The sequence below is a fragment of the Notolepis coatsorum genome (assembly GCF_963971535.1).
Source record: "Notolepis coatsorum genome assembly, chromosome: 4".
Lineage (NCBI taxonomy): Eukaryota > Metazoa > Chordata > Actinopteri > Aulopiformes > Paralepididae > Notolepis > Notolepis coatsorum.
In genome coordinates, this window is record NC_140168.1 from 31,068,941 (window position 1) to 31,213,119 (window position 144,179).

General features: G+C 44.4%; 5 protein-coding genes across 5 annotated transcripts in view; 2 read left to right on the top strand and 3 right to left on the bottom strand.

The window, feature by feature from the left end:
* Positions 1 to 14,766: 14,766 nt before the first annotated feature.
* ldlrap1a (low density lipoprotein receptor adaptor protein 1a) lies at positions 14,767 to 38,841 on the bottom strand. Its single transcript, XM_084311786.1, has 9 exons — positions 38,682 to 38,841; positions 26,637 to 26,779; positions 26,324 to 26,436; positions 24,106 to 24,220; positions 20,833 to 20,905; positions 20,483 to 20,578; positions 20,247 to 20,377; positions 19,621 to 19,655; positions 14,767 to 16,304 (listed from the first exon to the last, which is right to left on the bottom strand). Exons 1-9 carry the CDS (start codon positions 38,764 to 38,766, stop codon positions 16,151 to 16,153), a joined length of 945 nt encoding a protein of 314 aa, XP_084167912.1. The 5' UTR covers positions 38,767 to 38,841; the 3' UTR covers positions 14,767 to 16,150.
* Positions 38,842 to 40,194: 1,353 nt separating this feature from the next.
* On the bottom strand, positions 40,195 to 78,064 carry LOC311227096 (macoilin-1-like). The gene is made up of 11 exons (XM_084312630.1): positions 77,882 to 78,064; positions 76,706 to 76,847; positions 76,021 to 76,147; positions 75,110 to 75,233; positions 68,362 to 68,540; positions 67,627 to 68,227; positions 66,769 to 66,927; positions 64,876 to 65,058; positions 64,051 to 64,171; positions 62,780 to 62,954; positions 40,195 to 42,278 (listed from the first exon to the last, which is right to left on the bottom strand). Exons 1-11 carry the CDS (start codon positions 77,959 to 77,961, stop codon positions 42,076 to 42,078), a joined length of 2,094 nt encoding a protein of 697 aa, XP_084168756.1. The 5' UTR covers positions 77,962 to 78,064; the 3' UTR covers positions 40,195 to 42,075.
* Positions 78,065 to 78,962: 898 nt separating this feature from the next.
* On the top strand, positions 78,963 to 89,850 carry srfbp1 (serum response factor binding protein 1). Its single transcript, XM_084311897.1, has 2 exons — positions 78,963 to 79,478; positions 86,500 to 89,850. Exons 1-2 carry the CDS (start codon positions 78,966 to 78,968, stop codon positions 88,105 to 88,107), a joined length of 2,121 nt encoding a protein of 706 aa, XP_084168023.1. The 5' UTR covers positions 78,963 to 78,965; the 3' UTR covers positions 88,108 to 89,850.
* Positions 89,851 to 91,860: 2,010 nt separating this feature from the next.
* Positions 91,861 to 119,494, top strand: e2f3 (E2F transcription factor 3). The gene is made up of 7 exons (XM_084311898.1): positions 91,861 to 92,313; positions 93,445 to 93,562; positions 100,003 to 100,231; positions 102,954 to 103,173; positions 103,609 to 103,764; positions 106,061 to 106,232; positions 119,127 to 119,494. The coding sequence occupies exons 1-7, from the start codon at positions 91,975 to 91,977 to the stop codon at positions 119,444 to 119,446; spliced, it is 1,554 nt and encodes a 517-aa protein (XP_084168024.1). The 5' UTR covers positions 91,861 to 91,974; the 3' UTR covers positions 119,447 to 119,494.
* An 8,731-nt stretch (positions 119,495 to 128,225) lies between these two features.
* The window catches only part of LOC311227249 (E3 ubiquitin-protein ligase znrf2-like), a 31,976-nt gene continuing 16,022 nt past the window's right edge, over positions 128,226 to 144,179 (bottom strand). The window contains exons 2-4 of the mRNA XM_084312835.1: positions 133,955 to 134,050; positions 133,293 to 133,398; positions 128,226 to 131,553 (exon numbers count right to left, since the gene is read on the bottom strand). Of these exons, the coding sequence (XP_084168961.1) occupies positions 131,496 to 131,553; positions 133,293 to 133,398; positions 133,955 to 134,050 (260 nt within the window). The 3' untranslated portion in view covers positions 128,226 to 131,495. The remainder of the gene's footprint in view (positions 131,554 to 133,292; positions 133,399 to 133,954; positions 134,051 to 144,179) is intronic.

Genomic DNA, 144,179 nt, shown 5'->3' on the forward strand with positions numbered 1-144,179 from the left:
ACGCTGTTTTTCCATCTTTACTCCCTGGCGCCAGCGTTATTGACCATTTTCACAATGTTTGCGGACCCATCGTATATTCTATATTATAGCTATGGAGACAATAGTATGGCTCATTTGACAGGTACGATTTATACTCCAACAGGGACAAAACAGTTTATTTCTACATACCGTCGTTTGTGCGCTATACCACGCAAAGAATCGCCCCGTTTCACAATAATCCAGGCTGGTTTTCTAGATTGAGATATAGTGTTTTGTGCGGTATGCGCAAATCTTGCAGCTGCTCGCCTGAAACCTATATTATTGCCAGGTCAAGGGTAAACACGACCATGTTTCTTCACAAAGCCATCGGGGGGGGGGGGGGGGGGGTTGTCTTCCGACGCTGCGATCATTACAAAAGCATGTTTTATGATGCATGGGGTTCGGTCAAATATACTTAAAATAGACATTACCTTTGTCAGTAGGTACTCCACTCTTGCTCCAAGTGTCTTGAATCAGAACAGGATCAATACATATAATGTTAGCTGGCCCTCATCCGTTGTCTTCTTCTATAGTCTGCTCGGGTGTGTGTGTATGTGTGCGCGTGTGCAATGTAACTACTGTATACCCTGTATCTCCGACTGCTGACAACATACCTTTGGGACTTCACTACAAAACGGAAGCCAGGAAGCTGCAGAATCTCTTTCACATCAGTGCACACATACATTATACACACCCCATGCATGCATCAAATAGTGTGTGTGTGTGTGTGTGTGTGTGTGTGTGTGTGTCTGTGTGACTGTGTGACTGTGTGTGTTGCGTGCACAGCCGCGTGGTTGGCTGTTGCATAATATGTCTGTCCTCTGTGGGTTTGCCCTAACGTTGCATTACATAGTCAGAGTATAAGTGAGAGAGAGAGAGGTCAATAATGACATTATTTCTGATCCTCTACTCATATCCCAAGCATTCAATAAACACTTCTCCTCTATCTGTAGTTCCCAATGCACAGACTCCTATGTTACAGCTGTTCCCCTAACTTAAGTGCTCATAATGGTTCGTTTTCTTTTAAGAAAATTCTGCCTACTGATGTTTACTATGCAATATGTGAACTGAAAGAGAGTTGTGGTGCTGGTCCTGATGGTTTTGAAGCCAAATGTATCAAACTTGCTGCTCACATATTAATCAAATCAAATCAAATCAAATTTATTTATAGGGCCCGACAACACACGTTAATGTCCCCATGGGCCGTACAGGTCTTCTTTAAACAGGTCAAGAAGACAACATAACAATAAGTCAAGAACAGAACAAGAACACCATAGGGTCCAAACATTTTTTAGATGAATGCAAATAAATGAAAGAATGCAAGCACTCCCAGACATACCCCACGCAAAGGTAAGGAAAAACTCACTAAAACCTAACAATAGGGAAAAAAGCTCCACAGGCAGTGTGGAGGAGAGAAACCTTAGAAGGGCCGTTCAAGGGGGGATCTCCCTTCTTAGATGTTGGTGATAGTAGTGTTGCAGACGGACAGTTGGTAAGCATGCACTCATGTGCGTGGTGAAACACAGATGAGTGCATGCAATAGCAACTGTACATTTTGAAAAATTAAAGATAGAGCTAATAGCGATAGCAACTGAACATTTTGAAAGATTAAAGATAGAGTTGATAGCGGATCTATTTGAGGCACAGGGGCGGCGCAGAGAGGGTCACGTCCTCCCCGTCTTAGTCACGGGACATTCAACACTCCGGTCGTTGCTCAGGGACAGCCGGAGACAGGGAGATAGGGGGTGGCGCAGAGAGGGTCGCGAACTCCCCGACATCATCGCGGGACATCCGGCACTCCGGTCACCACTACGAGACCTCCGGAGACAGGGGGGCACGCAGAGGGGGTCGCAATCTCCCGGCCTTCGTCACGGGACGTCCAACACTCCGGACAACACTCCAGGACAGCAAGTCATAGGAAAAAATAATGTATCCCCTTGCAGACTTGTTCAACTTATCTTTGTCTACCTCCTCATTCTCATCGATATGGAAATGTGAAAGAGTTACCCCCATTTTTAAAGCTGGAGATCCATCAGATTTAAATACTTATCGACCTATTTCCATTATATGCACTATTGCGAAAATCTTTGAAAAACTTATTTTTAAACAATTATCAAAATACATTAACATTGGCAACATTGTATCCCCCTTCCAATCAGGATTCAGACCTCATTACTCTACAACCACAGCTACATTAAAATTCACCAGTGATGTGCTTTTGTCCTTTGACAAAGGCCATCTTACTGGTGCAATATTCATTGATCTTTCCAAAGCGTTCGATATGGTTGATCACTACCTCCTCCTTGACAAACTGTACTCTATTGGTTTACACCAAAATGCCCTACTATGGTTTAGTGCTTATCTTCACAACAGGCGCCAGTGTGTTGTACTTCAAGGCTCTCAGTCAGAGTTTCTAACTGTTGAGAAAGGTGTTCCTCAGGGTTCCATATTGGGGCCACTTCTCTTCTCTATATTTATTAATTATCTGCCAGATATTTGTTCCCACTGTCAAGTCCAGCTCTATGCTGATGATACCGTTATTTATGTCTCTGATAAAAACATTAATCAAATTCAACATTTTCTACAGTCAGACTTCAATCTGGTCCAAAAATTGCTTAAAAACAACAAACTATTACTGAATAAGAGGAAGTCTTGTAGCATGCTGCTTGGCCACTCACGTAGTGGTGCAAGTTACATTGACCTACAGATCAATTTTGAAGACGGCTCCTATCTTAACACTTTGATCGCCATGGGTTAAATTCATAATTTACCATCCCTCGCCAGCTCTATTTGTCTATGGAGAAGTTCCCCTTCTTTGCAGGGCTATAACTTTTTAAATTCTATTGCTACATTGCCATTATTATGGCCCATTCAATGTCCTATATGTATTGTTCAGGGTGTAGCAACGTTAAACTTTTTCATTCACATATTCATACTAAAATATGGTCTAAAGTATAAGTATGTTTTTATCGTTTTCTGCAGCTTTCTTCAGAACTTGATTTATAGCCCCAAATGCATTATATTGATGATGAAATACAGTTTGGTAGCGATCGGTGCGAGATGAAAAATTTCAACTGGACGTACTTCTAGAATGATCTACGTATGATCTGATGATGACCGGATGGGCGGGGGATCGTTTATAATTCCGTGGGCAGCGTTAGATTATTCATCCAGAGTGGGTCATATGTTCATCATAGCAGTTTATATGGAATAAGTTAGAAAATAACGCTGAATCTTACCGTATGTTCCTCGCGCCGTTGGACGATCAGCGTGGCCGTGGAGTAGACCGTTTTCGATTATGGGATGTTGATCCTGATGAACCATTTCCAGGTTGTATAATACTATATACATCCAAATAACGTTGTTTATTGAGTTAGGGCGAGCGATTGATCATCCAGTGTGTTGAGATGGAGTCCGGCTACCGATCGCGAGTGCCCGGAGCACATATGGATGAGCACTTCCTGTTTGACGCGCCCCTCCCTCTTGGCCGATCTGCCGATCGGCCACCAGATGGCGCTCTCGAACCGTTAGACAGTTGAGTGGAGCTCACCAGTACATCTCAGGGCTCCGGAAAGGAAATATGATTTCGATGACAGATTTTTGAAATATTGACATCAAAGACGAGTTACGGCGTCTTCGGCAGAATGAGCATGGCTAGGAATGACGTCTTAACTCGTCCCCAGCGATCATAGTGTTAAAAAAGTGGATTCATTTAAATACCTCGGTATCACGATCGATCCAGAACTCTCATTCAAACTTCACATTGAACTTACCATTAAAAAAACATATGGCAGCTTGTGCTCACTTTATCCCTCAATCAATTGTTTCTCATTTGAAGTGAGGAAAAGAATAATCTCCCAAGTACTACTTCCCATTGTAGATTATGCTGATATTGTATATCTGAACACCACAGACACTAATCTCAAACCTCTCAATGTATTATATAACTCCCTATGTAGATTTGTGCTTTGAGGTGTCCATACAGAACACACCACTGCTGTCTGTATAGTTCGCTTGATTGGCTGCAGCCTAAGGCAAGAAGGCAACTTCACTGGTACCTATTCCTATTTAAATGTGTTCACTTTAACTGTCCTTCTTACTTGAAACAGTCTCTGGAACCATATACATCACCATACCCGCTTAGACATTCACAACATCCCTATTTTACTGTTCCCAGAAGAATATTTTCTGAAGCTGGACGAAGGTCATTCCATTACAAAGCTCCATCTGACTGGAACAACCTTCCTCTTTCTCTCAGATCTGTTACCTCTCTTGGCCGCTTCAAGACTTCACTGTATTCACATCTCGAAACTACCTGTTCATGCTTTTAACACTGCTTGTACATACGTTTATTTCTGACCTTGAGATAGGTCATTGACTCATTGTACTGTATACTTGACTTCTTTGTTTAAAATGTGTTGGTGAATGGGGGTGTGGGTGGGAGAGGGTGAGCAAGCTACAGTAACTGTATCTGTACATGTGTGTATTGTGTACTTGTACTGTATGTAATGTTTTACGTTTGTGCATAGGACCCCCTCTAAAATGAGATGCTGCATCTCAAGGGGCTATCCTTTCAATAAATTCTGAACAAAAAATTGGTTATGATTCATTTGTTAATCATATAATGTAGGCCTACCCCTGCCCAGTCAACAAACACACACTTATACAAATACACAGTGAAGACACTTGGCTTTGATGTTCACATGCACTAACTTTCTGCTTCTCACACAGTGCGACTGAGACAGAAGGGCATACTCTTGGGAATATCTTTCTTGAGGCTATATTCTCTCGTTCGTCGCCTTCATTACTCTCCTCCATCTCTCTCAGGAGAGAGAGAGACAGGAGAGAGAGAGAGAGAGAGAGAGAGAGAGAGAGAGAGAGAGAGAGAGAGAGAGAGAGAGAGAGAGAGAGAGAGAGAGAGAGATGTGATTTAGAGGTGTCGCTCTTGTTCACAGGAGCCAGACAGAGACGGCATTTATAATGAAGAATGCCCAGTCATTACGTGACACTTGGCAGATTATGGTCTTTGACATTGTTACTGTTTAACGACTAGAAAACATGGCCGACATCCATGAAAGAAATTATTAGTCGAATGATAACAGTCATAGGACTTTAACGACAGATCAATCAGCGTGATACATTTTCTTATTTTTTAAGATATTTTCAAAAGCTTTAGTTGATAGCACAGTGATGGACTGGTCTTTACTCTCTAAGATGCACTGCAAGTTTGCTTCCATTCTGAGTCATTTCACCTCAATGCTGCCAACTCTTCATCAAACATCATTGTGTGTGTGTGTGTGTGTGTGTGTGTGTGTGTGTGTGTGTGTGTGTGTGTGTGTGTGTGTGTGTGTGTGTGTGTGTGTGTGTGTGTGTGTGTTTGTGCACTTTTAAACACATAGAGAAATAGATAGAGCTCCTTTGAGGAAAGACACTGTTAAATAATGCAGATGGTTAAGTAAGCGTGTTCGGATGAATTGTGAAAATCTTGCTTCCTAAGCCAGTGTGTGTGTGAGAGAGAGAGAGTGATAGAGACAGTGAGAAAGAGTGATTATAGGGTGAGAGAAAGGACGATAGTGAAAAGGAGAGAGAGAGAGAGAGAGAGAGAGAGAGAGAGAGAGAGAGAGAGAGAGAGAGAGAGAGAGAGAGAGAGAGAGAGAGAGAGAGAGAGAGAGAGAGAGAGAGAGAGAGAGAGAGAGAGAGAGAGAGAGAGAGAGAGAGAGACTCTCAGCCCTCCAGTCATGTGTGTGTGGGGCTCAGGTTTGATGTGAGGAAGTCACGGACCAATCGCGTCCCACCAACATGTCCTCTGGTTACAGACCACTGGTCCAAAGGTAAACAAACACACACAGCATTTTTTGGCCTCTCTCCCCCCTGGACATATAGTAGGACCAATTTGCTTTCCCTGACCAACTGAAAGTTGGAAGCACTTGAAAAGTCCCAATCCTCAAATTTTGTTAACCAAGATATGGTACTGGGGGGATGTTTTTTAACTTTAGAACGGCATGACAGAGCTTGATACAAGGGCTGGTTATGTAAGACAGCTAAACCTGAGGCTCTACCACATTCTATCACGGAAAAAGCTTTGGTTTACATGTAACAGCAGCAGAAGTGGTGCAGTGCTGCCTCCTGCTGCTGAATACATGCTCCTGCGTCTCTGAATTCAGATTTCTAACTAATCTACAGTACAGGTATATTACTGACCGACTCAGTCCAAGCACATTGATGGAATTTCAATCTAGGTCTCCATAGAAGTATTAATGCACAACCCAGTATAGGCAGCCAACACTGACCACTTGGTGACTGAACACACTGATGTCTCCCTGGAAAATTTGCTAAATACCTTCTATGCACGGTTTGAGGCTGTAAATTACAACAACAGCCTACAGGCCTCTGCAATGGAGAGTAGAGCCACTGCCGATGGAGACTCAGTGTTCAGGTTAACAGAGCATGAGGTGAGGAGGACCTTTGTGAAAGTGAATACCAGGAAGGCAGCAGGACCGGACGGCATCCCCGGTCGTGTCCTAAAAGTCTGTACCGACCAACTGGCCCTGGTATTCACTGACATATTCAACCTCTCCTTAGAACAGTCTGTCAGCGCCACCTGTTTGAAAAGGTCCACTATTGTCCCTGTACCCAAGAAATCCACGCCTGCTTGCCTCAACGACTATCGCCCTGTAGCTCTCACCCCCATAGCCATGAAGTGCTTTGAGAAGCTAGTGAAGGGCTACTGTGAAGTGTAATTTCAGAGTCTTAATCCTCTGGGGCCCCACAACAGGGTTGATCGTTAAAATCCATGAAGTCATGTTATCCTTCTCTCAAAAACTGTTAAAACACTATATCCATTCATTATATTCAGAGCAGGCCAGATAACGCTTGCATCCAAGGCCGCAGCGAGCCCTCCGCAAGAGCCCATCCCATTCGACTCCCCAAATGACCATATAAAGCCAACCCAATCAGAGACGGAGGCGTCTCTATCTCACTGTGTTAAGCCATTACAATATTGCTTTGTCTTCACTTTTACTCTGGCAGACCTGACTATCAATTATATGCACTCTGCCAGACTAGAAGTCCGTCTGTACGGACGTAGGCCTACTGTATATTTTCTTTTCCAATAAACCTGTATTCATTTAACGTGAGTATTCCGGCTGTCTTTTATCTCCTGTTTCATTATTTCAGAATACCTGATTCGCAGTGTGACACTGTTTTAGGCTGCTGGATGTCCGTGGAGAACCTGGTGGTTTGCACGCTGATTTAAGGCCAATCTCTTGTCTCTGTATTTTACTTAAGCATCTCTGGAGACGTCAAAATCCACCACACTACATACACCCTGGACCCCCTGCAATTTGCATACCGTCCCAACAGGTCCACGGAAGACACCATAGCCCATGTGCTGCACACGGCAGCATCACACCTGGACAAGAGGCAGGGGAACTATGTGAGAATGCTATTTATTGACTACAGCTCAGCATTCAATACCATAGTCCCCTCCAAGCTCAGAGACCTGGGCTTGAACTACGATCTCTGCCAGTGGGTCTTGGACTTCCTGACAGGAAGACCCCAAGTGGTGAGAGCAGGTAACTGCACCTCCTCATCCATCACTCAACACAGGTGCCCCCCAGGGCTGTGTTCTGAGCCCCCTCCTCTACTCGCTTTACACACATGACTGTGTGTGTGGCAAAGCACAACAGCAACACAATCATCAAGTTTGCTGACGACACAGCTGTGGTGGGCCTGATCTCTGCAAATGACGAGACCTGGGAGAGGTAGAGAACCTGGCGCTGTGGTGTCAGGAGAACAGCCTCTCCCTGAACGTTAGAAAAACAAAAGAGATTTGGATTGAGAGATTGTGGACATTAGGAGGTCGGGGGCCAGGGACTACAGCCCCCTCAGCATCGTCGGGGCATCGGTTGAGAGAGTGAACAGTTTTAAGTACCTCGGAGTCCACATATCCGAGGACTTGACATGGACCACACACATTGACAGTGTAGTAAAGAAGGCACAGCAACGCCTCTATTTCCTTAGGCGCCTAAGTTAGTTCAAAGTGAGTCAGAAGATCCTTAAGAACGTCTACTCATGCACAATAGAGAGCATCCTGACTGGTAACATCACCTCCTGGTTTGGGAATAGCACCGCACACGACCGCAGCAGACTACAGAGTGGCCTGATTGAGGTGGGCTTCCCACTCCAGGACATTTATACAGAGCGTTGCAGGGCCAATGCTAAGAGAATAACAAAAGACTCTAGTCACCCAAACAACTGCCTCTTTGCACTGCTGCAGTCAGGCAAGCGCTACCGGAGTCTCATGGCCTCGTCAAAACTTTCCAGATCCATTCTAGCTACAGCCTCTATGTCCATGGATACAGGTCTGAGGTGGGAGGCCCCGGGGCGAAACCAGAGCCATATAATAAGAGTTGTGACACTCATAGCCTTTCATTGTTATCGTGGAATGCGGAAGTGAAGCGCCTCATGGGCGGTCCAGACCCGGCACCATGGGCGGGCATTAGGGGGCCGGGCCCGCCCACTGAGTCAGCTGTGCCCACCCTGGTAAAAAAAATGTTTTTATTTTTTTGGTCAATCAAAGTCGACTATCCAAATCCTTAGTTGGGGACAGCCCTAGTGGGCACTGATGTCAACAACAACACTACTGAAGCTAGCACGGCACTCTGTGAGAATTCGTTTTCTACCCTCAAGAACGTCTTTACAGAACATCGCCTTAGTATGCTTCATCGATGCAAGGCCAATTTAATTCAGTTGGCATTTGAGAAGGACTTAACAAAAAAGTTCAGGAATGAGTGGAGGGGCAGTGTTTTAAGAAGATTTCACTCTGTCCCCAAACGCTGCTTGCCGCTCTACTAATGATGGTGAGTAGCCTGTGGAGGAATTTTGTTTGCTTTTTTATGCACCTTATTTTTGTCAGTTCAGTTCAGTTTGTCAGTGAATTCAGAAGTGTTGAATAAATGGAGACTTTTCAAAGATATAGAATAGAATAGAATAGAAATGTATTATCCTGAGGGAAATTTGACACTGCAAATCACTCAACATTAAACATTTAGACAGAAAGTCACAAATAAGAATAACAAAACAAATGGCCTAAGAATAGAATAAAATGAAATAGAATAAAAGATACAGTAAATAAATACAGTAAAAATATACTGAAGTCTACAGTAGGTGTAATATTGCACAGTGCTGTTTAAAAAGTAAAAGTCCAGGAAGATGGTAACTGTCACCCTGTGCTCAGTGATGCAGTGAGGCACAGTGATGCATTGTATAGTCTGATGGCTGTTGGAATGAAGGACTTCCTGTGCCGTTCAGTGCTGCAATTAGGTAGTGTGAGCCTGGCACTGAACATGCTCCTCCTGTCAGCCAAGTCTGTGTATAGTGGGTGGGAGGGGTTTTCCCTGATGGCCTGGAGCTTAGCAAGGTTCCTCCTCTCCGCCACCCTCGCTAGAGTCCAGCTCCACCCCAGCCACGCTACTGGCCTTCCTGACCATCTTATCCAGCCTGTTTGTGTCCCCTGCTCTCAGTCCGCTGCCCCAGCAGGTCTGTTATATATATCCGTTCAGTCTGTTTTTGTATAAGTGAATGTTCTCATCTTAAGAGAGAGAGAAATTAGATTTTTCAATTGCCTCTCTGCTGTTTAGTTCAGCACCGTGGGCAGCGCCAAGCAAGCCACAGCGCCTGTCCCAGCTGAAATGTATAAAAGGGAACCTGTGTTGAAAAACCATTGTGCCCCCCCGAGAAAATTTTATGCCCCCCCACTCATTTGTTTCTGCAGCCTGGTCTGGGGCGGTCCATAGTTCCCAGCACAGAAAACGTCCAGCCTTGAACGCCATTACTTTTCATTGTTTACGAGGGGCACTCGCTGGTAAGTTTACTTTACTTACTGAATTTTTTTACATTTTAACGCATTAGCAGACCACTCATGGATTTAGTCAATAGTGGTATTTTATGTAGCCAGCTTTAGTTAATGTTTTTTTTTTTTTATCCACTTTTTCTCCCATTTTTCTATTTTTCTCCCATCCCAATTTTCATATCGTCCAATTCAACCCTCCCTGTCTTCGAACGTTGTTTCTTGCCTCCCACAAGCCGGCTGCAATGTGGACTAAGTCATACATAGCACGAGTCCCCTCCGATACTCGAGGTAACAGCCGTCGCATCTTTTGACCTGCGCGGCTCGATCTTTCAGCGTCGGGGGTCTGGGCTTTGGAGGGGCCCCGCCCCCGTCGCTTCTTGATTCTACTGCGCAGGCGCACCAACCGACCTGTAGGAGTCGCTGTCCACAACGCCCGATCCCCACCCTTCAGTTTCCCTCCCCGTAATACGGCCAATGTGTATTACTGTGGACGACCAGCTAAACTGAAAGCAATGTGGAGAGCGGAGCTCGAACAGGAGGCATCCTGTTCGAGCCTAGTTACCAGCATTCGTTGCGAGCGCCTTGCCCACTGCGCCACGTAGCCGCCCTCAGCTTTAGTTAATGTTTATCGTAAGTTAATAGCTTGTGAGATTCTAAATGCAGTTAGCTTACGTTACCATAACCAATGTCAATTGGCCTAACGTTACATTTACCTCAAATTATTTGAACTCCCTCTCCCTCCCACCGTAAGCTTTTCAAAACATGCTGTAACTGTGGGGGACACTATCATTACTATCAGACACTATCATCTCTGTCAGGCCATCTACCTTCAGCTTCAGCATGTCAAACACCTCCCCTAATACTCCTGGTTCCATCTTTATATGTTACAATCTGAAATGATGATATGGCATTGTCAGTGTTACAGCGAGGGTGTGTAGGCTAGTCATTGAAATATTAAATATTATATAAATTATAACTTTACGTTATTCATACCAAAGTTCATTTGGGCACAATATGTGTGGTCATTGGCCACTGCATGAACATGTGCTGGAAGTTTTGGGCTGGTTCTCACAGCGGGACCCTTCCTCCTCCTCAGACGAATGTTGGGATGTAAAGGTACATGGTGGAATTTTTTATTCAGTGCACGTGCACGAAGTGAAGTACAGTGCAAGATGATGCCGAGCGAAAGCCATAATGAAATAGAACTTTATTTTTTTTGATTAGCCACACACACACATAAATGTAAAATATAAATAACTTAGCTCACCTTTCCACAGCTAAACGGCATCTTGTCAAAATGCAGGTTTCAATGTTGTTTAACAGTTAATCCAAACAGTTCTGTGCGTTCCAAAATGCACAATGAGATATTGTGAGCGATCTTCAACTTGACCTTTCGCAAAGCCATGCCCCTAAATGCCTGTTGTCCAATCATATTCAATCACGTGCGCAATGTAAAAGCCAATGTAACGTTAACGAATATGTATAACGTTATGAATAAATACATAAATACATGCATACAGATCTATACCAGGGTAACGTTACATACATTTTTTGTTTTGTGCATTTCATTTAGACATGATATTTTATGTGAAGTAATAGCCTAATATGGAAATAGCCTGTGTGGTCCGTGTAGCCTATACACTACAACCTCGATTCTTGAATGGATCAATAAGCTGTGACATAGTCGACAAATCATATTGATTTGCAGTAGGCAGGCTTTTTATTTGATCAACAGCAAAATAATCGTAACTAGTGTGATATAAATGAGCCTGAATAATGAATGATGACGTCAGGAGCAGGGACTCAATCGGGTCATGATTGAACTCGGGTGTGACTGTACGGTCGGGAGGAGACGCTGCGAGGACGAAGTTAAGTTCACTGTCACACATTTCACTTAGTATAGGACATTGTATTTTAGTCAGGATTGTATTTAATATGGCCTATTTTATAATTGCATATACTGTGTAAATTGGTATATGCCTTATTATATGTTGTGCAGTAATTAGGGATGCTCGATATTGGCTTTTTTACCGATACCGATATCAACCGATACCGATATATGCAGGGTTCCCCCCCCCCCCCCCCCCCCCCCCCCAAACATTTAATAATTTCAGGTAATTAACATTATACATATCTCTTGTTGTGGAATTAACATTATGCATACTTTTGACAATAAATAAAATCAGAATTTGTTCTTACTTGCTTGCCTGGGTAAATAAAGGTTATAGAAATGTAAAAAAAAAAAAAAAAAAAAATTAAACCGATATTTTCCGATATCACATTTTAATGCCGATAGCGGCCGATAATATCGGTAGGCCGATAATATCGGACATCCCTAGTAGTAATGTGTCCTATATATTGTGTATGAGGCCTGCCGCCTGAGTTACTAATGTACCTAGTTGGAGGGTGGCAGAGGACGAGCAGAGAGGGAGGGGTGACTGGTAACAGGAGGTGAACCCTATAGTATTCGTGGACCAGTTGGTCGGCTGTAGAGTGTGTGTGACTATAATATAAGTGCATCATGGATGTACCGTACCTCGTTCAGACAAAGGGTTACTTTTTACCTATATAAAAGTGTGCTGTGATATCTAGTGTGCTCAACCTAGAGGTGATAGAATTTACCTAAGGGACGCCTTACTGTACCCGCCGTTATTCTCTGGTTCTGCTAACCCTGTCATATTCTGGAGGGGATATTAGTATCGGCCTTATGGCTCATGTGTTTTAACTAGGGATGTCCGATATTGGCATTAAAATGTGATATTGGAAAATATCGGTTTTCAATATTCTTTTCTTTTTTTTTTACATTTCTCTAACCTTTATTTACCCAGGCAAGCAAGTGAGAACAAATTCAGATTTAATTTATTGTCAAAAGTATGCATAATGTGTTAATTCCACAACAATTAATTGACCGACAGAGTTTAAAATACCGAGCCGCCTCGGCGAGGTGTTTTAAAGGTCAGTGAAGGTCAATTATTTTGCGACAATGATCGAGTATAGCTATACATTATCCCGCTTATTACATGGCTAACTTACTAACAATATACCTAATTCATTTTACATCGACTCGCAACAGTAACACTGGTTCTGGCTCCGCTGAGTGCTCGTCGCTCCGCCCCCCAGCAGCTTCCCCGGCAGCCGGCAGTTTGCACTGATGTCAGTGGGCTTGATTGCGAACAGCTGCGCACAGCGGTCATTATTGTGGGCTTGATTGCGAACAGCTGCGCACAGCGGTCATTATTGTCCCACAGCGGTCATTATTGTCTGATAACTGACCTCTGACGCGCGCTATTGACCAATCACAAGCAAGCATTTCGGCGAATGTGAAAACGCCATGTAATAAATAATGTTAATTACCTGAAATTATTCCGTTTTTTTGGGGGGGGGGGGGGGGGGGGGGGGGGAACCCTGCATATATCGGTATCGGAAATTAAGAGTTGGACAATATCGGTATATCGGTATCGGTAAAAAAGCCAATATCGAGCATCCCTAGTTTTAACCAATAAACCTTGTATCTTTTGTAAACCTGGTTGTGCTGTTGAATCATTGAAAGGCTTTGGCAAAAGAGCAGCTTCCCCTGCTAATGAGCAGTTTCTCCTGCTCATAGTATAACTAAAATTTTTATTTACACTACATATAATGTAGGTATCTTGGCGCATTAGTATAGCCTCCGGTATTTCATCAGTTCAATACAGAGCCGCGCCTGTATCACTTAAACTTTCAGGGACGGTTGACTGATCATACCTGCTCTTGGATTTGCTCTTTTTCCACAAGGCCCTGCTTCACATTCACCCAAGCGGTTTTCTACTGCACTTAAAACAATGGTTGTCAAGGGAAAAGAGAGCATTATTCATTCACCTCATCCCACCCACCCAGAAATGTCCTGTAAATCCCAAGAATTGAACTGGCAACCTTCTGGTCACCGCTGCACTGTCAATGTTTATAACAACTATTAAAGAAAAAGGCTCCAACACATGCGATTTCATATTTATAATAACATTTTAATTACATTTTCCATGTTAATGCTGATAGTGTTGAATGGTTCACAGAGTTGGTACTGGCCATGGTGGAATCTTGTATGACCAGTGGGCTTTATTCAAGAGAAAAACTAAATGTTCTCTATTCCAAAGTGCACAGTGTGAACCCCCATTCCGAAGTGCACAGTGTGAACCCTAAACGTCAATTCAACATTTAAAATGGATCCTATTGAAGGAGCCAAAAGGGTACATGAACTCCCTTCTGTCCAAATGGCCCCGTTCCATTCTGACCAGTCAAACCGCCAAAATTCGAGTCAATCTAGATCCCAGACAGCGTTAGCGGATTACTGAAATTTCTTATTTCAGTTGATCGTCTTTCTTCACCTGAAAAACAACTTGTCTCAATTGTAGAAATGTTAGCTTTATTAGCATTCCCTCATCGAAGCCAAGGGGCACTACTAGCATAACCCTTGCAGTTAGCTGTGCTCCTTGGTTTCAATCAAGGAAAATGCTAATAAAGCTAAACATGCCTGGGGAAACCGAAGGACATATTATGTGTAAACATTTTCCTCCAGTGAGATAAGTTGTCAAGTGAAGAAAAATAAACCAACTGAAATTCAAAATCTCTACTTTAAAAGGAACACGCCAACATTTGGAAAGATTTGCTTAGCGTCTTCTCCAGAGAGAGACAATAAGATAGATACCAGTTTCCTCTCTGTGCGTTCAGTAGAAAGCTATTTGGCTGCACGTTAGCCTAGCTTAGCACAATGAATGGAAGCGGACAGTGCCGGTTAGCCTAGGCATTGTCCAACTAACACCTCTCCCAAAGGCTAACTGTCCGCTTCCATTCACGTGCTAAGCTAGGCTAACGTGCAGCCAGATAGCTTTCTACTGAACGCACAGAGAGGAAACTGGTATCTATCTTCTTGTCTCTCTCTCTGGAGAAGTCTGTAAGCTAATTTCCCAGAATGTTGGTGTATTCCTTTAAGCTCAGATCTTCTGGCACACATGAAAGCGTCGACTCACTGATGCCAGGAAGGTACGTGAAGGGGGCGTGGGGGTGTAACTGGATCCTTAAGTCATTCATGTTTACCAGACAGATAAAGAGAAGAGTGAAACTGATTGTCGTGCTCTTTTTTCTCTCATTAAGGCTTGCTGATACATGCTGCTGAAAAATCTAGCTCTACATCTCTAGATCAATCTGTCAATCATATAACCTTTATACAGTACATAATAAAATAAAAGACATAATACACAACAGAGTAACACTGATTATGATGCCAATGCTACTTAAACTAAACTGAAATTAAAACAATAAACAAGGGTAAATAAAGCAATAACAGGAAAAAATATGAAGGCTGACAAAGGACAACTTGGTCGACAGTACAGTATAATGATGTATAGACTACGGATGGGGCACAATAACCGAATAATCGTTTGCGAGGGTCAAAGGCGACTTTTGTAATGTAGTTATTCATGTTTTTTTATATTATGCAGGTTATTGCCTACAATAAAAGTGGACTGAAAAGCTATTTTCAATTTCAGCCACTAGGAGGCAGTGTTGTGTTCAACAACAGCTCCACTTCAGCAGGATATCTCTGGCCTGCATGTGCTCTTGCTGCTGCTGCTGCTGCTTCCAAGAACATTTAATTAAACTCTCTTGTCCAAGTGTGGGATATGTGTGGTTCCGGAGTTGTCCAACCTTAGAACCATGTCCACAAGGCTGGGGGTAAAAAATCATCGGAACGACTGACCTAGCTAGTCAAATTAGCCTAGCATGCCGAGCACAAGTTCCATGGAAGAGTGCCATTATGCCTTGATGAGAATCTTTTTTTTGGGTTTTTTCTTTTTTGTTACCCGTCATCCTCCAGCCTCTGTGAATGTGAATGCCACATGTTATTCGCTCAGACCACCACCAACTAACTGACAGTGAAAATGTTGTGCACGTCCCTAACATAGACAATTTAATAAGGCTGGTGTTGTTGCTTTGGTGCGCAGGGGGAGACACTGTACAGTACGTACTTCCACAACCACAAAGATCCACACAGCGAGGCAAAGGGGATGAATTCCCAAACCAAATCCCACGGCTCTACACCCATTCCCTTAGTTAATGGATTCACCCTTACGGATGTCTGAATACCGGACATGTCGGTGGTGGTGTTCGACGGCCGAACGTTGTACGTCGGAGTCGTGGCAAGAATAGGCATTTCGTTCGACCCGCCGACTGCATCTAGATGGCATCTGTCCCTTCCTACTCACACACAGCCCGCCCCCCCCCCCCCCCCCTCTCTTTCTCTCTGGTGTGTTACGGTGTTCCGAAGCCAAAGATGTCATCACCGGGGGGGCTGATGCCGTTGGGGGTGTTTCCGTTGGCGTTGTCCCAGTAAGGTTCCGTCAGCCAGTCCTGGGGGGTCACCCCAATGTCCAGGACCTGGGGGTTAGTACGGGACACTGCCAGTCTGAAGGAAGGAGGAGACAGAAAAGAGAAAAGGGTGTGGCGTTAAAATAACCTACGATGGGGGACGGGGACGACAAGATTGATGGAATACGTTCTAGAATCAAATTAAAACATTCAATGGTTTTGACGAGGAATGGATTAGCTTATGTTATTTGATTACAGTTTACAGTTGTTAAGTGCTGTTCTCTGCGTAATGATCATCAGACAAATCTCCTGCCTCTTGTCTTTGGATGGGACAAGGGGCAATAAGAAGAAAAGTAAATAAAAATACAACTTTCTGGAGCAGGCACTCCAGCCCAGAAGGCAAAATGAGTACATTTGGGCTTCAGACTGGCATCCCATGGCTCGTTAAAACATATGTTATTAGTATACTTGTGTCATGTGGGACCCCGACAGACTGAAGTGGAGTTTTAAGAATATGTACAAAGTCTGGGTGGAGCTCAAGAGGATTACGATAAGACACTTAGGTCCTATGAGTCATGGGGGCAGTGGCATGGCATGTACTGCAAGAAGGAATGTCACAGAGTCCCAGAGACCTACTGTTCAACCTAAACCACCATTGACCAAGCCAATTGATAAGACTTTTTTAACCGTAAAGGCAGCTTAAAGCGTACAATATGTCATTTTGTGCCTCTAGGCATCTCTCACAATAACAAAAGATGCCGCTTGGTGGCTTCGTCGTGAACGAGCGTGGGATTATGGAAGTCTTCATTGTTAAAATGCTCTGCACTTTTCTTTGCTTCTAGCTATATTGATCATTTAAATTAGCCTGACATGGTTTGAGAGCTACTGGCAGACTGGGGTACGTCATCACCCAAATCCCTGTATTAAATCAGAGTTGATAAGTAGCTCAAACCCGTTTCATGTAGGCAAATGGAAAATACTAGCGCCATTAGCGCCTATATCTGGGAGATATAGTTCAATAAAAGCACAGATTTGAGTGGTCTAACCCAATTTGTTAGTTAAGGATTAGTCAATCTTTCTAACCAGTAGGTTAGTAGTTTATAGAAAAACATTACTGTTTGGAAAATAAAATGATAGCTACATGTTTAAAAGAAAAAAGAAGCTACTTCTGCAAAAAATTTGCTGTCAATCAAGCGTGATCTGATCACGAGCCAATCTGCCAATCAAAGCACAATAGCGGAGGCACAGCAGTTCGTCACATTTGGGATAATGCAAGTACGCAACTCAACAAAATATATAAATGTAAAAAAAAAAAAATAATAATAATAATTTAAATCTAACCCTAACTAACCTTACTGTCATGCACTTGTCCTAATATACTCACACACTAGCAGTCACTTTAACATGAACACACACACACACTCATGCTGCACACGCTCACACTTATGGTCACTTTACACAATGAAAGGTCACTTTAAAAACAAGAACAGGAGTGGTTCTTGTATAGTAAATAGATGGATAGCAAGCTAGCATAAGGACGCATAGTATAACTTGAGATTGTATAATATAGCATTGTATAGCAGTGTACATAATGACCCAGTGCCTCATCTGTAGCTAACAGTGTATTGCACTATCACAGGACCGAGCATGTCTTACCATGCTTTTGTAAAAATCATGTACATATACCTGATATGTCTTACTCTTACTTGTATTATTGCACAAATGTCGCATCTCATCATGATCCTATTAAGACTTATTATTGTATTATGCACAATCGTTGCGGGCAAGACCCCCCGCATTTCACTGTATACTTACTTGTATGCCGTGACAAATAAAACTCTTGACTTGATATACTAACCTACACTGTAGCACTCAACACTTTGATGAACATTGTTACTCAGCTCATAGAATTGTGCCCTTCCTGATGACTTGTCGTACAGAACTTGTAAGTCGCTTTGGATAAAAGCCTCAGCTAAATTACTAAATGTAAATGTAAATATAACATAGGTCTAGTCGTTTTTAGAAATGTTACATAATATAAATTGAAGTCCATCGAGATATATGGGACGTCTATGGAGTTGATTCCAAATCAATCATCATCAGGCAGACAGACAAACACGGCGAGGGGTTAAAGACAGAAAATACTTTTCTCTAAAACAATAACGACTTAATTTGACTTGATGGGGATGGGCGAGGACACTTTGACTGAGAATCAACACTCTAAACCGGCTGTCCCTTGTCTCCATTCCTTTGTCTCGTCTTTCTTCAATTGACCCATCTCAAGCCCTGCCCTCTTTTCTTGATCCTCCAATCCCAACTGTTGCTTCCCTCGGACAAAAGGTCAATTCATCTGTCCAGGAGTTGAATTTATTATTTATTTTTTGGGGGATCCAATTCTAAAGTTTTGAGATTCAGCCAAGATATCCTCTACTTCAGCGCTGTACAAACACTCCGTAGGTAATGGGTGAGGGGGGTGGATTACAGCTATGTTAGTAGGGCTACTACAGTTTGAGTAGGCTTGTGTAGGCGACAGTAGGACACAGCTTTACCTGGCGATGACCCATAGCTATCCAGAGCATAGCTGGAGACACAAACACAGTGGATTGATTAAGGCTAGAAAACCAAAATAATAAAAATAATACTTGTGTCTACAATAAGGTGTGGAGACCACTTTCTCCCCCAAACGAATTCTATTTAGGAACTAGAGAACACTATAGCTTTCAGTGGCCACTGGCCATCGTGACATCACCATTAGAATGTTCAGTATGCAAACATTTGAATTATGCCTTCAAATCCACACTTCCAGGTGGTTTAACTTTTAACCACACACACACACACACACACACACACACACACACACACACACACACACACACACACACACACACACACACACACACACACACACACACACACACACACACACACACACACACACACACACACACACACACACACACACACACACACACACACACACACACACACACACACACACACACACACACACACACACACACACACACACACACACACACACACACACACACACACACATCACGAGTGTTCCATTGTGAACGTGTACAGTTACTCAAAAGTATAAAAAAAAATAAAAAAAAAAATAAATAAACACTTCCAAAACAAAACCCCTAATAAAACCCTCTGGGGTGTATAGTCATTGAGCGCTTATCCTCATAAATTTGATTATACAAAAAGGCCCTTATCGTTTTCTCCCCAGTGATCTTTTATAGATCTGCATTCTGTTGCAGAGTTGTACGCAGAATGACAAATCACTGTTTGGGAACATTTGATTAAGGTCAAATCAACGGGTACATATTTTTACAGCAGGCATAATCATCTTGGGGGTCTTGTTTTGAGCATAGTTAGCATTCATGGCAGGTATCGTCTCTCACCTCGAGAACGCTTCATTCAAACCGTCTTCTATTTCCTGAAAGATAGGAAGAGGACTATGAAAAACACACAGATATCAAATGTTACAAAACATTTATAGAAATGTAGCAATATAAAAATACCAATAAACAACATCACATTATGGGCGATGATATCTCACAGGGCTAAATCCAGTTTTCAATTTGTCAGGAGATTATATATACAGTTAGATCCATAAATATCAACACAATTTATCATTTTGGCTCTGTACACCACCACAATGGATTTGAAATAAAACAACCAAGATGTGCTTTGAATGTGCAGATTTCAAATGCAAATACCTCACTTGAAATTAACTTTAACTGATCAAACTGACAAACCTGGCCAGGGCATAGCTGAGCAGCCAATTGTCCAATTACTTTTGGTCCCTTAAAAATGGGAGGTCACATGTAGAAACTGTTGTAATTCCTACACTGTTCATCTGATTTGGATGTGAATACCCTCAAATTAAAGCTGAAAGTCTGCACTAAAGGCAAATCTTGATTGTTTAATTTCAAATCCATTGTGGTAAATGTGCTAAATGATAAATTGTGTCAGTGTCCAAATATTTATGGCCCAACTGTATATATATGGGATGGGGGGGGCTTACCGGAATGTTGTTGTTATCGTTGTTCTCAGGGGGCCTGTGGTTGTCCACCAGAAATTCCTCAATGTTCCCATTGGTCTCCAGAACCACAGTCACGTGATCGTCAAAGTCCAATAGGTTCCCTGTGGCAACATCTGATAGCAAAGTGTCAAATGTATCCATCATCCAATACATGCTTCGGCCTATAAAAAGGCTATTTGTGTGTCTGTGTCTGTGCGTCTGTGTGTGAGAGTTCTTACCAGTTTCTTTGAAGCTGCCTGGACTGTTGGATCTCTCCGATTCAGAACTACTGCCACCCTCTCCTGCTGATCCCGCCTTAACCCTCATATCTTTCTCTACGAGGGAGAGAACACACATACACACACAATATAACAAACACACATACACACAATATAGTTCCTTCTGTCAATGGCTACTGCAGATTTACAGCTGTAATCAATGTCCTTGGTGTATGAAGGCTGAACCGGAAAGTCATACAAAGAAAGATGAGGTGTTTAATTCCCCACAGAGTGTGTGCGTGTGCGTGTGTGTGTGTGTGTGTGTGCGTCTCCAGGGCTGTGAGCAGTGGAGAGTGAAGTGTGGTGCCCACCTTCTTTGGCGTCTTGCCAGAGCTCGAAAGCCACTCTGAAGGCCTGGGCTACCGTCAAAGTCACAGCCTGGGCCTGGAGGGAAGGAGAGCATGAACAGGATGCAGGAGAGAATGGCTGAATGTGAACACAAAAGCCTGTGGAACACTGTGACTCTAGTAACACAGCATTTTGTTACCGCCTGTGCGTTGGTTGGAAACAATGACGGGGCTTGTCCTCGACAACTAAAGACATTCTTTATCGATTAACAAGTCAATAGATTTAGTTGACAAATACATTCAATTCGTGTATTTCAATTCACTGTACAATTGCTGTGAAGGTTTTAATTCCCTGCTACAACCTCTTTACATTTGTCAGGACATGACTCATTCAGAATGAAAATAAATACTTTGTGTATATATATATATTATATAAATAAATGTATTGTTCTTTTTCCCCCTAAATGTATATATTTTTATTCTCATATCTGTATATATATATATATATATCTATATATATGAGAATAAATAACTAATCAGCTAAAGACAAGCCAAACTACTAACTTATCGACTAAAAAACAAGAAACATTCTACCAAAATAAAAGAAAGCCAATTTGTTATGCTAATACTCTTGCACATCTACCGCAAACCATCTTGTACAAAGTAATTTAGCTTGGAAGTTATCGGGTGTGATAGGTGTGATGTCATTGGAATGTGTGATGTCATTACGATGTCACATATTCCAGGGAGAATTAAAATACAGCTCAGTGAAATTATGGAGAATTTCTTTTTTTTTATATTATATAAAGACCACAGTGAGTGAGTGACAGTTCCTGGTCCCAACTCTTTAACTCAATAACTCTCACGCCATTGTACAAGGTAGTTGGAATATGTGGGAGGAGATTATGATATAATAAAAAGATAGTTTTTGGTGGAGCATTCATTTAAAATGGACACGGCTGACTAGGCAGGTAGGACTACATGTTCACATGCTGCTCAAAAGAAACGCTACAATATACTGCAAGCTGTCATAGTCAAAACCAAAGAAGGGACATCCAGTCATTCAATCCACTGACACATGGCTTCAAACAGAGAGAGGCGTCATGACAGATTATGAGCAGAAGACGCTCCAGTGTCATTAACATTCATAGGCATGAAGTCACTTCATGTAGGACGGCCTTGTCCAACTTAACACTGTTGCAAATCATTATGTCTCACACGAGTAAAACCCACAAGAGTGTAGGACAATAGGAGGTCAGCGAATAGCTAATCTCCACGTATAGAGAGAGAGAGAGAGAGAGAGAGAGAGAGAGAGGGAGAGGGGGGGGGGGGGCGAGAGGGAGAGAATATTGGAATGATATCCTAGAAGACAGAAGGGTGAGTGAGTGGGGAAGGAAGGAAGGAAGGAAGGAGGGAAGATGAGAGGAAAAGTGCCCTTGTGATCTCCAGGAACACAGGAAGTGGACAAGACGGGCAGAGGAGCACAGACTGCTCGGGTCTCTCCCCGGGGGACGGAGCGTGAGAGGACGAGAGGGGGATGAGAGGAGGACGAGAGGGGGATGAGAGGAGGACGAGAGGGGGATGAGAGGAGGACGGAGCGTGAGAGGACGAGAGGGGGATGAGAGGAGGACGAGAGGGGGATGAGAGGAGGACGAGAGGGGGACGGAGCGTGAGAGGATGAGAGGAGGACGGAGAGTGAGAGGATGAGAGGAGGACGGAGAGTGAGAGGATGAGAGGAAGACGAGAGGGGGATGGAGCGTGAGAGGACGAGAGGGGGATGGAGCGTGAGAGGATGAGAGGAGGACGGAGAGTGAGAGGATGAGAGGAGGACGGAGAGTGAGAGGATGAGAGGAAGACGAGAGGGGGATGGAGCGTGAGAGGACGAGAGGGGGATGGAGCGTGAGAGGACGAGAGGGGGATGAGAGGAGGACGAGAGGGGGACGGAGCGTGAGAGGATGAGAGGAGGACGGAGAGTGAGAGGATGAGAGGAAGATGAGGAGGACGAGAGGGGGATGGAGCGTGAGAGGACGAGAGGGGGATGAGGAGGACGAGAGGGGGACGGAGAGTGAGAGGGGGACGGAGCGTGAGAGGACGAGAGGAGGATGAGAGGAGGACGAGAGGAGGACAGAGTGAGAGGACAAGAGGAGGACAAGAGGAGGACAGAGTGAGAGGACAAGAGGAGGACAGAGTGAGAGGAGGACGAGAGGGGGACGGAGAGTGAGAGGAGGACGGAGAGTGAGAGGACAAGAGGAGGATGAGAGGAGGACAAGAGGAGGACAGAGTGAGAGGAGAAGAGGAGGACGGAGAGTGAGAGGAGGACAAGAGGAGGACAGAGTGAGAGGAGAAGAGGAGGACGGAGAGTGAGAGGAGGACAAGAGGGGGATGGAGAGTGAGAGGACAAGGAGGACGGAGAGTGAGAGGACGAGAGGAGGACAGAGAGTGAGAGGACAGAGAGTGAGAGGAGGACAAGAGGAGGACGGAGAGAGTGAGAGGAGGATGAGAGGAGGACGAGGGGGCCATGCTGTCAGAGAGACACGCAGAGGGGGGGGGGGGGGGGGGGGGGGGGGGGGGTCAAAAGATGCCTCATTCGAAAACGGAATCTGGGACTTAGCCTCAGAGCTGAACGCATTGGGATGGGTGGAAAGTTATTTGGGTAGGCTAGGTACCCAGCGATTTGGCAACGGTGAACTAATAACCATGTCTGGTGTCATCAATACCTTCCGATTCTCTTTTTTTTTTTTTTTTTTTTTTATTTATCTTTTTCCCCCTCCATTTTCCTCCGATTTTCTCCCATCCCAATGTTAGTCGTATGCCAATTCCCAATCCCCTTCCTGGTCGCTGCGCACTTACCCCCCACAGTCAGATCATCTGGGAGAGTGGAGGCTATCACGTGCTTCCTCCGACACACGTCCAGCCAATCAACCGCTTCTTTTCACCTGGCAGCGCGGATCCTCCCTGAGAGGGCGTAGCGTGTGGAAGGATCACACTATCCCACTCAGGTCCTATCCACGCTTAGCAGGCGCCCCGACCGAACTGTAGGAGTCGCTGTTTACAACGACCCGGACCCACCCCGCCAGCTTCTCCCACCCTCTAATACAACCAATTGTATTAGTGTGAACGGCCAGCCAAGCTGGTGACAACCCCGGAGCTGTGAGCTGGATTCGAACAGGCGAATCCAGCCCACAGCTCCGGGGTTGGTGACGAACGCAATCTCCGCTACGCCACCTAACCGCCCTCCGATTCTTAATGTCAAATGGCAAAACTTTGATCGACTAGTTAAAAGTGAAGACCACTCACCACTTTCCTCTTGGAGCACAGGTAGGCGTGGCATTCCAGGGTCCCGTTCAAAGTGTTCTGAGCAATGTAGGCAAACACCTTGTCATGCAGCTTATCTGCCGTGCAGTAGGATATTCTGCAGGTCAAGAGGGCAGAGGTCAAGAGGTCAGACATAGTGCACGCAAGGAGGACAAACAGGGTTCAGAGGTTAAGCTACCTGGATGAAAAAAAAACACATAAACTTCTCAGAGCCTCGTCAGAGATGAGATTTTTCTCAAATGTTCTCCCCAATTTTGTCATTATGTCAATTTCCCATGTGTGTTGCGATCCTGGTCGTTGTGCTATCCCCCGTCGGTCTGGGGAGGGTGTAGAAGACTTGAGAGAAGACATGTCTTCTCGGATACACATGGAGTTGCCAGCCGCTTCTTTTCACCCGACAGCGAGGAGTTTCACTGGGAGAGTGTAATGCATGCAGAGGTTTGCACTATCTCCCCCAGATCCCCTCCCCTCCGAAAGGCGCCCCTGACCAACCAGTAGGAGTCGCTGTTGCAGCGGCCAGGACTAATACACTCACCAGCTTCCCACACGTGAACGTCTGACCAAGCCTTGAGTACCGCCACCGGGAATTGAACCCAGGTCTCTGCGGTGGTAGGCAAATGCCTTTACCTCTACACTACCCAGAGGCCAGAAGCCCCTCCTCTACACTACCCAGAATCCCCCCCTCCTCTACCCAGAAGCCCCTCCTCCTCTACACTACCCAGAAGCCCCTCCTCTACACTACCCGGAAGCCCTCCTCTAAACTACCCAGAGCCCCTCGTCTACACTACCGAGAAGCCCCTCCTCTACACTACCCAGAAGCCCCTCCTCCTCTACACTACCCAGAAGCCCCTCCTCTACACTACCCGGAAGCCCTCCTCTAAACTACCCAGAGCCCCTCCTCTAAACTACCCAGAAGCCCCTCCTCTACACTACTGAGACCATAGATATATATAGAACACTAGATAGCTTGCCCGCGCTGCCCATAGATATCTATAGAACACTAGATAGCTTAAGGCGGAGTCACCAGCGTCACTGAACCGCCGCCATCTTGCTCCAGTTAGCCTTGAGTGAGAGTGAGTGAGCTGCACAGACAAAAATACTCATAACTCGCTGAAATATTGACGGATTTACAAACGGGTTGGTTTGCTATAAACATCAAATATGTAGTTATGATACTGCATACTTATAAAAAAATATTTAAAGATGTTTTTTTTACAAACCGCTTGAATCATAGCCACGTTAATAATGCTTGTAATAAACCAAACCGTTTGTAAATCCGTCAATATTTCAGCTAGTTATGAGTATTTTTGTCTGTGCAGCTCACTCACTCTCACTCAAGGCTAACTGGAGCAAGATGGCGGCGGTTCAGTGACGTCGCTCTCCATTGGCCGGCAGCACGGGCAAGCTATCTAGTGTTCTATATATATCTATGGCGCTGCCGGCCAATGGAGAGCGACGTCACTGAACCGCCGCCATCTTGCCAGGGGCAGCCTTGAGTGAGAGTGAGTGAGCTGCACAGACAAAAATACTCATAACTCGCTGAAATATTGACGGATTTACCAACAGTTTGGTTTATTACAAGCATTATTAACGTGGCTATGATTCAAGTGGTTTGTAAAAAAAAACATCTTTAAAAGAAATATTTTTTATAAGTATGCAGTATCATAACTACATCTTTGATGTTTATAGCAAACCAACCCGTTTGTAAATCCGTCAATATTTCAGCGAGTTATGAGTATTTTTGTCTGTGCAGCTCACTCACTCTCACTCAAGGCTGCCCCTGGCAAGATGGCGGCGGTTCAGTGACGCTGGTGACTCCGCCTTAAGCTATCTAGTGTTCTATAGATATCTATGACTGAGACGGCCCTCCTCTAGTCTACACTACTGAGACGGCCCTCCTCTAAACTACCAAGAAGCCCCTCCTCTACACTACCCAGAAGCCCTCCTCTAAACTACCAAGAAGCCCCTCCTCTACACTACCCAGAAGCCCTCCTCTAAACTACCAAGAAGCCCCTCCTCTACACTACCCAGAAGCCCTCCTCTAAACTACCCAGAAGCCCCTCCTCTACACTACCCAGAAGCCCTCCTCTAAACTACCCAGAAGCCCCTCCTCTAAACTACCCAGAACCCCCTCCTCGTCAGACTTGAACAAAACACTATTAAAATGTCCATTTGCTTGAGAATGCACAAATGCATGAACCTGTAAATGGAGACGTTTTCTAGAAGTTTGTTGGTGAGGCTGTCGTACAGAACTATTCCCTGAGGAGAGACCTTCAGGGCGACCTTCTGTGGCTTCTTTCCCCCTGCTTTGGCCTGGAGGACGGAACAATCAGAAAGAGAGGAGGAATCATCTCAGTTGAATATTATTCCATTTGGGTAAAGAGTGGTATACAAAGAATGGTATATAAAAATGAGCAAATTAAGTTATGTTAATAATAAAGAGCTAACTATTAAACACTCCGATTTGGTAAAACATAGCACTTCCTGAATGATGTCATCATCACAGGCCTCACCGTGGCGACGATCCTCTTGACAGCAGCTGCCGAGAGGTCCTCTCCCTTGGGCTGGTCGACTAGGGTCATGCCCAGGTGGCGAAGGTTAAAGGTCATGCCCTCCAAGATAGTCTCCCTTGTATCTGTCCAGTTCTCCGGAAGCTCTGGGGAGAAACCATGATATGACACTCTTAAAGCAGGGGTGTACAGTGCGTGTACAGAACAAATTAAGACCACCGGCGCAGCAACACACCACTCACTCACTGCCTTCAGTGCCAGCCTTCTTGTGACACCAGAACAGATGAGACATGATAGATTCTTTGCACAAAGAATGCAGGGTATTCTGCACCAATGGAAAACTAATAAACAGCTGCCTTGACCACCAAGAAGCCAAGAATTAGCTCTGCACAAAGTCTGCATGGAAAAATATCATTGGAAAAAAGTATTGGAAGAAAAAGTGTGCCACAATTACACAACATAGCTTTAATGGAACCATAGCTCATGGAACTTGATGACATATTGATTATAGCTGAATCACTGATGGTTCTCCTGTAAAGAAAGATGGTTTAAAGGGTAAATTCACCTAATAAGGTATTTGCATTCCCTGCACACTTAAAGGTTTAAATTAATATGTTTAAAACGTTTACCTATTGAAATGATATACCGATATAGGTTACTGATGATAACCTCAGAGACGTCTGAACCAACCCCAATGTGTTGATCCAATCAACCTAGGACTTGATATCGAACTAACCCTCCCGAAAGGAGAGGTTACTGAAAGAACCTAAAAGGGATGCCTATTGCTTAATAACAGCGGAGCAGTGCTGCCGTTGCTTCCGCGTTTTCCCTGATTGGTTGCGACACGCCCCGCGGCAGGCGCGGAGCGGAGCGGCAGAGCTTGCGGCATTATGTAACCGCCCGAATCCGCCATGATTTTCATTCGAAGCTCAGCTCACCTGGCAGCGCAGCGGTCCTGCGGTCCGTTGTTGACAAGTTCGAATCCCATCAATTTTTTTTTTAAACGTGTATTCTTTCGCCGGTTAAGGTTAGGCATGGTTAAGGTTAAGGTTAAGGTTAGGCATTGTTTCGGAGTTGGTTAAGGTTAGAACGGTTAAGTTTAGGCGCTGTTAAGGAGCTGGTTAAGGTTAGCGTTTGTCTTAGAGAATGGCAATAGACAGCCTATTTCCGCACTGCCGCTCTCCCGCGTTGCCGCGGTCACATGGTCAAATTGTCACATTCTTGCACTCCTCCGCTGTTAGAAAGCAACACGCAAAAGGGATACTTCAAAGCATTACTTGTACTTTACGTCTGTATGTATTATTACTGTCTAGCTAGCGTGCTTTAATTAAAACACCGGTTATTGTTATAACTCTGTCTCTGGTCTACTATTCTTTTAATTGTGCATATTACTCCTTTCCTCATTCGAACCTAGAACTGTGCCCGTGGCGAACAGCTGTTCTGTATCGTATAGCTCTCGCTCGGCGTCACTCTCTGCACTGTCCTCGCACACGTGCACACGCACTGAATAAAGACCACAATGTACCTTTAATCCCAATATTTGTCTGACCACACCCCTATCAGCTTACCCATATAAGCAGGGGTGGGGCCACCCACTCGCCTCCTTCTCGCTTTCACCACAAGGAAGTGCCTCGGTAGATCCCCACACTTGAAGTGATGTGATGGTAGGAGAAGAGTTGGAAAGCAAGGATACGTTGACATCATATCTTTATTTTCTCTCTCACTATTTTCGAGAAAATACAGCGATATTGTCTTCGTACTGGAGTGTCTGGAAGATGATGATCATTCTAAAAATCCTCCACCGGTTTTCGTATTGGGAGTTCGCGCCGCTACATACTTTTCCAACTGCAGTCCTTGCTGTGTGCTGGTTGCGGTAAAGACACAGCCGGGCTGTAGGACGCGCCGCTGTTGTGAGAAGCGGTGGGTTCCAGGTTTGGTGAGTTATGTTTTGCTGGCAGGCTCCACTTGTCTGTTAGTGCTATGGGGGCTAATTGACAATGTTTATGAAAACCGGCCCCAGGCTAGGGTCCTTTGTTCAGCCTCTTAGGCGACAGAAGACATTGGTCTGAAGCCCATTATAGTTTTAACTAGTGGGCCACGACCATTAACACTGGTGATCCCTGTGTTTTCTGGTCACCGTGTTAAGGCCCCATCTTTCATATCCAAATGAGAGTATTCCCTCACGAGGAGATATGGGCATAGATGTTCGATAGCGGAAGATCTGTGTTCAAGTCAGCTACACAGGCCAGTTGGGTATTGTGCTGGCTCCGTCGGGTGTTGGTAAAATCACCGTTGTAAAACTGTGTTAACATCTTGTTTCTCCTTTCTCTTAAAAAGTGAGGAGGGTTTCAGAACGGCGGCCTGTCTGGGTGAGTGTTATATCATTGTGTACAAGTTCAGGTGATAGCTGCTTAGCTTGCGGTTAGCCAGTCAGCTGTTAGCTGCGGCGTTAGCCTGCTGTGATCACTGCGTGGCCTACATAGGTTGGGCCTACTGTTAGCCAGTCAGCTGTTAGCTGTGGCGCTAGCCTGCTGTGATCACTAGGAAACGTTAGCTTGCTGCTATCGGCCAAGGCCCAGCGCGGGGTAGCTCCGGCTCCTCGCGCGCCGCCGCGAGCTCCCCTCTGGTCGCGTGCGCCGTTCGCTCGCCGTCTCGCGGGCAGGGGCAGTAGCGACCGACGGTTGGAGCGGCCGTTAGCTTAATGCTACTCTGTTGAACGTGCTTTGATTATAACATGTTTTAAACACTCTTGACTACGACGTCATCTTTGACAGAGGATGTTCGTCGAACCTGCCCTGGGCCAGGACGGCAAAGCCTGCGTCAACAAAGGGGACCGTAGCGACGGGTTGGAGCGGCGACGCTGCCCAGATCGAACAACACAGGACGGCTGTGTTTTCTACGGTGTCTTGAGACTGCACTTCGCTGATCTACGCTCCGGGTAGGCCAGGTCTGACCAGACCTTGTACACTTCTTCTGGCTTTCCCTTCTAAATGTTTTGTAAATAACGATGTTTTCCAAAACGAGTGTTACTGCACTACATTTAGGATACGACGCGATTTGTGTGTGAATTGTCTTGTCACTAGGTATTTAGCTTCTCCGTGCAAATCGGGTTGTTGTTTCAGATGTGAAAATGATCTGGTTTGTTGTGTTGAGAAACATCATGTGTGTTTATATGTACCGTGTACTCACAACTAAGGGGGTTAACTAACCTATAAAGCTATGCTTAGTGACAAATGAGTAAAGAATATTCTTTTCTCAGCCTGTAATGACAATGAACAGTGTGTTCACATATTAACAGGTTTTCCTGTTTTAACTGGCCGTATTAAGGGTAAAGTAGGAGGATTGTGTTTCCCCCCGGTTCCCTGGGGACTTCTTCATCCTCCTATCAGACATGTTGTTGCACTACATTGTGTCTTTGTGTGGTAGGGATGCGATGTTAAGCTTGATTGCTGAGGTTGTGCTAAGACTGCTGGAGAAACTTTATTTTCCTAAAAGAAAAGATTGTTTGGTCGCTTTCGTGTGTGCTTAGCAAGGCCTGTGGCCGATACTAATCGAGAATTATGTATTCTCTCATTATGAAAAACGGCGTTCCTCTGTAGAGTGTTTTTGCCATTTTTTGTAGGTGATGATGGGTTGTGTGTGTCATGTGACCTACAACTGGGTTGGACTGGCCACAGAAGCACATGTGTAAGTTTGGACCGGGGCTCCTAGAGAGCCCTCTCTATTCTGTGTTTTTTCCTTAGTAAAAATCAGATAGCAGGTTAGCTCATGCGCTGTGTGAAGCTGTCAGACGCTTCATAGAGCTGACTATGACTGTGTCATACTCTCTTTTTGTCATTACATCGTATCATGGGTGTGGGGTCGTAAAGGGGTGAACTGGTAACCTTTCCTCTCCCCCTTTTTTCTGTTGGTCAGGGGTACACCCCCTGTCCTTCAAGGTTCCTGTCACGTTGCGGTCCCGCTTCATGGTCCCACGGCCTGGAATATTGGGCGTGTGCACCGCAGAAATTCCCCCGCCATAGAGTACGTCACCGTGCGTGTCTCTGTTGGTAGGACTTCCGTGTGCTGTTCAGGTCCATGTGATGGATCTGTTTCGGGGGGGGTGGTCAGGGCTCCTCCTCACCAAGCTCCTATTCGGGCCTTCTGTGAGTCGGGATTCCTCCTTCCATGTGAGGGAGCCTCCTTCAGAGTACAGAGCCTCCTCCTCAGATTGTCAAGGTGAGTGGACCCTCTAGAAGGAGTCCTACTCTATTGTGTATGTATTCGATTCAATTCGATTATTGAGTGTGTATGGGTTCAGTGCCTCCTCCCCGGAGAGCCCTAAATCCAAATTTTTACATGGCTCAAGGTGCAATATATTCTTTTCAATCTGTACAGCTCGCGTGGGAAGTCTCTCTGGGGATTCCCGTCTCCTTCCTATGGGAGGGTGGTGGGATGTAAAAATGTGAAAAAAATTTACCCCCGGCTGTGTAGACTGGGATACATACTGTTGGTGCTTCCTTCTTTTCTACTAAAAAGAGTTGGAGTTAGGAAGTGTCACACCCCTCTTGTCGTTCCCCATGGCGCCTTGGGGATTCAATGACAGGTCTAAATAGCCTGTTCATTGATGTGGGTGTGTCCCGACGCACGTATAGTGCTAGCTCGGGGTGTTCTGTAAACAGGCGACTGACTGGCACGCCTTGGTTGCTTGAGGTTAAAACCGCGTTTTTATAAAGCAACTGGGATGGAGGTTTTTCCTCTTCCGACGACCAAATCCAACAACCTGGTTTTTTGTCATCGACGGATTCTCGTTCATGTCTGGGGGATGATGACGGAATGGATCTGAACATATGTAGAGGGGTCTCACGCCCTGGGGGTGGGCCACCGGGCGTGGTTCGCCCGAACGTCTGGGTGGCGCCTTCTTTTCATGTTTAAGATCAACACGCATATCTGCCCCTTCTCCTGGAGTAGGCATGTCGGCGTGGTTAGGGCACGGGACTGGTTCTGGTCATGCTGGTCCGGATCAGTTGAACCCGTTGTCCGCCGGGGATGCAGATCTGCTGTTCTGGTACCCTGAGGGACTTGGGCTTTTTTCAGGGGGAAAAATGCCAGGTTGGTCCGGGTGTCACAGGGTTAAGCACTATGGAGACCCTGGTTGGGTACGTTTTTTACTCAGCACTGTCGTAATGGCTTACGGCCATGCCAACCTGTACACGCTCGATCTCGTCAGATCTCGGCCGCTACACAGGTTAGTACTTGGTTGGGAGACCGCCTGGGAATACCAAGTACGGTGTGCTTAGGGGCTGGTTCTCCATTCTTTTCCGCTCCTCTCTCACGCATGGCGAAGAGGGGCCTGTTGGGGTGGTCTTTGACCTGCTCTGGTGACCCTGTGCTTCCCGTATCGCCGGGCCCGGTCCGAAGTAATGTTTCGTCGACCCGTAGGCCTGGGTTAACCGTTTCTTGAAAAACTGAAACACTTGTACTGCGGTATAGCCGGTGTATACCCGCAGGTGTGTTTGAGTTTTTTCTTGAGGGGTTATAGGAACAACCACCGCATTGGGTAACACCAAGGTGGTCGATTCCCTGGTGTGTTGGAGCAGTGTCAACTCCCGGGTTCACCGTTTGAGGGTGCCCCTGCACGTTCATGACGTCTGCCAATCGTGTCAGCCTTCTATGCCTCAACCCCTCTGGGTGGGTTTTTTTTAAATGGAGGCTTGGTCATGCAACACCGCCAGCTTACGCTCCTTCCGCCGGGGCGGCTGTGTTCAGCTGTCCCCTCTGGCGCCTGTCTCGTCCGCAGTCTCCAGGCTAGGGTTAATAGCCTGTTGCCTGGTTTTTTCCCCGGTGCGCTGCCTGCTTCCGTTGGTTAACCTTTTTTGTGTGCTTACGGCCATGCTTACTGCCTGTTCTGCAGGGTCAGTGTGCCAGGCGTTGTACTATTGGGGGGACAGGGCCCGCTCGGCTGAGGGGCCTTTGTCCGAATACGCTGGCGATGTGGGGGGCGGGGTCACTAAGTGCCCACCTGGTGGGGTCTTGATGCTGGCATCATGGACTTCTCCGGGCCCCCGTTCCAGGGGGTCCAGTCCCTTTGATGGGTCTGGGTCTTCCTTCGCGCTCCGCTGCTACGGCCTTGCCACGGGGTTGGGTTTGCCCTTGACCCCGTGATTCTGGGGGCAGTAACGAGGTTGTTTCCTCCGTTCGTTCCCGGGTGGCATGCGGGTTGTGCGTGTGTGTAGTCGTGGGGTCAAGCCACGGCTGCTCACCCTGTGCGTTGAGTTGCTTGAGTGCCTCTTCGCACGGTCGGGTCCGTCGCCCTCCCGTGAAGCGGTGCCCTCCATTAGGGTGGGTCGGGGGGGCTCGGCCCTCCCTGTTCTGATGGTTGTGGGGGGCTTTCAGCGAGGTGTATTTGTCGGCCGATGGCTCTCGCTCGGCCTCCCTTGTGCAGAGAGTGACGCCGAGCGAGAGCTATACGATACAGAACGTTAGGTTATGACTATAACCAAGTTCTGTTAGTATATCGACGCTCGGCGTCCGACGCCGCTGCAGCCCTTGATCTCGCCTTGTGGTGAAAGCTTGGGAAGGAGGCGAGTGGGTGGCCCCACCCCTGCTTATATGGGTAAGCTGATAGGGGTGTGGTCAGACAAATATTGGGATTAAAGGTACATTGTGGTCTTTATTCAGTGCGTGTGCACGTGTGCGAGGACAGTGCAGAGAGTGACGCCGAGCGTCGCTATACTAACAGAACTTGGTTATAGTCATAACCTAACGTTACTGTTAGTGACACAAGTGCTACATAAATTTAAAACCATTATCAAATACAACATACAATATCAAAATAACACAAGGTGAACGGGGTCGAAGCCCTTGGAAGTCCTTGTAGTCTCGTTCAATCAGTTCAATCCTACCGGACTGTTGGTGTCTGTAGGTCAAATCAGTTAAAAATGCAAACGGACATGTAAGCTTGATATTGAGCAATTCCTGCTGCTGTCTAGCTGAAGGCATCTAGGCCAGAGGTGGATGCTTGAGCTTGAGTAAATATTTTCACTCCAAACTAACGTATGGAGCTCTGCAATAAATCATACATAGTCAGGAGCAGGTGGACTATGACTATACTGTGTGATAACAGGAAATTCCTAGAAGTCTCATCGCCATACCCTTTTTTTCCCCCCTCACGTTTCCCTAATCGAGAACAGAAAACTGGTCCTACACCAACATACATTGTATTCATTATTGTGAAAGAAACCTTGAGAATAACTGAAAGGGGGAGAACTGTTGACGGCCAGGACATCTACATGGTTCCTTATCACTTTCTCTCCCACGTAGCCTGGCCATGACCTGCTGCTAACTCCGTTTACACCGGAGATTTTCTCAGAGATATCAAGGAGGAGGAGGAGGAGAGGGTAGGAGAAGAAGAAAGGATATAGGCTACTCAAACCTCACAATTACCAAGAAATGCATCGTTCTAAGCTTAATTCCTCTGGGATCTAGAGCGCGCATACCACATATACTCACACATGCATGTACACACACACACACACTATAAATCAAAAAGGGGACAGCAGTGCAACATGTGCTCCAGGTTTTGAGGTTAGCTTGGCCTTCAAACAACAGGCAGGCAGGCAGGGACTAGGGACCAGGCCCCACTGACCCAGAGGGGCCTTTTGGGTTCAAAGGTCATCTTGTGATGGCACATGAGAGAAACAGCGGCACGCTATATGCACGTGTGGACTGAGCCCGAGACCAGACGAGCCAAATGTAAATAAATACAAGTATGTCTGTCTGTCTCACCTGTCTGTATCAAGATTCATTCATTATCAGGCTATAGAACAAGAGTGGGACAACAACTTTGGTATATTGTCTACTTCCTCTTGCGACACCCTATCGATAGATGGTGCCAAGTATAGATTTAAAAAATAATACTTTTCTCCCCCTCAATAATCCAATTTTACTGCAAATATTTGGAATGAGGTGAACAGATGAAAGCATCATCTTATTAGATCAAACAGATGACGTATATATATTTTTTTTTAATTGCAGATGGTAACAAAGATTAGGGATAAGGGACATAATTCATAGTTAATAATAGTTGCAGTCAGTGTGTGTTAAAGAGCCACTATGCAATTCGTTGTACATTATTTCATGTAGCTACAATTGGCCAGTTTGTGATGCACAATGAAGAATCTGATAAGTTTTCATGTCGATTCTTTGAATAAATACATAATTCCAGATGTTTGCCTTCTTATGGGTATTTTTCCTTCTATAGTTACAGATATCGTGACACATCATCATTGCAAGATGAAATTCTTCATGGCAGATATCGTGTGTATCGTGATATTAACGTTATCGAGGGCCAAATTTGTCACAGTATCGTATCCCTACTATGGAAACCCACAGCTTTTTTCCCACATCATTTAGTTAAGGAGGTGAGAGGAGCCGGACGTGCGCTATTGGAGGGAAGAAGGGAAATAAAGAGGGAGCGAGCGAGAGAGGCCGAGATGGAGAGAGCAACACAAGAAAAAGAAAAAAAGAAAGAGGGGATTGGGAGAGTACCCAAAGTCATCCATCGAACCCCACGATGATGGATGAGTGTCCTCTCTCTCCACACACCAGAGAGTGGAAAACCTTCCTCTCCGACACGGTGACAACATTAGGCAAACACACTGGTCAAAAGGTTCCACTGACGGGCCCTTCACGACACGTCCACTCTGATTTGTATGTCTGTCTACTAAGTCAAACATTAAATCCCTGTGGAAACCAACCACCGTTGGCCTGAGACTCAGGATCACGCTGCCAAGACACACTTTTTCTTCACACACTACCCTCTCCTCCCCCCCCCCCCCCCCCCAAGGACTCTATAAGTAACTCGAGAACAATTCCCGTTTCTGGGAAATACGAAGCATCGGAGAGAGGTCGTGTAAGGATTTGGAATCAAGTGTGTGGAGCTTTTTGTCGGCGGAGCAGTAAAATATAAACAGACACACGATAACAGGAGGTGGTTGGGAAATCTCTGTTCGGATGCAGAGCTAAACAAACATTTCGGGGGCCTTTTGCGTCATGTTCACAGCTATCTGGCTGGGGCCGGGCAAATAAACAGATCGGAATTCTGGGAACACAGTAGCATCTAGACCAACATAGGGCTGGGTGATGTGCCAATAATCATATCGCAATATTTCTTTCTGTAGTTTTGGTGGTATAGCGGTATTTGACTGTGTATAGATTTCCAATATAAATGTCAATGACATTGTGATAACTTGATTTTTTTATGTCTGTCTTGTAATACAATTGTCATGGTCTGTTTCTTATGTATATCATTTTTTTTTTTTTTTTTACAATATGTGTATCTTGTGGAGACAGTAGTCAAAAAAATCCATACCTTTGCTCCATGATGGTATAATACCTTCCAGCCCTAACTAAGACCAGACCTTACTACAAAATGTAAGAATGATAGTCTACTGGAGCAATCATCTGACAAGTCATAATCTATAGTAATGTGAGGTGGTTGAACTGCAAGCAATGCATTATTTGTCAACTGAGGCAAGAGGCCTCGCATCTCGACATCATGACATTGACGGCTTTAATGATAGGGTCCTCTAATCTGTCCTGCTGTCCTATAATCATGTTGTCTCAGGGGACCAGAAAACGCTCCCATCTAGAGTCTGGCTAAACTCTAATTTGGGACCACAGTCTCGACATATAGGCTCCTGGCCTAAAGGGAGGAGGGCGGGGCCATTTGTAGGTATTGAGTGGCTCCAGCCCAGCTATAAATCTGAAGAAAACACAGACAGGGTTCCCACAGACATTGCAAAATTAAATTCAAGGACTTTCAAGTACTTTTCTAAGCACTATTTATCATTTTAAAAAAGGGCATTTAAAGGATACAATTCACTTTTAAATGCTGTTTTTTTTTTTATATAAAAGAAAATCGGATCCAATATTTATGGCTTAAAAGTTAAACCCAATTTCCGACAATTAAGTTACACTTTAAATAAAAAAAAAAAAAAAAAGCATTTCTGGATTCAGAACAATTTTATCATGGATAATACGAATGGTTGATTTGAATTCCAAGGACTTTTTAAGCACCTTGTTAAAAAATTGGCTCTCGGCCCTCAAATCTCGGCCCCGAAGCTTCGAATTCCAAAAAGAAATTCTAAGGTCAGCCCTAGTGCGAACCCTGCACAGAACCATAAAGAACCGCCCTAATCTACCCTACCTTCATTAACATATGCACTGTGGACTCACAGTCCAGGTAGCGTCCTGCTAAGGTGTGAACCAAGGAAACTAAATTAATAAAAAGAAGGAAGGCTCATCACGTCACTGAACACACATTGGTCGAATGGGATCGTCATTTCCTCGCTCATGACCATTTAAACTGATTTGATGTACATTTAGAATTTGAATACAGGCTTCAACTGGCACCATAGTTTGGCACCAAGCAGAGCATAGAAACCTGGTGTTCTGATGTGATGGACTGCGTTTAATTTCATATAGCAGCTTTTATCCAAAGCGCTTTACAACTCATGCTTCACAGTCACCCATTCACTCACACACCGACGGCAGAGGCGACCATGCAAGGTGCCGACCTACTCATCGGGAACGGTTAGGGGTTAAATGTGTGTCTTGCTCAAGGACACTTCAACACGCTGCCCGGGAGGAGCCGGTATTGAACAGTGAACCTTCTGATTACCAGACAACTGCTCTACCTCCTGAGGGGGGGGGGGGGGGGGGGGCTGCACGCATTCCATGTCCAGGTCAGATTTGGGGCATGATCCTGGCTCAGTCCCTCAGCGGCAAACAGCGGGAAGGAAGTCTGAGGAGACCTGTGTGACGTGGGTCAGTGAGGAATGTTTGCCGCCCATTAACCCAGAGAGGAGAGACCCAGACTGCCTCACCACAACACACACAAGCCCAGACAGGAGACCAGCATGCAGGCCAAGTCTCGCCCTGGCAGCATTATGATTACCTAGTAGTACCCCTCAGACATCAACCCAGATTAACCAATACTTTGGTGTGTATGTGGTGTGCATCTATACCTGGCTACCAGACAGAGGGGTGGTGTTTTGAACCGCAGACTGAGGGTATAATTATAAAGGTGGTCCATTAGTCTGAGCTTTCTAATGACCCTATATGCTTCGTGATGGCCTTGGATGGGGGACAGCGATTAGACTAACATGAACTGATGGGCGAGTAATGCACCGACTGGCCTGTAGCATTCCTGCCTGGTCAGTTGTCATGGTTATACAGATAAGTAGGTAGCGCTCAAATCACCCAGTCAGGCCCCAAGTCCGGGATCAAGTGAGATTTTAGCTTACATGGGTGTGGCCTCTCTTGATTCAATGTTGCAGGGAATTCAAGAGCCCACACAAAACAGGCAGTGGGCATGCCCAGTTAACAGCTCCAAAGAGGGTATTCCAATGGAAAACCGTTTGACCCATCATGGTTCACTTGTCGAACAATGGTTGTCCCTAGCACCCATAGCACCAGTGAAAATAAATATGAGAGTAGGCTATAGAGAGGTAAGGAGGGATGCACTTGCCACTTCAACACAATATTTCAGATTAGTTGGGAGCTCCGCTCGTTCTTTCATTCTTACACAAATGTAACAGTAGGGTATATATCTGTATGTTGTGTATGTCATATATGAATGTCCTGATGAATTGAAAATGGGGGACCCTGATGTAAACAAGACGAAAGTCTTTCTCTGGTCTGCATCCCCTTAACAATTGTGTGTATTGAGCGGTACTGTACCCATTCTGCAATCTGTTAAAGTTTTCAATCAATCAATGATTATCAAAAGGGAAAAAATTAAATGGTCAGTGATTTTCAAACGATGAACTGCAACAAAGTACCGAGTAACGCTTTGGCTTGTTTGACAAACACTTGTGCGTGGTTTGTGAAATGTATATCGTTTATAGTTAATTGCAGTCATGTTCACAGAATAACAATAGTAAAAGCGACATTTGCAACAGCAAGAGAAAATGTCGATTCAATTAACCACAATGACATTGACTGCATTGAAAACAAAACGGAGGGGGAACATTATCTTAAAGTTTGTCTCCCTAAAGGTCTTACTTCTGTGTCTGCCAGAATTCCATGACTGCTTCGCGATACTTGGACTTCGAATGATGGCTCTTCCGGCTGACTTCAGGACATCCATCGTTATTTTTTTTAATGCAAATACTTTGAAAACTCTGGTGCAGTATCTCTCGCCGCTTTCGAATGACTCGCTTGCTGGAGGAATGTTGTTGACTACCGCTGGCGATGAACTTGAATTTGGACCACTGGCTGTGGGCGTGGAGAAGAAGATGTCAATCAAAGCTGTGTGTGTGCAAGGCTGGCACGGGTCCAGGAGGCGGGGCGATGTGTCCAAGAAGAATGTCCAATGTGATCACTAATCTGCCACTACAGTAGTACTTTTTTTTATCCGATAGGATAAATGACAGTACATAATGCAACCTATACAAATGTTTTGTCATCGGACAGGTGGGATGATCCAAAGGCGCCATCTAGTGATCAATTTGGTGGAAACACCAACGCTCCCTTCAATAGCAATACTCACATCAAAGATCTGTCAAATCCAACACGATTTACAACCCCATCGGTCTGTGAAATACCAATAGAAGTAATACAACTGGTTTCAGCGGAGCATGAGACAGTGGCTAAGGAGGTAGAGCAGTTGTCGGGAGGTTCCCGGTCCGATTCCCGCTCCTCCTGGGCAGAGTGTTGAAGTGTCCTTGAGCAAGACACTTAACCCCCAATTGCTCCCAATGAGCAGGTTGGCACCTTGCATGGTTTCCTCCGCCGTCGGTGTGTGAGTGAATGGGTGAATGTGAGGAACAAAATTGTAAAGTGCTTTGGGGGAAAAAAGCGCTATATAAATGCACCATTTACAGTGGAATATGAATACGGTACATAAAAAGGCACACACACAGAGACAGTTTTCAAACGGCTTGCATTACCACCAGCAAGACTTCCTTTAATTGTGATACTCAAAGTGAGAGGACACGGCCTGTAACATCACTTTGAATAACGAAACTAAACATGGTGGAACGATGAAAATATTTTGTTTTTTTTAAAAAGCACTTTTTTTTCCTCCTTCACTTTCCACACGAACTGATAAAACAACTTCAGAACAAAATTCACAATGTCAGCGATCCACATAAATACTTCTCAAGGTAGGCGACATGAGAGCACTACGTGGGGTGCAGGGGATAGGCTACAACTTTTTCCCAACACGACACATTCACATAATTCTCCCCCCTGGCCGAAAGAATTTAAACGATAAGAGTCAGGAGAACAACGAAACGTGATAGGGAACATCGAATAGAACCGAAACCTGAAACAAATAAATAGAAATGCAAGAACACCACATTCCACCCACCACGACCTGCCTATACTGTTTTATCCATGACCACTCAAGAGCCTCGTAAACACAAAACACCAGCTGGATATGTTCTAAAAATGAGAAAACATTTCTTTCTTTCTTTTTTGTCCTCGTCAAACGCAATCACTAAACTAACTACATCAATCTAAGTGTGGATGGAGACCGAAACCGAACATCAACACTTGGCACTTTTAAGAATGGAAAAAAAAAAAAAAAAAAAAACATTCCTCAGAGTAAAATATACATTGTTGTAAACAACTAGATGCCAACTTTAGGGGCATAATAACAGACATTAATCAGATTGGTTGGTTTTTTTTTTTGGCATACCGGGATTCTGTCACTGTATATGTCATGTACCGTAACCGCTGTCATCTTCTTTCTTTAAAAGACTGATAGAGTGCGACTGATCGGTTGTTTTGCGTGATTTGAGACACTGATGTGTCGATGTACAAGGTAACCCACTGCTGCTGCGTCACAATCTGGGATTACTGGTTCAACCTTCCAATACTCGAATGTGAATGAGTGGGTTGTGAGAAACACTTGACCTTTCACAATGAAAACCGAGCGAATTACAGCTAGAGAAAGAGGGGGAGGGGGAGAGAAATAGAGAGAGAGAGGGGGGAGAGAGAAATAGAGAGAGAGAGAGAGGGGGGGGGGGGGGGAAGAGAGAGTCTTAAAGCTTTAGATCCCAGGACCGGAACGTAAACGTTTTCTATGTCAAAAAGAGAAAATTGCAAGGCACTGTGAAATTGCAAACGGGTAACAATTAGTTCCCAAGACATCATTAAATCCAGTGAATAATATGGCCTAATGCGTTCTAATTTGGTCCAGAAGGAGTGTTTTTCGCAGCAAATGGGTGAAATTCCTAAAGATTTTTGGCAGTGCCAGGTTTAAAATCTATGACAATCGTATTTTGAGGACTTAATCTGCTTTGAAACACTTCATGACAATCTGGGAGTCTTGGATTTCATTATTCCAGCATTGAAAGAGTTAAATGTGGGGGGGGGGCTGTATTGGGTATGGCTGACCCCACGTATGATAATATCATGACATTGTAGCAGTGTGTTCAAAACTGAGGAACAAATGTCTATATTTCCAACATCACTATTTCAGAAGAAAAAAGAAATGTACATTGTCATAAATGAACTGAAAAGTGCTCATTACGAAACAAACAATCACTGGTTTTAAATGATGCCGATATCAAAACATGAAAAGTTACTGTTACATTCAACTAACTCTCAGAGGGTTGTTACTTTACACGGGCTTCTCAAATTCCTCCGGACAGAGAAAAAAAATATGTAAAGAAAGACTGAAAGATTATGATATTTAAAATGAAAACCTGGTTACTGATATGATATGAAGAGAGAGATAGAGAGGGAGAGATTGACAGAGAAAGAGAGAGTGCGAGAGAGAAGTGGCAATGAGAGAGAGAGAGAAAGTGTACGAGAGAAGGGAGGGAGAAATGGCAATGAGAGAGAGGAGGAGAGAGGCAGAGAGAGGGGGGAGAGGGAGGAGAGGGGGAAAGAGAGAGGGGGGAGAGCTTGAGAGATAGGGGGGGAGAGGGGGAAGAGAGAGCGCGACAGAAGGGAGGGAGGAGAAGTGGCAATGAGTGAGAGAGGGAGAGTGGGGGGGGGGGGTGAAAGGGAGAGAGAAAGAGAGAAGTAGCAATGAGAGAGAGAAAAAAAACCTGACAATAAGCAACGTATGTCATCTGCTGACATTGTGCCTACAAACTGTCCCTTTACCTCCAAACAGACCACACTGTCTAATGGCTACATCCATAAACAGAAACAACTAAAAAAGGAAAGTCCTTATTGTACCCAGCCCCCAAAAAAAATCAGCTTCCCAACGCCTGAAGGAACCATAGAAATCTGAATGGAGTGTGAGTGAGTGAGTGTGTGTTTGTGTGTGTATGTCTGTTTGTGTGTGTGAAGGGGTCTCTTGTGCGGTACGTTACAGTGCAAACACTTCTTCAGGGGGCCGGTACATTAAAAAACAACTGAAGCGTGACCGATAGTTTAAAAAAAAAAAATCCCATCCATCTCGAGGGATCTGCAGTTTTCTTTTTTTTTAATGCCAGAGTCACTTCTTGAGCGGCTGGTAAACTGAGGCGTTGGGGTCCAGGGAAGAGGGACTGGTGTCCATGAACTTGGAGGAGTAGTGTGGGGCGACGGGGCTGTGGCCGCTGCCATCGGAGGAGTAGGACAGGCTGGGCATCACCGCCATCACCTCTGCGATCTTCTGCTTCAGGTCGGCGATCTCCTGCTCCCTCTGGTGGATCTGGCCTGGATGAGAGGGATGAGAGGGACGAGAGGGATAGTCAAGTCAAGTTTTATTTGTCACGGCATACAAGTATACAATGAAATGCGGGGGGTCTTGCCCGCAACGATGTGCATAATACAATAGTAATATATAATAAGAATCCAATAGAACAACATTGTGCAATAAAACAAGTAAACAAAGTAGGGCATATCGGTATATGTACATGAGTTATTTACAGAGCATGGTAGGACATGCTAGGTCCTGTGGTAGTACAATACACTGTTAGCTACGGATGAGGCACTGGGTCTTTATGTACACTGTTATACAATGCTATATTATACAATCTCAAGTTATACTATACTATTGTTAAAGTGACCATAAGTGTGAGCGTGTGCAGCATGAGTGTGTGTGTGCTCATGTTAAAGTGGCTGCTAGTGTGTGAGCGTGTACTGTGTTGTATGTGTGCTCATGTGTGCTTGTGTGTGGAGAGTTCAGTGTTCAAGGCTCTGATGGCCTGGGGGAAGAAGCTGAGCCGAAGTCTCTGTCCTAGTTGCTGGTGTTCGCAGGCGTTTGCCTGACCGCAGCAGCATGAACAGGCTGTTGTTGGGGTGGTGAGGGTCTTTCATTATTCTGCAGGCTCTGGACTTGCACCTCTTGTTGTATAGGACCTGCAGGGGTGGTAGTGCAATACTGAGCGCACCACTCTCTGTAGGGCCTTCTTGTCCTGTGCCGTGCTGTTTCCATACCAGGCAGTGATGTTTCCAATCAAGATGCTCTCTACAGCTCCGGAGTATCTTCCCAGAACTTCCTTAACTGTCTCAGGTGGTAGAGGCGCTGCTTCGCCTTTTTTACGACTGAGTCTATGTGTGTTGTCCATGTCAGATCCTCTGAGATGTAGACCCCCAGGTACTTGAAGCTGCTCACCCTGTCCACGGTATCCCCGTTTATCCACAGTGGTGTGTGTGTCTCCTGCTGTCTCCTCCTAAAATCCACGATCAGCTCCTTGGTTTTACCAATGTTCAGGAGCAGGCTGTTGTCCTGGCACCAGCGTTCCAGTACCTCAACCTCCTCCCGGTAGGCCTTCTCGTCGTTGTCCGAGATCAGCCCCACCACCACTGTGTCGTCCGCAAACTTCACTAGAGTTGGAGCTGAACTTGGCCACACAGTCATGTGTGTATAGTGAGTACAGCAGGGGGCTCAGAACACAGCCCTGGGGGGACCCGATGCTCAGGGTGATGGTGTTGGAGGCAGCGTTTCCGTTAGCCGGTAATTACCGGTATTTGACCGGCAAAATATGTTGAAGTCCGAATATTTAAATCTCTCCGGTCATAATGTCCGGTGAAAATAATTTCTCTAAGCACAATTTTATTATTTGAATTGTATTAAAATAGGCTAAAATTAAATAGCCTATGCGATGAACGAAACAATCATTACATGTTGCTTCACTCTGATAAAGCGCGGATGGCGCCGCTCGGATGTGAATCTTTTTTTCTTTCTTTTTTTGAGCCTGTCTGGCCACCATAACGACAAACAGGTATACGAGCGAGAGAGAGAGATGGCCAAAACAAGCTAAGCTTAACAAATATTTCATGAAACCAAGCACAAGCAGGTCTAATAATAATGACAACGAAGATGAGTCTTCTGAACTTGAAGTCACAGAGACCGCTGATGCCGTGGTGAAAGAAAACAGAAACAGAAATGTCGAGCGTTCAGGCCCGAGTGGAAAGTTTAATTCTCCTGGCTGAGGTGCGACATTATATCCACATTTTCCAGTTCACTGATCCAGCCAGGGTTACCACAGTTCATTCTGGAACCTCAGATCCCCGCTGATCATGGAGTTCTACAGTATCGCGTTGGATCCATACACGTATCGATTTTTTCGAATGGTGATCAGGAATTGGAATATACCAGTTGTGTTACAAAGGATCAGATTAAACCGAATATATATATTTATTGATTGATATATATTGCATAGTATTTGTATATCGTTTGATATCCCTTGTATATTCCTTGTACATATACACGGAATATCCCTTTAGCCTAGTGCAGACCATGGTATTTCATTCTCCTATTGGACAGCGGTCCACAGGCGCCGGGGCCGTGCCTCCAGAGTCAGGTTCAAGGCCACCGTCAAGACATGTCTGTGCATGCCCGGCCTTGCCTAGGGATACGAGACAGAAATGAGGTTGGCACTAGATTGTTCGCCGTGCATATAAATATGGCGCAGGTGAATACAGAAGTAGAGTTACCCAATAAGTTGAAGCCTCACCCACGATACTCCGTGCGGTGAAGTATGGCCTGTTTGGCCCCAAAATAGAGCATTGAGACCGCGTGCGAATTAATAACTGAATTGTCAGAGTTTGGCGCTATACCGTCGAGTGCGACATATTTCTATTAAGTCAGTAATAGTCTATTTGTTTATAGTGTATCGTGCGGCTAAAGTTCTACAGTGACCAGCATCACCAACGCTTCCTCGTACCAGCTAGAGTGCTTATCCAGGCTGGGCTGCTTTCATGGCGCTTTCACCCGAGGAGATCTAGACGAGAACCGTGTGGACATGTACACTGGATTAATCTACCCGACGACTACATAGCCCTTTGCGGCTGGATTATATTTGTTTTGGTCCTGTGATTTATGGAGCGAAGAATCGCCGACGCCTACACGTGTGGGATTTACCCTGTGAGGAGCCAAGTCGAGTCCGCGCCTCAGAGAGCCTGAGGCCGGCTAGCTTTCTTCACTGTGGAGCTACAGTCTACGGAGAACAGCTGTATTCGTCTGTGGATCAAGAGACTATTGCACCGTCTCCTGTACTTGGAGTCTCCTTAGTCATCGTTGACCAGACTCTCTACTACCGACAGATCCTCTACCCCTGCTGGCTTACAACCGGGGGGACCCTTCCAGTATCTCCCGCTATATATTACTAGTGTACCATAGATATAATTCCCTAAGATTCAGGTTGTATAATTACCTCCTGCGTAACCAGAGAATGGACATTCATTATTGATTTGCCTACGCACATTCCTTTGCCTTATAAGCGCATCCAAAGTAAAATACAGAGAAGTATATTATGTACCTTTTGCTGCAATAAATACTTAATTACCATTTGGTGTGGAACCGATTCATTGTGGGAAGTGTTCATCATATTTATATATCATGTACTGTATGGCCAGTAATTAAAGTACATAAAGCGGTAGTGGTTTAATGATACCATACTTATCAATACAGTCAGGGAATTGTACCCCTCAGTTACAAGTTGGATACCATCTGATGTCAGGTAAGGACTCTATGTTATCAGTGTTAGGATAATCAGAGTAAGTTTGATGAAGTTATAAGCTGTTTTGTGAAATGTCTTCTTTCGGTTTCACTGTAAAAGTCCGAGAGGAAATCAACGGGGCGATTATCCGCGCGCGGCCGTAATGTGCTTGCGTGCACGTATAATATTGATCATCTAGCGTTTATTTGAAAACGATTCATAAAAAGGCCGACGAATATCAACGTTGTGGAATATTCCACTAAAAGACAATTTTCATAGAATGCTCCAGAATGAGCTGTTTTTTATCTGAAAACGGGGGCTTTTCTAAATGCTCTGAAACGGAAACGACGCGATAAACAGCCTTGACAGCACTGACTGGAAAATAGTCTTTGATAATGCGATGGGCAGATTAGACACATAGCCATAATTTAAAACATAGATTAGGCGATATTAACGTTAACATTGGCGCCGATGGTGGCATTCAGCCGGTAAAAAGGAAAACCAGGCTGACCGGAATTTCTCGAATATGTCCGGGGATAGAAATCTTGCAGGACACCCAGACCGGCACGAATATGTTTTTTTTTTTTTTTTTTGGTCTTTTTCCCCCTCCATTTTCCTCCGATTTTCTCCCATCCCAATGTTAGTCGTATGCCAATTCCCAGTCCCTTCCTGGTCGCTGCGCTTTACCCCCCACAGTCAGATCATTTGGGAGAGTGGAGGCTACCACGTGCTTCCTCCGACACACGTCCAGCCAATCACCGCTTCTTTTCACCTGGCAGCGTGGATTCTCCTTGAGAGGGCGTAGCGTGTGGGAGGACCACACTATCCCCCTCACGTCCAATCCGCGCTTAGCAGGCGCCCCGACCGAACTGTAGGTGTTGTGAAGGGCCAGATTAAACCGAATATATATATTTATTTATATATATATATTTAATTGTATTTGTATATTCTCTAATATTCCCTGATATCCCTTGTATATTCCTTGTACAATATGCATTGAATATCCATTCTAGCCTACTGAACATCCCATAATAGTCTCCATTCTACTATTGGTCGAGACCTTGGTGCCAGGCTGCCATACCCCTCAGACCCAGTTCAAACGTACCGCTCCACATGTACGAACAAGTCCTAGTTCCGCGTAGGAATCTGGCTACCGCACCACTAATGGGACTATTTGTTCATAGTGCGTATATATACTGCGCTACTAAAGTAGGACTTCCTTTTCAGTCCAGTTTCTTACCCTCCAATAGAGTCACAGACGTAAAGCCTCCCCGCGACGCCACGTGTGGGAGTAAGGCCAAGTTCGCCTACCATCGGTATTGAGACATCGTGTATATTAATATTTGAATAGTCATATTTGGCACTATATCGTCGAGTTGGACGTAGTCTATTAAGCTAATAATAGTCTGTTAATATATAGTGCTTCGTGCGGTGAGAATACTACCGTAGTCAGTACCCCATCGTTTCGGGCAGAGAACTGGCTGCTTACCCAGGGTGGTTTACCCCACGTGAAGCTGCACCCGAGGAGCCCCAGAGCCGACGAGCGAGTGGACCTGTATACCGGATTATTCTACCGACGACAGCCCGCCTTCCCAGGCACGGATTATGCTTTGTATACTTTGATTATTCCATGGATAAAGACCCCCGACACTGCCGTGTGTTGGAACCCCCCCCCCTGGAGAGGACGCAAGGTGAGGAGACGCTCTGCAAGACGAGGTCGCTTCACGTCTCTCCCCCGTGGACCGGAGGAAGCCGGCCCACAAAGAGTCCACCTGCTTTCATCTGTGGTCCAAGGATCGCCGGCGCATTGAACGGCACTACAGTGGGTTCACCTGGGATACCCTTGGCCGGATGAGGCAGCCGGATTCTACCCCCCCCCCCTCCTACTCCTGTCGGCTTACAAGCGACCGGATTAACCCCCTCTAGTGTATCCAGTATATAATCATTAAAGTATCATTGCTGTTATTCCTTAAACTATTCCAGGTCGTATATGTACCACCTGCGCCTTTAGAGATTGGACATTCTCTATTGATATACCGACGAATACTCTTGCCATAAAAGTGCATACTAATTTCCATTCATAAATGTGATTGATTTGATTAAGTGCTTGCTCTACACACCATCGCTGTGTAGAAATAAAGACCTATTTCTAATTCGTACATTTGTGTTGGATCCGTTTCATCTACGTGACAGTGTTCATCATAATATATTTATGCCGTGTACTGGGTGGCCGAATATTAAGTACAAAGGTAGTGGTAGTAAGTATCATATCTAGTAATACAGTCAGGGAATTGTACCCCTCAGTTACAATTGGTCCTTCGAGCCGGAGGGTAATCAGTGTAATATTAATATAGTGTTATTAATATTGAAATGGCCTATGATGAACACTCCACGAAACGATCCTCCTAACCAACGCCCGCAGCGCGAACGACGGCTCCTTCAGTACTTAGAGGCCTACGCTGTCAGTCAACAACCTAGTCTTCTACTAACAGTAAACGCGGTAAAACTAGAAAGTAAAAGTATGTCTAACCCCAACGCCCAGACTACCCCGACCATAGAGGCCCCTACGGGCTCTAATGTAACTGACCAAGTTCACGGTGGGGACCAGTGGGAACCAGACATGACTTCACACCCCGCCAGTACTGAAGAAGTAGTCCCCGATGAGTCCCGGGAGGAATACAACGCTACCGAGAGAGAACTCGGCACGGAAGAAGACGGGGAGAGCACCGTGGAGATAGAGCTCCAAGGCTCCGCAAGGAGTACCCCGAGGGAAGGCTCCCCTATACAACCGCCTTCTCCCAGCGAGGCAGAGAGGACCCTACAGCAGGCCTTCCTCATCAGCCTGAACGCCGCTGCTGAACGCGACCGACTGCAGATCCAGCAGCGAAGCGAACACGAGCAGACACGTCTAGAAATAAGACGCATTCAGATGGAAGAGAATGTGGCCCGAGAACGAGCCGGTGCTCAACGGGACGCAGCGCGCAACAGACAGCAGTCGCAACTAATAGAACAGCTGATCAGACGGACAACACCCTCTCCCTCCGCCAGAGGCTCCAGGAACTCGTCTAGACACACCTCCAGGGCGGCATCCCCTAGCCGAGTAAACAACCCTGAACTTGACCAACAGACGAGGTCTATACCCCCCACAGACCACCTCCCCCCACCGGTCCAAGAGAGACCTAGCAACCGGGAAGGAGCAGCATATCCTGTGGAGAGGCTAAACCAGAGACTACAAGCACTGGATGACCTAACTGAAGACGAAGAGGAAGAGGAGGAGAACCACGCCCGAAGACAGCACAGTACTCTACCGGACCAGGAGGTCCGGTACAGCCCAGGCTATACTCCAGCGGAGCTGCGCTACAGACCCCCGACTCTATACACGGGTGAGCACGACGCACGACCCGCACCGAGGAACAGCACCTGGACAAGCGGGCCATGGTACACTGCCGGTACCAGCCCATACCAAGGAGCGGGAGGAGACTCGCCTAGGAGGCCTCTCCCCCAACGCTCGCCGATGTATCCACAGTCAGCGTCATACATTGGCACGCCTATGGTACCCGACTTCACCCAAGAGAACCGGGCCCAGTATACAGAACTCCGCATGTGTCTGGAGACCATGTTGGTGGATGTATTGGATGAACGCCACAAATACACCATCCTACTGAAGCACTTAAAGGTACCCCGCGCACATAATATAGCGCTCGCCTACGCGACTTCCACCACCCCATACACAGCAGCGCTGGTAGCATTGGACCAGAGGTATGGGCGCATATGGGATTACGTGATCCAGGAGATCCGACACATCGACCGCTTACCCCCAGCAATAGACAATCGAGCACTGGACGACCTGTCCATCAGAGTGCAGTCCCTGGTAGGGATGTTGGGAGCGCAAAGAGAGAAGGGGAGGCATGAACTTTACGCCAACTCAAATGTGGAAAGGATTCTGGAGAAGCTGCCGCCCGCTCGTCAGGAGCGCTTTAGGCGGCAGAGGGACCACAGAGACCCGAATGGCCCCGAACCGAACCTCCTCGATCTAGCAGACTTCCTGGCGAGAGAAGTCAGCAGCCTACGGCTAGATACATTCGGACGGAGCACCCCTGGCTCCAGAGAAGGAACCAGACGACTAAATGATGGAAGAAGATCGGTGACTGTGATGCACCAATCGGAGTCAGTACCGAGCAGCAGGAGCCACAGTACCCCCTCCAGAACGGAGAAGTGGAAGATAGTGTGCCCCTACTGTGAGAAAGAACACTGGCTAGCGCAATGTGACTCCTTCCCCAAGCTGAACGCGGAGGAAGCCAGTCAATGGATAAAGTCCAACAAGCGCTGCTTTCGCTGTGCGCGCTCACACAGGGCAGCCGAATGCCGCTTAAAGAAAAGGTGCACCAAGTGCGATGGAGCCCATCTGGACATACTTCACGACAGTAACAGACGGCGCCCTTCACCCGCACCATCCAGCCGCAAAGCGAGCGTCATGTACATCGATCCCGCCAGCAGCAGTGGAGCCCGAGTACTCCTAAAAGTAGTGCGTGTGACACTAAGCTACCAGAATAAAGTCCTGGACACTTACGCCGTCCTCGATGACGGGTCAGAGAAGACCCTGCTGCTCGCCTCCGCTGCGGCCCAGCTAGGGCTGCGGGGAAGCGAAACCCAAATGACAATTCGGACAATAAGACGAGATTTGAAGACGATAAAGGGCGAGAATGTCTCATTCTCTATCGCAGCAAGCGGCCAGCCTGAGCGACGGTACCAGATTACAGACGCTTTCACCAGCCAAGAAATAGGACTGTCGCGGTACACATACCCCGTCGCCAAGCTGATGGAGAAATATGTACATCTGCGCAAGTTACCGATCCCGCTCATAGACAATGCTATGCCGACCCTGTTGATAGGCTCCGACCATGCAGACCTCATTGTCCCGATAGACCGGGTTCATACCGGACCCCGAGGCTGTCCTGCAGCAGTCGAGACCCGTTTGGGATGGACTCTCCAAGGCCCGCTCGCCAAATCTCTCAACCGAAGTACAGCCACTAGATGTCTCCACTCCCGAGTCACAGAGGGAGAAACCGCACTCCTGCAACACGTAGAGCGGCTATGGACCTTGGAACAAATGCCCTTTAAGAACGGAAAGAAAGACATTCGCTCTAAAGATGACATTTACGCCATTCACCTCCTCGAGACAGGGACCAAGAGAGTCCCGGTCAACGGCGTGTTGAGATACGCCACGCCACTCCTGCGGCGAGAAGGAATGCCTACTTTCCACGCCAAGACAGACGCCACAGAACGGTACCTGCTGAACACGGAGCGGCGCCTAGCCAAGAACCCCGCCCAAGAGAGTGTATACCGCGCTGAGATTGAGAAGCTCATCACAGCGGGACACGTCACAAAGATGGACATTAAAGAGGCTGACCAGACCACTGAATCGTGGTACGTGCCCCACCACAAGGTCCATCACAACGGTAAAGACCGCATAGTATTTAACTGCAGCTACCAGATCGGATCCCAAAATCTGAATAAAGAGTTACTGCCCGGTCCCACACTCGGCCCCTCCCTACTCGGCGTTCTACTCCGCTTCCGCCAGGAAAAGGTGGCCATCAGCGGGGACATTAAAGGAATGTTCCTGCAGGTGAGATTAGTAGAGGCGGACAAGCCCCTGTTACGGTTCCTATGGAGAGAGAAGCCAGGAGATGAGCACCCAGCCATCTACCAATGGGAAGTCCTCCCCTTCGGAACGACGTGCAGCCCCTGCTGTGCTACATTTGCACTACAGAAACATGTAGCGGAGGACCCAGCAGCGGACGAAGAGGTCCGACACAGCGTAAAGAACAGCTTCTACGTAGACAACTGTCTACAAAGCCTTTCAACCCAGGAAGAAGCCGAGGCTCTCCTGATTAAACTCCGCGCCTCATTGATCAAAGGCGGCTTTGATCTCAGGCAGTGGGCCAGCAGCGATCCGCAAGTACTGCGCAGCCTCTCCTCCGAGGACAAGGCAGCCAGCAGCGAGACCTGGATGGCTACAATCCCGGGAGAAGCCCAGGAGATGACCCTGGGATTGGTGTGGCGATTCAAAACAGATTCGCTTCACTACAGACACAAGCCCCTGACTACGGAGCAGGGAAGGCCGGCGGCGGCGCCGACCACCAGACGGAGTGTGTACACAACACTCGCCCGACAATATGACCCGCTAGGATGTATTCTACCGTACACCACCAGGGCAAAAATGATTGTACGAGCATTGTGGGACAAGGACCAGGGCTGGGACGACCCCATTCCCGCACACCTTGCATCCACCTGGAGAAAGTGGGAGATGGAGCTCCACTCACTCCCAGGCGTTAATATGCGCCGAAGCTACTTCCCAACCACGGTGAGGCCAGAGACATGTAAAATGGACTTACACGTCTTCAGTGACGCCTCAGAGGTCGCATACGGATCAGTAGCCTACTTGCGGGCCCAAGACCAGGGGGGAGAGATCTACACAGCATTTGTCCTCGCCCGCTCGAGAATAGCCCCACGCAAGCAACAATCTATCCCACGTCTAGAGCTCTGCGCAGCCCTAGCCGGAGCGCACCTAGCCACGCTCATCCAACGTGAGCTCACCATACCGGTGTCTAGAACAATCCTGTGGTCAGATTCCACGACGGTACTCGCCTGGATCAAATCGGACTCATGCAAGTACAAAGTCTTCGTGGGAGTCAGAGTCACCGAGATTCAAGACTTAACCGAAGAGTTAACCGGAGAAACAGAGTGGCGCTACGTTGATACAAAACAGAACCCAGCTGACGTCATCACCCGGGGGATGCCCCTGGATGACCTCACCCGTCGCAATGTCTACAGTGACGGCCCCGCATTCCTAAGACTCCCGGAAGGACAGTGGCCCATGCCTATCCCGAGGGAAGCAAGTCCAGAGGAGGTGGAAAATAAGAAGTCTGTGTTCTGTGGATTGAGCACCGTAGCCTCCACCGACCCTAACATAGACGATTGCACGTCCATAGAGAGTGCACAACAAAGAACATTCCTGCGGTACCACCCGGAGTGCAAGTCCCCCGCCGATATGTCAGCAGCTAACTACGAGGAAGCAGAATTGCTTCTACTGCAGCGAGCCCAGAGAGACTCGTTCCCCGATGAATTGGCCTGTCTACAGGGAGGAAAGCCCGTCCCATCCGACAGCAGATTCATTCATCTGGCCCCCGAGAGCGACGCTCATACCCTCATCAGAGTGGGTGGTCGCCTACGCAGAGCCCCCAATCTACCGGATGACATTAAATACCCGATCGTATTGAACAGCCGACACAAGGTCACAGAGCTGATTATAAAGAAATACGATGAGGATGTACATCACGCAGGAGCAGAAAGAGTCTTCGCGGAGATCGAGGGAGTACTTAACTCGAAGCCCCTCGGATATGTCTCCAGTGATGTGGCGGATATCGACCCAGTTACCCCCAACACACTCCTGATGGGGCGGCTAGATCCTGCATTACCCCAGACAATGTACCGGCCTGAAGAAGCGAACGGCCGACGAATGTGGAGGTACAGCCAAGTATTAGCCGACAAGTTTTGGAACAGTTTCCTACTGCACTACCTACCGTCTCTACAGACCCGCCAGAAGTGGGTAAAGGAGAGAGACAATTTGACAGAAGGAACAGTCGTCATGATTATTGATCAATCACTGCCCAGAGCTATGTGGCCGGCCGGCCGCGTAAGCAAAGTGATCACCGGTGCCGACGGCAAGGTCCGAGCAGCTGAAGTGCTTGTCCAGGGTCGCACTTACACCCGTCCCGTGGCGAGGCTCATAGAACTGCCTCGACTCCCAGACACAATCGATGATGACCATGACCCTACAACCCTATGACTTTGTGAAGTTGACTGACCCCTACAGCAAACCCTTATGTGTAAATAGACAACGCGATTAATCTGTCTCTGTTTAACTGATTAGGTCTGGGACCTATTCAGGGGGTGGCTGTTGTGAAGGGCCAGATTAAACCGAATATATATATTTATTTATATATATATATTTAATTGTATTTGTATATTCTCTAATATTCCCTGATATCCCTTGTATATTCCTTGTACAATATGCATTGAATATCCATTCTAGCCTACTGAACATCCCATAATAGTCTCCATTCTACTATTGGTCGAGACCTTGGTGCCAGGCTGCCATACCCCTCAGACCCAGTTCAAACGTACCGCTCCACATGTACGAACAAGTCCTAGTTCCGCGTAGGAATCTGGCTACCGCACCACTAATGGGACTATTTGTTCATAGTGCGTATATATACTGCGCTACTAAAGTAGGACTTCCTTTTCAGTCCAGTTTCTTACCCTCCAATAGAGTCACAGACGTAAAGCCTCCCCGCGACGCCACGTGTGGGAGTAAGGCCAAGTTCGCCTACCATCGGTATTGAGACATCGTGTATATTAATATTTGAATAGTCATATTTGGCACTATATCGTCGAGTTGGACGTAGTCTATTAAGCTAATAATAGTCTGTTAATATATAGTGCTTCGTGCGGTGAGAATACTACCGTAGTCAGTACCCCATCGTTTCGGGCAGAGAACTGGCTGCTTACCCAGGGTGGTTTACCCCACGTGAAGCTGCACCCGAGGAGCCCCAGAGCCGACGAGCGAGTGGACCTGTATACCGGATTATTCTACCGACGACAGCCCGCCTTCCCAGGCACGGATTATGCTTTGTATACTTTGATTATTCCATGGATAAAGACCCCCGACACTGCCGTGTGTTGGAACCCCCCCCCCTGGAGAGGACGCAAGGTGAGGAGACGCTCTGCAAGACGAGGTCGCTTCACGTCTCTCCCCCGTGGACCGGAGGAAGCCGGCCCACAAAGAGTCCACCTGCTTTCATCTGTGGTCCAAGGATCGCCGGCGCATTGAACGGCACTACAGTGGGTTCACCTGGGATACCCTTGGCCGGATGAGGCAGCCGGATTCTACCCCCCCCCCCCCCTCCTACTCCTGTCGGCTTACAAGCGACCGGATTAACCCCCTCTAGTGTATCCAGTATATAATCATTAAAGTATCATTGCTGTTATTCCTTAAACTATTCCAGGTCGTATATGTACCACCTGCGCCTTTAGAGATTGGACATTCTCTATTGATATACCGACGAATACTCTTGCCATAAAAGTGCATACTAATTTCCATTCATAAATGTGATTGATTTGATTAAGTGCTTGCTCTACACACCATCGCTGTGTAGAAATAAAGACCTATTTCTAATTCGTACATTTGTGTTGGATCCGTTTCATCTACGTGACAGTGTTCATCATAATATATTTATGCCGTGTACTGGGTGGCCGAATATTAAGTACAAAGGTAGTGGTAGTAAGTATCATATCTAGTAATACAGTCAGGGAATTGTACCCCTCAGTTACAGTAGGAGTCGCTGTTTACAACGACCCGGACCCACCCCGCCAGCTTCTCCCACCCTCTGATACAGCCAATTGTATCAGTGCAGACGGCCAGCCAAGCTGGTGACAACCCCGGAGCTGTGAGCTGGATTCGAACAGGCGAACCAAGCTCACAGCTCCGGGGCTGGTGACGAACGCAATCTCCGCTCGACCACCTAACCGCCCCGGCACGAATATGTTCCAACGGAAACGCTGGTTGGAGGTCTGACCCCCCACCCTGACCGCCTGGGGCCTTTCACTCAGAAAGTCCAGTATCCAGGCGCTCAGAGCGGAGCTCAGACCCAGCTCGATCAGCTTGTCCACCAGTCTGGTGGGGACTATGGTGTTGAACGCTGAGCTGTAGTCAATGAACAACAGTCTCACATAGCCCCCCTTCTGACGGTCTAGGTGAGAGAGGGTGCTGTGCAGTACTTGGGAGACCGCATCATCAGTGGACCTGTTTGGCCTGTATGCAAATTGCATAGGGTCCATATCACTGGGGAGGAAGGCACAAATGTGATCCTTGACCAGCCTCTCAAAACATTTCATGGCCACAGAGGTGAGTGCCACCGGTCTGTAGTCATCGAGACCTGTTGGGGAGGATTTCTTTGGTACCGGGATAATGGTAGACATCTTGAAGCAGGCAGGGACCACTGACTCCGCCAGGGATAGATTAAATATGGTGGTGAACACAGGGGCTAGCTGGTTTGCACAGGACTTAAGTATGCGTCCTGTTATTCCATCTGGGCCAGCAGCCTTTCTGGTGTTCACCTGCATAAATGCGCTTCTCACACTGTGTACAGTCAATGAGAGAGCGTCCCCGACCCCCCGCGGATGCCCCCCCCCTCCACAACAGCCGGCGCGCCAGTGACGTCACTAGCCGTTGAGCTAGAGGCGCCACCGTTTGCACCAAACCGCACGTAAAACCGCGCGTAAAAGGTGTTGAGCTGGTCCGCGAGAGAGGCGTCGTCGCTCCCCATTGAGGGGGCGCTGACTTTGTAGTCAGTTATCGTCCTCAGTCCCCGCCATAAGCCTCTTGTGTCATTCTGTGCCATCTGTGCCTCCATTTTGTCAGCATACGCCCTTTTGGCAAGTTTAACAGCGTTGCGCAGAGTGTAGACTGTTGTCTTGTACTCTTCCATGTTTCCCGTCTCTCTGCCCAGGTTGTAGGCAGTGGTGTGAGTTTTCAGAGCTGCTCTGATAGTACTGTCCACCCACGGTTTCTGGTTTGGGAAGACCCTCGCCTTCTTTGTGGGGACGATACTATCAGCTAAGGTTGCCATTAGGGATGCCCCGATCGATCGGCCACCGATCGTTATCGGCCGATAATCAGTATAAATATGCGATCGGTGATAATGTTTTATTTTCACCGATCGTCAAACCCGATCTCACTCGCTGTCGCTGAGTTCTGTCTCAGACACCGGTGGTGCGGTGTCTGCTCTCGAGTCCAGCCCCTCCCGCACGCATGTAAACACGGGTCTAGTCTAGTGAGACACGGGAGGACGGCGTGTCGGCGTCTCCCTGAGCTAACGTTAGCTTAGCTACCGTTACAAAATGACCCAGTCAACTATTCACTTTTAGTTTAATACATGATGAGGCATTGTCTAACCGAACGGTATCTAGCCGGCCAGCTACCGATAGCTCCTGACATCGACAAACGCTCCAGCAAGTATAGTAGGTAGGTATGATACCCGTTAGCTGTTAGCTCACGTTAGCGCAAGTTAGTTCACGAAATGTCCCATTGAACTAAATAATTCACTGAGGCGTTGTATTAACGTTATATATCCGGCTAGTAGTAGCTACAGATAGCTCCTGATATCAATGTCTTATAACACTGATTCGATGCGTATTCGAGCTGAGGGCTTGCTGAGCACAGTTAAGTAACGTTATACCAATAGGGTCCAGGTGCAGCGCCGGAGAATCCTGGCCGTTGCTCGATATTACTCGAGTATAGGTCCAGCTGCAGCTCCGGAGAATCCTGGCTGTAGCTGGAGGCTACTAGAGTACACACAGACAGTGGAGCTTGTTGCGTGGTGGCGATGTCTCGCAGATAATATAAGTACAAGTCTAATTATATAATATATATATTTTATAAAAAAAAAAAATATATATATATATAATACATTTTAATTTCTTTTAATCAAAAACGATCGGTATCGGATCGGTATCGGCCGATATGGCTCACGACGATCGGTGATCGGTGGCAAAAAACGTGATTGGGGCATCCCTAGTTGCTATAAAGCTAACAACAGTGTCTGCGAACTCGCTGAGGTCACTGGCGCTTCCCTCGAACATATCCCAATCGACGTCTTCGAGGGCGTCCTGAAGCGTGGCCTCTGATTGGTCGGACCATCTCTTTACCTCACGTGACACGACGGCGTCACGTGATCTCTGCCTGTAAGCAGGATAGAGGAAAATGGAGTCATGATCAGATGTGCTTGTAGCTCCCGCTAATGGAGGAGCCGGTACAGCTTTGTAGCCGGCTCTGAACGGGGTGTAGCAGTGGTTGAGCATGTTTCCCCCTCTGGTGGAGCAGGCGATGTGCTGAAAAAAGGATGGCATCACTTTCTTCAGATTTGCCTGGTTGAAATCGCCGGCAATGACCATGGCTGCGTGTCCGGGTGTTTTATCTGGTGGATGTTGAGATGCGACTGTAGCTCCGCCAGAGCCTTGGCGGTGTTCGCTTGGGGAGGGATGTACACCGCGGTAAACTCTCAAGGAAGGTGGAAGGGGCGACATTGAATGGCCAGATGCTCCAGGTCCGGCGAGCATGAACGGGAGAGTATCTTGATCTCCTTGGGGCTAACCCAGCCGTTGTTGGTAAGGAGACAGACACCCCCACCGATGCTCTTGCCGGAGGCTTCTGTGCGGTCCGCTCGGAAGACGGTGAAGGAGTCCGAGGGAGAGACGCTGTGGTCCGGAGTCGCTGGTTTCAACCATGTCTCCGTGAAGCACATGATGTTGCAGTCCCTCACCTCTCACTGGAATCGGACCCGCGCCCGTAAATCGTCCATCTTACTCTCTAGCGAACGTGCATTCGCCAGAAAGATGGATGGGATCGCCGGACGGTAAGCAGATATTTTTAACCTTAATCTGATTAAGGGGATGAGACTGAGGGGGCCGCGGGGCGGATATGAAAGGAGGTGTTAAAAGTGCGCTATGCGGTTCGGGGAGAGACATTTTGTTTACATTTGCAGAACCTGCGATTAGTTAATAAATAGATATATCTAAAGCTAAAAGAAGAAAACCTTCAAAAGAAGGGACTGCACACTCCTCGGGACTGATTTAGTTTTTTATTTGTTGGTACACAACGCGTTTAGCTTCCGCATCCTCCGGTGCTATAGCTATATAGGTCCCTTCTTTTGAAGGTTTTCTTCTTTTAGCTTTATACTAGAGCTGGGCATAGATTAATTTTTTTAATCTAGATTAATCTACCTGCAATCCTGGAATTAATCTAGATTAAAATGACTCAAAAAAAAAAAAAGTCTGCCGAAGATGTTCAAAATAGGTGTGTTCTACCCAAATAATGACCAGAGGAGGAGATTTATCCTCTCCTCTTCATCTGAGGAGTCACTAGCTGTTCTATCTCCTTGTTCAACAGCATGAACATGTCTCTTCTTTTTGTAATTTCCAGTGTTTCTTTTAAAACCAGATTTATCGTAATTTTCTGTGCCCTTCCTTTGATGCCATTAACATTGTTACACTGATATTGACAGCTCTCTCCAGTGTCAAATCACTCTCTGTCAGTAGTTTCTTCTGTGAACCTTCATTTCTTAATCCACACACAAACCTGTCTCTCAATGTGTCTTTTAGTGAATCTCTAAATTCACAATGCTGCTGACTGGTTGCTCACACACAGACTGCTGCAGAAGCAGGTTTCTCAACAAATTCAGTGCAAGCTCAGTGTAACAGTTCCATGAATGAATGAATGAATGAATGAAAACGTTATTTAACAGATTGCAGAATGGGTACAATACAGTACGGCTCAATACATACAATTGTTAAGGGGATACAGACCAGAGAAAGACTTTTGTCTTGTTTACATCAGGGTCCCCCATTTTCATTTACTTGCTCCACATTGTCATTAGCCCCTTTCGTGACTGTGATGCACTGAGTGAATCCACAGTCACTTGCTCCTCAATAGGAAACCAACCTAGATTTACCATGAAGGACTGGTTCTGGCCGAACCGTTCGTTATACAAGAATCACAGAGAAATTACAAAGGTACTCACAGTTGCACGAGGATTTCGGACAGAGATAAGGGATGGTGCGCATGCGCTGTGATCACCCAACGGCGGAAATAATGCCGTTTTGAGCAGTTTATAAAAATTATTTAAAATGTTTATTAGCAACGCAGAGCTTTCAAACCATCCAGTATCTCTGTCCGAAACCCTCGTGCAACTGTGAGCACCTTTGAAACGTCTCTGTGATTCTTGTATAACGAACGGTTCAGCCAGAACCAGTCCTTCATGGTAAATCTAGGTTAGTTTCCTATTGAGGAGCAAGTGACTGTGGATTCACTCCGTGCATCACAGTCACGAAAGGGGCTACATTGTCATCAAAGTTCAAACGGTCCAATATTTCCAATAACCCAAGCCATTTCTGTTGTAAACACTCACGATAGTCCAGTCGATCCTTCCTTTAGTGTGTAAAGTGGATTTCCTCCTCTTGTAGATGTTTCCCAGTGCCGCCCGTATCAACGTGAGCTAACATGCTAACTCGCTAACGTTAATAATGTAAACAAAGCTTGCAACAGACTTCTTTTTTCTTGCATTGCGCAGATTCAGACGTCCTCATCGCCGAATTGTGTTATATCCTGAGGACTTCTTAACCTCACCTGTATAACAATGATTACCGGACCACTACTTTAGTTTAACACATTATTCTGACTACAGCTCCGGTAGTGCAATCACTTCCTGGTACCACAGCTGGGAACTACGGCAAGTATTTAAGGACAATACAGACCCAACGTTGAGAAAAAGATTAACGGCGTCAATTATATTATCGCGCGATACTAGTCTCGCGATAACGCAGCACGTTAACGCCGTTAACGGCCCAGCTCTACTTTATACACATCTCTTGCGCTGACCTGCACCTCCAGTCGGGGTCCAACAAGATGTGCACGAGTCTTATTTAGTTTAAATAGATATATCTATTGATTATGTAGTGTTGTTCACACAAACCTGCAACTGTCACCAAGCCCTTTAACTGTAATTTGTCTGTTCTGCGCCGTGTATTACATACCGTGTCATTTTATTTGGTTGTTTGTTTGATGTGTCTTTTAATTATTTCCCTTACCTCAGTGATGTATCGTCTGTCTCTTTTCTATTTAATAATTTTTTTTTCCCTTTTGCTCCGTTACCCTTTGAGAGGCCCATTTGTCCTCTCACCAGGCCGTCATTGTAAATAAGAATGTAAGAATTGTTTTTAATTAACCTGCCTGGTTAAATAAATAAAATAAAACTATACTGTATGTGTCATTCTTGTAATTGTTTCTGTGACTATGAAATAGAACGGTGAAATGCCCTGTTTTGTGTTATAAAAATAAAAATAATCTTGAGGCACTGTGAACCAAATGTAAGCCTAAAATAATGTTTGTGAACAGAATTGCCGACCCCACAGCTGTCAACATTTCCCTCTGAGGACAGTTTGTTATTCAGTTGTGAAAATATACAATAGCAGGTTTTTCCACTTCTGACATTTGTTGGGTACATTTGTACATCAGCTCCTACAGCTAGACGTCCCACAGATAGTGAATAGGGACGCATTTCAAGCTGACTCGTGACTCAACTTGGACTTGAGCACAGATGACTGGGACTTGGACTCGAGCATTGACTGCATTTGGACTCGGAAAGTGCAGACCAGGACTCGGACTTATACAGTTATTTAAAAAAAGAAAATCTAATCATTTGGCACAAGATATTGATGGCGAGTGCATTTGTTTGGCTATTGTGTCACAAAGTAAATAAACTCCCATTGAAATGGTGACCGCTGTGTCATTTATGTTTAATGTAGACATTTTCTTATTTGTATGTCAGCTTTGACTGCCAGAGTGGAGTGGACTCAACCTTGATGACTTGAACTCAGACTGGGTCTAGGCCACATGACTAAGACTAAAACTAAAATGAAAAATGACCCAGAGTAAAATGACCCAGCCTGCTCTGCCCCCTCTCACCCCGCCTGCTCTGCCCCCTCTCACCCCGCCTGCTCTGCCCCCTCTCACCCTGCCTGCTCTGCCCCCTCTCACCCTGCCTGCTCTACCCCCTCTCACCCTGCATGCTCTGCCCCCTCTCACCCTGCCTGCTCTGCCCCCTCTCACCCTGCCTGCTCTGCCCCCTCTCACCCTGCCTGCTCTGCCCCCTCTCACCCTGCCTGCTCTGCCCCCTCTCACCCAGCCTGCTCTACCCCCTCTCACCCTGCCTGCTCTGCCCCCTCTCACCCAGCCTGCTCTGCCCCCTCTCACCCTGCCTGCTCTACCCCCTCTCACCCAGCCTGCTCTGCCCCCTCTCACCCTGCCTGCTCTGCCCCCTCTCACCCAGCCTGCTCTGCCCCCTCTCACCCAGCCTGCTCTACCCCCTCACCCAGCCTGCTCTGCCCCCTCTCACCCTGCCTGCTCTGCCCCCTCTCACCCTGCCTGCTCTGCCCCCTCTCACCCTGCCTGCTCTACCCCCTCACCCTGCCTGCTCTGCCCCCTCTCACCCCGCCTGCTCTACCCCCTCTCACCCCGCCTGCTCTGCCCCCTCTCACCCTGCCTGCTCTACCCCCTCTCACCCCGCCTGCTCTGCCCCCTCTCACCCCGCCTGCTCTACCCCCTCTCACCCTGCCTGCTCTGCCCCCTCTCACCCCGCCTGCTCTACCCCCCCTCACCCTGCCTGCTCTGCCCCCCCTCACCCTGCCTGCTCTGCCCCCTCTCACCCAGCCTGCTCTACCCCCTCACCCAGCCTGCTCTACCCCCTCTCACCCAGCCTGCTCTACCCCCTCTCACCCTGCCTGCTCTACCCCCTCACCCTGCCTGCTCTACCCCGCCTGCTCTACCCCCTCTCACCCAGCCTGCTCTACCCCCTCTCACCCTGCATGCTCTACCCCCACTCACCCTGCCCCCTCTCACCCTGCATGCTCTACCCCCACTCACCCTGGACTCTGCCCAGCCCCCCTACCAGCCTCGTCCTTTCCCCAGCCCTGCCAGCTTGCTAAGAAATAATACACCGCCCCCCCCCCATCTTGGGTTGTGTGTGTCTGACTCTTACCACCTAAACTGCACGGACTACAACGTATGCTACTATATCATGCCAGTTAGGGTACCTTATGTGTACTGCACCTGTGTATACTGTATACTTTACCTACTCGTAGTATATATTCAGAGTGTTATTGACCATATTTATTGTAACTTATAACTGATGGGTCATAGAGACCTTATCTGCACTTTTGATTACACTGCTTACTTGCTCATATGATTATATTAAGTTAATTATATTGTTTAGACTGCTTATTCTTTTCTTTACTATAATTGTATTGCCTGTACCCCCCCCCCCCCCCCCCCACGCTGCTATGGCGCCTACATTTCCCCAAGGGGATCAATGAAGGAATATCTTATCCTATCTTTTACCTACCATCTGCCTACTGTCTCGGTGTCCCTGTGCTTGGGTTAACCAGCTAGCCCTGACACAATTGGGCTATATATACGTCAATAATTTTAGTCCAGTGACATAATGGTCGAAGTCTATACTGTTCAGTATAAGTAATAGATCTGATCAGTACTCTGTATCTGCCTTACACAAGTGTAAGGCTCAGAATCTGCCTCGGAAGTTGGTAGAAAAGCAGATCCTCGCTGGAGCGGCAGCCCAGCCTTTATAATAAACATACCTTGTGCTATCTCCAGCTGCCTCTTGGCATCTCCCAGGGCGGAGAAGAGGTCCAGTTTGATCCTGGTCTCTGCACTGAGGCTGTTCTCCAGATGCTGGGTCTTCTCCTGCATGGCCGACAGCGCTGACATCAGCACCTCCGTGTCCTTCTCGTTCTCTTTGTACTTGCGCAGCTCCTGCACAGGACAGGATGGAGAGAGGGAAGAGGGAGAAGAAGAGGGAGAGACAAAGGGTAGAACAGAGTGAGACTTGATAACTGGGAACAAAAGTGTAGCTAAGTTTTTCTTGACAATCGAGGACAGCACTTGGTCACAACCGATCATATAATTCACCGGTAGGCCTAGTATTAACAGATTTAACCACAGTTTTATTCCTCCTTTTTTAATTATGCAGGGTTCATGAAGTTTACGGTTAGGATTTTACAGCACCTTAAATAAGAGGAGAATAAGCCAGAGCTTGTCAAATACAATGGAGGACCAAAACAAAGGGAGCGTGGGTCAAACTTGACCTGCAGGCCCCCAAATTGGGCGGCACTGCTATAATCTTACCAACAGTTGAGTTTCAAACAAAATACACACCTAGGGGCTAAAAAATACAATGAAAGAAGTCCAGGACGACATGAGATTTTATCATTAGGTTTTCCAGGATGAATGGGAACCCTGGAAAAGGTAGTGGCCACAGATTGGCCATCAATGTGAAATAGTGGTGATCAGTTAGCAACTCGGCGACGGGGGACGTGAATGTGATGTTAACAGTAGGGTTTGAAACGATGACGTCTAGTATCTGGTCCAGTGTTGTAGGACTCGAGTCATGGACTGATGTTCAGGACTCGTGACTCGACTTGGACATGAGCACTGATGACTCGGACTTGAGCATTGACTGCATTCGGACTCGGAAGGTGCAGAACGAGGGACTTGGACTTGTTAATTTATATAGTTTTAAAAAAATAAATGTAAAAGGCCCTAATCATTTGGCATAAGATATTGATGGCTAGTGCATTCGTTTGGCTATTGTGTCACAAAGTAAATAAACCCCCTTTGAAATGGTGACCGGTGTGACATTTATGTTTACGGTAGACCTTTTTTTATTTGTACGTCCGCTCTTTGGCGGCCAGAGTGGAGTGGACGCAACCTTGATGACTTGGACTCGGACTAGGGTAATGGGGACTCGACTCGGGCTCTTCTTTGGTGACTTGACTCGAACACTGGGGACTCGAGACTCGACTTGGACTCGAGAGTTAGTGACTCGACTGCAACAGTGGTCTGGTCTCACCTGACACTTCCCCTCCAGGTCTCTGATCTGCTCCTCCTTCAGCTTCAGGTCCATGCTGAGCTTCTTACACTCAGTCTCCAGCTCTCGGATGCGGCCGCGCAGAGAGTCGGTGCACTCACCCCTGTGGGCCCGGAGGGTTAGACGAGACAGTGGAGAAACTCAGAGTGAGAAGAAAGTTGGAGTCAGTAAAGACACGTTGTCAGTAAAGACACGTTGTCAGTGAAGACACATTGTCAGTGAAGACACATTGTCAATAAAGACACATTGTCAGTAAAGACACATCGTCAGTAAAGACACATTGTCAGTAAAGACACATTGTCAGTAAAGACACATGGTCAGTAAAGACACATGGTCAGTGAAGACACATGGTCAGTGAAGACACATGGTCAGTAAAGACACAATGTCAATAAATACACATTGTCAGTAATGACAGTGTCAATAAAGACACATTGTCAATAAAGACACAGTCAGTGAAGACACATAAAAGCAATGCAGAGAATAAGAAAAAGGGTAAAAGCAATGTTGGTAATAACAATACAAATATTGACACAGCTTGAAACCCGATTATTTCTTCCCCGTTAAGACGGTCATAAAAGAAACTTTCGTTTGAAGTTACAAGTTTTTTGTCATAAATGTTTTGTTCCATTGTATATTACCCTGTTTTGTCTGTTTACTCATTAGGGTAGGAGAACGCCCACCCTCCCTTTAGGCTACACCGGCTACACCAACCCCCTTCTATTGTCCAGCTTTTGGAAAACCCTTCAGTGCCAGTGTTTAACATACGGTATAGTCTACCTCCCGGCTCTACGCGGTGCGCACGTGTACCTGGTGGCGGCGGCCAAAGCCGCGGCCCTGGCAGCCGTGGCCTCTTCCATCTTCTTCCTCTTCCGCTCGTCGGCCAGCTGCTTCTCGGCCAGGGCGCGGGCCTCCTGCTCCGCCTTCAGCCTCTTCTCCAGCTGGAAGATGGTCTGCTTGTCCTTCTGCTTGGCCTGGACCGCACTGTGGAGCCTGTGGAAAGCAGGAGCGGAGCTTTAAGATGCGTTTGATGATCCCAGTTTAGTTAGATTAGATTAGATTCAAATGTATCGTCATTATACAGCACAAGTGGAGTACAACGAAAACGAGTGCGCAACAGTAATATACAATGTACAGGTGATTAACCTGGGTAGTACGTGCGTTCTATGTTGTCGTCCCTAAAATGTGGAACGAGCTGCCGCTGCAGATTAGGCGGGCCTCATCACTGTCCCATTTTAAAAGCCTCCTTAAGACCCACCTTTTCTCTCTGGCTTTCGACACCATGTAGCTTGTTGATTGTATGATTTTATTGTGTTATTGTTGTATCGTTTTGTTACTGTGTCCTTTGCTTTTAAATACAGTACTCTTATCTATTTAATTAAAAAAATGTATTGTTGCCTATGTTGATCTTTTCTTCCCTTTTTGGTACTCTTGTTCTTTTATCTATTTTTAGTGCTGCTTATAGTTTTTAATATGCTCCCTCTGTACAGCACTTTGTGCCCCTGTGGCTGTTAAAGCGCTTTATAGATAAAGTTGGATTGGATTACGTATATAAATGAGTACTACCGAGTGTAGTGTGTGGAGGATAACAGAACTGGTCCCCTCCCTCATTTGAGCTATCTCACCCAACCCCCCCCCCCAGTTTCTCTTGTCCTAGGTCTCCTAGCTAGTCACGTTGGTGAGAGCCATTCAAGCCATATTCTCTGACTATTCTGTATTTGATACTTTCATTCTGAGTTGATCAATTGTATTAACCGGATCTCCATTGACTGAGTAAGTTATTATATTCATCCACAAGTGCTAATTGTAATATAATATGTACAGTGATAGAATAGAATAGAAATACTTTAATCATGCAGAGGGAAATTTGGCACTACAAATCGCTCACAGTAAACATTTAGGTAGACAAAACAAAGTCACGAATAAGAATAACAAAAAAACTGCCTAAGAATAAAGAATAAAATAAGCCTAAGAAGAATAGAATAATAATAATAAAATACGGTCCGGGATTCACATTTCCTGTTATGTATATACATTCTAATATAAAATATACAGTAAAGATATACAGAAATCTACAGTAAGTGTAATATTGAACAATGTTGTGATGATACAGTATGGTAGTAGTCATACTGGCCAGCAGCGTAACTAGTAACAGACTCAGCAATTAGTCGACCAAACCAGTGGAATCTGAATTCCTTCAGTCACGGACAGAGTACTACATTTAGGGCTGCGCGATTTTGGGAAATAATCAAATTGCGATTTTTCGGACAGATATTGCGATTGCGATTACATTTGCGATTATAATAAAAAAATAAATAAGCAGCCCCACAAAGGTTTATTGTAAAATGCGGCTTGCATCTGGCCTACGCGGTGGGTCTTTTCGGGACACCGAGCCTGAAAATGTTTATTTTTACCTGGGAATCGATACCGGTACCTTTTTTTTTGTACTTTACTCTCCCTCTCTGAAGTCTAAACTTCACAACACACAATCTAAAACCCTTTACCTCCCTCTCCCAAACCGATCTTGTATCTCAATGGGACTTCCTGGCAAAAAAAGTAAAAAAAAAAAAAAAGGTTAAAAAAGAAATTGCGATTTCTCTTTTCTTTTTTGCGATTTGATAATTGCATCATTCAAAATCACGATTTCGATTAAAAATCGATTAATCGTGCAGCCCTATACTACAGACAACACGTGTCCCTCACTTGTTCTGCAGGAGCTCGTTGTCCTGGCGGAGCTGCCCCAGCTCCGAGCGCAGACTGCGGTCCTGGCTGCTGAGAGAGGAGAGTTGGCTCCGCAGCTCCGACTCCAGCTGCCTGCTGGCCTGCAGGTCCGCCTTCAGACGCTTCACGTCCTGCTCCAGCCTGCAGAGGGAGGGGTAGAGAGTGAGCAGGCACTCAAGTGTGTGTGCGTGTGTTTCAAGAGAGAGAGAGAGAGAGAGAGACACCAACGAGGTGAGCGAAAAGTGCAAGTCAAGAGAGAATGAGTGGTTAGGACTGGAGGAGGGTTAGTAGTAGAGTGGGTTAGATAGCAGGACGGACAGAGAGAGGGTTAGTAGTAGAGTGGGTTAGATAGCAGGACGGACAGAGAGAGGGTTAGTAGTAGAGTGGGTTAGATAGCAGGACGGACAGAGAGAGGGTTAGTAGTAGAGTGGGTTAGATAGCAGGACGGACAGAGAGAGGGTTAGTAACGCAGGTTGTTAGAATGGGTCACAATGTCTGAATTCTGTTAAAGGAATAGTCCACATTTCTAAGAGGTACTACCAGATTTGTCACAAACTGGGAGTACGTTCAGTCCATCCTAGAAGCGCTTGCACCAATGCTTCGGTTTTTGAGATATCAGAAGCGAAAAGAAACGTACGGTTAGCATTCGTCAGCGTCACACTGCTAATCATGCAAATGGAAGGCGATGGTGGGGGGCCGTGAGTCACTAAGCAATATTCACGCTTCAAGCCCCCCACCGACTGCCTTAGGTGGGCGGGTCCGGTAGAAAGATGGATGGATGTTTGAGTGCGTGTACGATATATATATATCACACGCGTGTGTTAATACACGACGTCTTACCGTACTAATGCTTCCGGCTTGCCCAGCTGGTTGTTGGGGATGCAGTTCTCCACCGGGTCCTTGGGAGCCACGCCGCTCCCCTTCCCGGAATTCTTCTGCTTCTTCTCGTTCTTCGCGGACGAGGAGGAAGAAGAGGCGGCGGAGGAGGCGGAGCCCGACGGCACGCTCCCGTTGGTGGCGCTGTGGTTCCGAGGGGAGGAGTTGGACACGCCGCCTCCTCCGCCGCCGCTGGCGTTTTTGTAGTTCTTCCCCCCCGCTCCCCCCGTCTCCTCTTTGGGAGTGTGCGTGCCGTCGGCGTGCGTGTGCTCCCCCGCCGCCAGGTCGTTGTTCAGCCTCTTCGGCGCCACGTGGTTCTCCATGTACTCCGCCTCCTGCGGCTTGGAGTCCAGTGTTTGTATAATACTGTTGTTGTTGTTGTTGATGATGACGCCGACCGTGGGTTTTTTGCCCTCCCGCTCCTTCCCCCCGTTACTACTGTCCTTCCCTTTCTCCCGGTACTCCAGCTCCGGCAGCGGCACCGGAGTGCTTTTCTTGCCGGGAGGCGCTCCGTTTTGAGAGACCGGCGCGGCCTCTACCTCCGAGACCCCTTTGGCTAGCGCGGCTAGAGAGGGGGAGAGAAGATGCGGAGTTAGAAGGAGTTTTGTGTAAAGCTTGTACAAAAAGAGCTCCCGACTGCCTCTCTCTCTCTCTCTCTCTCTCTCTCTGCGTGTCTGTGCGTGTCACCGTCTGTCTCACCCTCTTCCGCCTCTCTCTCCTGTCTCTGGAGCATCTGTTGCTCCAGCGGCAGAGCTTGCTGTAGGAGCTGCATGTAGAATTCATTCTCCTTCTGCACCTCCTTCTGTTTCCGCAGGCGCATCTTGTAGCTGACGTAGCTCTTGAAGCCAAAGCCTAGAGTCACCACCGGGTAGCCGATACTGAGAGGTGGAGAGGAGGGAGAGAGAGGTGGAGAGGAGAGAGAGAGAGAGGTGGAGAGGAGGGAGAGAGAAGTAGAGAGGGTGGTAAGAGGTGGTGAGGACAAAGAGAGAGAGAGGTGGTGAGGACAGAGAGAGAGAGGTGGTGAGGAGAGAGAGAGAGAGAGGTGGTGAGGACAGAGAGAGAGAGGTGGTGAGGACAGAGAGAGAGAGGTGGTGAGGAGAGAGAGAGAGAGGTGGTGAGGACAGAGAGAGAGAGGTGGTGAGGACAGAGAGAGAGAGGTGGTGAGGACAGAGAGAGAGAGGTGGTGAGGAGAGAGAGAGAGAGGTGGTGAGGACAGAGAGAGAGAGGTGGTGAGGACAGAGAGAGAGAGGTGGTGAGGACAGAGAGAGAGAGGTGGTGAGGACAGAGAGAGAGAGGTGGTGAGGACAGAGAGAGAGGTGGTGAGGACAGAGAGAGAGAGAAAGAGAGGTGGTGAGGACAGAGAGAGAGAGAGAGAGAGAGAGAGAGAGAGGTGGTGAGGAGAGAGAGAGAGAGAGGTGGTGAGGACAGAGAGAGAGAGAAAGAGAGGTTGTGAGGACAGAGAGAGAGAGAAAGAGAGGTGGTGAGGACAGAGAGAGAGAAAGAGAGGTGGTGAGGACAGAGAGAGGGGTGGTGAGGACAGAGAGAGGTGGTGAGGACAGAGAGAGAGAGGTGGTGAGGACAGAGAGAGAGAGAGAGAGAGAGAGAGAGAGAGGTGGTGAGGAGAGAGAGAGAGAGAGGTGGTGAGGACAGAGAGAGAGAGAAAGAGAGGTGGTGAGGACAGAGAGAGAGAAAGAGAGGGGTGGTGAGGACAGAGAGAGAGAGGTGGTGAGGACAGAGAGAGAGAGAGAGAGAGAGAGAGAGAGAGGTGGTGAGGAGAGAGAGAGAGAGAGGTGGTGAGGACAGAGAGAGAGAGAAAGAGAGGTGGTGAGGACAGAGAGAGAGAAAGAGAGGTGGTGAGGACAGAGAGAGAGAAAGAGAGAGGTGGTGAGGACAGAGAGAGAGAGGTGGTGAGGACAGAGAGAGGTGGTGAGGACAGAGAGAGAGAGAGGTGGTGAGGAGAGAGAGAGAGAGGGGTGGTGAGGACAGAGAGAGAGAGAGAGAGGTGGTGAGGACAGAGAGAGAGAGAGAGAGAGAGGTGGTGAGGACAGAGAGAGAGAGGTGGTGAGGACAGAGAGAGAGAGAGAGGTGGTGAGGACAGAGAGAGAGAGGTGGTGAGGACAGAGAGAGAGAGAGGTGGTGAGGACAGAGAGAGAGAGAGAGAGGTGGTGAGGACAGAGAGAGAGAGAGAGAGGTGGTGAGGACAGAGAGAGAGAGAGGTGGTGAGGACAGAGAGAGGTGAAAATAAAGTAAGTCCACAGGTCGTACAGTATATACATGATGACATTTCAGTAACTTTCATTGAGAAAAGTAAGGTATGGCAAGGTAGAACATTTTGAAGAAATATTGTGGGCCCCTGGTCGGCCATTTTCAGGCGCATTTTGTGGGTAGTTTGCTATAATATTAATAGTTTGTGCAAATCCAAATGAATAGTTTTAATTATGTTACATTAATTAAGATATGGTCACCATGCCTCCATTTCATATGCTATTATGTTGTTGTTGTTGTTGTTGTTGTTGTTGTTGTTGTTATATTGTTGTATGACAGATGTTTACTTTGGAAGGTAGTAAAACTGAATTGAAATACCACAATTGGACTAATTGGTTGGTTGAAATGGTCGATAGTTTCAAATACCTCGGAGTGGTACTGGACAACAGACTCCGCTTTGACCAGCACACTAATGACACACAGAAAAGGAGTCACCAAAGACTATCAAATCAACTGCAAGCCTAAAGGACTGTATAACCCCCATGCCCCCCCCCCCCCCCCATCTCCTCCTACTGTTGTACCAGAGCATTACTCAGCCCATCATACTACACCGTTCCACCTGTTCCTTTAACATGCTATCCCGTTACTAACCAGGCCAAACTAACACGCATAACCAATACCAGTGCGAGGATAACTGGTCTCACCCACACACAACCTCGCAGAGATAAACAATGAGACTGCATTGCAACCTCAACAGAACAGGACATTGAACACCCACTCAATCACAACCTTACCCTACTGCCATCCGGGCGCAGGTACAGAACACCGAGGTACAGAAGGGCTCGCTACGGGAAAAGCCTAGTCCCCGCAGCCATAGATGGCCTTAAACAATAGGCGTCGCTAAACATACCTGAGTGTGTACTGTTGTCTGTCATTGTATGTTGTTACTGTGTGCTGTTGTCTAATGTGTACAGTGCTGTGGAAAGGAATTTCCCCTGTGGGGACAATAAAATAGAAAAATGGGGGAATTTTTTGCCCCCTCTCTGGACATTTTACAATATTTGATTCATGGGGGCCGCTTTGCCCCTGTATATTTCCTACACTGAGGTAGGTTTTTATAGATCCGTTCGCTGTATACAAACATACCGTGTTTGAGCCAATCAGCAATACCAACTGCGCTAAAAAAAAGTACAACAGGGCTCTATGGAGATACCATGACACTCCCCTGACTAAAACGGCTGGATGTCATTTAGCCAAATCAGCATGGCTGTGAGTGTTGTTGAGTCTTTCACCTTTTACATATCCAGCTTTGGCATGGATTGATTGCTAACAAATGCAAATATATTGTATTCTGCCCCATTGTTCTGACCAGGATTACATTCCTTTTGCCCCCTTGATGCGCGCACACACAGAGTCTGACGTGGACAGTGAACAGGTCTATTCATCCCTGGTGGGATATTGGGTCGTTGTAAGCAGAAAAACTCTCAAACAGCAACAATTGTGGAGTAATGTATGAGAGGAACAACCAAGAAAGACAATAAATAACAATTGAGGTAACACATTTTCAAGCCGAAATTACAGAATACAATTTTGAAAAAAAGAAAAACTGCTATAGATTATCTGTTCACATTACCAGGTTTGCTAGGACACAGTCTCAAAGAAAAGTTAAGAAAGTACTAATCAACCACAGGAAATAATTTACATAATTTACATCCAAAACAAACGCCACAACCAGGAGTTTAACCAACAATAATTGCAGTTGCAGGCGAGTGCTCTCACCACTATCCAACAATGATTATAGTTAGTTAAGGTTGGTTTTAACATTTGCTTAACGGTTATGGTTAAGACAAAGTTAGGGTTAAGGTTAGGGTTCGATCCCCACCACGGGAACATAAAGGTTTTCTGAAAACGTAAAAAAGTTAATTTACAAACAAATTGTTAATGTGAAAATGATGATGCCCTGTTAACAGTCAAATGATATATGTAATATACAGTACTAATTTGTAATACGTACACATGTTAAATTTACAATACAATACGTAAATATATGACTTATGGCTATAACACAACATACATGATGTACCTTTTTTCCTGTGGTTGATTAGTACTTTATTTACATATTTTAAAGTGAGATCGAGCGGTTTACAGATGTGTATAGGTAGTAACACAGTCGTGTTTTTATTCTAGTGCCCCGACGTCTTCAACACACAGTAAAGATCAATTCTCTACTAACTTATGGACCATTTAAAACCATGGTCACAAACCTTCTCGCCTCCATTTGTTACTCTTTTAACTGTTTTGTCTGTATTCTATTGTTTTATTGCTGCCTCGGCATCGCTGAAAATTAGGGCTATCCTCAATGTATTCCCAAAAATTAAATAAAAGGTTGAAGGAATGTATGAATGAACAATAAGTTATTAATAACAATAATCAAAATATAAGAATTATATATATATATATACTAACCTTCGTACTGTCTTTTACTATCATGCACTTTGCTACCAAGTAATCTTCTTTGCCTATATTACTACCTATATGCTAATCTGTCTATACTACTATGCACTTAACACTGAGTGCCAGCGACGCTATATGTCGTTAGTTCATGCCGACCGTTGAATGCCAGCAACGCTATATAGTTTGTTTGTCTTTTTTTTATTAGCGATTTGAATTCATATTTCATCAATCTAGCCTCACGTTAGTGCAGCAACCTCTCTCTGAGCTCCATTGGGAAAATACCGCCGCCTATCGTCTCTCTCTGTGTAACTGCACTCCATTGGATTAGACTGATGGGGGGGGGGAAATCCAGTTTCGTCATTTTACTTATCCGGCAAGCCATCCGAAGAGATCGAAGTGATTGCCGAGCCGGAAAACAGCGTGGAATACATATTTACAGTACCCAGCGCTGAATCAATAAACGCAATCAATATTTGGAATGGCGATCAGGAATTGGAATAATCTTTTTGGAGAACATCTGATCTGAGGTAAGGAATCTATTTTACCAGTCTTAGGCCATGGTTAGACTGGTGTTTTTGTGGCGTTTTTTTATACGTTTTTGAATATGTTTCATGTCCCTATTACACAGAAATGCGTTTTTTTTTGGCGTTTTTTTGTGGATACGGCTGAAACGCTAAATTGTGTTTGCGTTTTGGAGAACCGCTAAAAAACGCGCCGACAACAGCGTGTAGTCTGCATGAGCCGTTGTTGTGAAAACGCCCATGCGCAGTAGATACCATCTGCGTGCCCTTCCGGTGACAACAGAGTGTGTGTGTGTGTTTGGGACAGAGGCAGAGCTGTCCCAAATAGCTGCAGCTACCATGTGTTGTCAAGTTATTGTTATAAGGATCCCAGTCCAAGCTACAACAGTCTGCATGCCCTTAACAATTGTTTGTATTGAGCCGTATTGTACCCATATGCAATATGTTAAATAAAGTTTACATCCATTCATTCTGCTAGCATTACCGATTGCATGAGCAGCTGGCTAACGTGAGCTATCAGATCCTGTTAGCTCAAAGCTCCTCTTTCAACTTAACAAGCATTAAACAAAATGGCCCAGTCATCTATTCACCTTTGTTTAATACACACAGCGTTGTCTCTAATGTTATCTAACTACTGATAGCTCTCGATATCATCAGTTTGGTGCTGGCTAAATAGCGTGAGCTAACGTTAGCTTCTAGCCACAATGCTATACTGTTATAATGGCATACTCCATTGACGTTAGCATGCAGCTAACAATGCTACCGATCTTTTTTTAGACTAAACTATCCGCTCTTGGTGGTCACTTGTGTTGATGTTAGTTTTGTTTCATCAACAAATGACAGGCAGAACACACAGTGAATGTATCCGTTTTGTTTATTGCACTTTTATTAGGCTTTGCTGAAAAAGAATTGCTGCATTGAGTAAATAGGCAAGATGGTGGCGCCCATAGGCGTCTGCCTTGTTGACATTTTCTTTGCTGGAGCTACCAGGAAGTGTATTGGCACATTAAAGTTCTGATTGGTTGAAATTGCCTTCATGTTCGCCACCTACTGCCACCTACTGCTTTGGCAGTGTACTACATCAGTGTGCTCAGGTGACAAAAACAAACAAAAAACGAAAGTGTGACTCGAGGCGCAGGACGTCGCGGCGAAACGCGTATGACAATGAAACGAAACGAAAGGTGTAACCGCAGCCTTAGGATAATCGGATCTGTTTTCACAGAGATATCAGTGTTTACCCTATGTGTGTGTCTGTGCGCGCTGATCAGGAAATGAGAGAATAGATTTTTCAGCTTGCTTCTCTATCGTGCATAAGTACACATATACTATCGATAATCTAGCGTTTATTTGAAAACAATTCATAAATAGGCCGAAAAATTACAACGTTTTTTGTGTATTCCAGAATATTCCAGTAAATGCCGTTTATCACGGAATCTTTATATTTTCCTGAAACTTTCAAGAAAACGAGGGCTTTTCAAAATGCTATAAAACGGAAATGAACAGATTAAAAAGCAATCCGTTTCGACAATGTTGACTGCAAACAAGTCATTGATAAGCGACGGCCAGATTAGACACGTAGCCATAATTTAAGACATAGATTATGCGTTCACAACGCTATCAGTGAAGTGGGTGCTGGCATTCAACCATGTTTTACCATGTTCACCAGTGGCATCCAAGGTGTTAAGACTGTTTCAAACCAAGTTCAACACTGTTTGATGAACAATGTTACTTAGCTGCCAGAGTTGTACCCAGGGGTGCGTTGGCAATTTCAAAGCTGGTTGCACTGTGTTTTAATGATGGCGCGTGCGCATAAATGTTCCCTCGCGTACGCACAGACTAAAGACAATGCCTAATTGCCTCTACGAATGGAATGTAACACATTTCATTCACAAGTTGTGTGAATGTATCTGAGAACGTATTTGAACACACCTGACGACCTGCGCTGTTGTTATGCAAAGTCACCAGGTGGGTACAGTTATGGTGCATCAGTCGAGTGCAGCGCATTCCTGTGTGCACATCCGCGCATGTGCGCGCGCGTGCTTCTGCTCACAGAGCCGGTTGCTCTGCGTGCAACCCCGTCCCATGAGCAAGGCACCCCTGGTTGATCCCTTGCTGCTTGTACAAACTTTGGATAAAAGAGTCCGCTAAATGAATAAAATGTAAATGTAAGTCAACGTGCAGCTTACTGTGTGTCTATCCACACATATACAGTAGGTTGGTCTGAGGCGAACAACAGATAACGCAGGTAAAGAAAAGCTGTGGTTTACCAGTGAGCAGCAAAGGGCCGACACAGGTCCACATGGAAGTTCTTCAGGTCCTTGAAGCGTACGGCAGCTTCGATGTACACAAACAGTATCCATAGCGATACGGTGGGCAGACACACTCCTCTTTCTGCGGGGGAAAGGAAGAGAGGGGTTAAATAAGCATGGTCAGCACGGTCATTTGTAGGGCTGCAACTAACGATTATTTTGGTAGTCGACTAATCTGTCGATTATTTTTTCGATTAGTCGACTAATCTAACGATTATTTCTGTCACACCCTCCATCTCGGCTTCCTGTGGGCGCGGCTCCTTTTCCGGGCTCTTAGCAGACTTCTTAGTTTAACATAACAGACCGACAGTAAGTTTGGGGGAAATAATGGGATAACTGGGGTTGCAACAAAAGTGCAATTAGGGCTAAAAACACAATAAAATAATAATAATAATATATCCTTCTTAGCAGACTTCTTAGCTTAACATCCCAGGGAACTAATGGGATAACTGGGGATGTTGTTTGCTCCTGACAAGAGTCTCAAAGTCTGGGGTGATGGTAGACAAAGCAACTCTGAGGTCATACTCAATGTCCAATCTGTTCCTCTGCTTTGTCTTCAGCTGGACCAGAGCTGAGAAGCCACTTTCACAAAGATAGGTAGTAAAAAATAATAATAATGATTTAAAAAAATAAATAATAATAATAATAATTTTACGACCCGTCGACGCAAAAATTCTGCGTCGACGAGTTTTTATGATCGACGTCGTTGATTATGTCGACTAATCGTTGCAGCCCTAGTCATGTGGAATGGGAGAAAGCTGGCACTGATGCATCTCTCTGATAAAGAATCAATCTTTGAGACAAATGGTATTAGATTCATGAAGTGTGCTCCACTGGCAATATATGGAAAAGAAAAACTTGGGACTGACCCGTGTGCCAGACGTACTGGACCCATACGTAGGTGCTAGCGGCAAAGAACAGCCATTGGACAGGGATGAAGAGGAGGCAGATGATGTCCGACGTAAACGCCACACACACGAAGAACACAGAGAACGCCTGAGCCGAGGAGAAAAGAGAGAAGAGAGATGTTAGCATGCAATAAACTAGGCATGGAGGATGTTTTCCTTTAAGATAAGATGATCCTTTATTAATCCCCTTGGGGAAATTCGGGTGTCAAAGCAGCATGGGGGGGGGGGGGGGTACAGGTGGGGGGGATAGAGAGCTTCACAGTCCTATACACAATAGATACAATATACACTGTGTAGCATGCATAGTAGGTATGCACCCTAGGGCAGAGTGATTCATCAAATTTTAATTCCGATTTTGGCTTCCCACGCTCATGAAAACAAGATCGTCAAGATGAAACGATTATTGTGCCACATGCAGTGTTGCTCTCATTTTGTCTTGTGTTGTAAATGCAGTGTACCCTTCCTTCACAGCGGTGCACTCAGACCCCCCCCCCCCCCCCACCAAGTCGTCGTCATATGAGCATCTCAAATCAAGAGCAATCGTGTTTTATAACCATGATTTCAATATGAATCAAAATAGTCATGATTAGGATTTTTGCCATTAATCGAGCAGCCATAACTCACACATGCACACACACACACTTACCAGCCCCTGGTATCTAAAGGAGTCGTAGACACTACGGATGAAAAGCCAGAAGGGCCACAGGTACTCAAACCTGAACTCCAACACAAAGTCTGCCAGTAGCACTAACACCCACACCACCAGGAATTTCAGGTACAGGAACGTACTGGAGGAGAGACAAACAGAACAGGTCAGGAAGAAAGACAAAAGACCAGGGATTAAGATGATCCCGTTTATAAAAAACAGTCTTGTTGTTGTTTGGAGCAACAGCTCTAGTGTGACCGACAGGGCGAGAGAGGGCGACCTCAACGTCTAGTGATCAACAAATATAATTTTATTTTATTTTCAATTGTATGTTAAGGAGATAGACATGGATCAGAACCGCCACCATAAAATAACAAACCCTCTAGAAATATTGTGTGGACTATATTTGCATACAGTAGAAAACATAGGAGCAGAATATGTGTCTAGGCTTGCTACTTTGTAGGCACAGCCGTGTGCTCAACCCTGGCTCGCCATCAATGAATCTGCAGGCAAATGCATGTTTGAAGAAATTAATTAATTTCTTGTTCTGCACAAACTAGTCGTGCAATTCAGAAAGAAATAAAAATAAAATGCGTCCTCATCTGCCATGAAGATCAGAAGCGTTTCGTGGCATAATCTACTTTCATGCGCTCGTTTTACAACCCGGGAAGGGAGTTCTATTAGACAATCTGCCAGAGGCCCCAAAGGCGAAACCCCGCGCCGACCACGTTACCCCGGGATGTAAAACGTGCGCCCCCGCTGTTAGTTACTGCCATCATCTCATCAAGCTCCTGCAGGATTCTCTACAAGTTAACTAGAGAGGCTAGGCGCTGCAAGCACGCCATCTCTTTTCATTGCAAGCAATATGTGAAATTATTACAGTATTCCATGCAAATGAGATATGTACGTTTTTGTCTCTTTGTTTACATTTAGATGGCTAAAGTAAGGACAAATCGCTGCAACATAATGTCTCATACGAGCTGTCACACATAGGCCTGCTATATTGACACAGTATGCGGACACATTCATCCAAGGGTCTCTCCAGCCCATAATACCAGAAGCGGTGTTTAGCTATGTTTGTGTGACGGGCACCGATCTAGCCGTATCTTGGCATAATCAAGGGAGGCGCCATTGTTATACAATAACGTCAAGCAAAGCCCCGTTGTTTCTCCGTACCTGCTATATATACCCTCGGTGATTCGGTTCCGTTTCAACGGCCGTCGGAGTTTGCTGCAGTCCGCATTGCGCCGCTTCATCCTCCTCCCCCAGTCGAATCGTCCCTAGTATCAGTGTGGGAAATATAACGGAAATGTCATACAATCGTCCTAATGTGCACATTGCTTCATATATCCACCATTGTTGTTGTTTTATGCACACATGAAACAAAGAAATAAATAAAAACAGTCCCACGGAAGGCCCTCCCCCTTTCACGACACACGGCGCGTCGCACGTTTTTTTACGTGCCGCGTCACTCCTCAGTCACGCCGACAGCGTAAGAAAAAATGGCCGCCGCCTTCTGCGTCGGATGAAAGTTATTATTTCTCGATTTTTATACTTTTATATTTAACGTTGGAAATCGAAGGTACGTATACTACTACTGATTTGGCCGACACGTTACACACGTGTTCTCGTGACACAAAGCTGGCATCTAAACATGACCCCCGTATACAGATGATGATGTTGCATGGCGTCAACTTGTCCACGCTTTGCTCAACCACGTTTGTTTTCGTAGGCTAGTCGGGAGTAGCTAACAGGTGGTCGAAAACTTGTAGAATTAGGCGTAACCTGGATGAAGGGAATACACTGCGGGGTCATGTTACGCCAGTGGCGTAACATTCTGGCCAGTAGCAGTGAAAACTAGCTAAATTAAATGTAGAGAAAGTTGTGGGCCTTCGAATTCCAACGTGAACAATATAGCTTAGTAGTGTATGTTGTTTTGGTTTGTAGTTTCTTTCCCCCTCCATTCACTCGCATAACACAATTGCTTGTTTATTACCATGCACATTTACAGATGACATCAACTGAGGAGCAGGGAGAGAAGATGTGCCCGTCCGTCAAGGAGAAAGAAGAGATGGAGGAGGATGAGAAGGCAAAAGAGATGGTGGAAAATATGCTAGAGAAGGAGGAGGAGATGGTGGAAAAGATGCTAGAGATGAAGGAGGGGGTGAAGGAGGAGCAGGTGGTGGGAAATATGCTAGATATGGAGAAGGCTAAAGAGATGGGGGAAAGGATGGTGGAGAAGGAGGAGATGGTGGAAAAGATGCTAGAGATGAAAGAGGGGGAGGAGGAGCAGGTGGTGGGAATTATGCTAGATATGGAGAAGGCTAAAGAGATGGGGGAAAGGATGTTGGAGAAGGAGGAGATGGTGGAAAAGATGCTAGAGATGGGGGAGAAGGAGGAGCAGGTGGTGGGAAATATGCTAGATATGGAGAAGGCTAAAGAGATGGAAGGGGAAGAGATGAAGGAGGAGGAAGGAAAGGGAGATACGGTGGAAAAGACGCCACTAACCTCAGAGAAGATTGGAAAAAACTCAAAAAAGGGTCCGTTGCCTGAGAAAAAGCAGGCGGCGGAGGGCCTGAACCTCAACAACGAGGTGGTGAATATGAGGAAGGAGGTGAAGAGGGTCCGGACCTTGGTTCTCAGGAAGATGACGCGACAGATGTCTGCCCTGAAGAAGAAGAAGGGGAACGAGGCCGAACTGGAGCGGAACCGGAAGAGAGCAGGCAGACTGCTGGAGGAGATCCATGCGATGAATGCCCTCAAGCCAGACGAGGTGGGTTCTGTCGCCGGCACAGGCTTGGCTAGACTGTGTTGTTCTGAGGGGGGGGGGAGAGATTAAAGAGCCTGGTGATGAGTGTCTTTTGATGTAAACAGCAGCAAGAGTCCAGTGAGTTTTGTTCATGTGCAGAATCAGATGATGTTGATTGGTTGATTGGTGCTCTCTTGTGTGCAGTGCACCCTGCCACCCGCTTAGTGATGAGGGAAACAAAGCTTCTCTGAAGCATTGAACCTTTCCAGCCAATGGGGGACATTCATAAAGCTGCCCGTGACGTTATCATGTGGGTCATGTGAGGCGTCCACAATGCAACACGCTGCAGAGCATTGTTCTTCCACGGTCAGAGGCGACAGGGCTGTAATGTGGTTGCCTTCTAGCCATTACCGTCCTGTCTTTGGCAACACTAACGTCAGTAGCATGCCGGCAACCAACCAACTAACATTAGCTAGCTACTAGCTAGCAACACCCCAGCAATGTCCTTACATCAGAATTTTCTTCCCAGCTTGATACGAGATTTGTATGTTTCCCACGGTTTCTTGCCCGAATACGAGTGGTCAATGCTTAATCAATGACACTACGGCAGTGGTATGGTTTTGCCAAAGACAGGAAGGTAGTGGCCAGAAAGCATCCGCTTTATAGCAGGCTGCCTAACCACAGAAGAAGAGCACTATGTGTGCGTTGTATTGTGGACTCCCCACATCAATTCAATTAAAAAAAAACGTATTGTCCCGCAAGGGGCAATTTAAGGCATGAATACGGCAAACAGCTGCACTTATACACATACATGACATACTGAAATTCGGTCAGTACAAAAAAAGTGCACTTTCGTCAAAGGTTTTTAAATCAAGGGGTCAAAAGGTGCATATTGACCATTCCTTGTATTGTGGCCTGTGGAACAAAACCAAACTTTGTTTTGCCGATAATGACATCGCAGCAGCATTATGAATGTCCTCCATTGTACCTAAGGTCTTGTCCACATGTACACAGGTATTTTTGAGACACTGTAGCTTTTTTTCTGTGCGTTTTCGCCTTCTGTCCATGAGCAGACTGCCCCCTCCTGCCAGGGGGGAGACGATTTTCAGAAACGTTTCAGTTAAAAAAAAAAAGAAATACACAGTATTCGTGTGACTTCATTATTTCCATACCAAAGCAATCGGCAAGTAATTCAGTTGAAGAGATGTAAGTTTGAAACACTTATCAGGGCATTGGTGTTGGTCATCACCTCTGCTCAGTGAGTTGAATGTCTGTGAAGTACTGACTTACTTGACTTAATCCTCTTTACCCCGTTGGGGGGCATATGGCGTCCACCAGAGCTCTCCATCTCACTCTCTTCTGGGCCAGGGCCTTTGCTTCTTGCCAGCTCACTCCGATGTTCTTTAGGTCTTTGAGTGTGGAACGTCTCCAGGTGTTTCTCGGCCTACCGGCTTTCCTCTTCCCCTGCGGGTTGTAGTCCAAGGCCTGTCTAGTGATGTTGTTTGAGTCCTTCCTAAGGGTATGCCCTATCCAGTTCCACTTTCTCCTTTTGATGGTGGTAGCTATGCTGCCCTGGTTGATTATCCTCCACAGCTCTTCATTTGTGGTTTTGATGGTTGATCTGTGAAGTACAGTGTATGCAAATCAACTGGGACAAATGTTAGCTCAAATTCCAGCTTGCTAGACTGATATTGTATAGCTTAGCTTAAAATGTGAGTTTTGGAAGTAAAGAATTGTGGACACCACACAGCTATATTTCCTACTTACCAATAGTGTTGTCACGATACCACAATTTTGACTTTGATACCGGTCCGATACCAGCCTAAGTATCACGATACCGGTTCTAAAACGATACCACGGCAAAAACCTAAAATATCAAGAAAAGTAATGTAATATAATATTAGATTCAATTCAATTCAAACCTTTATTTATTCTCAAAGGGCAATTGAGGTCAATCGACTTATAGACATTTCAATGCATACATTTATTTTTTACAATATTATAAGCACCTTTCACACATGGACCACAGCCCAAAGTGCCCCACAGCAAATAGCTGACAGAACATGGACAATTATTTTATACAATTATTATTTTATTAATAAAATAATAGAAAATATGGCATCAGGCTATTATTCTAAAAGTATCGATACTAATAAAATGGAGTATTGGACCTTTTTTTAGCGGCTGGATTATCGCAATACTTGTCTAGTATCGGTGTATCGTGCAACCCTACTTACCAATGATGTTGTCAATTGGCAAAGTCCTTTCTCAGCACAATCCATGCTGTTTTTCATACTGGATACCCGCATCTCTGGCTAGTTGGCCACAAAACGAATGGCAAGTCTATGGGGCCACCCTCCAGTCTGTACGAGCCCTGAAATGCTGAACTGAAGAGTGTGACCCCACTGGCTCTGCACTAGCTGGAGCTGCACGTATCCATTACGAAGCACAGCATGGATTTTGATGAGAAAGGAGGGGTGGGAATTACCAGTTTCATCACGATACGATATCGACGATATGATATTTGCCGATATCACAGTCTGCCACGATACGATTCGATTCATGTGCCTGCGATCGATATGAGACGATATTATATGCCCATTTAACACAATCAGTAACATTTAGATCAACTCAAAAAAGGCAACGGAAATATAATGGCATTTTTATTTTTGAACTCTTCCAGACATTTAACTCATTCAGCGCCAGGGATTAGCCTGGTCCCGTTCTAGCTATGCCACGCTTTAAAGATAGGAGTGCGTCACCTTGTTTGTAGAGCTATATCTATATTCTATATATCGTTAGCCTCATAGGATAACTGCCTAAGTCATTTTTCAAGACTTTCCGGAAAGAAGAAAAAACAAATTTTCCAGCAAATGTGTAAGTTTTTTATTTATATTTTGATAAATGTATCACAAGGTGTATCAACAAGTCTGTACAAAAACATAACAACCATTGCATAACAGAGTACGGTGACTTAGGCTATTTTAAACAACAGGCATTTTTTCCTCTTACATACTATTGTCATACAAACACTAGGCAGTTGTTTTACTTGCCTAAACATTACAAAAGTAGCACAGTTGTGGAAAACTTTAACATCCTGAACAGGTGGGTAAGATCTGTGGTCAGCGCAGCCGTGTTATCAGACCCAAGTAGGAACTTACAAGTGGGGCGGGAACTATTCTAGTCGCTGTGGTCCACTTGGTTGACCTAAGAAACATCAAAATGTAACTTTCCTAAACATAACTGTTTTTTTAGCTTGCCTAACCTTAACCAAAGTCCCACTCGGGTGCTGTGTTCACACACAGACTATTGATGAGTAGTGGTGGGCCACTCTTGGTAGTACCGGCTTCATTGCCTGCAAATCGTTGAATTTCCTGAGAGTAATCGGTAATTGGGCAGGAAAGAGTCGTTCCCAGTGGAACGCTTTTTTGGGAATGCTGAGGCAGTTCCTCCCAGTCAGACTCAAAATCCAACTTGTACCGAATTCTACCATCTCCTCCTGAGTACTGGAGAGCCCGAAGGTCATGGACTGTGGGGTCGCCAACTTTTCTACCTGGTCGGATGTTGGTGACATAGGCCCCAGATAACTTCATGAAATCGTCGTGATATACCTGGTAGGGCTGCACGATTTTGGGAAATAATCTAATTGCGATTTTTCTGACATATTGCGATTGTGATTTAGTGCTTGAATGCCCACCATCCACTTCAATGTTTTTTTTTTTGATCCACTTTTTCTCCCATTTTCTATTTTTCTCCCATCCCAATTTTCATATCGTCCAATTCAACCCTCCCCTGTCTTCGAACGTTGTTTCTTGCTTCCCACAAGCCGGCTGCAATGTGGACTAAGTCATACATAGCACGAGTCCCCTCCGATACTCGAGGTAACAGCCGTCGCATCTTTTCACCTGCGCGGCTCGATCTTTCAGCGTCTGGGCTTTGGAGGGGCCCCGCCCCCGTCGCTTCTTGATTCTACTGCGCAGGCGCACCAAGGCCTAACAAAAATAATAGTTGGTTTCAGGTTGGTTGTCAGTTTGGCCATGGGTAGGTAGGGAATTTATTTTATTTTATTTTTTTATTTTATTCTTTCCCACGGCGACTATGGATAGGGAATTTCTTTATTTAATTAAAATGTTCACAACAACATGGATGCATGTACTCTGCCAGCATGTTTAATATCCATAATACTAAATGTTTGACTAAGATTTCTATGAAACTTTATTCTAAAAAAAGAAAAAAAAATCATTTTTTTTTTTTTTTTTTTTAATATATATTTTTTTTTAAAAACTCATAAAATATATTGGGTCGCACCTAAATCGGCAGGGTCGGTCGGCAACCTGAAACCAACCATTATTTTTGTTAGGCCCAACCGACCTGTAGGAGTCGCTGTCCACAACGCCCGATCCCCACCCTTCAGTTTCCCTCCCCGTAATACGGCCAATGTGTATTACTGTGGACGACCAGCTAAACTGAAAGCAATGTGGAGAGCGTGGCTCGAACGAGCCTAGTCTCCAGCATTCGTTGCGAGCGCCTTGCCCACTGCGCCACGTAGCCGCCCCCATCCACTTCAATGTTAGCGTTAACGCCTAATCTATGTTTTAAATTATGGCTATGTGTCTAATCTGCCAGTCGCTTATCAATGACTCGTTTTCCATTCAACATTGTCGAACAGTCAACATCCAGTCAACATTGTTTTTTTATCGTTCATTTTCGTTTTATAGCATTTTGAAAAGCCCTTGTTTTCAAGGAAAATAAATATTCCATGATAATCGCCCTTTTCTGGAATATTCTAGAATACACAAACTGTAATTTTTCGGCCTATTTATGAATCGTTTTCAAATAAACGCTAGATTATCGATAGTATATGTGTACGTATGCACGCTATATAGGCGATCTGAAAAATCGATTCTCTGATTTCCTCAAAGCGATCGCGCACAAACAGCCACATCACACATAGGGCAAACGCTGAGATCTCAGCGAATACAACTCTGATTATCCCAAGACTTGTAAAATAGATTCCTTACCTCAGATCAGATGTTCTCCAAAAAGATCATTCCAATTCCTGATCGCCATTGCAAAAGTTGATCGCTTTTATTGATCCAACGCTACATATGTATTCCACGCTGTTCTGAGGCTCCACAATGAATCCGATCGGCTCGGGTTACATGCCTGAGAAGTAAAATGTGGATTCCGGATTTTTCTTTTCTCATCCATTTTCATTGAGTCCATTCCAAAAGGGTGCATTACCATCTGGGAGACGATAGGGGGCGGTTTTTTCACATCTGAGCTCCTACAGGGGCTGCATACCAACGGGAGACTCGTTTGATGAAATATGAATTCAGATCGCTAATAAAAAAATAAAACGCTAATTGTCGTGGTGGGCATTCAGGCATTGGGCTGATAACACGTCTTATCACGTGGTGGGCAGGCACTGAAAGTGTTAACATTCAGTATTCAATATGGTCTGATATTAACATTCAGTATTCAATATTGTCTGATTCAATATTAACATTCAGTATTCAAGTAGAACAGCTAGCTAGCCGTTGTGGACACTCACCTTTCCACAGCAAAACGGTCGGCAAGGCACCATGGTTGAGAAATGCAGGCTTCAGTCTATGTTGTTTAGTATATCTGCTCAGTACAGTTCAGTACTGTTTCAAGATGCACAATGAGATCTTCTGAGAGAATTGTTGATATACTGTACACAAATGTTCTAGACATCATACTGTGACATCACAAATGTTCTAGAATGTTCTATTATGACATCATACTGTGACATCACAAATGTTCTAGAATGTTTGATTATGACATCATACCGTGACATCACAACGGAACATGTTTGAGTTCCATTTGAATAATATAAATAATAATGTTTGGTAAGGCTGTCCCCGAAGTCTGTTTTTGGGATTCAAACTTCGTCAGGGTTCTTCGAACGGATGTTCGAACCTTCGTTTTTAATTTATATCCTCAAACTAAATCCTCAATTTGAATAAAGTGATTCAAACTTCGTCAGGGTTCTTCGAAATTAATTTTTTATTTTTTTTTAATCAACTTTCCAGCCCCCTGTCAACTGTCAAATGATGTCAACTGTCAACCTGAATTAACATTCAGTATTCAATATGGTCTGATATTAACATTCAGTATTCAATATGGTCTGATATTAACATTCAGTATTCAATATGGTCTGATTCAATATTAACATTCAGTATTCAATATGGTCTATTAACATTCAGTATTCAATATTCGTTTTTATAGTGTAACGTTGTTACTTAAACGTTCATTGAACATACAGTAGAGAGGGAGACGTGCTCAGCCCCCCTTCCTCACTATTGGAACTCTTGTGTCCTTAGCTAGCTTAGCTTAGTTAGCTAACGTTCATTTAGGTATTTACCACCACGTGGGCATAGAGGAATGACATTGGACATTTCTTTGATCCATGACATTGGAGTTTTCACTGAAAGGAAAAAAAGCTTACCAGCTTAAATCAAAGTTAAAGATGAAAACATTTCACATGTGATGAGCCTCTGAAGTCATGCCATGCTGTATGTGTATAAATGCACAAGTCACATGAGTGAGTTAGGCAGAAAGTGATTTTTTTAACATAACAAGTGTTCTGATTGGCTGAGGACACAGCCACTAAGCCAGGGTGGTGCAGCAGTGTGAGGAGAGACATGACTAACGATATATATCTATATATATATAGGCCCTGCAAAAATCACATCATGGTCATTTTAATACATTGTCTGATGAAAAGGAAAATTATGTAACAAATTTACAATTTCCTGTAATATCATATGGCAATTACAAATCGTTCAGCCCTTCTTAGGCTGGGAATATCTAATGATTCTGGTTCAAAACTACAATTGCAAGAGTCGCACACGTTTCATGGGATTATCTGAATGACTTTCCCAGGGTTGCCTAAATAATTATGGTGCGTGTGGACCCTAGTTATTATTCAGTCAACTGTGTCCTTTTGTCCTGCGTCTGATAATACAAAGCGGTTGGAACGCACGTCGTGCTTCATCTCTGTTTTGCCTCTTGTCTCTAGGTCAGCAAGACTGCGTTGCGGCAGAACCTCAGCTTCGAGAAGGTGTGCAAAGACCCCTCCTCGACCATCGCCGACCGGGCCATGGCGCGCATCGCCAGCCACCCTCAGTTCAGCAAGAAGATCGATGCCATCAAAGCCGCCGTCGAGGCCTTCAAAGAGGAGCGGGGGGAGGGCGGGAAAAAGGGAGAGAAGAAGGGGAAACGGATGCGTGGGAAGAAGAAGAAGAAGACGGCGGAGCCACAGCCGAAAGATGTCGGCAGCGGAGGGAAGACGGCAGAGGAGGACGGGGAGAAGGCGGCTCCGACCGACGAAGAGGCCGATCTTTACAACAAATACCTGGCGGAGATGCGAGCTAAAGCCGCCGCCAGAGGTCTTAACATTTTCCAGAGCGTTACGGCATCTGTGAAGAACCCAGAGACGCAGAAGGGGATCCGGATGCTCGGGAAGAAGAAGACGACGACGACGGATGTCGGCAGTGGAGGAGGGAGGACGGCAGAGGAGGTCAAAGCGGTCAGACGAGAGGAAGACGGGGACAGGGTAGGAGACGCAGACGGCGCGTCTAGAACGGACAGCGAGAGTGCGGCAGACAACGACGACGTGCCGCGCAAAAGGGACAGGGAGAAGGCGGCTCCTACCGACGAAGAGGCCGACCTTTACAACAGATACCTGGCGGAGATGCGAGCTAAAGCCGCCACCAGAGGTACGGCATCTGTGAAGAACCCAGAGACGCAGAACCCAGAGACGCACAACTTAGAGACGCAGAACGGCGTGGGAAAGGCGCCGCAGAGTCGCGCCGCAGAGGAGAAACCCAGTCCCACACCGGCACCCGCGAAGCGTCCGAGAAAAGACGACGATAATGAGGAGGAGAGCGACTTGGAGCCCTGCGACGATGAAGGTGAGAAAGAATACTTTGACGACAGCACGGAGGAGCGCTTCCGCAAGCAGTCCTCGCAGTCGGGAAACAGCGACGACGAGGACGACTTCTTCCTGGGGAAAGTCAGCAAGCTCAAGAAGAAGAAGAAGAAGAAGAAGAACAGCAACTTGGTGATAACTGTCCAAGGGAAGCCAGGAAGTGACCCGGCAGACCCCTTGCAGAGAGACCTCGATGAGCTAGAGTCCAGGCTGAACTCTGCCAAGCTCAAGACGGCCTTCTGTTCCTCTCTGTCTGAGTCACACACCGGTGGAGGTGGGCAGAGCTGGGGTGGCGGTGGGCAGAGCTGGGGTGGCAGGGGCAGAGGTAGGGGTAGGGGTCAGTATGGGGGAGGAGGAGGCCAGAGGGGCGGCGGTGGCAGTCGAGACAGGTTTTCCAATGAGCCCCCCAGGTCCTACAAGCAACACCGAGGGATGGAAGGGAGGCCAGGTTTCAGTAATGACAACAAGCGTTATTCTAAAGACAAAGGAGGGGAGTCGAGGGACAGGGACGCGGGCTTCGCTGGTAGAGGGAGAGGACAGGGACGGGGACGAGGCAGGGGTGATATGGCCAGGCAACAAGATCGCTTTGAGGCACCACAGCAGTCTCTGCATCCTTCGTGGGAGGCCAGCAAGAGGAAAAAGGAGCAACAGGGAATAATGGCCTTCCAGGGGAAGAAAATCAAGTTCGATGACTGAAGCCGGTCGCTTCTTTACTGACTCTGAATATGCAGCTTTGGCTTCGCATTCCACAGGCGTAGTGGGTCTTCACCTGGTGAACTTCTGAGTTTAAGGGGTTGCGCCTGTATTGGCCAACCAAGTTGTACCACATGGTAAACATGGGCTAAATTAATGATGGAATGAACTTAAATACTGTGATTTAAAGATGCTGTAAGTGGTATTTTCTGGTTAAAATAAGTGTAAATATCGCTACATTCCAACCACTATCACTGGTATAGTGTCTGGTCAGTAACATCGGTCTCCCTGTCCCTCTGCTCTGCAGTAAACAGAAGATACATTTTCTGGCATCCCTTCCCACTTTATCCAATCAGGAGAGAGAACCCTAGATATATATATATATATATTTTTTTTTACTTATTTCAAGAAATCTTGCCAAACCAAATTTGCTTACTGCACTGGTAGATTAAGGACACATTTGATTATTTCTTATTTTAGGAACGGGATCTATATGAGTGACGGCTGTCTGAGTGTAGAGCTATTATTATTTTAACATGTAGACCACTTATTTGAACAAACAAAACAAAAAACACTTACAGCACCTTTAAATTAATTGATCTTGTATTTTTTGTGACTAAAAAGTTCAAAACAAGGCTAATGTCTGTACATTAATTATCAACAGAAATATGATGTTGAACTACTGTGATTCAAGTAGTTGAATTCATCACCATTGGATCTCAAAGCCAACCTTAACGAGCAGTGGAATGTGATCACCTCATAATGACTCCCATCTTTACCTAAATTGACCAGCTTGTACGTTTATGCAGCTCCCAAATGTGGAAGGAACTTGTGAATTATAAGTTAACAATGTGTGTGAGAACCTGCACCTGTCCACTACTTTACACAAAACCTGTTATTGATTGAGGGATGTAACCATTGAATACGGTAATACAAATTCAGATTCAGATTCCTTTATTAAGCCGTGTAACCACATTGGTAATTGTCACAGTATGCATTTTTCCATACATTTTCTTTTCACATAACAACAAGACACAGGACAAAGACAGTGCAGTGCAGGATTTATCATTTGAATAAGTATATATATAAGGTGTATAAAGTGCAGTGCAGAGTTCCAGGTCAGTCCCAGTGCAGAATTCCTGCCAGTGGCATTGATATTATTGTGCCAGTGTCACTTGGGGGCGGAGGGGGTCCTGAGGCATTGATCAGCCTGGCGGCTGAGGGGAAGAAACTTAGTCTATGAAGCCCCCATTAAAGGACTTGTTTCTTTTTTGTGAACCCAGGCCCTATTTAATTATTGTCCGACTCTGGCATGATAGGATAAGATATTCCTGTATTGATCCCCTTGGGGAAATTTGGATGTCATAGCAGCATGGGGGAGGGGAGGTACAGGTATGGGCAGGGTAATAATAGAAGAAATACATAAATATAGGCAATAAAATCTAATCAGAATATAAAAATATGAGAAAAATAAACCTAATACACAAGGTGCAGGTGGCGGTCTGTCTGTAGTGTACCCTAACTGGCACGGTCTACGTCATACGTTATATTCTGCCAGTTTTGGTGGTTTAAGAGTCGGACACATCTTCATATGTTCTACTGAGGAAATGGTTGCAAACCGTACACATCGTATCAAAAGTTAGGAGTTTCATGGGCCAGTTATGCATGTATCTGGGCAACTTGTGAAACTCATGTTTGATATGTATGTATGATTATACTGTGATACTTAAAATAAAAAGGAAATAATTTGTGTTTGGCACATAATTGGATTCGATTCAAATATATTGTCATAATGTCATTATACAGCACAAGTACAGTACAACAAAAAAGTTTGGCATCCAACCAGAGTGCAAATGTAACAGTAAACTGCAATAGTAATATACAATGTACAGTTGATTAAACTGGGTATAAAATATATAAATTAGTACTGCAGAGTAATGGTGCTAATCAGATCTATGTATAGAGTTGTAGTGTTATATGCACAGTGATACCGGTATAAAGACACTGGTAGTAAGTCATAATGGCCATCAGCGTAACTAATGATGATAAATAGGTAAGAAGTAAGTACAAATGGGGCCTCTGTCGTTAACAGGGATTTTGGTTAAGCCATCTTTGATTGCGTTTGTAACTCTTTGTTTGTGTCATTGACTATCTGTTTTGCAAAAAGAGTTGTATAGGAGCCAAAGCACTCATGAGTTATACCTTATTTCTATTGGCTTAGTTGGCTACACTGTTTAGGTCTACATTTCAGAATACAATGGGACTTAGCTGTATATTTAGATTATTGTATTATATGAATGTTTATATATTAATTTTTATAACCTTACATTGAAACGGCATTAAGTCAAGTCAAGAGTTTTATTTGTCGGCATACAAGTATACAATGAAATGCGGGGGGTCTTGCCCGCACGATTGTGCATAATACAATGGTAATATATAATAAGAATCCAGTAGAACGACATTGTGCAAAAAACAAGTAAACAAAGTAGGGCATATCAGTATATGTACACGAGTTATTTACAGAGCATGGTAGGACATGCTAGGTCCTGTGGTAGTGCAATACACTGTTAGCTACAGATGAGGCACTGGGTCTTTATGTACACTGCTATACAATGCTATATTATACAATTAGGAATATTGATTGGATTTAGATAGTCATTTGAACCAACTTATTTGTCATAGAACATTTGTGATGTCACAGTATGATGTCATAATAATCAAACATTCTAGATTGTGATGTCACAGTATGATGTCATAATCAAACATTCTAGAACATTTGTGTATATATATTCGAGATGATGTTTGTATTGTGATTGTATGACAAGAGGAGCAGAGAAGAAGGAGACAGAGACGATAGAAATGTGTTTTGAAGATGAGAAGAAGAAGAAGAGGAGTGTAAACTTTCTCAAGTGTGGGCGAAGCAAGAATTGCGGAGGGCAGTAATACGCCACGATGCGTCTACACTGCCGGAAATTCAAATAAGAAGAAGAAGAAGTTAGTATTGGACCGGCAAGAGGAGCAGAGAAGAAGGAGAAAGTGTGTGTTGAAGAGGCCTTAATATGGCACACCACTAGTGTAGTATAAGAACTGAGGAGGGCAGTAATACGCCACGATGCGTCTACACTGCCGGAAATTCTAAAGAAGAAGAAGAAGATCTCAGTGCATCTTGAAACAGTGCTGAGCAGTACTGAACAGATAGACTAAACAACATAGATTGAAGCCTGCATTTCTAGACCAGGGTGCCACTGCCTTGCCTACTGTTTTGCTGTGGAAAGAGCCGGCAAGTTGATAGGCTTTCAGGTGTGGAGGAATTTTGTCATGTGTCGAGTCTGTGGTGATTTTGGAGACTGGGAAAATACAGTTTTCTTACCTTGTAGTAGTGACGTGAATATTTCGTGGCAGTAATTCATAAATTAAATGTGTTCAACTTTGACCTAACCTCGTTCCCAGCTTTGGCCTGAGTAGAGAAATTGATGTATGACTATGAAGCAAAAAATACGAGACACCCCTTTTTGTCCCCTGATTCCCAATGCCCATTGGTTGGTCACGTTTACGTGCTTACGCGATTGCCGGTGTAGCTGTGTATCACTGGCCAATAGCAAAGAATATGTAAATTTGGTTTGAAGATTTCCCGGGAAATCCGAGTTTCGCGGGAGGGACCTTCGCGCGTAAACTGCATCCCCCTCATTCATTCGCAGCTTCCTGGAACCCATTTTTCGAGCCGCTCGGAGGGAAGCTCGCGGTCCAACAAAATCCAATGCATCTGCCCGTTTGACAGAGTCAACTGCAAATAATCACCACCGAAATGACTCACGAGACATTGTTATATTGACCAGTGGGATTATTTTGTACCGGGTCACGGTGGATTTTATGGAAAAAAGCTCAAGTTGCGGAGGGGGACAAAGGGTCCACTTGAGCCTGTATAATAAAATGAGAAGGGGGGTTGCCTCGGTCCCGGAGAAAGTCATCACTTCGGGGGTCGGGAGGAGCACCTCTAACGACAACAACGACACGTTTTTGTCGCTTTTGTCTTCAAACATCCAAACGTCCCCGACTCTGCCCTGTCCCAGTCGGACCGTGGATCATGCCGGGCTCCCTCCCGAACTGTCGGTGACCGACGGTAGTAGTGTGATGATGTATACAACCCCGGTGGGACCGTCAACAAACGGGACAGGTCAGGCAGCGGACTCGCCCGGGCGACCCACCCAGGTAAATGGATGTTTTAAAAAAAAACTGAAATTGCAAAAACCCAACTTCGCTGAATTTTTCTCTCCTAGGACTGATGCTAAAGTGATGTCCCCCCATCCGGGTAGCAAGTCAGTCACTAAACCCGGGCTAGCTCGGTGCTACTAGTTAGCCACACAGCTAACGTTACATTTGTATCGCTACGAGTCGGCTAAGATTGACAGCTAACTCCCTTGTAATGGTAAAGAAGCGACTAACTGGTGTTTTCATCTTTTTAAAACTCAAATATATTTAACCACAGATGGCCTTATAATAACTTGGACACTGGATCCATGTCAACGTTAGCTTGCTGAGGCTGCTTCTCTCCCTTGTTGACAGGCGCGCTGCTTGTTGAAAAGCTCGGTTGTTTTACTAATACGTTACATATCTATTTGGTCAACTAACTTGTTGTATATATAACAAACTTGTCTTGTCAAGACGTCTTATCTATATTACTACTACTGTCGATGCCCCGGCTAAGCATGTCGTCATTCTAGTAGCCATCATCAAACCCTACATGGGGCTAGCCGTTTAAAAAGTTGTCGGTAATGTTGAAACAACCTGAACAATTTAGGAAAGAAGCGGCAGTGTGTTTGGGATAGTGTTTACTGTTTAGTATACTGAAACTGACATCACTTCAGTGCATTTGTTGCCCAGAGCAGCTCACGTACAGCAAGGCCCCACATTCCGCTCGGCGGGGGGATGGTACGCTGCTCTGCTCCCATTAGATAAGTACACTGTCTTTGCCATCATCCCCCAGTTATTTAATCCTCAACACCAGCTATAGCCACAACAACACTGTTTAAAATGACATGTCAAACTCCATGTATTCCCCTCGTACTGCTTTATAATACCACCACCCAACGCCTCACTTATAAGTGTGCAAATGGTTGCTAACTAAACGTCAGGACGAGGGGAGATCCAGCCCAACATGGCTACCTTCCTTGTGATCCATTATAACATGTTGAACAACTACAACTATTTAGCTGTGTGCGGTTTTACCATCACATTTGTTTTAGCCAGGGATACTTTGCATAACTGTCTCATGTGCTTGTGTTATAGGTTGCTTTTTTAATCTTTCAACAACGCATAATCCCCCCCCCCCTTTTTCCCCAGGCAAAGAGGAGGCTGGAGCTGGAAGTGGGAGACCCTCTGCACCTCCAGGACGATGGCAGGACCTCCAAAAGGCCCGCTGAGTCTCAAGCGCTCAGGGCAGCGAAAAGCAGGGGTTTGGGTGGGTGATGACTTGTTTGTTTTTTAGGGCCACCTTCATTAGTAAGGTTACGTTTGCACGCCTCTGTTTTAGCTGCGCAAACAAACTATCGTCCGGGGATCATGCCACGAGGATCGCAATCGACGGATAATTCGGTCTTAAATATTGAGATTATGGGCATTTAAGATTCAATGCTTTCTATTCACAGATTGAGAGAACCGTTCGTTGGTGCAAAAGAGGAACGTGAGCCAACTCTCCGCGGAGTTGGTGTCATCGCTGCACGCTAACTAACCTAAAACATGTCGCCGTGGTGTGGAACTATTAACCCTTTCACTACCACACTACAGAAGGTTAACCTTTCACTACCACACTACAGACGGTTAACCTTCTGTAGTGTGGTAGTGAAAGGTTAACCTTCTCTAGTGAAAGGTTAACAGTCTGTAGGGTGGTAGTGAAAGGTTAACCGTCTAGTGTGGTAGTGAAAGGTTAACAGTCTGTAGCGTGGTAGTCAAAGGTTAACCTTCTGTAGTGAAAGGTTAACCTTCTGTAGGGTGGTAGTGAAAGGTTAACCGTCTGTAGGGTGGTAGTGAAAGGTTAACCGTCTGTAGGGTGGTAGTGAAAGGTTAACCGTCTGTAGGGTGGTAGTGAAAGGTTAACCTTCTGTAGTGTGGTAGTGAAAGGTTAACCGTCTAGTGTGTTAGTGAAAGGCTAACCTTCTGTAGTGGTAGTGAAAGGTTAACCTGTAGTGTGGTAGTGAAAGGTTAACCTTCTGTAGTGTGGTAGTGAAAGGTTAACCGTCTGTAGGGTGGTAGTCAAAGGTTAACCTTCTGTAGTGGTAGTGAAAGGTTAACCTGTAGTGTGATAGTGAAAGGTTAACCGTCTAGTGTGGTAGTGAAAGGTTAACCTTCTGTAGTGGTAGTGAAAGGTTAACCTTCTCTAGTGTGATAGTGAAAGGTTAACCTTCTCTAGTGTGATAGTGAAAGGTTAACCTACTGTAGTGTAATGAAAGGTTAACCTTCTATAGTGTGGTAGAGAAAGGTTAACCTTCTGTAGTGTTGTAGTGAAAGGTTAACCTTCTGTAGTCTGGTAGTGAAAGGTTAACCTTCTGTAGTGTGATAGTGAAAGGTTAACCGTCTAGTGTGGTAGTGAAAGGTTAACCGTCTAGTGTGGTAGTGAAAGGTTAATCTTCTGTAGTGTGGTAGTGAAAGGTTAACCTTCTGTAGTGTGGTAGTGAAAGGTTAACCTTCTGTAGTGTGGTAGTGAATGGGTTAACCTTCTGTAGTGTGGTATAGAAAGGTTAAACCTTCTGTAGTGAAAGGTTAACCTTCTGTAGTGTGGTATAGAAAGGTTAAACCTTCTGTAGTGAAAGGTTAACCTTCTGTAGGGTGGTATAGAAAGGTTAAACATTCTGTAGTGTGGTAGTGAAACGTTAACCCTCTAGTGTGGTAGAGAGGTTAACCTTCTGTAGTGTGGTAGTGAAAGGGTTAAAGCAGGTTTTAAATGGGGAAGTGAATTCTGCAGATGGGCGACTTTCTACCAGAGTGGGGTCTAAAAGATTTGTGTGGGCCAAATTCACCGGAATGGCCGGTGACCAGAGTGAGGCTGTGTGCAACGCTCCGCTGTTGTGTAGAACGTGCAAAAGCGGTTAGATTCACAGATGCTTCGTGTTTCCACGAGGACTCTCTGCCTGCGTCGAGAGATACCTCAAATCTCCCCAAACTAAGCCTCTTCCGCACATTGACTCTGGACAATGCCCAGGGAACGGGGCATGCAATTCTCCACGGCGGACATGTTCTTGCGTTATGGTAATACTGTGCTTGGTTTGGGCCCAGGGCTGGTGCCGAGGTAGAGCGAGGCCATTGGCGCAGAAAGGGGAAAGTTGGCTACCTCTTCCGCCTTTTTACAGACGATCATCATTTTAAATATTTCACTGGCATGTAAACTCGACGTCTTGCAAACGAGGGCAACTTAAAAAAAAATCTTGTGAAAAAGGTTTGAAATTAAATGAGGGTCAATGCGTACAGAGTGAAATGAGCGACCAACGGTGTTCCGTACCGTACCAAAAAGACGAGTTTTACGCCGTGAGACAATTTGTTTACGATCAATCCGAAACGTTTCTATTGTAACTCTTTTGGATGACTAGCAGTGTTTCATCACTGCGGGGCAAACTGGGGGGCAAACTGGCCAGCACGTCCTCTTCAATCAGATTTATTTATAGAGCACATTTAAACATGAAGCATGTCAACCAAAGTGCTGTACAGAGGGTAGATATACATCTAGACAACATATAGACAACAATCACATCTCAGTTATACAGGAGGAGACGCAAGCAAACGGGGCATGAGTAAATGAGTAAATCGGGAAATGCTAATGAGTAGAAGTGGGTTTGAGGCTGCGGTTACATGAAAGGAAAAACATGAACGTTTCATTTCACTTTTCAGAACGTTATGTATTGGCAGGCAAGTTAGACGTCGTTTGTCTCCTGTATGCGCGGGAGGTATTTCTGTGTGCGCCTCGGTCTGGAGTGTGTGAAAAGCACAGCAGAGCCCCGCTCCGCTTCAGACAGATCGAGAGAGCACAGCGCGTGTGTGAGCATGTGTGTGCCCCTCGGTCGGGAGTGTGTGTTAAAGCACAGCAGAGCCCCGCGCCGCTTCTCAGACAGATAGAGAGCACAGCTGTAAAGTCCATATCTCTCCGGAGCATCGCAAAGCGCGCCTTGCAGACGTCCGAACGAACACTCAATCACCATGCGTCGGTGTCTACTGCGCATGGGCGTTGGGCGTGACCGGCTCCGTATCTGGCTCGCGCAGTTTACATGGCAGTGTTGCAGGGGAGTTTTGAAAATGAAAAACCCCTTTTGAGCGTTGCCGCTAGGAAAACGAAATTGCCTGCCAAAACGGCGTTGCCTTTTAACTTGGACATGCAAACGAAATTATTCGAAAATGAAACGTAAGTGTAACCATGGCCTGAGTCTAGACTTGAAGGCATCTGTTGAGGGGGCAAGCCTAATGGAGGTGGGGATGCTGATCCACAGTTCAGGGGCTGTGACAGCAAAGGAACAGCCCCCCCCCTGAGCTTAAGGTTAGACATCCGGAGCCGCTGACCTAAGGAACCTGGTGTTAAAGTTTTTAAATATATATAATTTTTAAATATAAAGTTTGCCAATAGGGATTTATCCGTAGTAGTCGTAATAGTAGGGGCGGCTACGTGGCGTAGTGGGCAAGGCGCTCGCCACGAAATGCTGGAGACTCTGGGCTCGTCAGTTCGAGCCCAGCGCTCCACATTTGCTTTCAGTTTAGCTGGTCGTCCGTACTAATACACATTGGCCGTATTAGGGGGTGGGAAACTGATGGGTGGGGATCGGGCGTTGTGGACAGCGACTCCTACAGGTCGGTTGGTGCGCCTGCACAGTAGAATCAGGAAGTGTCTCTGGGGTAATGTGAGCCTCCCACGCGTTACTCCTCGCCACTGAGAGATCGAGCTGCGCAGGTGAAAAGATGTGACTGCTGTTACCTCAAGTACCGGAGGGGACTTGTGCTATGTATGACTTAGTCCACATTGCAGCCGGCTTGTGGGAGGCAAGAAACAGCGTCCGTGACAGGGGAGGGTTGAATTGGATGATATGAAATTGGGATGGGAGAAAATATAGAAAATAGAAAAAGTGGATAAAAAAAAGTAGTCGTAATAGTAATCCAGTATATTCTTTTATTTTCTAAAAAATAAACCAGTTCAACACGGGTAACTACTTTTGCTTAATTTCTTTGATGGCTCAAATGTATGCTCTAGTCCAGCCGTTCCATGTATTTGTTAAATTCCACCACCAGCACACCTGATTCAACTAATAAAGGGCTAGTTAAGGCCCCGTTTAGACGGAAACGCTAGCAGGTGAATCTGCAAAAATATTTTTTCGGATGTTCCTTTCGTTTATACGGAAACAGCGTTTTTACGGGGTGAAACCGTAAAAAGTGAGACCACCTTCCAGGGTGGAATTCCTAGAAACGCTAAACCTTTGCGCTCTCATCTAAACTGTCAAACCGCATAAAACGATGACGAAAGGGTTCTCAAGGCTCTCGTCGCGTGTACTGCTTACATCACAGGCATGCGCCAGTAGCCTAGAAGCGTAAATAAAGCATGTCTGATTCTATCCATGGCGATCACCTGAAGGCTACATTGGCAGTACTTTTAAATACACAAGAATCTGTCCCGCGGCGTGACTGGACCCACTGTCTGTGAGTGACTCTGCTTTGGTCCAATCACATTCCCCACCCACAGTCTGAGAATCAGAGGCAGAGTAGGGCGGGTCTTCACAGCACGTCATGTGACATATGCGCCAATCGTGTGACAGCGGGGCTCCGTTGTCTCGAGTTGTTACAGCCTCGTCTGCACGGAGAATTCCATCCCAAAACGCTCGTCTAAACGCAAAATTAAAAGTGAAACCGTAAGACTACTTTTGCGGTTTCTGTTCAGACTCTCTCCGTCTAAACGTACTCCTAAGTTGAATCAGGTGTGCTGGTGGTGGAATTTAACAAATACATTGAACGGCTGGGGTGCCTCGAGGAGAGGATTGGGAAGCACTGCTCTAGTCGATTTTGTGTTTTGAGCACAAAGTTCATCATAGATCTAGCCTCTTTATTTTGCTTGCCCTCAGACCCCCCCTAGAGAGGCAGAGGTTCACCCACCACAGTCTCACAAAATCCTGTGGGAAACACTGAGGGGGATTGGAGGTCTAGGAGGAGGGCTGACCATTAAGGGCTTTAAAAACGAACAGGAGAACCTTAAATGTATTCTGTAGCGTACTGGAAGCCAATGAAGGGAGGCAAGAACAGGGGTGATGTGGTCTCTTATGGCTTCTGGTCAACAGTCTGGCAGCGGCGTTTTGTACTAGCTGTAGGCACGACAGCGAAGATTTAATATTTCAAAATCCTTCCGTTACACTATAAAGTCTTAACTGGATAGTTGATGATGATAAACACACAAAGTGCGTGTGTGTGCTCCATCTCTGGTCTTTGGAAAGACCAGATGAGGTCAGAAGAGTTTGATGGTATTTACTGAGGATGGCCAGATAATGCGCATATTTAAACTTAAACAATTATAATTAGGGTGCACGATATTGATTTTTTGATACCGATAACTTTCTGCTCCTCAAGGCCGATAACGATAACCGATATTTATTGTATTATAATTTTTTTTTAAATGTCTATTCCTGTTGTTTTGACCTAACCAGATTTATCATGACATGAGCGTTACTACTATGAACAAAACAAAGCCAAGACAACAGTTTTGACTGATAAAGTGACCATATTTATTTTTCCAAATAAATATAATTTGAATCAGAAAATTCACAATCCGTCAAAAACGTATAATACATCCAACCTAACAAGTCACCTGCAACATCACCACCGCTACGATGGTGTGTTAAAAGCCTACGACTGATTGAAAACTTTAACAGATTGCAGAATGGGTACAGTACAGCTCAAAACATACAATTGTTAAGGGGATGCAGACCAGAGAAAGACTTTTGTCTTGTTTACATCAGGGTCCCCCATTTTCAATTCATCATATCGACTGTGAAGCTGCTGTGAATCCAAAGCCAGCTACAAAGGAACCCGTGGCGTTTGTACCTATTGACGAGGCGTTTGCTAAATTAATGAAGTTTGACAGAAATGACTCAAGGGCTCAAGCCGCTAGCTTTTAAGCAGTGCTTGGTGGTGCAAATTAACCTGGCTACTACGGAGCAATAAGCTTTAGCTGCTTGCGCGTCGTCGTAGGCTTTTAACTCCTCGTGGAACTTCTGCATTACATTTGTTACAAATAGCAAGCAAACCTTTTTTCCTCTGAAACTATTGCCACACTACTCTGACGCCATCTTTGTTTACATCCGCGCTGCATCTGAAACTTACGTGGCTACGTCACAGCCAAGAAAGGGAGCGCTGGATTTGTGTAAAACGCCCTCTTCCTAAACCACACGCTATCAGTCGTACCACTGTACTGGCAAAACGGGAGGAGCCTACAGTAAAAACAAACGCCCTTCTTCCCAATTCACCCACATCGAATCTTTTTTACCAAAAAATATATTATATTATCGGAGCTATCAATAACGTTATCGGGTTTATCGGGATGATGTCATAATTGCTGATATCGGCCCGATAATTATTGTGCATCCCTAATTATAATGCATAATAAATGTATACATGATCATGCAACATATAAAAAAAAATGTGTAGGAACGGTTTGGGAGAGGGAGGTAGGGAGGGGTTTTAGGTTGTGTGTTGTTGACATTGAGAAGTTTAGACTTTAGTTTTACAACTGAAATAAAAATTGTTATTAGGGAGTACAGTACCGAAAAGGTACCGTCTGGTACCGGTATTGATTCCCAGATACCAGTATCTGTTCAAATGTGAACGGTACCCAACCCTAACGATGACCCCCTCTTGTCTGGGATCGCCATTCTTCTTCCATAGCTCAACCCAAGTCCAAGTTGTCGCCAGACAAGGCGCGCAGCGACACGTCCCTGGGCCTGATGACCAGGAAGTTCCTGCAGCTGCTGGCCCGGTCCATCGACGGAGTGGTGGACCTCAATGTGGTGGCGAGGGAGCTCAACGTCCAGAAGAGACGCCTCTATGACATCACCAATGTCCTGGAGGGCGTCCGCCTCATCAAGAAGAAATCGAAGAACAACATCCAGTGGATGTAAGTAGGGATGTCTCCGTTCTATGAGGGTAGCGGTGGGAGTATTCTGCTGAGCATTCTGATTGAGCTAATTGGATAGGATTTAATTTTTTTACATTTATTTATGACTTAGGCAATAGCCTTTGCATCTTGGAACCGTTGACGTATGCTTGACACCAGAACATTTTCCTTACTGTTTTTTTTAATATAAGGATAAATATTCGAAAACTATTTTTCAAAGGGGCATACAATTCTAAATACATTTAAACTTACCGTAATTTTGTCTGATTGTGTCCATAGATCCCAATTACAATACAGAACTTTGAGGTTGTTTTCTAAACTAGTTTTTATGCATTTTACTTAGTCTTGGAACTCCATTTCCCTAGTACCTACACACTAGGGCTGCACGATTTTGGGAAATAATCTAATTGCGATTGCGAATACTTTTGCGATTATAATTATTAAAAAAAAAATAAGCAGCCCCACAAAGGTTTATTGTAAAATGCGGCTTGCATCTGGCCTACGCGGTGGGTCTTTTCGGGACACCGAGCCTGAAAATGTTTATTTTTACCTGGGAATCGATACCGGTACCCAACAGTACCTTTTTTTCTGTACTTTACTCTCCCTCTCTGAAGTCTAAACTTCACAACACACAATCTAAAACCCCTTACCTCCCTCTCCCAAACCGATCTTGTATCTCAATGGGACTTCCTCGTTAAAAATTTAATTAAAAAAGTAAAAAAAATATTTGATAATTGCATCATTCCAAATCGCGATTTCGATTAAAAATCGATTAATCGTGCAGCTCTACTACACACACACCAAACTTTCCACATTTCTTCCCATCCAAATCAAATCACATTTATTTGTAAGGCCTGACAACACGTTAATGTCCCCATGGGCCGGACACGTCAAGAAGAAACATAACAATAAGTCAAGAACAAAACAAGAACACCATAAGGTCCAACAAATTTAAAATAAATGCAAATTAATGCAAGCACTCCCAGACATACCCCACGTGAAGGTAAGGAAAAACTCACTAAAACCTAACAATAGGGAAAAATGCACCACAGGCAGTGTGGAGGAGAGAAACCTTAGAAGGGCCATTCAAGGGGGGGATCTCCCTTCTTAGATGTCAGTGATAGTAGTGTTGCAGACGGACAGTTGGTAAGCATGCACTCATGTGTGTAGTGAAACACAGATGAGTGCATGCAATAGCAACTGAACATTTTGAAAAATTAAAGAGAGCTGATGGCGAATCTATTTGAGGCACAGGGGCGGCGCAAAGAGGGTCGCGTCCTCCATCCATATTATGCTTCTTATTATAGAAGGGTTTGTTGATACATAGCTGGGTTTATAGTACATTTTATACCAAAACTAGGCAAAACATCCTTTTTTTATGACTGTAGACAAGTCTTTTTTTATGACCGTAGACATTATTTCCTGATGTATGGGCTGATAAGAGGACATAGCAAAAATTCCCTCTATAATAAGTTTAGTTATGAATGTATCAACAAAATGAAACTAAGTTTTTGAACTGGCATTATCCATGTTGGTGATGCAAGTCTTGGCGATACATGCAAATGTTTGCATATTTAATGGAGAAGTGCCTCATTTGCATATATAAACATACAATTCAGAACTTGTAATATATTTTTCTTAGTTTATATGTGCATAACAAACTGGCAAAGTTTCATAGTGATATCTATTCAAATATTTGTTTTCCCTATTAGGGGGTGCTGTCTCGCCCTAATGCCACAAAGGCAGAATTTGTAATGAAGTTATTCAAAGAACTGACGGCCCCAATTGCAAGTAGATGGACATAGACTTGCGTATCCATATTTCTCTCCACTCTATGTTGGCACTGCGCCAGACGTCATTCTTCTGCTATAGGGGGAAAATACGCTCTGGCTTGTTTGTATTTCTTTTGAACCAATCGGAGTGTCGCCAAGCCAAGGATGCAGCGATGGTGCCCTTGCAATAGTGTCGCAGATAGCGGAAGGGGGGGGGGGGGTTCCGACTGAAAGTTGGCCAATGGCATGCTTATTGCCCATAGTCTCATGGCGCTGGTCCCAACTAGGGTGGACATGACCACAGTAATGACCACCACAGAGGTCGCTTGCCTGTGTTAATGGTTTTCCAACTACAGTTGATCGCCTTTTATAACTCAGTCAGTGTATGCATTTCACCAGTCGAGTCAGAGTGCAGGGTCAACCATTTGCGATGCCCCCTGGAGTATGTTGGACTACAGTGTCTTTTACCTTTGACCAGACGGAAACATGGGTTGGATCCTGCAACGTTCTGGATACAGGACGGCCTCTAGCCACCAGGCCGCCCTCCAGCTCCAATGTGGTGACGAGCAGAGCTGATTATTAGTAGGGCTGGATGTCGCCTTCCATTCAGATTAGATATATTTCAATATCTGTGGTTATGGATATTTCTGTTACAATACCAATTTTGCTTTGGTGTGAAAGAAAAATGCTGTAATTGTACAAGGTACCCTCTGCACTTGTGCATTATTAAGAATATTAATATTTACACTAAGAATGGACTACAACAAAGCAGTTAAATGGAATGTACTAAGTTTACTTTTGTGATCATGTAAAGATCGTTCTGGAATTTTATGAATTAATACAGATTATGCTCATTCAAATGAGCATTTAGAATTTTCTAACTCAGCCCTACTGATTAGTATGATCTATTATTTAGTTACCTACCTGACTTATTGGATGTTTGTGTTTAGGGGCCGTCGATTGAACGTGGAGGCTGACGGACCTCTGGACCAGGAGGTGGAGAAGCTCTGTGACGAGGAGAGGAGACTGGATGAAATGATACTGAGCTGCAGACGCCAAGTTATTCAGATGTCTGAGGACATAAGCACTAATAAATATCCTTTATTTTTTTTTTTAAATGTGAGCTGCCGCTATGAAGATGGTGTAACGGGACGCGAAGCAATGATGACTGTACTGCTTTCTAGGGATGGGAATTTCAAATTATTTTGTGAGGAAGCAACAGTTGTGATTGGAGGATCAAGACAAGAGCGCAGGCTTGAGATAGGTCAGTTGACTAACGGACGTGCCTAAAATGGAGAGGGGATGGTTATTTTATTTTGTAGGTCAAAAACATGCCTGGTCTGTGCAACTGATGATGGCATAGCTTTTGCCTTGGTATGTTAAACATTTTGTAGAATATGTGAATTGCAGATTCACTATTATATAAACAAGCTATGGAAATGTAGTGTTTTGCTCTGGCAACTTTAGGCGCAGATAAAACCTTAGATTGGCTAATTCAGTATTTCTATTGTCTATGTGTACATCAACCACTGATTAAATGACTAGTCGTTTCCGACTAGGACTTCTGTTGTCTACGTGTGCATCATCCACTGATTAATCGTCTAGTCGTTCACATCCCTGCTGCTTTCCTTAACCTGTGGTTCAACATTTGCCTATTTGACGTACGAGGACGTGAAGAAGATGCCTAGTCTAAAGGAGCAGACGGTGATTGTGATCAGAGCCCCCGCCGAGACCAAGATGGAAGTGCCGCACCCTGACGAGGTAGGGAACCTCGCGTCGCAACACATCAGACATCGTCATCCATTCAGTAACTTGTGTTACAAGTCCCGGCTGGAGGCCGGGTAAATAATATTCATTAAATAAAGGGGAATGGAATCCATAAATAAACGAGGAATAACAAAACGAGACAAACAAAAACCAGATGAGGGATAAACGACATAACAAACGACTCCTCCAATCAACTCGATAAGGAGAAACTGAACAAGGCAAAGCGATACAGAAGCAACCGTGTCACAAGACCAACCAACCTCCTGTGGTAAGCAGAACAACAAATAAAAGGATGAACCAACCAGTTCACACACAACCAAATGATAATGACCAAAGGCCCCGAATGGCTGACGTTCAGGAGACTGTACAGGAAGGGGCGGGTGCTACCTGAGAAGGGGAAATGAAAATGTCTACCATAGGTGAATATAGCACCATCAACTATAATATGAATGAGATAACCTACCTATACTAATCAAATTTCTTACATGGTATGACCGTAGGAATGTTGCAAAAAAATTAACAGGATATAATAATAATTAACTTGCCTATGTAATAGACATGCATCTTTTTTTTTTACAGTCTACCATCCTCTGAAGCTGCCTACAAAATAAGCAATACGGCTGTGCGCTGCTTTGGCCATTATTTTCCTATGTAGAGGGAGCAGTGGAGTCCACCTCAGCAGTAGCATTGACTCACTCCTCAAAATTGCTGGGGCACTGCACTCAAAAGTTTTAAATGCGTTTACCAGGACAGCGATTGCAGCCGTCATTTTAAATTTCTAACCGATTGACATTCCAGCTTTAGCCTAATTAACTCTTGACTTAAAGGGGCCCGTATATAGAGGTGGAGAAGAAACTAGTTTCCCAGTTTATAACCACATGAAGGTGAAACTCTTGGTCGAAAAAGTATTCCATGGCAAATGGTACTTAAAGGAACACGCCAACATTATGGTAAATGCGCCTGCCGTCTTCTCCAGAGTCGGGACAAGAAGATGGATACCAATTTCCTCTATTGTGCGTTCAGTAGAAAGCTATCTATCTGCATGCTAGCCTAGCTTAAATTAATGGAATCGGATACGGACCAGCTAGCCGAGCTGTTGGCCAAGAACGCCTCTCCCGGAGTCTTACAGCCCAGACATCAGCCGCGCACGAAGGCGGGCGACCAGCGTGTCACTTTCGCTCCCATGTTACGGACGTAGCTGTGCGACTTGCGGGTTGGAAGCGATTGTTTTCGCTTTGGTCGGATTCAGAGGCGTGCGCCACGTGCATTTTCACAGAAATACACTCAATATCTGCATTATTACCACACACATATAGATGTTGTTCAACCAGCTAATGTGTATCTTTCCCAATACAAATAAACCATATTACTATACTTTTTCAGGAGTACAGTCACTGTGTCACACTGATCATCATTCTAAAATGAATTCTAACATTCTAATTAATTATATAATAACTGGTTATACATGCAAAATGGACAATAGAATACTGGAACTGGAAATCTTTAAAAAAAATCTTCAAACAGGGACTGACTTCGCAATAGACTAGGCATTTACAGCTGTTCCAATGTAAATGTGCCTTCCTCCGTGCGCTTCCGCCCGCTCTAAAATTCGACTCGGTGTGCCCGGCCACGCCCGTCTGACGTTAGGCTCTTGTTCCGTATCTACTTCAATACATTTTTCGAAGCTAGGCTAGCTTGCAGCAGAATAGCTTTCTGCACAGAGGAAATTGGAGAAGACGGTAAAGCACATTTCCCATAATTCCCGTGTTCCTTTTTAACCCTTTCTCTTCCCCTTTAGAACTTTGATTGCAGCATTTTATTTTCTATGGTTATTTTCTTCAAGTTTCTTTATTACCGGCGGCTAAGTGGCGCAGTGGGCAATGCGCTCGCCACTAACGCGACTCCTACACGTCGGTTGGTGCGCCTGCGCAGCACAATCGGGAAGCGACGGGGGCGGCGTGTCCCTCCCACGCAGACCCTCGCCGCTGAGAGATCGCGCTGTGCAGGTGAAAAGATGCGACGGCTGCCTCCTCGAGTACCGGAGGGGACACGTGACTTTGTGTCTTGTATGCGTCTCTTGACTTTGCGTCTCTCCGCATTGTCCTTTCCAGAGCCAACAAGGGTGAATGAATAAAGATAAATTTTGTATGAATAAAGCACATTATTTTTAGAACATCCAAAAGAGTTGCTGAATCGTTCTCCCTCGACGGTTTCTTCCAGTTCCTGCACCTTGTTTGTTGAAGGACGAAGTTGCGACAGATCCTTTTGTTTCTCTCGTCCTTCTTCCCAGAGCCTCCAGGTCTACCTGAGCAGCACCCAGGGGCCCATCGAGGTGTTCCTCTGCTCCGACGACCACGTCCCCTCCTCGGGCGGCCTGACCAACGGCAACCACCGCTCTTTATCCACCAACGGAAAGGGTTCCATCTCTTCCTCCTCCACCTTCGTCAAGGTGGAGTCCCAAGGTGAGCCTTGTTCCTGATCAGCCGCCACCCCCCCCCCCCCCAATCCCAGACCACGTTCTCGTGCGATTGTGGGCACTTGAGCTTTTCAAGTTCAAGTTTCTTTAATAGTTGTCATACAGAAGTAGAGAATACTTTTATACAAAATGCTTCTTACTGTTACGCTCCAGAGACTGTTAGACAAGATAAGTATGAAATAAAATAGTATAGTATGTAAAATAGAAGTAAAAATAGAGGTCACAGTGTTCAGTATAGACATATGTACAATGTTCGATGCAGAATAGAAGTAACTGAGTTACCATACAATATACTATGCAATGTACTAATATACAATACTATATAGTGCAGAAATGGGATGAGGTACAATTTAGGTACAATTTACAGTAAGGTGTACGAGTTGTAGTGCAAATCCTTTACCAATAAATATAAAGTGTAAAGTGTGTTTAGGTGTTCTAAAGTGTGTAAAGTGGGTGCTGCAGTGAGTTGTTTGTTTAAAGTGAGTGTGTGCGTGTGGATGTGTGTGCTGTGTGCATTTGATGGTTGTTGCATAGTGTTTATTGTTCGTTGAGCAGCCTGATGGCCTGGGGATAGAAGCTTCTTCTGAGTCTTTCTGTGCTCGCCTTAAGACTCCGGTATCGCTTGCCTGACCGCAGCAGTTCAAAGAGGCAGTTGTTCGGGTGGCTGGAGTCCTTGATGATTCTCTTAGCCTTCCCCCTGCACCGCTTGTTGTAAATGTTCTGGAGGGTGGGAAGCCCCCCTCCAATTGTGCGTTCGGCTGAACGTGTCACTCTTTGTAGTCTGCTACGGTCTTGTGCAGTGCTATTCCCAAACCAGGAGGTGATGTTGCCAGTCAGGATGCTCTCGATTGTACATGAGTAGAAGTTCCTAAGTATCTTCTGACTGACTTGGAACTTCCTTAGGCGCCTGAGGAAGTAGAGGCGTTGTCGTGCCTTCTTCACAACACTGTCAATGTGTGTGGTCCATGTTAAGTCCTCTGATATGTGGGCTCTGAGGTACTTGAAACTGTTCACTCTCTCAACCGGTGCCCCGTCGATGTTGAGGGGGCTGTAGTCCTTGACCCCCGACCTCCTGAAGTCCACAATCATCTCTTTTGTTTTGCTGACGTTCAGGGAGAGGCAGTTCTCCTGACACCACTGTGACAGATTCTCTACCTCTTCCAGGTAGGCCCTCTCGTCGTTGGCAGAGATCAGGCCCACCACTACTGTGTAATCAGCAAATTTGATGATTGTGTTGTTGTTCCGCTGTGCCACGCAGTCATGTGTGTACAGGGAGTAGAGGAGGGGGCTCAGAACACAGCCCTGGGGGGCCCCTATGTTGAGCGTGATGGATGAGGAGGTGCAGTTGCCTGCTCTTACCACCTGGGGTCTGCCCGTCAGGAAGTCCAAGACCCACTGGCAGAGGTCATAGTTCAAGCCCAGGTCCCTGAGCTTGGCTATGAGTTTGGAGGGGACTATGGTATTGAATGCTGAGCTGTAGTCAATGAACAGCATTCTCACATAGTTCCCCTGCCTCTTGTCCAGGTGTGATGCTGCTGTGTGCAGCACATGGGCTATGGCATCCTCCGTGGATCTGTTAGGGCGGTATGCAAATTGCAGGGGGTCCAGGTTGATGGGGAGGGAGGAACAGATGTAGCCCTTCACTAGCTTCTCAAAGCACTTCATGGCTATGGAGGTGAGGGCTACAGGGCGGTAGTCGTTGAGGCAAGCGGGCGTAGATTTTTTGGGTACAGGGATGATGGTGGACTTCTTCAGACAGGTGGGGATGACAGCCTGTTCTAAGGACAGGTTGAAGATGTCAGTGAATACCCGGGCCAGTTGGTCGGCACAGACTTTTAGGACGCGGCCGGGGATGCCGTCCGGTCCTGCTGCCTTCCTGATATTAACTTTTTTCTGTTCAGGTTTAATCAAAATATAGAATCGGTGGTCGCCTGGTTTACATGGTGCAGGATCTTGATCACCCAAATATCAATTTACTGTAAACATTTAGTAGTTGCCCTATATCAATTTACTGTAAACATTTAGTAGTTACCCTATATCAATTTACTTAAAAGATTTTGTAGTTATCCTATATCAATTTACTGTAAACGTTTAGTAGTTATCCTATATCAATTTACTGTAGACATTTAGTAGTTACCCTATATCAATTTACTGTAAACATTTAGTAGTTATCCTATATCAATTTACTTAAATTATTTAGTAGTTACCCTATATCAATTTACTGTAGACATTTAGTAGTTATCCTATATCAATTTACTTAAAATATTTAGTAGTTATCCTATATCAATTTACTGTAGACATTTAGTAGTTATCCTATATCAATTTACTGTAGACATTTAGTAGTTATCCTATATCAATTTACTGTAGACATTTAGTAGTTATCCTATATTATACAACGGCATGCAAATTTCTCGATTCTGATTGGCCATTCACACGTCTTTATTGGCAACAATCCACGCTGCTGGCCCAGGACCCGCCCACAACCGACCCACATCACATCACTCCGCCGGATCACAAGAAGGTGGCCAATAATCTTTACAAATGGATATGTTAATGGCGACTAAACGACTAAATATCAAGCGATTCTGTCAAGGGGAATGTGTTAGCCCTTTAAACAATGTTGGATGATGTAATTGATGGGTCTTGAGTCTATCTAGAACAAAAGAAAAATCGCGGATTGTTTGATTGATTAATTGATAGATTTAAATTTCTACTTCCTCCCCACTGACTGCACTGCAGCGTTCACTCTCACTGTCCGACGCTGGCGTACCCACAAACACACACACACACATACACACACACACACACACATACACACACACACACACACACACACACACACTGTGACACACACACACACACACGCACACACACACACACACACACACACACTCCTGTCTGCAACAGCGGGGGAGTCAGACTGAGAGAGAAGCAGCGCTGTTTTAAGTGAGCATGGTCTATTGAATTGATTGATTGGTTGATTGCTAATTTTATTATTGTACCCCTGGTTTCCAACTGGTTAAGTTTAGGCTAAAAGAAATAAATAAAAAAATAGGGCGAAGAAAACGTTTTTTTCCTATAGGGCAAAGAAAACGTTTTAATTTGTTTTACCTACTTTATATTCTGCATCTGGTAATAAAATTTTCAATCAATCATTCCAATAATACACAGTTGGATGTGTTAGTTGGTTGGATGCACTTCAAGCTGCTTCCACATGAGGCAACTTCTCTCAATCATTCCAATAATACACAGTTGGATGTGTTAGTTTGGTTGGATGCACTTCAAGCTGCTTCCACATGGAGTTGTGGGAACTACTTTTTCTGGCGGATGGTTTTTTCAATAAATCTTCGATTAATGTGTGTTTATTGTATAGAAATAAGGTTGGATGAATCTGGCAGTTGTATAAAAGCTTTACACCACGTGCAGTCGTGATTTGTGACCAATAAACCATGCCTAGGGGGGTCTAACGACCCTCGGCTGCGCCTCGGGCCTAACAACCACCCCTAGGCATGGTTTATTGGTCACAAACCACTCCTGCGTGTGATGTAATGCTTAATCAATTTACTGTAGACATTTAGTAGTTATCCTATATCAATTTACTGTAAACATTTAGGAGTTACCCTATATCAATTTACTGTAAACATTTAGGAGTTATCCTATATCAATTTACTGTAAACATTTAGGAGTTATCCTATATAAACTGCTCCATAGCCTGCCTGGAAAGTTTTTTAGTACCAAATTTAGATTTATCTATTAAGCAAGTAATATTGGTGAAATTTTCTCAATCTGTTTCGCCAAACCGTAAATCGTTTCAATGTCTCATTCCGGCCTTGTGACAACATTTTATGGCCTCAGAGTTGGAGCCCATTTCATTGTCTATGGAGCAGCCCCAGATTTCTGCACACCAGTTAACAGGATTATGTCTTGATTTCTAGGTTTAGGGAGAGGGGCGTGTGGGTGTCTGGGTGTGTGTGGGTGTTCACAAATAGTAAATGAAGTATAAAAAAAAAAAACACGTCAATAATATTAATGGGTGGTGTTCCCCCTTTTAACCCTTTCACTGCAACAATACAGAAGCTTAACTCGTTCACTGCCATACGACAAAGGGTTAAAACCGTCTAGTGTGGTAGTGAAAACCCTTCTGTAGTGTGGTAGTGGAAGGGTTAATACAATATTGAACTTGAGAAATGAAGGCATGTTTCTCCTCGCTGTAACTTAATTGTGTATCTTCACACGTCCGCACCTTTTAAGGAGGACCTTTTATTTATTGTTTGTGCACATTTATGTCCCAGAGTAAACTCGGGAGACTGACAGTGGAGGGAGGCTTCCTGCTTTAGTCACGAGATCTGTAGGTTTTATACATATTTTATTGCAATGTTGCATTTTACCTTTTTTATTTTACTTTTAGCAATATGCTGATGTTTATGTAAATACTATGTGCTGCTGAGACCAAGGACCACAATGGAAATAAGTGACTTCTTTGTGCCATCTTTGGATCATTTTAAGATGCTTGTATTTGAATGTCAAATAAACTAAACTGAATACAAAATCAGAAAAGCAAATCTACACGTCAAATACATGCAGAAACGGGCGGCTGAGTGGCGCAGTGGGCAAGGCGCTCGGCACTAACGCAGGAGACGCTGGTATCGAGCCCAGCTCTCGCCGTTGCTACCGGCTTGGCCGGCCGTCATACTAACACAATTGGGCCAGTGTTAGGGGTGGGAAAGCCGGTGGGTGGGGATCGGACGTTGTGGACAGCTACTCCTACAGGTCGGTTGGGTGACGCCTGTACAGCAGAGTATCGGGGGCAGCGTGAGCCTCCCACGCGTTACTCCTCGCCACTGAGAGATCGTGCTGTTCAGGTGAAAAGATGCGACAGGCTGCCTCCTCGTGTACCGGAGGGGACACGTGATGCAAGGCTTGGTCCTCACTGCAGCCGACCAGTGGGAGGCATAGTCTAGCAACGTTCGAGACGGGGGAGGAGAGAATTGGAAATACGAAATTGGGATGGGAGAAAAATAGAAAATGGGAGAAAAAGTTGACAAAAAAATAAAATACATGCAGGAACAATTCATAAAAACCCTCCTTGTTGGTGGCTTTACAGTTGACACAATATAAGAAACACCTGTCTATTTAATATAATATAATTATAATATAAAGCATCCATTTTACTCCTCGCCTACTAGCTAACTCTTTTCCTGCACTATACTGCCCTGTCAAGGCTAACCGCAGTAACTTCCAAACAGTGAAACTGAGAAAAATGGCTTTAAAGTTTTTTGACTTGCCATCCAAAATGTGTTATAGGTAGATGGATGATAGTACCCAGATTTAACATCTATTAATGAAGTAATCTTTAGGCATACAAAAATATGATGTAATGACTTCCGGTTTAGCTGCAATATGTAGCGCACGCAATTGGTTACAGCTCCGCTCCCGTTATCGTTAATTTCGTTTAAAAACCTTATTTGGACAATACCAAAAGAGATTAGACCACATCGTATGTATTGATAAGACCCTCTACTAACTATATCAAAAAGACAACATGGATAAGGATAAGAGAAAGGGTGGAAGGAAACAAGACACAGCAATTCTAACGGCGCCGATTGAAACACGCTCAAGGAAAATGACAGGCGACGCTGTGGCAGATCCGTTGGGGACAAGCCCCGACGCGGGGAATATAGAGGAGAATACACAGGGACCAAGGACAACTGGCCCCGAGATGGAGACAATAGATGACAACATAACAGGAACATCAGAAAAAAGTACCGTGAAGGAAAAAGCAGGCGATTTTGAGAAGATAATAGCAAAAACATCCATCGGATCCCTCACTGCTCCAATAACATCAACTGACACAAGCAGTTCAGTTGCACAGCCCGACTTCAACTCTCTGACTATCCTGATAAAAGAACAGATGGTCGCTTTCAAAGCACACGTAGAAGAACAGATGGTCGCTTCCAAAGCACACGTTGAACACATCGATACTAAATTCGAAGAGGTTATGAGAGCGGTCGCTTTGCAGTCCGTGCGAATCACGACAGTGGAGATTTCGGTGACAGAAAACACAAAAGCAGTCAAAGCGAACGAAGGTGGCTTGACAGAGATGGGAGAAGAGATGGAAAGAGCTAAAGAGGAATATCGGAGGGAAATAAAATTGCTTAAAAACGAAGCGATGGAGAGGCAACTAGAAACCCAACGTTACCACAGGCGGAATAACATCCGCATTGTGGGGCTTGATGAAGCAGTGAACTGCGAAGACATCAACTTTCCAAAAGAGTTATCAACGATTTTGGAAAACACCGATCCAAACAAAGTGCCAGAAGTGGAACAAGTTTACAGAATCGGTTCCCAGGGGCAAAGTATCAACGGGCCGAGAGTCATCATTGTCACTCTGCGGAAAACTACAACAAGGGATGACATCATCAAATATGCTCGCAACCAACGTGGGAAGCTGAAGTATGGTGATAAACCAATATTTATCTACGAAGATTTGAGCAGAGAGGCCATCATCCGACGTCAACCATACAAAGATGTGATGCAAAAGCTGTACAAAGCCGGCTACAAGCCAAGGCTAGCATATCCGGCGCTGTTATCATTCTTGGGCAATAACGGCCGCAGGTCAGGTCCATATACACCTTTTGAAGCTGAGGATTTCCTGAATCAAAATGTAGCAAATAACCCAAAGCATGACGAAAATGCCGGAATCAGTTAAGCCTCTCTCTAAATATATACCAGTGTTGGAATGACTTTATTGTGTTCATCAATGAGGTCATTCCACCAGTGTTGGAATGACATTGTTGTGTTCATCAAAGTAGCAAACGATATGCAAGTCGTCTATAACAAAGTGTACTGTGTATAATACGATTCATAATACATTATAATTTCAGTCTCTGGTCTCTGAGGGGACAAATAAATATCAAGGCAAAAAGATCTATCTGGAATATTCTGGGTTTATCGCTCAAATGCCCTGGGTCTCTTAGATCATTCTGGAATGTAAAATAGTCTAGGCACTAGTATATTCTACAACCTTCTAGAATATAAGGCACCATGACAACGAAGCATACAACTCTAACAATAACATTCGGTGTGCATACACATAGCAGATAATAAATTAAATGAAGTGCAACCAGTCCTTAATAATACTTTAAAATTAACCACACATAAACGTATGAGCACAGCAAGGTTATTCTAACAATTTAAGTAATCACTCCATTAAAGGCACATTGAAGCGCTAAAAGGCGCTGCTTTTCTATCTTATCTAATCAGTTAAATCGGTTCTAGTGGCTTCTCCACGTTGATAATTATTTATCTCTTATTCCTTATCTATATCTTTCCATTGATTTTTATTTTATTAAATTTTTTCTTCTCATTACTCTATATTTTTTAAATATATTTTAACTTACATTGTTCTTTTCCAATGTTCTTCACATTAAGGTGTCAATATTACTCTATATTTTTTAAATATATTTTAACTTACATTATTCTTTTCCAATGTTCTTCACATTAAGGTGTCAATATTGCTCTACAATCTTTTCCTTTTTTTTCCCCCCACACGTTGGTGGAGGGTTCAAAGGAATATGTCGATAAAGGTTTATTCTCTTTTTTTTATTTTATTTTTTATTTTTATCTTTAGGTTATTTATCACAATACTTCATTACAGTAAGGGAAGGTGCAAGACCAAAAGCGACATTCTATTGCAATAGAATGGAAATGTTAGATCCTATGGCAATGAGCATAGGAAAATTAGGATTACAATGCTCAGTTTGGGCAATCCGGTGGACCATGGGAGAAAGTCAATCGCGGAGGATGTGTTCTTGGAACACAGGCATGTTCGACTTTCTGGGTGAGGGGAAAATAGCGGATTTTTATTTGTATATATATATATGTTTTTAAGCTCAGCTCTCAACGGGACCTCATTAATTGGATGTGCATCTATTGTAGCTTCATACTCCAGAAACATTACCAAAAACTACACGAAAACATGCATAGACTATGGCTAGTTTGAATATAATGGTATGGAACACCGGTGGGATAAACAAACAACACAAGCGCAAAAGCGTGCTTACACTGATGAAAAAAGAACATGTGGACGTGGCTCTATTAAGCGAAACGCACATTTTAGAGGGAGACATAAATACGTTAGCGGATAACATATACCATAATATTAGTCACTCTTCTTTTGCTACGAGAACTAGAGGGGTAGCCATAGTCGTCAGACGCAAATTAAATATCGAATTGAAAGGGGTATGGTCGGATGCTGAGGGGCGCATAACTATAGCTAGGATTATACACAATAACAGGAAAATTGCATTGGCAGCGGTATATGCCCCGAATTTGTACGAAGTGGGTTTCTTCACTTCACTAACAGGAGAAATGTTAAACCATCCCGAGTACTCATATATAATAGGTGCGGATTTTAATGCCATTTGGAACCCAAGGATGGACAAAACTTACCTTTCCTTCTCCAGCGAACAAAAGAATTCATCTAAAGCATTAAAAGATTGGTCGAAATCAACAGGAGTAACTGATTTATGGCGTTCACTTAACCCCATGACCCGCAAGTACTCCTGTCGTTCGGCGAGACACAACACACTATCCAGAATTGATTACGTCTTTGCATCCCCGAGAATATTTGATAAATATGAAGTGGAAATGACACCCAATGCGCTATCAGATCACTGCTACTTAATCCTGAAAGCAACATTTGGTACACTATCTACCCGGGCCCCAAGATGGCGTTTTAATTCGATGCTGCTTAACAACAAGGAATTCATTACACAAATTAAAGAAGCTCTCACAGTATTCCTACAAGATAATGCTAACTCTGTGCAAGATCCCAGAATATTATGGATGTCGGTAAAGAATATGATCAAGGATTTCTCGGATAGATTTACCTCCATATTGCGCAAAAATCAAAACACAAAACTGTCTGAAATGGAAACGCTTTACTCAACGCTTTTTAATTCTTTAAAATACAACAACTCTACTAGACTAGATAACCAAGTTAACATTCTAAAGACAGAGATCAAAGCAATGTACAGACAAAAATCGGAATTGCAAATACGCAGCACTAGACAACAGCAGTACTTCCAAGGTTCTAAACCTAGTCACCTATTAGCCATGCGACTAAGAATTAATGCAAAATTTGCAGATATAACTGCCATTAGGAAACAACAAGCTCTAGTAACAGAACCCAAAATAATAAACGATACATTCAAAGAATTTTACTCCGATTTATATAACTCAGAAACGACCTTTGATCAAGACAAATTAGACACATATCTTAATCAAATTACTCTCCCTAAACTTACGGATGAAGACGCTAAACAGTTAGAAGTACCGATCACATTAGAAGAACTCAAGAAGGCCATATCCGGAATGAAAAACGGCAAAGCTCCGGGAATTGACGGTATCCCATCAGAAATGTACATTTCTTGCTGGGACATATTTGGACCCTTATTACTAAATATGATCTTATACTCAGTCAAAGAGGGAAGCTTCATTGAACACCAAAATACCGCACTCATTTCAGTTCTTCACAAAAAAGACAAAGACCCCACTGAGTGCGGTAGTTACCGTCCTTTAAGCCTCCTCGGAACCGATGTCAAACTGTACTCTAAGATATTAGCCATCAGATTGCAAAAGCATATGACGTCTTTAGTTCATCCGGACCAAACAGGCTTCATAAAAGGTCGCCTGATCAATGATAACATAAGGCGAATACTGCACGTACTAGATACAGACAAAGAGGACATCACACCTAAGGCGATACTATCCCTGGATGCTATGAAAGCATTTGACAGGTTGGAATGGTCGTTTCTATGGGCAGTATTGGAAAGGATGGGGTTAGGAAAAGGTTTCATTGATATGATTAAAGTACTATACAAGGACCCATCGGCCAGGATTACAACAGGCACATTCATCTCCGATATCTTTCCGGTATCACGCTCAGCCAGACAAGGTTGCCCTCTTAGTCCCGGACTATTCGATCTATCATTAGAACCTTTAGCACAATTTATAAGACAATCCCAACACATAGAACCAATAGTAATCAAGGGCACACATCATAAAATTAGTTTATATGCGGACAACGTAATATTGTTCATGCAAAACCCCAACAACACATTGCCGCTTATACTCAAGTTGATAGAGAACTTTGGTGATTTATCGGGATTTAAAATAAATTGGCCTAAGTCGGCTTTTCTTCCTCTTAACACCAGTGCAAAAAAAGAGACAACCCTCCCAGGTGCGATACCCATGGTCAAACATTTCAGATGCTTGGGTGTGGAAATATTTCCCACCATAAGACAAACGGTGAAGCACAATTACACAAAAATACAGAACAAAATCAAGGACGACCTGGACAGGTGGGCAAAACTTAAAAACTCAGTACAGGCAAGGGTATCAATAGTTAAGATGGATGTATTACCAAGAATCAATTTCTTCAGCTCAATGCTTCCGTTACCTCCTCCAGAGGGCTACTGGAAAAGATTACAAACCTCCACATACAAATTTATTTGGAATAACAAACCACCTCGCATAAAAAGATCCACCGCACAGAGAAATAAAGCAGACGGTGCATGGCAGTCCCAGATTTTTTACAATATTTTAATGCCTTCACATTAAGACCATTGAAGAAGATATGGTTTGACCCCGAGGCTTTGGTATCTTGGAGAAAATTAGAAGAAAACATAGTAGCCCCACAGAGATTGAAAGACATAGCATACACTAAACTTTCAATCAAGCATTGTGAGCGAGAATTTGGCCCAATAATAACCCATGCAATCAGGACATGGCGGGAAACACAAAGGAAATTTCCTAACCCTCAAGTATGGCATAATCACACTCCCATATTCAATAACAATGCTCTCTTAATGGGAAAACGACCTATAAGATTCCCTATATGGGAAGAAAGAGGCATACACTCATTAGGGGATATTTTTAATAACAAGGGCCTCTGTAGTTATGTCGAAATTTGCATAAAGTTTAACCTCACCGAGTCCACATGGCTTTTTTACATACAGTTACGACTTTGTATGAGATCTCACGGTGTTCCATTACACATACCAATTGAACACCACAGATACCACAAATTTTTCTATGAAAGAGATACATTGGGAGGTTTTGTATCGGGTTTTTATTATCAATTACTAACGTCCTCGTATGAAACCCTTCAACTAGACAATGTCTGGAGGAGGGATATACCAGACCTGGAAAATGACTTTGATTGGCAAGGAGCCTGGGCAAATGTCCGACTTACATCAAGGAACCCGGATCATCAACAAATCAATCTGAACTATATTCACAGGACATACTTGACTCCTATAAGGCTGTGCAAAATGGGGCTTATACAAGACTCCAAATGCTCCCAATGTACAAATGGGGACGAAGGAACATTTATGCACATGTATTGGGACTGCCCACCAGTTAAGGCATTCTGGAAAGATGTGTCCCAACAATTATCAATACTCGTATTTTGGAATATACCTGTACACCCCGCGGTATTGCTATTGAATGATGTTTTTGAGTTTGCAGTGAATCCACAACTAAAAAGATTGGTTTTATCGGGTATCACAGTAGCTAAAAAACTGATCGCATCACGTTGGTTTCAACCGGAAAAAATGTGCCGGAAAGTGTGGTTTCTTACATATCTCGATGTGATATATCAAGAAATATCTACAGCAAGAATTCTGGGGCTCAATGAATCCAAAATGTCAATGTGGTTAGAAGTGGTGGAGAGAATAAAAGCTAGCCTATAATGGTGGTGTCTGGTTAGGAGTGAGGGATAATGGAGGTACTATCCAAGAGGGGGTCCGGGAGGGGGGGGTTTGAGCTGGAGCATATGTGTGTAGGGTTTTAGAAAATAGGTATTAGGGGTATATTATATACTAACATTTATATAATTGTAACTTCGCTGGATATACACTGTATACGGTTAAAATGTTATTATTGACTATTTTTGTTTTATCCTGTTTCTGTACTTGCATATATTTTAACCACCTTTACTGAAAGTTTCATTATACATTGTGTGTTGAGTACTGACTTTTAATAAGTTTTGTTTTGCAATAATAAAAAAAATTAAAAAAAAAAAAGGGAAAAATATGATGTAATTAGTTTAATTAACCCCAAAAAAGCAGATACTGCACTCTGCTGCACGATTTCCTTAAATAATAATTTTTTAAGAGTTTTATTTGTCACGGCATACAAGTGTACAATGAAATGCGGGCAAAGTGCAGTAACTTCAAATACAATGTTGTTTTCCCTCCAGCTTTCATAACTTAACCTAGCCATTTTATTTGGATCATCATTCCAATATATTCAGGTGTTAAATTTCATTTTCAAAATGGCTAGGTTAAGTTATGAAAGCTGGAGGGAAAACAACATTGTATTTGAAGTTACTGCACTTTGCCTGTACATTACCTGTATAATTATTTAAGGAAATCGTGCAGCAGAGTGCAGTATCTGCTTTTTTTGGGGTTAATTAAAAATAATTAGGTCATATTTTTGTATGCCTAAAGATTACTTCATACATGTTAAATCTGGGTACTATCTATCTACCTATAACACATTTTGGATGGCAAGTCAAAAAACTTTAAAGCCATTTTTCTTAGTTTCACTGTTTGGAAGTTACTGCGGTCTGCCTGGGTTTTGAATGTGATTTTGTAGTTACTGCAGTTTTTAAAACCCCATATCTCCAAAACTGAGCGACATTAACATCTGAAACTTGGTCACAAGATAAAACATTTATTGACAAGTTCAATTTCACTATTTTGACTTTTTTCGAGTTACTGCGGTTAGCCTTGACAGGCCAGTATACTAACCCTGGTGTTCCCTCGCTCTTATTTCCCTGTTCTATCACATGTGGAACGCCCCCCTCCTCAAGACGAAGCCGACCGCTCCACCACATGCAGAAGCGGCATCATCAGCAACGGCACCTCCAGCTCCCTCTACAGACTCCCAGAGTCCTCCTCCTTCTCCCCCCGCCTCCCGCCCGGCTCTCTCGCTCCCGTCCCGCGTCCCGAAGACCAGCAGACGTTTGTCACCCTCGCCCCCTCCTCCCTCGCCCCCTCCCCCCTGAACCTCTCCCTGGAGGGGGAAGACTACATCCTGAGCCTAGGCGAGGACGAGGGCATCACAGACCTCTTCTCCACCGTCGACTTGGACTGTCTGAACTGCCTGCCCTTGGAACTCCCTCTCATCTGAATGTCTCTCTCACACACACACTCTGCAGGAAACTATTTGTGGCCAGCGGTCGGTCTGGCCATATTTGGAGCCACGGTTCGGGTTATGCGGCTCTTTTTTACTTTTTTTTTTTTTTTGCAATCAGGATTTTTAAGGGCAAACTTTGGAGAGGGCTTCTTTCTGGGCTGTAAATGTAGAGTTGGTGTACCGTTTGTGTTGCCCTAAAGGATTGGAACTGAATTCAGCATTTTGAAAGGGAGTGGGGGACTACTAGCGTTGTTTGGTACGTGAGCGGTACTGCATTTTCTCCCACCAGATTTGCATGGAGGGCTATGGGAAAACACTGTTCCCTTCTCTCCGAAGACACAATCGCACAGTGGCGTTTAGGCTGTCCCCATTTACCCTTTTTCCTGCTTTTAACTGCTGTACTAATGCTCGGTGAATAATCTTAAACGTCATTCTTGTGCGCAAAGTAGAGCTAGTACAGGCGAATGAGCTATGGGGGTAGATACAGTTGGGTCTGTAAATAATTTAATATTCACACAATTTTAGCTCCGTACAACACCACAATGGACTTAAAGATGTGCTTTAAGTGCAGACCCTCAGCTTTATTTTGAGGGTATTTACATCCAAATCAGGTGAACGGTGTAGGAATTACAACAGTTTCTAGATGTGCCCCCTCTTTTTTAAGGGACCAAAATTAATCGGACAAACTAACGATCATAAATCAAATTTGTCACTTTTAATACTTGGGTTGCAAATCCTTTACAGTCGATGACGGTCTGTAACCCATAGACATCGCCAGATGCTGGATTTCGGCCCTGGTGATGTTCTGCCAGGCTTCTGCTGCAACGGTCTTCAGTTCCTGCATGGCTCGATTGGATTCAGGTTAGGTGATTGACTTGGCCATTGCATAACATTCCACTTCTTTGCCTTAAAAATCTGTCTGGTGCTTTCGTAGTATGCCATGGGTCATTGTGCAGCTTCACTGTGAAGCGCCGTCCAATGAGTTCTGAAGCATTTGGCTGAATATCGGATTGCTGCACTCTACTGGGTGCCTGGTGGTACTACATCCAGATTTAATTTGTCATTCGAAAGAGGACATCTGTGCCGTAATAAGGGCATTTATAGGCCTGATATTCTATATTAATATTGCATGTGTCCGGATGGAAAAATTCAGTACTGTATCTACAAAAACCCCTGTAAATGATCTGCCCTTTGTTCATTTGCTTAGCTTCTTACTATACTTGTTCTCAATAAGTTGCTGAATGAGCTCAGTGGCATCTTTTTGCTTTTGATCTTTGTTAGCATGGTGTTATTTACCGTCAAAGATGGAAAAAGCATGGGAACATATATCTACACAATATATCTGACACTGGGAAATTGGGAATACATTCCCTGAGGTCCATGGATGTCCCTAGATTGGTTTAGAGGACGATAATGTCTTGTATGAACTACCAGTAATATAAATCATATTAACAAAAAAAAATTCCATCTTCATGTCAGATGATTTTCAAAAAGGTGGAGTCAATGCAAAAAAAAGCAAAGATACTGCTGAAAGTTCAGAACGTTGAAAATGTTTCACTCCATAGATTAATCTAGATTATTTTTAACGCTTTAAAATCATTTAAATTTATCTCAAGTTAAAGCATTAACTTTGACAGCCCTTGTTTTTACAGGTTCAAAATGCAGTATACATTGTTGTAATTCCTGCACAGTTCACTTGATTTGGATGTAAATACCCTCAAAAGTCTGCACTTAAAGCACATCTTTGTTTCATCTCAAGTCCATTGTGGTGTTGTACAGAGCCAAAATTATGAAATATGTGTCCAAACATGCATGGGCCTGACCGTTTTATGAAACTCTGACTAATGGTTGTCCGAGAACTGATTTTCAAAATTAATGTTTGATTATTATTTCTATAACTCATTTCTTATGCGGATGTAGGCACATTTTGGGAGTGGTAAACCCCCACCACAAGAGCATTAAAAAATCTAGATTGAGCTCTATGGTAGCGATTTGAAGCTTAGAAGCACTCGGGTCAGCCCTAGCAGTGTCATTCGGGTCAGCCCTAGCAGTGTCATTCGGGTCAGCCCTAGCAGTGTCATTCGGGTCAGCCCTAGCAGTGTCATTCGGGTCAGCCCTAGCAGTGTCATTTGGGTCAGCCCTAGCAGTGTCATTTGGGTCAGCCCTAGCAGTGTCATTCGGGTCAGCCCTAGCAGTGTCATTCGCGTCAGCCCTAGCAGTGTCATTCGGGTCAGCCCTAGCAGTGTCATTCGGGTCAGCCCTAGCAGTGTCATTTGGGTCAGCCCTAGCAGTGTCATTCGGGTCAGCCCTAGCAGTGTCATTCGGGTCAGCCCTAGCAGTGTCATTCGGGTCAGCCCTAGCGGTGATATGCCGGTCAGCCCTAGCAGTGGTGCTCGTGTCATTTGGGCTTGCCTTGACTTGGTGCGTCTTCTAGTGGCAAGATTGGGTGGGAAGATGTCTTGAAGTCATTCTCAAGAGGACCTAGTCTTGCTTTCCCTTAGTCCCAACTTGCATGCTTTCCTTAAAGGTGATGTTGGAGTTTTGGCTAACTTCCTGTCAAGCGAGGAGTTGCAGATCATATTGAACTTTAATTAATATATGAATTTGAAAACCCCCATATCCATATTGAACTTTAATTAATATATGAATTTGAAAACCCCCATATTCATATACAATGATTAATGAAGATCCAGCAATTTCATATCCTATTTTTTGCCTAAAAGATTGTCAGAAATATATTTTAGCAAACGCTTGAATGGAAGAAAAAAAAGCTAGCAGTCGTGTTTTTCCTGTTACCCCCCCCCCCCCCCCCCCCCAAATACAGATTTCCCGGGCCGGACACAATAATAACCAAAAATACATTTCCATTTTCCTGAGGTCACTAGCGTTGTCATTTTGCTTTGTTTAATTTGTGCATATCAGCTCAATATATTATTGTAAATAGGGATGCCCCGATCACGTTTTTTGCCACCGATACCGATCACCGATCGTCGTGAGCCATATCGGCCGATACCGATCCGATACCGATTGTTTTTGATTAAAAAGAAATTAAAAATTATTTTATATGCATTTTTTTTTTTTTTTTTTTTTTTTTTTTTTTTTTTATAAAATATATATATTATATAATTAGACTTGTACTTGTATTATCTGCGAGACATCGCCACCACGCAACAAGTCAAAATGCTCGCTATCTGCAAACAGCTCCACTGTGTGTGTGTACTCTAGTAGCCTCCAGCTCCAAAAAGGATTCTCCTGCCCTGCAGCTGGACCCTATTGGTAACGTTACGGTTCTTTGGTCATTTCACATTCAGCAAGCCCTCAGCTCGAATACGCATTAAATCAATGTTATAAGACATTGATATCAAGAGCTATCTGTAGCTACTGCTAGCCGGCTAGATGACGTTAAGACAGAACTTTAGTTCAATGGGACATTTCGTTTTGAACAGAGAACTAACGTCAGCTAACGCAAGCTAACGGAGGTATGAACATGGACTACTAGACTTTCTGGATAATTTGTTGATATCAGGAGCTATCAGTAGCTAGCCGGCTAAATACCGTTAGACAATGCCTACTAAACGTGAATAGTTGACTGGGTAATTTTGTTTAAACAGTAACGATAGCTAGGTAGCTAACGTTAGCTCAGGTCGAATGCACTACAGACTCGAGCAGAGGAGCCTCCTCTCAGTCCTCAGTGTTTACAAACTCTACACGGGTGTGGGCGGGCTAGGGAGGAGGAGCAGCGGCAGTTTGCAGGTTGTGTGTGTCTGAGACAGACAGCGAGTGAGATCTTCGCTTGATCGGTTTCCACGATCGGCGAATATGACTCATTATCGGAATTCACAGATTGCATATTTATACTGAGTATCGGCCGATAACGATCGGTGGCCGATCGATCGGGGCATCCCTAATTGTAAATGCACTTGCTGTTCAGTGCAAATTACGCTCTGTGCGTTTGCTTGAGAAGCGGAGACTTTTGTATTGTTAGACGGGAGGTGCATTTAACCGGCGGGCCTTTGAGTTTAACATGAATGTTGGTATGTAGCACTAAACACTTAACATGTATTTTAACAAAGATATATCTCTTACAGCACCTTTTCTTTTTTTTTTATATAAAGACCAGACAGGAGTCCAATGGAGGTTGAGCTGATTTGAAAGACTGGGCAGTGATTATGGATCTCAATGGGGGAGCTGACCTGTCTGAGAGCCCTGGGTTTGTGTGATCCCCTCTGGGCTTGTGGCTCCTTCCCTGCCCCCCCCCCCCCCACCGTTCTTCCACACAGGGCAAGTCTGTTTAGTCTGTGCTCTCTTGCACAACGTCGGCGTGAGGAAATGTTAGCGGCCGATTGCCGAGCGACAAACTCGCACGATTGTTTTTTTTTTTTTTAAACTAAGGGTGTGTGGAATATCTCATCCCTGGTTGTGTGTTTTTGTGTACTAAAGAGTTATAGTCTCATCACACACACCTCCTTGCACTGTTTGAAAACGCAGAGAACCCCCCCCCCCACTAAGATGTCTCCTCTGCAGCCAGGTCAAATTATTGTTGCAAAATTATCATTTGGTCCTCAAGTCTTTGTATGAACCCACTTTAGGATTCTCAGGGCCCCAGGTCGAGCTTCTACTTGAAATAAAATGTCATACATTTAAAGGGTTTGTCTGTAAAACGCTCGCGATGCGTTTTTATTAACTGGACTAAATAGAAAATTAATATCATTTTGAGTCCGAAGTCCAATCGGGGACGGCCGGTCAAAATGCAAGGGTATGACGGGGTTAATTCACACAGTAGACCTTACGAGCTGAAGGAACACGCTTTTTTCACTGTCCGTGTAGCAACGGGCTTCAAATCAAGAGCACTCATCTGCCATTGTGAGCGCCAGGGACGAGCCTACCGGGTCAACGGTGGAAATGCCCTGAAAGAGATGTATTCGGAAATAATTGACCGTGACATTTTCAAAAGTGACTTACCGGTACATAAATTTGTCTTTTCTACTAAATGTATTTTATTGCTTGGAATTACTCACGTTTTCTCCCAAATCAGTTTTTTTTTCTTTTTTTGTGAATTGGTAGCAAATGGAAATTGTCTGTTATTTTTGCTAGTTGTGCTAAAATACATGCTAGAAACTCAAAGTGTGGTCATTGCCTGACTTTGAAGTCAAAGATAACATCGTCAGACTTATAACTCTGCCTTTTTTTTTTATTATATATATATATATAAATCTCCATCCAGGCCACATTGAGGCACTGAACAGCTAGCTTAGATTGAACTGTATTTGCAGTGTGGTGTTCACTTTTTTAAAGCCATTTTCTAGAAGCTTCAGCCAGCCCCACAGCCAAGGTTAGATATATATATAGGCTATGCACTGAAGGTACCTGATTTTAGCCTACCTAACAAATTAGTCATCCGTTTTAATTTTCAGTCTCAAATCAACAGGCTTGCATGAAATATTCATGATGCTTAATAATAATGATAATGCCATCGTGTGATTGGTTACTAATACTCTGAACATGCGTTGGAGTGGCTTTTTGGACCGTGGCACGTCTTGTTGGAAGGTGCGAAAACAAATCCCCTATTTGAACTTTTCCTAATTTTTAATATAGGAACTCTTGAAACCAGTGTTTTTTTTTGCCTGCAGTGTCCCAAGTTCTTTCCTTTTCAGCTCAGTACTGAATAGTTGTGTTTTTATTTGTACTTAATCACAGTTCTGTGTTATCTAGGTGAAACAAGTACCATTAGCAGGATCTGAAATGAACGCCTTAAAGCACCAAACGGGGATCAGTTTTCTTTTGTGCGAATGAAGTCCGAAGAGGGGACACCTGCTGCCATATTGGCAAGGAACCTTTGTCAAAGGAAATCAAGAGGGCTGTCCCCCCGACTAAAGAAATGAGTAGTGAACTAATGGTCATAGGATTGAACTGATTCAATCATCACTTCTGTGACTGTTCCCCCACATGTAATGGAATGTCATGTTACCTAAGAAAGACCACCGTTTAAATCTAGTGCTTGCCTGAACATGTACTCGTAGTTTTTTCAGGAAACGACTCGTAGGAATCGTTTGAAAAGGAAAACACCGTAATAGATTCAACCGTCTCGGTCGAAACAAGACGAAGCGGTTGACGCCGAGAAATGAACCAGGGATCCAAGGTTCCACATTCTAAATGCACAAAATGAAGATGAAAGTCGTTTTTATAAAGAAAATACCTATTTTGATTGGTAAAACCTTCTGCCTGGGCCTGTATTTTCTGTCACCTTGGCAGATGAGCTGAAATGATGTCGTCTTGTGTTCTTCAACATGTTTCTTTTTTTCTTTTTAATTTGATTTCTGAAACCTGTGCCTTTTGCATTCTTATCCCCAGAATTTGTGTGGCTACTATTTTGAAACACTGTAAAGTCACTCCTGTCTAGGGTCTTAACGTGCACTTTGGCTACACTCGGACTGCACGCTAAAGGCCAAATCTGATCATATGTGACTGATCTCTTTTTAATTGTATTTCTTTCTGAGCAGCACAAATCACACAGAATCTGATCTTTTCAATTCTGATTTGAGCTACTTTCATATCTGGTCCAAAATCAGTTATGGGTCTGATTTTGTTTTAATTAGCTGGCCTCCATTGTGTTCAACTGTGACTTCAGTGTCTTCCCATGTTTACCTCCGTCTTCATTCTTCTTAAGTTCAAGAGCGTATAAATCAGAATTGAGCCCCGAAGCTTATAGTGTGAACGTAGCCCCGAGTCATTTAAGTACTATATCAAAACTGCAATAAGTGACCTCACTCTTAACCACGCCCTCTTGATCCTCCAATCACAGCTGTTGCTTCCCTCGGACAAGCTTTAGGCAATGGTTGTGATTGGAGGACAGGGTGGGGCTTGAATCTTTCTTCACACTCACAACCTCTGCTCATCACCACGTGGTTATTTTGAAAGTTTCAAAACAACTACGTTGCTTTAACTTGCCGTCCAGTGGTAAAAATGGGCCTAGTTGATTTCCACCAACCTCGTTACCCGTTTGCTAGTCACACAGACCTTTCCCCTCGTAAATTGTTAATGGTTTTCTCAATTTATCTCACTTTTCAAAGAGTTGCCCTAAAGGCTTTTCCCCCACAGACTTCTAGTTGCAGCTCATGTAGCCCAAATATATTTTGTTTTCCGTTTCAACGGTCAAATGAGTTTAAATGTGGAACATTGAACTTTTCCTGAATGGAGATGCCGAGATCCTCATCGAGACCCTGGTTCTCCCGAACACGACGCCGCGATTCTTGTATATCGAGGTGTCATTTGTCTTTCCTCCAGGAACTGAGATTGGAATTACACTACTATCCACTGAGGTGTTTCTGCTCCGTGTGTTTGGGGAAATAATTATGTTTGTATTATGAGTGAATAATGTATGGGTTGACAAAATGTGTGTGTACTATATTAAAGAATATCAAGTTTGTATGTTTAGCTGCTGTCGTGGAGTTATTTCCTATATAAACTCAAGTGAGACAGGAAAAGGGTTGATGATACAAGGAGAAGGGGTGTCTGTTGAAGATGACACACCAAGACATTTAAGTCAATCTTGAATATTTATTAACACTTGGTCATCTTGTCCAGGTCTCCCTTGCAAAAGAGATCTTGTATCTCAATGGGACTTCCTGGTTAAATAAAAAAATATATATATGGGGAGGTTTTTAGGCCCATGTAAGGCAGAGACCTTTTACATAACTATAGATACTATATAAGATAATATCTGTACATACATATCCCCATTGAAACCGGGAAACATTTGTGTGTATATGCAGGCTATATAATGTATTTAGCATTATTAGCAGGCGTTTTAGGTCTAAATGGGTTAACTACTTACTAGTGGCCAGTATGACTTGAAGTGTGACACCATAGTGTCTTTATACCTGTATCACTGTACATACATCTGATTAGCACTGCACTCCATAGTACTAATTTATATATTTTGTACCCAGTTACCTGTACCTTGTATATTGCTGTTGCACTTTACTGCTACATTTGCACTCTGGTTGGATGCCAAACTTATTTTCGTTGTACTGTACTGCTGTATAATGAAAATACATTTGAATCTAATCTAAAGTTTATGGTTTAGGAGGGGATGGGCTGAGCTGGCTCAGATTCTTAAAGTGGAGTTATTACAAGACCAACTATATTTCACTTTAGTAGAACTTGTCAAAGCCTTAAAATAAATACATACAGTAAATCCAGATTGAGGTTTTAAATCTATTGGGAGTAAAAAGTGGGATATCGGCTGTGACATGTAGTGGAATTAGGGATGTCCGATATTATCGGCCGACCGATATTATCGGCCGATATCGGCAGTAAAATGTGATATCGGAAAATATCGGTATCGGTTTAAAAAAAGAAAAAAACAATAACAATATTTGTTATATATATATCCAGTGAAATTATTAGTTACCTGAAATTATTCCGTTTTTTGGGGTGGGAAACCCTGCATATATCGGTATCGGTTGATATCGGTTGATATCGGTATCGGAAATTAAGAGTTGGACAATATCGGAATATCGGTATCGGTAAAAAAGCCAATATCGAGCATCCCTAAGTGGAATAAAAGTATAATGTCCCAGAATAGCCTGTAAACTAGCTACTGTACACACACGTCAAAGGTTTACCTAAGCAGGCTACTTGAGTAAACATACTTAGTTACTTTCCATCCCTGTCTAGGCTACTATATATCAAATCAACAAGGTAAGATGACAACAAACACATACGGTACAGATCCTAGGAAATAATGTCGGTGTATCTACTACCACAGTGATTCAAACTTTATTTTTGTTTTACAGCAGCTACTTAAAGACAGAGTAGACCAAACAGTTGGATACAGGAAAAAATGGACCTAACTCAAGCCCACCCCTCTTTTCATGATCCTCCAATCGCAAATGGTTAATAACATCCAACAGATGTGATTGGAGGATCAAGAAAAGAAGGCGGGGTGAGATAGCAGCTGTCTAATCATGGCATCCGTGACATCTGAGTCCGAGTCATTTCTATTGCATAATAGCCAAATCTGAATTCCTCCCCATATCTTCAGGAAAGGTCATTCATCAACATAACATTGTATTCCATGAGAAATATTGATATACTAAATAGTTCAGTCTATTTAGTTTAAAATCCACAGACATAATTCATGTTACAGTATTGATGATTGAAAAAATTAGATGTATTTTAAACCCTTAAAAAATTCTATATTGAACAATTTGTATAAATGTTTAATCCACCAAATTGTTCAATAAACGACCAAAAATGGCTTTGCAGCAGCATCTCTACACCGTCACCCTCATTGAAGTGTAAGGATCTATGAATATGCTAATTGGCAAAAAGCACCAATCTACCTCTCACATGTGCAGTAATTCTTCTGCCCAAATAAGGGAGGCCGGCTTCTTCGGCATGGGACCTTGAACAAGGTCTTCTAATATCGATTTGACTTTTCTCTCTGATAATGCGGGGGATTTAGAATTTCAAAGCAGCAGTTTAAAAAAATATATATAATAAGAAAAAAAGGAATTGCATTGCTTAGCATTGCAGCACAGGTTCTCCTACGTTGACCGTCCTCAGTGCATTCTCATAGTGGGGGCATAACAAAATTGCAATTTACTGTTAGCAATTTGGCTCTTAACATTCTGTATTGTCGCAGTGAAAGGGTTAACACTTTGGTAGTGAAAGGGTTAAACTGAGGCTGGTTAGCGAAACATAAGATGTCACACACACTCCTGTAAGATGTCATTTTACTGCTCCCCCCAAATGCAGTATAAAGGACAAGATTATTGGTATACAGTAAATGTTTGTGATTGGCGGGAGAAAAGGAACTGGAACTTCACTTTTGTTTTCCTTTTTTCAAAATGTTGACAATACTTGATTGATGTTTACCAGGAATTCCAAGTCGGAGTCACATAGTCTTACTGTATATTTACATTTAGTAATTTAGCTGAAGCTTTTATCCAAAGCGACTTACAAGTTGTGTACAACAAGGGTACAACTAAAGGTAAGTAATTTGTCAGACAGTGTTGAACTTGAGTGCATAGTATAGATAGACATAGTAGATAGTAGTATAGACATAGTAGCAAAGTAAATAGTAAAAGACAGTAAGGTCAGTGTTTTTTAGTTTTTTCCCAGATATTGATTGAAGTGTTTTTTTTCCTTTCATTTCAGATATTTATTGAAGTACTGTATGTTTTTATTTCATGTCAATAATACCTACTCAGCTTTCTGTGTTTTCTGAAGCTAAATATGTCAAGTGACCACATATTGGACCATGATAGGTTCGACCTACATTAGTGACATCACACATGCAATTCAGATTTCAGGGAAGTACAGAGAAGCTTTCTCCAGTGGAAGAGTGTGAAAAAGGCTCTGCTTTGCTGCACAAATAATAATTTGTAGTCAAAGTCATGCCTCCAAGAGAGAGTTGACTATAAGAAAAGATGTAGGGGATCTTTGAAGTTAGAAGCGGATTAGGGGGAACATTTTTTTTTAAGTTGTAAGCATTGCCATCTCTGCAATTCCAAAATCCAAATTTCTTTTGGTTGCTTTTTTCTCCCCAAATGAGTCATCATGCCGATTCCCTGTGTGTGTCACGGTCCTGCTCATTGCACTACCCTCTGTCGGCCTGGGGAGGGTGTAGACTACCACATGCCTCCTCTGATACACATGGCGTGGACAGCCGCTTCTTTCCACCTGACAGCTAGGAGTTTCACTGGGAGAGCGTGACACATGCGGAGGTTTACGCTATCTCCCCCCAGATCCCCTCCCTGCTGAACAGACCAGTGGGAGTCGCTAATGCAATGACCAGGACTAATACCCCAACGGCTTCCCACCCGCGAACACGGCCAACTGTGTTCGTTGGAACGTCTGACCAAGCCGGATGTACCGCTGCCGGGAATCGAACCCGGGTCTCTGCGGTGGTAGGAGAGTGCTTTTTCCTCTACAGTACACTACCCAGACGCCCCCCCAAGTGCATTTTTAAGGTGGTTTTAATGGGTATATTTTCTGGTCCACAAATGTTAGCATTTCTCTAACAGAACATAGACAATAAACATTCTACTATGTGTCCACAAAGTCAACATTCCATTCCTTGTCAATGGGACAGGTCCAAAAAGTGTCGTCAGAATAAAATTAAAAGAAAGCAGCCTCACAAAAATTTGTTTATCGGAATTCTAGCTTTTGGATAAAAGGTGTTTATCTTCCACATATATTGCTATAGACTGCCTGAGATCAAATGAATAACATGTGAATTCTTATTTCAGGCTTGATTTTCTATAGAATTAGAACTATATTAAAGTTGATCCTGAACTAGAATTTCCCTTTTGTCCTAGATACCCCCACCTGAGAAGTGTGTTGTTAGATACAGTATGATTTAGTCCAGATGATATAGCTGTGTAGGTGAGGAGATAACAGAATGATCAGAACCGTCATTCTCTGAATGTGCAAACTGAATAAAAAAAGATATATATATATATATAAGTAAATTATTCCCCATTTTGCAGGGGACTCCCTGGGACCCCTTCAAGAATCCCCGGGGGTCCCAGGTCCCCACTTTGAGGACCACTGATCTAACGTACTTTAAAGCTGATCTCATCTGAAATGTTGGCCTTTAATAGCACATTTCTTTACCTTTTACAGCATCAGGTCTCGTTGTACATCCATAAGAACAGGCTACAGCCATGACATTCTGTGGAAAAAGTGCCCCCCCCCCCCCCAATATCAGGTTTGGGATAAGTCCTCTGAATTGTACAGCAAGACTGATAATAACATTCCAGGTTGCATGAGCCCATCTAAGCCAGCAGGGGGAGGGGATTACAGGGAAACAACTGATTGCAACAATGGCAGCGTGATGGTCTTGCTGCAGCAGAGTAGAAGGCACAGGTCCCAAATTAATCGGAATATTCCAAAGAGTTGGGGAACAATATGGCACGGTCCTTCAATATTAGGAAATCAATCTCTCGCTGGGATCCCATGAGGAACATAGATGCTTGTTTGGACCAAGCCCTGAGTGATATGTGGACCCACAGGAGCGCGGATTCAGCTGGCTCTAGTCGGCGGGATGCTCCGGACACGAGCGATTCACCTCAAACCACTCGTCTATGCACCTGAAAGAGGAGGAGGGGGAACATTTTGTTGGAGGGAAATTGAATAAACAAGCACGTAATTGGTGATTCGCTGTGCCCCTCCGTTGTGCGGATGCTCTCCAAGTAGCATTGAGCTTAATGTAATTGTAAGAGCATCTCTACAGCGGAACTCTCTCCCACAAGTCTCTCTAGAACAAGTCGTTAATGAGTTGTGGAAGGGGACGGGGCTGACGGGGCTAACAACACCAATGGAAAAACTACTTTCTAGAGTCCAATGACACCTCCCATGAGTCTGTATGACAAACGGTTTGTGAGTTGTGAAGGGGCCGTGGCTAAAGTATAGAGGGCATGGCTAACCTACACAGATAAAAAACAACTCCCTACTGTGTCCAATGGTCTCCCACTACAGTCTCTAGGACAAGCAGTCAACGGCTCAGTGTCCTACACAGAGCTGCTCCACGCCTGTATGTCTCAGTCTGCCAAACAACTCTGCCCAAAGACTGACCTCCGCAAACCAAACTATAGTTTGAAAGGAAATGTGGTAGTGACTTTCAATTGCATGTACACATAGTATCGCAAATAACCAAATATTAAGCTTGTTTGACATTTACGAGTTATGCAGTAATGTAGTTTTCTGCATAAGGAAACCATAACTTTATCACTGTGTGTCCATCATCGTTTCCATGGACACAGTGAATAAACACGGATGCACAGACTCTGTGAAGTTAAATTATTACAAAAAATTCAACGCAATAACCACACTATTATTATCCCCTCAGGATTCACTAAACTCATCGGGCGGTAGTTCCCAATGCAAGTGTATGGGATTCAAATTGATTCCCATCGTCACATTTTGCCAAACGTTGGCACGCTACTCCTCCCACAGTTTTCGCATGCTATTTGGGGAAAGTTGTGTAGCATGCTTTAGCGCCACCATTGATATGGGGGAACAATTAAAATAATATTATTTATTCAATATGTTTTTTGATTACTCTACATACAAAATATGAACTATAGCACCTTTAATGGAAAATAAAGTAGCACAGGTTGGTTTACTTCCTCTTTGGGCAGGGATGTGACAGTCCTTATATATCAGCAGAAGAACAACGCTCTGTGTGCACTGCATAGTGGACGTTGTCACATGATCCACCTGATGTGAGTGTATTCATTAAATATGTGTCTGTCCCTTTAAGATATTTTTTTCTTATGTGCATACGACTCTCTTCTGCCCTGGGTTGCCATGGCTACTAACATTGATTAGCTGCACCTGCCCAGACACAGAAATCACAAAATAAAATGTCAAAACCACATGTCAAACAAACATGAATGATGAAAAGGTGAAACATAATTTTTGTGAATGAGAAGACAAACAGGTGCATGTTTTGATGATAAGAGAGAGATTATGAAAAAAAACACAATCAAAAGGAAATGTACCTATCTCAAGCTCCGCCCTCTTTTCTTGATCCTCCAATCACAGCTGTTGCTTACGAGGAAAGCAACAGTTGTGGTTGGAGGATCAAGAAAAGAGGGCAGGGTTTGAAAAAGGTCAATAGCTCTACACTGCAATGTTTGCAAGAGAGTGTACGTGTGTGTGTGTGTGTGTGTGTGTGTGTGTGTGTGTGTGTGTGTGTGTGTGTGTGTGTGTGTGTGTGTGTGTGTGTGTGTGTGTGTGTGTGTGTGTGTGTGTGTGTGTGTGTGTGTGTGTGTGTGTGTGTGTGTGTGTGTGTGTGTGTGTGTGTGCGCGCGTGTGTGTGTGTTACCCTTTGTGGTAGATGCAGAGACAAGGCAGCCTAGCGATAGTGTCTCCCTGCTCCAGCTCGTCCAGGCAGATGGCACATTCCCCAGAATCCTTAGACAGGACGTCCTCTGAGATACACAGAAAGGCATGGACAAACCCGTCTAAACTCTCGATGATCTAAAACTAAACTTGGGGTGCTCATGGCAAGTTCAAGCAATGTAATAAACAATTTTACACACAGTTATTGATTTGAGAGTAAATCCTTTTGAATGTGGTAGACACCAGTGATGTCATTGGGGACACCGAATCATTGTGTTGTGTCAATTACAGCTAAATGAAACGATAAGGTAGGTCAATTATCAGTAGTCATTTTATAGCAGTTCCCTATAAAACAAGGTATTGGTATTTTTTCATCTACATAATTTCATGGAGCTGTAATTAACACAACACAAGGATTCAACGACGTCTCCGATGGCATCACTGGTCAGTGGTGGCCATATTCAAACTCATTTACTCTCATTCACTGTCAAACTAAATGAATGTGTGCAAAACTGTTTTTTAGAGTTTTTGGATGCGTGTGTGTGAGATTATGTGCAAAATAAATCAGCATTTTCTTATTTTTCTTTGTGAAGTATTGTATTAGAGATAATCACAGGTATATTGGACAGGAAGTGAAAGTCTCACCGTTGTAGGAGAGGCGTGTTTTGGTGAAGCAGAGGAGCAGGTGCTTCTCCATCTCTTCCGGTGCCAAGTATTTGGAACATACCGGACAGTGGAATCCTGGGAGAAAAAGCGCAGGACATGGGGTCAGAGGTCACGGCTCTTAACATCCCACTGTGGGGTTGAGAAATGCGGTCACATAGTACGATGTCAGCTGTTCCGATACCTCTAAGGACATTATAATTGTTTGGGAACTGCATGTGTCCCAACTGCGTGAATACTTTCGGAAGCCAGAGACGGTCTTATTATGGGGCTTATGCCGAGAAGCAGTAACACAACAGTGAACACATAGTTGCAATGCATCCGTCAGTCGTACTTAACTATGTGTTCACTGTTGTGTTACTGCTTCTTGGCATAAGCCCCATAATAAGACCGTCTCTGGCTTTGTCCAGCGGACACCATGATGAGCTCAGCGATGCCGCTCACGGCAGCATACTCTCCCCGCTGTTGAAAGCCTTATCGGAGCATGGAGGGTCGTGGACCCGCAACGCAGCCGCGAAGCCGAGGATGAAGCCCAAGTCATGCGATTTTTTATTGGTTTGTCATGACAAACCAATTACATAATCCACCAACATATGTGTAAAGAAACAACATATTCCAGTTAACGGTATATTTTTTTAATGATTCGTTACGGTATAAATTAGGTTAACTGGAGCTTAGTATTGCTGCCTGGCGGAGGGGCGTGTCGCGGCTCATGCGCATGCGCGCACTCGGCCAATCAGAGCAACGCGGAAGGGCTTGTTGCTTGTCGAAAGTATTCACGCGTCCCAACTCCCAGTCTTTTGTCCATAACAAGTTACTGTCCTTACCATTTAACACATTCCCGCCCGACCACGGATATGTCCGTGTTTCGGCGCCATGCTTAAAGGACCAACCGCGGACATGTCCGTGGCAAGGTTGTTTTGGCTTTTATTCCATTTTAATAACCTACTCAATGTCACCGAGCAGCACTGCAGATTTACCCCACTCTTCGAATTCTGAAAAGTGCATTACCGGCCAGATCCTCTTAGGGGCGCTGTCTCGATAATGCAGTGTTCCCTGTGGCAGAACGGTGCCTTCTTTTTTTTTTTTTTTACTTTCAATGGAGTTTACTGTTAGCTGGATTCTATATGTGTAGCCTGTAGCTTGGAATACCTTTTGCAACGCCGAAGGAATATATCATCAGCCAATGGACATATCGATCTACCAGATGGCGATCGATAACTGGGAAATCCTTTTGGGGATCCAACCGGCCCACGGTAAGATCTTTTTCACATAAATTACACGATGATCAGGCCTTGCTTTGTTAGCCAACCAGCCGAATGTGGCTACTGAGGCTAACGCAGTTATTGGTAATCAATAATCAGAAACGACGTCCCCCGCCCCCCCTCCCTTCATGCATTCATGGTGGACCATGAATACAGACAATATGCATTTTGCGTTTTAGCTCCAGCTTCTGTAGTGCCGAAACGCTGTTCGATTTAATGTTATTAGCTTAGCGCCCTGTATCTCGCCTTCCAGGAAATATACTAGTCCAAATCCCATATAACGCTTATATTCACGAGGCTATAAAATGAGAACGTATTGATGAAAAAATTATTTCTTTAAGCCATTTTGAAGGGACGGTTTATGGTCTCAATTGACAATGAGAATGGACAGATAGCAATACTATAAAGTATAGATTTAGCTCTACAAACAGCCTCACATACAATGCAAGTCTGTTTTGAAATGCTGGCCGTTTAGCGTGAGATTAGACGGCCCCCAATGGCCCCGAATGTGTTAATAGGACCGTGCCCCATTACCAATTATTTTTGGACTTCAAAGTTTCAGTGGTAATTATCAGTAGTAATTATTAGTACTAATTATCAGTAGTAATTATCAGTAGTAATTATCAGTAGTAATTATCGAAGCTTCATTCTTCTCCTGCGCAAAGTTCCAGTTAGATGGAGTACCTTTTCAGAAAGTTCTCAAGACTAAATTTACAGATTTTCAAAATTAATGGTTATTGATGATTATTATTTCCATGGGCTATTTCTTATGCTGATGTAGGCATATCTGTGGAGTGCTAAAAACAAACAAACAAACAACAACAACAAAAAGCATTTGAATCTTAATTTTGGCATTGGTTACTGTGGCAGTGATTTAAGCTTTGAAGCATTTGGGTGGGCCTTTAATGTCCTTTACAAGAGAACGAACGTCAACATAGAATGTTCTCTCCCAGCTTCGATTCACATAGTTGCCAAGCTAAAACTCACGGACTTCCGTTACACTAAAATGCAGGACTTAGTTGCATTATGACGATGTAAGCAGATATAAACTTCCTACAGTATGAGTCAAAACCTGCTTTCTACTTATTTGCCTTCCACCTCAGTATATTATATGTTCTGGATGACCGCTAACATGACCTGCGGTCTGAATCCGTCTGACACTCTTTTGACATCTCTGATTTATTAGGCTTTCCAACTGTTTGGGTGACATTGAGGCCTTTCGTCCCACTGGGTTCCCAAACCTCGAAAAAATGTCAGACCCACTCCTATCCGAGTTCCTCGGGGGTCATCAAAGCGACGCACACTATTCTCGGTCCTCGCTCCACAACGGTGGAATGAACTCCCCACCACAGTCAGGACAGCTGAAACCCGGCTTTTTACTGTCTTTTTACTGTCTTTTACTATTATGTACCCTACTACTATGCTACTATATTTATACTACTACCATCATGCTAATATACTATATGCATGCACTGAGTGTAACACTCAAGTTCAACACTGTTTGACGAACAATGCCACTGACCCTTAGCCGCCAGAGATGTACCCCTCCTGCTGACTTGTTGTTCACATTTGTTCACACTTGTTCATAATTTGTAAGTCGCTTTGGATAAACCAGCATACAGTGTGTCAATGAAAGCAGAAGTTACATGCGCTCCAAGTTCCAACCAAACCACATCCGGTGCTCTCAAAGTAGGGCAATCTTGAATCATTGTCCAAAGTAGCAACGGCATTAGTCCAAAGTAGGGCTGACCCCGATTAGTCGAATAGTCGACTAATCGAGCGAAAGGAGCCGTAGTCGACTGCCAACCTCTTAGTCGAATACAAAAAATAAAATAAAAAAATCCAAAAGCAAAGAGGCCTAGAAGCGTGGCTAATGCTAATGGCGCGCATACCAGCGAGGCTAAATGCCTAAGAAAACAGACACAGAGGCACTGAAAGAGGATTTCACCCATCTAATGAACACACTAGACTAGACAAATATCTAGATGTATCCATCAGTGGACCAATTGCATGCTTTCGCAGAGGACAAGAAGCCTTCAGTCGACTACTTCAGATCCCACAGCCCAAATAAATAAAAAAAAAATATATATATATTTATACTTTTTTTGCATTCAGGGGGGTAGTTGACTACCAGTCGACTATCGGCAAATTTCGGCCAATTTAGTCGACTATCCAAATCCTTAGTCGGGGACAGCCCTAGTCCAAAGTATAGAACACTGGAGCGCATGGATTAAAGGCAATAAACTTTACTCATGCAACTAACGTTTCGACACAGGGTGCATCTTTATCTGGTTTATCGTTTTGACTCTGATGACTGGTAATCGAAGGTTCCTGGTTCGATTCCCACTCCTCCCGGCAGCGTGTCGAGGTGTCCTTGAGCAAGACACTTAACCCCTAATTACTCCTGGTAAGTACTGTATGTTGGCACCTTGCATGGTTTATTTGTTTATTAGCAAAGGATCCCCATTAGCTGACGCCAAGACGTCAACTAGTCTTCCTGGGGTCCGAGACAACATTAAAACATTACAACATATACATTGCAATTAAAACATAATACAATTAAAACATAGCAAGACATACCAACCAAGGAAACACAACATAGCAAGACGTACCAACCGAGGAAACACAACAACATTAACACACAAACAAATTATATCTAAATATGTACATCAACGGTAACATATTGCATAACTCAGCATTGTCAATATTGGCTACATGTAAGATTTTAATTAATTTTTTAAGCTTGCTACACCTCTTATGTCGTCACTTGGAAGATAATTCCATGCCCTGATAGCCCTATATAAAACTGTTCTTTGCATACTGTTAGTATTTGTATGGGGTAGAATAATCTGCCCTCTACTTGCCCCTCTGGTAAAATGCATGTGCACATTTGAGCTGTAAATGATTTTATTCCATGATATATTTAGGACTGTGGGTTGTGATCACTTTATGAAAACAAATTAAAAGGTTGTCAGAAAGTCTTTTCTCAACACTCCGCCAACTAAGACGTTCATGCATTTGAACAACACTAGTCCTATATGAACAACCAAGAACGAGTCTTGCTGCCTTATTTTGTACCACTTGTAACCTATTTAGCAACTGTTTTGAAGCAGAAGCCCACACTACAGAACAGTAATCCAAGTGGCACAAACCCAAAGCACAAACAATCTGATTAAACAGTGCAAATGGAAGGAATGGTGCACATTTCCTGGCAGTAGCAACAGCTCTACCCATTTTAAAAACAGTTTTGTTTATGTGATCAGACCATGATAAAGTACTATCAAGCCAAAAGCCTAGAAGCTTAGTTTTTTCAACCTGCTGTATAGGTTGACCTGCAATTTGTAGAACCAATGTAGGTTTACGTGCCAATCTTTGATTGGTCCCAAAAAGCATACAAACAGTTTTTGATATGTTAAGCACCAGCTTATTTGTTTTTATCCAGTCATATAAAATGTCCAATTCACCAGCCAAAACCTGATTGAGCTCAGAGTTTGTAGCTGTAGCATAATAAAGGGTTGAATCATCAGCATATAAAGTCAGACTAGCCTGATGAATAGAAAAAGGCATATCATTAGTAAAAATAGAGAATAAGAGGGGCCCCGGCCCCCAGGCAACTCCCCTGTGGGACACCGCATTCTAACCCTCTACTGCCTGACAAAGCACCATTAAAATAGACCCTGAGACCTCGAGGACAAATAACTCCTGAAAAATAAAATAAAATGGTGGCCTCCGCCGTGAGTGTGTGAGTAAATGGGTGAATGTGAGGCATAAGTTGTAAAGCGCTTTGGATAAAAGCTGTTCTAGAAATGCAGTTAATTTACTATTTACCATGAAGACGCACCCTGCATCGAAACATTAGTTGTGAATAAAGTTTATTGGCTTTAAATCTGTGTGCTCCAGTGTTCTACTGAAGCTCAGAAGTCTCTCCTGGATACAGTATGTAAAATGTTACTCCTTAGAGACGGTATACATCCTAAGACAAGGCCATGCACCCCTCAGTCTGTGGTAAACGGCTATCTGCGGACTTGTCGGTTAGTGTGATGCACTTTTCAGCTCAAAGGCCTACTTACTTAAATGGCTGCATTTTATATAAATGGCTGCATTTTATATAGCGCTTTTATCCAAAGCGCTTTACAATTTGTTCCTCACATTTTTTCCCATTCACTCACACACGGACGGCGGAGGCAACCATACAAGGTGCCAACCTGCTCATCGGGAGCAGATAGGGGTTAAGTGTCTTGCTCAAGGACACTTTGACATGCTGCCCGGGAGGAGCGGGAATTGAACCAGGAACATCTGGATTACCAGACGACTGCTCTACCTCCTGAGCCACTGTCGCCCCCTGTATCAATTGAATTATTCAGATGAAGAACCAAGTTTCAAGTTTTAAGTTTCTTTAATAGTTGTCATACAGAAGTACAGAATACTTTTATACAAAATGCTTCTTACTGTTACGCTCCAGAGACTGTGCAAGACAAGATAAGTATGAAATAAAATAACATAGTAAAATTAGAAGTAAAAAAATGAGGTCACAGTGTTCAGTTTAGACATATGTACAATGTTCGATGCAGAATATACGTAACTGAGTTACCATACAATATACAATACTGTGCAGTGTACTAATATACAATACTATATAGTGCAAGGCAGAAATGGGACGAGGTGCAATTTAGGTACAATTCACAGTAGGTGTACGAGTTGTAGTGCAAATCCTTTATCAATAAATATAAAGTGTAAAGTGTGTTTGTGTGATCTAAAGTGTGGAGAGTGGGTGCTGCAGTGTGTTGTTTGTTTGATTGAGTGTGTGCGTGTGGGTGTGTGTGCTGTGTGCATTTGATGGTTGTTGTTGCATAGTGTTTATTGTTTGTTTGCTTTAAGTGTTTGGATTAGCAACATTTTCAAAGCCAATTACCTAACAAGGGTAAATTGCAGTGTTCACATACATAGTTAAAGACAGTAGAGGTTGAGCACTTTTCAGGCGTTGTAGGCTAACGTTATCATATTCACACTTCTAAGGGTCTGTATTGACCTTGCAAATGTAAATAAATGGGCTGTCCAAACTATTTCAAAATGGACATATGGTTCCCCGTAGGGCCAGGTGATATACCAGCCAAAATGTCATATTGTGATATTTTTCTTAGTTTTGACAGTAATGATATTTTACAGTATTTTGTTTTCCAGTACAAATTACAATGTGATATGCCATATTTTCTACATCATTGTGTTGTAATACAATTGTTGTGGTGCTATTTATTTACAGATTAACTGTTTTCTTTTAGGTTTTTTTAATACTGCTCCAAGAATCTTTATTATTATAATATTTTTATTAAGCAACGGCCCATATACGGGCCCTCTTTAGGACGATGTTCCCACTGCCCACCCATCCGTTCAGCGGTTCTCGAGTTACATACCGATATGTCAGGTGTGCGACTTTGTACATGCGAGTGTCAGATGTACCACCCCGGACTCCAGAGGCTCTAGAACTGTCAATCATTCGCCGATTGCAGCCAATTGTGTAGCTTTCCAATGATACCCCACATGGGGTTGTGCGAATCTGGGATCTAGTTGAAAATTGACGAGCGAAAACAGGAAGTGAAAAACACACAGAATACATTGCCGTCAATGAGGAAATGGAATACCGGAGAACTTTTTACCGGAGAACTTTTTACACAGCTTACCAAAATCGCTCTTAACCACCCATTTCTGAACAGATGAAATACAATCTTATGGAATTTGGACCCATACTACCTGGACCTGCAGTGTTTTCCAGCTTATACCAATTTTTTTTGGATATTATTTTTTTGGATATTGCAACTACTACAGAAACACATGAGTACACAAGTACAACTCAAGTTCAGCCCTATGTTACTCTATTTCAGACATTAGCACTAAAAGTGATTTTTCTTTATTGTATAAGAAACTTCAGAATGTTATCTTTCAAAGGAGACCAGGCGTATGCATGTGCTATAAGTATAAAGTATTGATTGATTGATTGATTGAAAACTTTATTAACAGATTGCAGAATGGGTACAATACAGTACAGCTCAATACACACAATTGTTAAGGGGATGCAGACCAGAGAAAGACTTTCATCTTGTTTACATCAGGGTCCCCCATTTTCAATTCATCAGGAGCTTAGTTTATAAAGATACGCTTTGCAAAAAATGTATGCAGTCCTCAAGTTCAAGTAAAAAAAATTGCCGCTTTTCTTAACACTTTGATCGCCAGGCTTAAATTTCATAATTTACCATCCTCCGCCAGCCCTATTTAATATGGAGAAGTTCCCCTTCTTTGCAGGGCTATAACTTTTTTAATTGTATTGCTAAATTGACATTACTATGGCCCATTCAACGTCCTATATCTATTGTTCAGGGTGTAGCAACGTTATACTTTTTCATTCACATATTCATACTAAAATACGGTCTAAAGTATAAGTATGTTTTTATCGTTTTCTGCAGCTTTCTCCAGAACGTGATTTATAGCCCCAAATGCATTATATTGATGATGAAATACAGTTTGATAGTTTATCTGCGCGACTCGCGTGAGATAAAAAATTTCAAATGGACATGCTTCTAGAAGTTACTACTGATCATTTGATGTTGCCCGGATGGGGGGGGGGGGGTCGTTTATAATTCCGTGGCCAACGTTATATGATTCATCTAGTGTGGGTGATATGATCATTAGCAATTATTTTTGGACTTCAAAGTTTCAGTGGTAATTATCAGTAGTAATTATTAGTACTAATTATCAGTAGTAATTATCAGTAGTAATTATCAGTAGTAATTATCGAAGCTTCATTCTTCTCCTGCGCAAAGTTCCAGTTAGATGGAGTACCTTTTCAGAAAGTTCTCAAGACTAAATTTACAGATTTTCAAAATTAATGGTTATTGATGATTATTATTTCCATGGGCTATTTCTTATGCTGATGTAGGCATATCTGTGGAGTGCTAAAAACAAACAAACAAACAACAACAACAAAAAGCATTTGAATCTTAATTTTGGCATTGGTTACTGTGGCAGTGATTTAAGCTTTGAAGCATTTGGGTGGGCCTTTAATGTCCTTTACAAGAGAACGAACGTCAACATAGAATGTTCTCTCCCAGCTTCGATTCACATAGTTGCCAAGCTAAAACTCACGGACTTCCGTTACACTAAAATGCAGGACTTAGTTGCATTATGACGATGTAAGCAGATATAAACTTCCTACAGTATGAGTCAAAACCTGCTTTCTACTTATTTGCCTTCCACCTCAGTATATTATATGTTCTGGATGACCGCTAACATGACCTGCGGTCTGAATCCGTCTGACACTCTTTTGACATCTCTGATTTATTAGGCTTTCCAACTGTTTGGGTGACATTGAGGCCTTTCGTCCCACTGGGTTCCCAAACCTCGAAAAAATGTCAGACCCACTCCTATCCGAGTTCCTCGGGGGTCATCAAAGCGACGCACACTATTCTCGGTCCTCGCTCCACAACGGTGGAATGAACTCCCCACCACAGTCAGGACAGCTGAAACCCGGCTTTTTACTGTCTTTTTACTGTCTTTTACTATTATGTACCCTACTACTATGCTACTATATTTATACTACTACCATCATGCTAATATACTATATGCATGCACTGAGTGTAACACTCAAGTTCAACACTGTTTGACGAACAATGCCACTGACCCTTAGCCGCCAGAGATGTACCCCTCCTGCTGACTTGTTGTTCACATTTGTTCACACTTGTTCATAATTTGTAAGTCGCTTTGGATAAACCAGCATACAGTGTGTCAATGAAAGCAGAAGTTACATGCGCTCCAAGTTCCAACCAAACCACATCCGGTGCTCTCAAAGTAGGGCAATCTTGAATCATTGTCCAAAGTAGCAACGGCATTAGTCCAAAGTAGGGCTGACCCCGATTAGTCGAATAGTCGACTAATCGAGCGAAAGGAGCCGTAGTCGACTGCCAACCTCTTAGTCGAATACAAAAAATAAAATAAAAAAATCCAAAAGCAAAGAGGCCTAGAAGCGTGGCTAATGCTAATGGCGCGCATACCAGCGAGGCTAAATGCCTAAGAAAACAGACACAGAGGCACTGAAAGAGGATTTCACCCATCTAATGAACACACTAGACTAGACAAATATCTAGATGTATCCATCAGTGGACCAATTGCATGCTTTCGCAGAGGACAAGAAGCCTTCAGTCGACTACTTCAGATCCCACAGCCCAAATAAATAAAAAAAATATATATATATATATTTATACTTTTTTTGCATTCAGGGGGGTAGTTGACTACCAGTCGACTATCGGCAAATTTCGGCCAATTTAGTCGACTATCCAAATCCTTAGTCGGGGACAGCCCTAGTCCAAAGTATAGAACACTGGAGCGCATGGATTAAAGGCAATAAACTTTACTCATGCAACTAACGTTTCGACACAGGGTGCATCTTTATCTGGTTTATCGTTTTGACTCTGACGACTGGTAATCGAAGGTTCCTGGTTCGATTCCCACTCCTCCCGGCAGCGTGTCGAGGTGTCCTTGAGCAAGACACTTAACCCCTAATTACTCCTGGTAAGTACTGTATGTTGGCACCTTGCATGGTTTATTTGTTTATTAGCAAAGGATCCCCATTAGCTGACGCCAAGACGTCAACTAGTCTTCCTGGGGTCCGAGACAACATTAAAACATTACAACATATACATTGCAATTAAAACATAATACAATTAAAACATAGCAAGACATACCAACCAAGGAAACACAACATAGCAAGACGTACCAACCGAGGAAACACAACAACATTAACACACAAACAAATTATATCTAAATATGTACATCAACGGTAACATATTGCATAACTCAGCATTGTCAATATTGGCTACATGTAAGATTTTAATTAATTTTTTAAGCTTGCTACACCTCTTATGTCGTCACTTGGAAGATAATTCCATGCCCTG

Excerpts from the sequence above, each read along its gene's own strand:
- ldlrap1a (XM_084311786.1), bottom strand. The coding sequence starts at position 38,766 with ATGGATGTCCTGAAGTCAGCCGGAAGAGCCATCATTCGAAGTCCAAGT. Across the intron at positions 26,437-26,636 it reads TCAAGAGGATCGTCGCCACG|GCCAAAGCAGGGGGAAAGAA; the intron begins GTGAGGCCTGTG and ends TCCGTCCTCCAG. Across the intron at positions 24,221-26,323 it reads GAAAACGTCTCCATTTACAG|AATATCCTACTGCACGGCAG; the intron begins GTTCATGCATTT and ends CTTGACCTGCAG.
- LOC311227096 (XM_084312630.1), bottom strand. The coding sequence starts at position 77,961 with ATGAAGCGGCGCAATGCGGACTGCAGCAAACTCCGACGGCCGTTGAAA. Across the intron at positions 62,955-64,050 it reads ACCTGGAGGGGAAGTGTCAG|GAGCTGCGCAAGTACAAAGA; the intron begins GTGAGACCAGAC and ends TGTCCTGTGCAG. Across the intron at positions 42,279-62,779 it reads GCAGCTGGAGATAGCACAAG|GCCAGATCCACCAGAGGGAG; the intron begins GTATGTTTATTA and ends CCTCTCATCCAG.
- srfbp1 (XM_084311897.1), top strand. The coding sequence starts at position 78,966 with ATGCTAGAGATGAAAGAGGGGGAGGAGGAGCAGGTGGTGGGAATTATG. Across the intron at positions 79,479-86,499 it reads ATGCCCTCAAGCCAGACGAG|GTCAGCAAGACTGCGTTGCG; the intron begins GTGGGTTCTGTC and ends TCTTGTCTCTAG.
- e2f3 (XM_084311898.1), top strand. The coding sequence starts at position 91,975 with ATGGAAAAAAGCTCAAGTTGCGGAGGGGGACAAAGGGTCCACTTGAGC. Across the intron at positions 92,314-93,444 it reads CGCCCGGGCGACCCACCCAG|GCAAAGAGGAGGCTGGAGCT; the intron begins GTAAATGGATGT and ends CTTTTTCCCCAG. Across the intron at positions 93,563-100,002 it reads AGCGAAAAGCAGGGGTTTGG|CTCAACCCAAGTCCAAGTTG; the intron begins GTGGGTGATGAC and ends CTTCTTCCATAG.